This window comes from Stenella coeruleoalba (assembly GCF_951394435.1).
Source record: "Stenella coeruleoalba genome assembly, chromosome: 1".
Lineage (NCBI taxonomy): Eukaryota > Metazoa > Chordata > Mammalia > Artiodactyla > Delphinidae > Stenella > Stenella coeruleoalba.
In genome coordinates, this window is record NC_137169.1 from 24,882,526 (window position 1) to 25,025,071 (window position 142,546).

General features: G+C 50.6%; 2 protein-coding genes across 19 annotated transcripts; both read right to left on the bottom strand.

Moving 5' to 3' along the window:
* Positions 1-1,025: 1,025 nt before the first annotated feature.
* Positions 1,026-37,772, bottom strand: ADGRB2 (adhesion G protein-coupled receptor B2). Of its 12 annotated transcripts, none has more exons than XM_079922576.1 (31): positions 37,043-37,772; positions 29,414-30,218; positions 18,570-18,653; positions 18,151-18,315; positions 16,780-16,944; positions 16,011-16,175; positions 15,761-15,928; positions 15,585-15,686; positions 15,319-15,425; positions 14,338-14,532; positions 14,096-14,164; positions 13,911-14,019; positions 13,253-13,583; positions 12,780-12,885; positions 12,567-12,610; positions 12,161-12,287; positions 11,599-11,702; positions 11,381-11,483; positions 10,541-10,691; positions 10,296-10,365; positions 9,853-9,919; positions 9,637-9,722; positions 9,234-9,332; positions 6,965-7,136; positions 6,551-6,646; positions 6,168-6,207; positions 4,926-5,545; positions 2,528-2,563; positions 2,170-2,268; positions 2,014-2,070; positions 1,026-1,600 (listed from the first exon to the last, which is right to left on the bottom strand). In XM_079922576.1, the coding sequence occupies exons 2-31, from the start codon at positions 30,201-30,203 to the stop codon at positions 1,415-1,417; spliced, it is 4,713 nt and encodes a 1,570-aa protein (XP_079778702.1). In that variant the 5' UTR covers positions 30,204-30,218; positions 37,043-37,772; the 3' UTR covers positions 1,026-1,414. The 12 variants fall into 12 exon arrangements, 10 of the variants coding, with proteins under 10 accessions (XP_079778702.1, XP_079778698.1, XP_079778695.1 ...); XM_079922572.1 differs by lacking the exon at positions 37,043-37,772 and adding an exon at positions 33,923-34,994 and having other exon boundaries at positions 2,170-2,265; XM_079922569.1 differs by lacking the exon at positions 37,043-37,772 and adding an exon at positions 33,923-34,994.
* Positions 37,773-62,954: 25,182 nt separating this feature from the next.
* On the bottom strand, positions 62,955-92,417 carry SPOCD1 (SPOC domain containing 1). 7 transcript variants are annotated; one of them, XM_079900765.1, is made up of 17 exons: positions 92,321-92,417; positions 91,623-91,769; positions 90,570-90,929; positions 73,865-73,903; positions 72,690-72,866; positions 72,185-72,265; positions 71,971-72,031; positions 71,558-71,648; positions 70,655-70,814; positions 70,431-70,547; positions 68,654-68,779; positions 66,638-66,770; positions 66,258-66,408; positions 65,805-65,940; positions 65,176-65,265; positions 64,700-64,886; positions 62,955-63,785 (listed from the first exon to the last, which is right to left on the bottom strand). In XM_079900765.1, exons 2-17 carry the CDS (start codon positions 91,728-91,730, stop codon positions 63,118-63,120), a joined length of 2,685 nt encoding a protein of 894 aa, XP_079756891.1. In that variant the 5' UTR covers positions 91,731-91,769; positions 92,321-92,417; the 3' UTR covers positions 62,955-63,117. The 7 variants fall into 7 exon arrangements, with proteins under 7 accessions (XP_079756891.1, XP_079756890.1, XP_079756892.1 ...); XM_079900764.1 differs by having other exon boundaries at positions 73,865-73,906; XM_079900766.1 differs by lacking the exon at positions 73,865-73,903.
* Positions 92,418-142,546: the final 50,129 nt, after the last annotated feature.

Below are 142,546 nucleotides of genomic sequence, written 5' to 3' on the forward strand. Positions count from 1 at the left end.
AGGCTCCTATAGCACCTAACCCTCCCTCTGACACGTCCACCTCCAGAGTCAGTCAGCTCTCCAGGGGCCTGCATCTGTGTCTCAGAGTCTCTGGGGAGGGGCCCAGAGGTGCCCATGCTGCTAAATGACCAGGCCGGCAGCTGCACCTGTGGCCTCTGCTCCCGTGGCTGCCTGACCACAGAAGAGCCGTGGCAACATGTCTCCACACTGATTCTACCCTTCTTTGCCTGGATTCCTAGGAACTGAGAAGGGTTCACTCACTCAGGCTTATACAGACTACGCCCTAGAAACTGCCCTCTGGCCCCAAGCCACCCCGGTGCCTCCACCCCACACCCACCCTGAGCCCTGGAACCTGAGCTCTCCCGCTGCTCCTCTGCAGCCGTGAAGGTCAGGTCCCTGGAAGCTGAGCTCCAGCTTCCAGTCCTACCAGGACGGTACTGATAAAGGTGAAGTCCCAGCCCTGTCTCTGACTGTGGCCTTGAGCAAGTCACTTCCCATCTCGGGCCTCATTTTCTTATCCACAAAATGGGCCACCTAAAACTTTCCTGCGAGGTTGCTGTGATGGGTCCAGGCCGAGAGTGTGGAATTCCTAGCACAGAGCACAGCAGGAGACCAGGTGCCTTAGACAACAGGTAATACTAAAAGAGCTACTTCTGTGCCAGGCACTCACTCGCCGAGCTAACTTTACACATGTTAATCTGTTAATCTGTTTCATCCTCGTAACAACCCTATGAGGTAGGTACTGTCACCATCCCCATTTCACAGATGGGGAACCTGAGGTCACTAAGCTCTGCCTGGCCTCTGGGCCCCAGTGAAAGGCAGCCGTGACCAACACAGCCAATGGGGAAGTCCTGCTTCAAGGGGCTCCACCCTACATTCCCAATCTGCTTACCTCAGGCCCCAACAGGGGAAGGGTTGTGTCCAGGGTCACCCGGGGAGTCAGGGGCAAGGATGGAGTCAGAGTCTAGGCCACCCCCTCCCAGTTGGAGTCAGCCTGACCCCATCACAATTTGACAAGACCAAGTGAGGCGAACCAAAGAGATGGAGGAACAAAGTTGGGGTCCCAGGGCTGGGCCTTCCCCTGGGGAAAGCAAATAGCTCAGCAGCAAAATCCACAGAGTGAAGTTTATTCCCAAGAAAGTTCCCTCCCCCCTCCCCAGCCCGGGACAGGGACAGACAGCCTGGGGGTGAAGATGGGGCTCCAGGGGCTGAGGGGCCTCTGAGAAACAAGGAAGGGCCCTGGTCCCCCGGCCACGCCGTGTCTGGCTCCCCCAGCCCAGCTGAGTCCACTGTGCCTCCCTGCCCAGCCCTCGGGAGAGGGGAGGGGGCGCTGGCTCCTGGGTAGTTCCAAAGTGGAGTGTGAAAATAGAGAGATATATAATATTTATACGCAGTGGGCAGTCCGGAGTGGCACTCACACCTCTGTCTGGAAGTCGCCATCCGGTGGTTCTGTGGGCTCCCAGGCTGCTGCCCGGTGCAGGGCCAGCCGTTCTCGGGGCTTGGGGGGCAGCGAGCCCAGCGTCATAGACTTAAAGGTGCTCCAGCTCTGATGTCGCCGCTGTTGGGACAAGCCGGGACGCTCCCCTGGACTGGGCTTCTCCTGTGCGGGGGAGAGGGAAGGGCCCGTGGAGATGGGCCAATACCCTCACCCACTGTACAGAGAACCAACTGAGAAGGCCCGGGGAGGGCCAGTGATGCCCAAAGTTACAGAGCAATCGGGTGCCAAAGTGGGGTTCAAATCCAGACCCGCCTGGCTCCAGAGTGGGGTTCCTCATCCCTGTGCTCAGAGTGGGCCCCCTGAGACCATGTCTCCTGCTGCCCACCCTCCTCAAGATCCTGATGGAGCTCCCACCAATACCCCCCAGCTCCTAAAAACCCCAGACTGTTGCTTATGCCATGGGCAGGCCCTTGGTGAGGCAAGCTGAGGCTGCCCAGGCCGGGGAGGAGGGCAGGGAGGGAATGAGTACCTCGCGGCCCACCTCACCCCACCCCACCCCAGCCTGGGGCACTTACGCTGGACACGCTCCGTTCGGCTGCCCCACCTGAGGACACACTCCACCGCTTCTCCCTCTGCAACGGGGGCCACGGGTCAGGGTCTGACCCCAGGGGCCACTGTGCCGGGTTGGGCCCCGAGCTCCAGGCAGGGGCAGTCACAAGAGGAGGCCTCACCTTGGCCGTGGACTGGCTGCGGTAGCGGTCGAAAGTGTGGAATTTCTGGTTGAGCTCATGGTAGAGTTCCGAGTGCCGTTTCCGGGTGTGCATCACCTTCTGGGAGCCACAGGGCGTCAGGGCAGGTGCTCCCCACGGGACGCTCAGCAACCTGGGTCCCCACATCCCTGCCTGCTGCCGGCCCCTCTGGGACAAGGCCTGGCTCTTCACCCCAGAGCTACGGGCTTGGGCAGTTGAGGGACTGTCCTGGGGTCAGGCTCTGCACTGGGGCTTGGGCTAATTGTAGGAAGGGACCCTCCAGGGACAAACCGCCCCCCACAATCCCAAACCCAACACACGCATACACTGTAGCACTTACCTCAAAGTCCAGGTCTGAATACCGTAACTTCTTTCGCTGGGAAGGAGCAACAAGGAAGCAGTGAAAGAGAAAAAAACTTTTTACCCTGTGCAGGGGGTTGAGAGTGAGGAAATCTGCTGCCCCCCAGGGTCTGCCCACTGTACCTTCCCCCAGCCCAGGCTCAGGAGCTAGGAACCCTTGAAAGGACAGCCCTAGAGGTTGTGGAAATGGGCTTAGGGCCTGGGAGACGAGGCTCCAAGGCGCTACCCCACCACAGGACTGCCAGGGGCACACACAGGCTGGCACACGCGTAGACATGCACCTGCACGTGGACCAGATGTCACAGCGCAGACTTCCAACACGGCGGGACACAGATCCCCACATGGGATCACAGAGCAGACCCTCCTTCCTCTGTGTCCTGGATTCCACCCCTCTGTCCTGCCCCATCTTGCCCCATCCTCTCTGCCACCAACGGGCTCCTCTCTCCCTGGAAACCTCCACTTGTCCTGCAAATACAGGACGCAGGGTTACAGAAACCTTCCTTTCACCGCACTTTGCCCCTTTTCCTGCCAAACTTGGCCCTGCCTCCCTGGCCTCCCTCCCTCATGCCTCTCCCGGCTCTCACTTGCCCAAGACCACCTTCAAGGCCCCAGTGGCCTACGCAGCATTCGGTGCCACTCAAGAAGGAGGCCTCAGAGTCTCAGAATGTTGGCACAGGAGCGCTCACGAGGCCAAGTCCGACCTTCTCAGGTCACACTGGGGAAACTGAGGTCCAGGGTGAAGGACTTGCCCCACAGTCCTCAAGGACGCCCCTAAAACCGCCATCTAGATCTCCCCAGTCCCAGGCCTGCAGACACGCCCCCTCTCCTGGTCCTTCCACCTCCCTGCCTGCTCTTTCTTCGCCATCCACCCTGGCGTCTCCAACTCTCAGCCCCCGCACTCTGCCCTGCACTCTCCCCTGCCCTTCACCACACACACACACACACACACACACACACACACACACACACACACACACACGTGTCCTCCCCGTTCCCAGCCACACTGCACTTCCTGGAGGCAGCGGGACTCCTCTCCCTGCTCCCCGATGCCCGCGGGCAAGGCACACACGGCTGCGCCCAAGAGAATAAACTCTAAATCCCCCCGCCCCCAACACACTCCTCCGCCCCTCACAGTTGCCCACACCAGAATTCTGCACGTCATCCTTGACCCCTCAAGACTCCGCCGTGTTTTCTGCTACCTCCCACACAAGGAGCCCAGGGCCGGCCCCTCCTCAGGGGCCCAAGCACGGACAGGTGTCCCCAGAACAAAACCTGCCACCATGCTGAGCGCTCCCTTCCCCAGTTCCCGTGTCAAGTTTTCTTTGTGACGCCTTCCTGTTTCTGCCATCTGCGGCAAGCGCAGGCACCAAATGTTCAAGAAACATTTTGGGAGAAAAACTAAACTTGCAAACCTTCTAGCTGCTAACTTCGTTTTCTCGTGGGGAGGATGGGGAGCCGGTTTCTGGGGCCGAACATGAACAGCCAGTGGTGCCTGAGCCGTGATTCCTGACCCTGTCCTCATCCACACCCTCCTCATCCCTCCAACGAAAGTTCTAGAGTTTTCTACAGGGGGCCACTACCAACTGCTTGTGGCCAGTGATTCCCTGCAGGGAGCAGGCCTGAGGAGGTCAGAGAGAAGGTGGGGCAGCCACAGAAAACACACAGGCAGGGCAAGAGAGGGGCTGACATTTTCTCAGGAAGAGAGGGGCAATTACCACAGGCCTACGGGCAGTGCCTGAGGCTGACTTCAGGAATGCTTCCAGTAGCAGTCCCCAATCATCTAGCACTTTCTACCTGCTCCACACAGAGATACATGTTTTATATCAATTAGTCCTCGCAACAACTCTACCAGGAGGCTGCTCCTGTGTTATCCCCACTTTACAAATGGGGAGACTGAGGCTCAGAGAGATTAAGGCGAAGAGAGCTTACGTGAGCCTCAGGGGAAGATTATGCTTGAAATCTCACTGCTGATCAGCAGCGTCCAGATCTGAACTTGGGGACTCGGAGACCCAGGCTCTCATCCCCTATGACGTGGCTTCCCTAGCAATAGAGCACCGGGCCTGAGCCACAGGCCCCTTAAAGGAGGGCCCATCCTAACTGGTCACCCCAAAACAGGCACTAAAGCAAGTGTGAACACCTTCGAGAAGTGCACCCTCAGCGCGTGGTGTCCAAGCCCATTTGAGGAGCTCAGAGGAGCCAGGATTCCCCTGGAGCCGCCATGGGCACAAACGGAGGAGAAACGCACAGCAGATATACTCCCCGGGACTTTGTATGAGGAGGCTGCCGGCTGCCCCTTCCCGGCTGCTGCCAGACAGTCACAGGCACCCGGGCTCAGGCCTCCCACCCCCACCCGCCGCCCATGCCCAGCAGCCCCTCACCTCCAGGGAGCCCAGCTTCATGGTGGAGCCAGGCACGGTGCGGGGCATGGTCCGGCTGCGCTCCCCCGGCTCGGGCACTTGGCGGGCGCTGGGTGTCGGCGGTGGCGGTTGGAAGGTCATCCCGTAGGGGTTCTGTAGCGACCCGTAGGCAGGGCCCAGCCCCAGGCCCGAGTGGTCCACAGACAGGAAGCTGGGGTAGCCTTCGGCATGGCCCAGTGCCTTGGCAGCCCGCCGGGGGGTGCCCTCGGGCCGGGACCGCGGGGCGTCCTCGCCACCTCCGCCCCCGCCGCCGGGCTGCAAGCTCAGAGTCCTCCGGGGCAGCACCATGTAGTCCCCGTCGGAGCCCGGCTCGGCAGGCTGCAGCCACGTGAGGTCCAGCTGCCGCAGGCCACCCTCCCCACACATGTACACGGGGTTGGCCTCCTGGGGGGGCGGTGGCTCCCCCAGCCCTGGTGAGGCTGCCATGGGCACCAGGAGATTGCCAGGCAGCGGTGAGAAGCTGAGGCTGCCCTCGGGACCCACGAGGCAGGACTTGGGCTCCTCGTCCTCGTCCAGGGACAGGCGGGACAGTGTGCCCGTGATGGTGGACGGGTTACAAGTGTTGACCTCCTTGAAAAGCACTGGGGGCAGGAGTGGAGGGAGGTAAGTCCGGGGGAGGAGGAGCCCCCAGATGCCCTTGCCCACGCTGAGCTTGGACAGTGGGGGAAACTGAGTCCTGGCGTGATGGCTGGGTGGTTAACACAGGGGTTAAGAAGGTGTCTATCCCAGAGGCCCACAGCCAGGGAGGGCGAGGAACGAAGCCAAGGCCCAGCTCCCACAGTGCCCGGGTGCGGGTCCTGACCTCTGACCCGACAGCCCCAAGGCTGTCAAAAGAGACTTGCTCCTCCCCGCTCCCTGGGCAGCTCCTCCCCAGGAGACGGAACTTGAAGGAGGTTCCGGTAAGAATCATGGACATGACACTTTGTGCGGAGCACCCGGCTAGGCACTTGATGTCCCCCAGTTCACGTAAGGCTCCCAGCCACCCTAGGAGGACACATTTCTCTCCGTTGTAGGTGTGTAAGCTGTTTGCCCAGAGTCATACAATGAGTGGTGTTCACAGCCTTGAATCCAACTCAGGGTTGTCTGACTCAAAAGCTGGACCCCGCAGCCAGACACCTGTCAGGGCCTTCCTTGGTGCGGCTGGGGGCCCTCCCTTCCTGCCCCTCTCTGGGGCCATGCTCGGCTCTGCCCTGGCACACTCACCTGTCTGACAAGCCAGGTCCACATCTTTTTCAAAGTCTGACTATAGGCAGAGAGGGAGAGAGCAGACAGGCAGAGAGAGGATCCATGTATCAGGGTGGGGGGGGGAAACGCAGGCCCCTCCCTACCCGCCCAGAGGGTCTGCCTCTGCTGGGCACACTGCCCAACAGAGCAGAGGGGCCCCAGGCGTGGTCTCCTCCAGCCGCACCTGACAGCGGGAAGACTGAAGGGGGGAAGGACTTGCCCAAGGCCACCCAGCTGTCAGAGGCTGAGCCTGAATCAAACCCAGTCTCTGTTCCCTCCCTGCCATAGATGAGGCAAGTGAGGGGTCTAGGGCAGGGGGCACTGAGAACCCACCTGTGCCCTGCCCGGGCCTCCTCACTCACCAGGATCTGCAGCTGCCCGTTCTTACACGAGTCGGGGGAGTCTTCGCTCTCGTCAGCCCGGCACACGCCCATCTGGCATTTCACCACGTCCTGCACCTGGGGGCAGCAGGTGCCTACTGGACCTGAGGCTGCCACAGGGCCCCCGGTCACGGCTGGCTGTGCCTCCCACCCCAGGCACCCGGGCGGGTGTGGAAGGAAAGAAGCGCATCCAGCCTAGGGGAGGGGGAAAAGGAGCCCCAGGGGGCCGAGGCCAAGGCCAAAGCTGCCCAAGCTATCAGCGCGCACACCAAGGGCTGCCCAGCTGGGGACCTGGTCGGGCCTCAATCTTCCCCATCTGCACCCATCTGCACCGTGGGGAGAAGCGAGAGACTGGCATGGTGTGGGGAGGACAGGGGCAGGAGAGGCCCAGCCCACCTCTCGGCGCAGAAAGCAGTGCACAGCCGTGATGACAAAGCCCTGCGCGGAGTTGAAGACAGCAAAGAGGGCCTGGAAGAGGACGGAGCGGCGGTCTGTCATGGCCAGGACGGCGGACATCCAGGTGAGCGCCAGCAGGGGCAGCACCACACAGGAGCTCCAGAGCGAGGCCCTGAGGACAAGGTAGAGGGTCCGTCAGGGCGACACTCCAGGGGACAGGCTGGGCTGAGCCTGGGCCTGCACTCAGCCTGGGGCCCTTAAGCTGCCCAAGACTGGCAGGGCCCCAAATGCCAAGACCTCAGTAATGTCCCCAAGCAGGGGGGCTGAGGAGCCGGAGGCAGAGAAACAGAACGAAGACCAAGAGCAGAAAACTGGGGGACAAGGAGAGGGAGAGGGACAGACACACAGACACAATGGGACTGAGCCAGAGGCAGCATCAGCGGACAGAGACAAAGAAGGTGGAAAGAAACAGTGGGAGAGAAAAGGAGGAGGGAGACAGATACAGATGCTGTGAGTTTCAGCCACAATTTGCACAGAATCACAGGCCTGGGCCACATCCCCAGAGAGTCTGGGAGGGGAGGAGAGGAAGAGGGACAAAGAGAGACGACAGACATGGTGAGAGAGTGGATGAGACGGGCAGAGACACACAGGAAGGTTAAATCGGCAGAGAGGACAGAGGACATCACAGAGCACAAATCTTTGGGGAGAAGACGGCGGGGCGGGGGGAGGGCGGGGGGGACCAGGGCAGCAGAGGCTCCTCCCCTTCAGCTTCCCAAGGAGGAGGTGCCAGGCTCCCAGGGCCTGCTCAGAGCTGGGCAGAAAGATCATAGCTGGGGCTGGGGGTCAAAGCCAGGGTCAGGGCCAAACCCACACATCCCCGACCTCCTTGACAAGGGAGGGCAGAGAAAAAAGGCAGAGGGGCCCGGGCATCCGGGCACCAGTGCCAGCCCGCCCCCACCAGCAACAACCCACGAGCACACAGTAGGGCAGCCTTGCCCTACTGGGCCAGGTGCCGCACCCTGCCCACTCTGCCTCATGAACACCGCCAGTGGGAGAGTCAGGCAGGGGTGGGCACAGCTCTGGTCAAGGCAGAGAGATGGGCAGGTGGCCAAGACCTGCCCTAGGAAGAGCGGTCCAGGGCTGTTCAGCCCTGCAGGGGGCGGGCACAGTGGTCTCCACAGGCCCCGGGGGCAGAGCCAAGACTAAAGAGAGGACCTAATCACAGCCACGAGGGCTACCGCTGATTAACCACCAATTCTCTGGCAGGCCCTACACCAAATACTTTTCATACATTAATCACACTGTGACCAAAACAACTCCAGTAAACAGGCATGGGGATTATTATCCCAATTTACAGATGAGGAAACTGGAGTGTGCCCAGCTGGGCAGACAGAGACAGAGCCGGGATGCAAACCCCAAGGGGCACCTCCGAAGCCCAAGCTTTTAACCACTAGTTCTGAGAGCCTGGGTCAGAGAGGCAGAGGGGAGCCCGAGCGAAAGGGAGCCTTCTGCTACACAGAGGTTCCCAGAGATGGTGCCAGCCGCCTCCAGAGGCACTGAGCTCCCTGATCCCGGAGGTGTGCAAGACAGAGCTGGGCCCCCACTGCTCAGGGAGGGTCAGCTGGATTTCTGGCCCTGAGTGGGAGGTGGGGCCTGAAGCCCTGAAGTTCATTCATTCATTCTACTCTTGTGCGGCTGGGATTTTAAGTCTCAGCAGCCCGAGGACAGCTCAGTGAAATAATCCCCTCCCTCCAAGATTCTCTGTCCTCCAACTGACTGTAGGATTCAGTGCCTCTGAAATTCTAAGTCTCAGATTCTATGACAGATGATAAGACTCTATGATTCACTCATTCGAACATTCTTAGCTTCTGATTGTCTTATTCTAAGATTCTACCATTCTAATTCTAAAGTTCTATGGGCTCAAAAATTCTAAGGGTGGAGGATTCTATGAGCCTCTGTAGGTTGGGGCTATAAGGAGGAGTGTGTGTCTGTGCCTGGATAAAATGTAAGCCGGGGCTGGGTGGGGGGCAGGGGCAGGGAGCAAGGGGTGGGCACGGGAATACGGCATTTTCTGGAAAGCACAGACATTCATTCCCGTGGCCTCTTTGCCATCACAATGTCGAGCCCTTGAGAGTGCATGGCAGTTGGCGGGGCAGGGCAAGCTTTCCAGGGCACTGGGCTGATACCCCTCCTCCCCCCACCATGGGCACTGCCCCCCCTTCTTTTGCCCCCACCCACCCACCCCCTTTCCCACGGGGGCACAACTAACATGGCGTTCCTGGCCGAGGCTGAGCTGAGCAGGGGGCTGGGGACCGCTCCACACGCTGAGCAGGGGAGGAGCAGGCTGGCCCAGGGGCACCGCTCCGACCTCGGGGGCGGCACAGACATGGGAGAAGGGGGGAGACACACAGGAAGTGGGAAGAGATGGGGCAGTGTGAGCCCCGAGTGGGGTGGGAAGGGGAGGGCAGATGAGAGAGAGAGAGGTGGGTTAGGGTGGGCGAGGGGCTGCAGCTGAGCACACCGGGTGCCCACCTTGCCTGCACCCTTGATGCCCCAAGGTCAGGGAGCCCCCGGTCGCATCATCAAGCCCTGAGTCTCCAGGAGTGGCTGCGGCCCACCCTCCCTGAAGCACTTCCCACAAGGCCAAGTCCCAGCGACCCCCCTCCCCTTACCCAGCCCTCTGCTTCTTGGACTTGTCTGAGATGCCGTCCCGAGCCATGAGCTTGTTGAAGACGATGATTCCGATGAGCATGTTCACCTGGGGGCCCGGTGGAGTGGGGTAGGGGGAGACAGGATCACCAGATGCCCTCCTGGCAGGGAAATCCCCAGGTGGAGCAGGTAGACCCCCTTGGGCCATGCCCCTCCCAGGACACTGCAGGGGCACATACCAGGACAATGACGGCTGCTGGGCCCACGAAGGCATAGAGCAGACCGCCCTCCAGAGAGAGCCAGCAGCTGGGGAGGGGGGAAAGAGGGGGTATCAGACGACCAGCGGGCCCGCCCCCACGCTCAACCACCATCCCTCAGGGCTCCCTGAGCTGCCAGGTCACGTTACGCATGGGGCAGGGACCCAGACAGGGTGACAGGGAGCCACTGACTGCTGCTGAGCCCCTCTAGCAAGGGTCCTGGGGCCACCAAGGCTGATCCCTGACCTAAATGGTTCTGAGAGTATCCAATCCCCGCACAGCCTTTTATAGTCAGGGAAACAGGCTGAGACGGGAGAATCTGCCCAAAGTCCCACAGCAGGAGTGGGCCAGGATCACAGCCCGAGAAGTCTGGAGCCCTATCAGGTCCACTGACTCCCGCTTCCCACCCCGGGAGGCCCACGTACTAGCTGGATGTACCGTATCCTTTGGTGCGGGTAAAGCCGACCGACACGGCCACCACCAGGGCAGGCAGACCTGGGGGAGCAGGGGAGCCAGAGTGAGATGGCCACCCGTCCTCAGGGTCCTTCACCCTCCCAGACCCCCAGCCCAGCTGACCCGTGTGCCCAGAGAGCAGGGCCGGGGCCGGTAGCTCTCTTGCTGCCCCTGCCCCCAAGGCCCAGTGACAGGGTCCAGCACGAGCCCTGCTCACCCCAGCCCAGGCAAAGGAAGCGCTTGCGGACGAGGCGGGTGCGCATCCGTCCGATGACAGCCAGGTAGGACTGCCAGGCCTCAGTGAGCACCCAGCAAAAGGACGAGAGGAAGAAGAAGTGCAGGAAGGCGGCTGTCATGGTGCACACACCCTGCAGGGAGAAGGAGAGGGAGGGAGTGGCCCTGAGCAGCCGCCAGGGTGGGAGGCGCCGGGCTTCCCACGTCCGCTGCTGGGCGCTGCCACGGCCGCCCACCTGAGCTCCGCCTCCCACAGAACCCTGCCAGGCACCCCCGTCTTCCTGCACCCACACACAGCACGACACAGGCCCGGTGACACGCACATGGCACTCGGCATCCAGGAGGCGGGCGGGCAGGCTGCCCACGCACAGACGGGGCTGGCAGGGAGGGGGACAAACAGGAGTGCCTGCCACGTCATGGCCGGGTGGGCCCCACGTCTGGCACCAGCAGGGCTGGCGCTGTGCAGAGAGGGCCGAGGGGGCATAAGGGACAGCCAACACAGATCAGACGCGGGCACGTGGCACAGGAGGTTCCGCTGGGGCTCCCACATGCCCGCAGACACGCCCAACACACGTGCGCACAGGCACTCAGCTCACGTACACGTTCACAGATGTACACAGACATCCCTCACTGGAGTACACACACCCCCTCTCCAGCTCCCTCATGTACGCTCACACACACTATCTCCCACACACACCCTCACCCAACACCCAGCTCGAGTGTCTACACACATCCGGCACTTAGTTTCATACACGCGAGCACACGCGCCATCCCCCCTTCGCCCCACTCTCACACCCCAGCCCCCCTGTGAGCCTGCACCTGCCTTGCTCAGCACCCGCGACTGGCCCACGAGGATCAGGATGTTGGATGCCAGGATGGACAAGCAGAAATTCAGCAGGATGATGGAGCGTTCCGATTTTATAAACCTGGTGGGGCACAGTGGGCAGAGACAGGGGAGCTAGCCGCCCTGCCCAACCCCGGGTGGCCGGCCACCTCCAGCCCCGCCCCCTCGTCCCCCCAACCCCCCACCGTCCCACCTACCTCCAGAAGGCGGCATAGATGGCAAGGAGGGTGAGCAGTGCCATGCAGGACACAGCACAGCCAATCACAAGGGGGACCGAGGGGGAGCCCGCCAGCTCCAGGGTCTGGGGCAGAGGGGCAGACCGTCAGATGGGTCACTGGGAGAGGGCAGCTACAGGGGTCCCATCGCCCTCCCCACCTCCTGTCTAGGACAGACTGGCACCTGCACCTGTGTCACACCCACACACGTAAGGGGACTCACCACTGCCTCCACACACGCACAGAGCAGACCCAGTCACGTACGTGGACGTGTATTTATGCTGTCACCCGCACTCTTCCACACACAACCAGACACACGTGTGTGTGTATACACATGCAATCACCCACCGCCACACACCCCTGGGCACGTGGCATCGCTGTGAGCAGCATCCCAGGGGCACAGACTTCCACGTGCAATCCCACAAGTACACCCACGCAAACGCCACGTGGGATCACCCAGATCCCCGCCAGCACTGTCACAGACGGCCGCTGGCACCCAGGAGCCTCTCCTCCGGCCCAGCCCAGGCACTTCCCTCCCGCTCACCAGGTCCTTGGGCGGCTGGGCCAGCACAGCAAAGGTGGACAGGTGCTGGCACTGGCAGCGGGTGTGGGCTGCCTGGGTCTCCAGGGTCTGGCAGCTCTCAGTGTCCCAGTCCCCTGAGCTGGCATCTCTTGGGTGGAGGGAGAGGTGGAATGAGCCCCAGCCCAGCTCCACGGCCCCACCCCCAGTGCTGGCCACTGCCCAAGGACAGGTGAAACCCAGAGCAAGGCCACATCCAAGAGGCAGGCAGGCAGGCAGGCAGCGGGAGCCACAGGGTTTGCCCTTGATCCCTTAGGCCAAGGATGGTGCCAAGGCGCCCTCCCTCTGGCCTTCCAGGCACGACATCCCCTCCTGAGGGAGGAGTCCCAGGGCTGCAGCCCTCCCCACACAGAGCCCCTGCCCAACTCACGCTCTGGAGTAGTCCCAGCTGGCACAGTGGGGATCCGTGGTGCCCTGCGGAGCAGAAGACCTAAGTGCAGCGTGGGTGGGAAGCTGCCCACCCGTGACCACCCCCATCCTGCCATGGCAGGCCCCACACAGGGCAGACCACCTCCCCATCAGACAGGCCTTCGACTGCCCTGGCTGGGGCATACCCAGGGTCCCCGCCCAGGGCCCCACTCACGTTGATGATATAGGAGAGCTCCACGGTGATGAGGGGCTCAGCTAGCGGCTGGGTGGGGGGCCTCACAGTCACTGTCATCACCCTGGATGTGACGGCCAGCGGGGGCCTGGGGGACAGATGCTGAGGTCAGCTCCTGCCAGCAGGTGCCCACACCCAGTCAGGAACCCTGAAGGTGCTTTGGATCGAGGGCAGGAGGCTACCATGGTGCCAAGGCCAGGGGAAGGCCTAGAGGTCAGCGGGGCCCAGGACTTTGGGTGAGGCCTAGAGCTCAGTCCAGCACCCCCTGCACCCCCTGTGAAGCCTCTGGGAGCTGCACGGATGTCTTGGAGAAGCACCTGTGTCCAGAGCCAGGCGAGGGGTCCCTGAGGCTGCAAATGGATCTCTCTGTGGCCAGCATGGGCTCAGCCCTCCTTCCCTTCCCTGGGTCTCCCTGGACCCGCAGCAGTGCCATCCAACCCCTCCCAGGGACTCACCTGGGGGGCGGCAGGATGAGGCCGAGGGTGCGGTAGAGCACAGCACCAATCACAAAGTAGGAGGAAGACTCCTCAGGGTCTGCTGGGAGGAGGCGCTGGTGGGAGTGGCCCGGGCCAGGCGGCACGGTTCCTGGGCCTCTCCCCCTGCCAAGGCTGCCTGCTGTCCCGGATGCGGCCGGCTTCCCTGGGGAGGAGAGGCTGAGCACCTCCTTGGGTAGGAAGAGGCGGTCCTCTGAGTACCGCACCCAGTCCTTCATGCCCCGGCGGCCGCGCATGGGGAACGTGATGTCGCTGGACACAGCCGAGACGGGCTCTCGCTGAATGCTGATCACTGCAGAGGACAGACAGAGACAGAAACAGAGGGGAAGGTCACAGGGGAAGAGATGAATGTGGGGGAGACAGACAGCAGGAAGGCAGATGCAGACACCAAGGTTGGTACAAACAAAGAGGCAGGGGACACGTATACAGAGAAACAACAAAGAGACGGAGCATGGGAAGAAACGTGGAGACAGAGATACAAATAAGGGGTTAAATGAGGGAAAGGCAGGGCCCAGACAGAGAGAGGAAGATAGGAAAAGCCCTCAGAAACCATCCCTCCCCCAGGGCGTCCTGGGTTTGGCCACATCCAGCACCCTCTCCCCTGCCCGCCTCCTTGTACCCAGGTTATCTGTGACAATCAGAGAGCTCTGGAAGGCCTTGAGAGCATCGCCCACCAGGTGAATGAAGTCCTCCACGACCCGGAGCAGATGCACAGAGCCAGGGGCCACCTGGGGACAGACAGGGCGTGAGGGACCAAGGCAGGGGTGGGCCATGGGGCACAAGCCTGGAAGCCCAGCCCCTCACCTGCTGAGCGTCATCCCACTTGTCCTTGTTCTCTGCGTCCACCATGAAGCTCACCACCTGGAAGAAGCGCTGGGGAGAGAGCAGTGGGTGTTGGGAGGTCCCAGCCCCACGGCGAGGAGCTTCCCCGCCACAGCCACACCTGCCATGCCCCCACAGACTCTGCTATAGGGGCCCGGCCTCCCCCTTCAATCTGGGGCTTCTGAACCTTCAGCCCTCCTTCCTCTTGACAGGGTAGAGGGTACCTGCACGTCATCAGCCGAGGGCACATAGGTGGCTCGCTTGAAGGTGTCAGTGACATTCCTCAGAATGTCCACGGAGAAGAGCAGGTCCCCACTGTAGTAGGTGCGCCGGGCCAGCAGCTCCTGCAGGCTCCGCACCACTTGCGACATGCCCTCGCCCGCCAGCATGCGCTGCCCCTTGGCCAGGTGCTCCCGAAGCTGCCAGTGACAGGTAGGCTGCTGTCACCAGAGTGTCAAGAGCTGGGACCCGCCCCTGGCCCATCCCACTCCAGTCCACCCACCACTTGCAGCCAGAGGGGAAGGGTCAGATAGAGATGCTCAAAGAGATCATGGGGAGACAGAGTCTAAGAAAGAGACCCATAAAGAGAGAGAATCCCCAAAGTTACGTAAAGACTGAAATAGGAACAGCAAAAGAAAGAAGCAGCTCAGATATAAGTATAAAAGATGATAAGCGCAGTTGAGGGACAAGGCACCTCCCTAATCCAAAGAGGCCATCACACGCTGGAGTGTAATTCGCTCGCTCTCTCAAATACGAGCTCCAAGCACAAACACAACAAATACCGGTTACAGTCAGACAAGTACACACAGGCCACGCTCGCTAACAACATTCTTACCCCATGGCAGGCCCTGGGCTGGGCACTGGGGACAATAAAAATAATTTCAACTTTGTCCCTGCCTTCAAGGAGCTCCCAGTCTCACAGGACACAGACATTGTGATGAGCACTCGTAACACCTAATGACTGAGAAGCTCAGGGGGCTGTAGGAGCACAGGGGGAGGCACTGGGGATAAGGGAAGACATCTGAGAATCAGGCCTTGAGGGATGAGTAGGAGTTTGTCAGACAAGGAGAGGCACAGCCAGGCAGAAGTGGGCACATCGTATGTACGCCAAGGCACATGGGCACGAGCAAGAATCCAGCTCCCTCCACGCCCACCAGAGTCTGGGACAGATCCTGTGTCGCCCCAGCCCAGCAGGGTGCACTCACCGACAGATACAGGTAGCGGTACTCGTGGGAGATGCAGCGGGCAAAGCTGGGCAGCCCCCAGTAGGCCACGCCCTGGGCACTGAGGAGACAGCGGCGGCTGGCAGACCCTGCAGGGGGACAGGACAGAGGGTTGGGTGTGGGGGCCGAGCTCTCACCCACTTCACTCCACACCTCAGGATGGAGGCTCAAAGAGGCTGGGGGCCCAGAAGGGAGCGGCAAGAATGGCGGGTGTGGGAGGCGTGCAGGGAGAGCCACCCGCTCCTCACCTGAGGCGTTGGGGGGGCACTTGTTGTAGATGATCTCTCCAGCAGCCGCCTTCTTCCACATCATCAGCATCACGTACTCGTCCCTGCACATCTCATGGAAGGCTGTTGGTACAGCAGAGGGGCTCAGCCAGGCCCAGGCACTTGCCCGCAAAGCCCCAGGGTCCAGCGGGCAATACCTGGACACCTCTTCTCACTGCAGGGCTTCACCTCCTCTCCGGTGCCCTCGCAGGGGTATCCCTGAGAGCCTGTGGCCTGGCACATGCGGAAACGGCGCTGCCAGCCTGTGTCACATGTCTTGGAGCACAGGCTCCACGCGTTCCACGGCCCCCACTTGCCGTCTGTGGCTGCAGAGATGGGGGGCGTGAGTGGCCCCAGGCGCCCCCTGGGCCAGGGCCACCACCTGCCGCCCCTGTGCCGCGCACTCACCCGGGCACTCAAGGTTGCCGCACTCCCGGGTGTCAGTGAGGGCCCCGGTACACGTGGCCCAGGCTGGGCCCGCCACGCTGCACTTCCGGCTGCGCTGCTGGGTCCCATTGGCACAGGACATGGAGCACGGGCCCCAGGGACCCCATTCTAGCCACTGGCCTTCCACTGCATGGGGAGACACAAGCAGGGTTGGCTGTTGAGCAAGGGTGTGGGGATGCGTCAGGGCAGAGCACCACAGGGAGATGGCATTCAGATTTGAATAAGGCCAGACCCACTGGAGAGGGGTGGAGGAAGGGGGGCTGGAGGGAGCTGGTGGTGCCTGGGCCTGGGCCTGCCTGCCTGCCACCAGCTCCAGGAACACAGGACTCCTCTCCACTCAGCACTGAGGCAATAGCTCTCTTCCGGCTAGGGAAACGGGCCCCGGGCCACCTTCTGATCTTTGCCCACATGTAAGCCCAGCTTTGTGTCCCCTCACAGCCCAGCTGGCCATGAGCACCAAAGTGCTATGAACAACAAGGGTAGTCCAGGGCTCAGGGGAAGGGGCACTGGCGAGCACCCCCTTTAGATGGAATCACAGGGTGCCAACTCCAAGTAGGCTGGGCCAGGTCACCTCCCACGCTGGCAGGTAGACTTTGCCAGTCTCCCCATGCTTGGTCAAAGTTCACTGGGGTTCCCCCGGGGGCAGGGCACTGGACCTGACTTCCTCCCCTTTCCCGACCCCCACCCCGGCTGGGCAGCGCCCGCCTGAAAGCCCACGGGTGCTACTGACCCGGGCAGGCGGCCATACTGCAGAGCTTAGTCTGCAGCTCGGGACCCTCGCAGGCCTTGCCGCCGTGCTGGGGGGGCACGCAGGTCCGCATCCGGCTCCGGGACCCCCGCCCGCAGCTGCGGGAGCACAGGCTCCAGGACCCCCACTCCTCCCACACGCCGTGCACTGCAAGGAAGCACGTGGCCGGTGGCTGGGCGGCACCTTGGCCCCGCCCACTGCCCACCCGCCCACCAATCAGGAGCTCCGGCAGCTCTGCCACCGCTCCTCATTGGCTCTTCCCTGGGCCCCAGGATTCCGCCCTTTGGGGGTGGGGGGATGTGGAAGACACAGACTTCTAGTCCCAACTCACACAGGACACTGCCTGTGGACACCGGGACAGGGAGACTAGAATCAACCCAGGAGGGGAGCCAGGGGTCCTCCTCTCCTGGGGGCACAGTAAAGCCCAGGAAAGGGCTCAATATCTACCCCACCTTACCCCATCCCCATCCCTCCCCACCCCAGATCCAGAGCAAGAATCCAGCATGGCAGGCCTGGGGCAAGAGAATGCCCCTCCCCACCCCAAGCGCAGGGACACACAAATAGACACGACCCTCTACGTGGACACTGACACAAAAAGCTCACATTGGAACACGGCTTTGCCCCACCCCTTTGCAAGCTCCTGGCACACCCCCAGTTGCCAAGACCCCTTCCCAGGTAGCCCTACTTTAAGTTCCCAGCCAGGAGCTGATCTGGCCTAGGCACCACTTCGCTCCCTCAGGCGCAAGGGGCAGGACCCGCTGAAGCTGCTGAGCCCCTCCTGACCGACAGGCTGTCCCCACAGGCACATGCACATTCTCAACAACTCCATGCTGAACTGAGGAAGGCTTCAGGGTCTAGGGGAGGCTCCCTGGGGAGTGGGATAGGGAGTCAGAGGAGGGAGGGGATGGTCAGAGCTTCATTTTTTTTTTTTAAGTGGCATTTCTTTTAGATCTTGAAGGACAAGCTGAATTTTAATAGCCAAGGTAGAGGTGGAGGGGATAGGATGAGAATAGGCAAGTGCAGGGCGGTGGAAAAGTGCAAGAGATGCTGGTGTGGCCAGAGCACAGGGAACACGGAAGGCGGTGAGGGTAAAGAGACAAGCCTTGATTACCAGGACGTAGGCATCAGGGGAGTGATGTGCCCAGAACCAAGCCTGCTGGTGCGGGCCCTGGTCTGATTCATCTGTGTCCCTGATGCCCTGTGTGGGGTTGGGCACGGTGCGGGGGGTGGGGGGACAGTCAAGTTTGCTGAATGAAAGGAAGAGGCAACCAACCATCTTTGGAAGATGAACTTGCCCGAGTCCCAGGCAGGACCCGACCCTGCAGGCAGACTGGGCGGGGAGGACGGGCATACCTGGGCAGGTGGCTGAATTGTTGCAGGGCCGGGTCTCCCGCAGGGGCCCGCTGCACAGGGTCCCATAGGGGGAGGACACGCAGGAGCGGGTCCGCACCTGCAGGCCCTGCCCACACGTCAGGGAACACACGCTCCACGGGGACCACTCCTCAGCCGCTGGGTCGCCTACGAGAGAGGGACAGGGTCGGCGGCAGGGGGCATCTCCCAAGCACTCAGTCTCATAGGAATCCTCCTACCCTGACCCCAAGTGACAGGCTCTTCAGGAGGCAATCCAGCCCTGCCCACAGGCCTCGCATGGCAGAGAGACACGACTGAGCTCCACGACATAGACACAGACAGGCACACGCCAAGCACACATGCCACCAGACGCCACAGAGTCGGGCCCCCGCCACAGAGGAAGGGAGGCGGGCCCGAGTTACCTGTCTGCGCCATGTACAGCCCAGGCTCATCTGCAGACCTCGGCCACTGGGTTTTCACCTTCGGTTCCTCTTCTGGCTCCTCACCTGGAACACGGAGGTGGTGGCAGGGGCTCAGCAGAGGTCAGCTCAGTCCCACCAGGGTGGCACAGAGAGGGCAGCCTTGCTCGCCCTCAGCCAGAGGGTCTGGAACCAACTGCAGGTGACGCTGAAAGGGCATCACGTCCTGCCCCCTGCTCCACCAACACCATTTTACAGATAAGGAAACTGAGGCTCAGAAGGCCACGCAGGGCTTGCCTACAGCCTCACGACTGTCTTTTCCTCCTGCCTCAGCCAAACTGGGGGAGACTGGAGAGGAGTGGCCGCTCATATTACTGAGCTCTGGGAAGCTTCTGTGCCAAGTGCTGTCCCTACCTATCTCCTTAACCCTCCCCTGGGAAGTAGGGACCATCACCTCCGTTTAAAGATGAGAAAACTGAGGCCGAGAGAGGGGAAGTGACTTGTCCAAGATCACACAGCTTGGAAAGCCTCAAGTCCAGTCTCTTTCCCCTCACAGGGCTGTCCCTAAGGCAGACAACAGCCAAGGTGAGCAGTTGTGACCACTCCGTAAGCTTGCCTCCGGGACACGATTCATGCCAAGCCAGGGGCTGGGCCTGGGGCCCAGATTCTGCTCCCCAAGCAGCACTGGACCGTGACCTGGAGGCACAGGTCAGAACGCCGCTCCTCTGAGACCTAAGGGCCTGGGCAGGTGCCTCTGTCCAGCAGACCCTACTCCCCCCGCCCTGTGGCCAGCGAGCAGCAGGCTCTCTGGGATCTGCTGCTGCTGCCTCGGCCCCGCCTCACCCGGCTCTTGGCTGCCCGATTTCTGTGTCTGGTCTAGGCCTTGGAAGCACTGCCAGCCCTGGAGGAGAGGCTGGGAGCTCCCATTCTCCAAAGCCAGGCCCTCCTGCTCAGACGTGAGCTCATCAGGCCCTCTCCCACAGGCTGAGTAGCAGGGATGGTGGCAGACATGAGTACGGGGGAGAAAGACCCAGCTCACGTAGAGGCTGCTGGGCAGGTGGGATCGGAAGAGCATTTGGGGACAGGGCTCAGCCTACGCTGTCCCCAGACTAGAAGGTATTCCTCTCCCCTACTCCCAGGCCCTCTCCTATTTCTGAACACCAGGTCAGCACCGAACAGGCACTCTGTGTCGGAAGGAACCCAAGAAGGCTGTACTCTTCCTGCCCTCTGCCGCCCAGTCCAGGCTCTGCGTCTGAGAGAAAGCTCTTCCTCACCAGGCATGAAGAGTGGCCACTCTGAGCAAACCTGCTGTCCACAGGGCCCTGAGCTGCCACTCAGCCCAGCCTCTGGTCTCATCCACTCCCGGGCCCTTCCCTCCACTTCAGCCACCAGTCCCAGGACCTGGTCTTCATCATCCCCGAAACTGCTCCACCATCTCTGAAACCTGCATCTCCCCACCCCACAGGACACCTTCAGAGTCAGGCAACCCTGGTCCCAACTGGGGCGTGGACACTGACCAGCTGTGTGACCGTGGGCAAGTGTCTTTGCCTCTCTGACCCTGTTTTCTGACCTCTGTAGAACGACACTCAGAATACCCCCTACCCTGAGGGCTGACCTCAGGACTTCCTGACAGGAGATCACGAAGCCCTCAGCACCCTGCTTGGACACGGGGCGTGCTCAGAAGGCAGCAACCATCTGGTTTATTTTCACCATCTTCCCTTCCCTCAACACCTCCACCCCTTCAGCACCTCACGTGCCACCACCCCTCAGCCCCCTGGGCCTCCTCCCTCTGAACAGCGTCTGCCATGGCTCCTGGCCTCACTTTGGGCCCCGCCTCTATCAAGACCACAGAGAAGGTGCTGGAACCATGCCTGGCAGCTCCCGAATCCCCTCACCCAGCCTTTCCACCACACCCGCTCAGCCACTCCCCAGCCCTGGAGACTGTGACAAACCGCCTTCTCCACGCCCACCCCCAGGCTGCTAAAGAAATCTACAGCTGTGCCAACTGCCGCCACGACAGATTCAGGGATGCACGTCCGATGGCCGAGCAGGGCTCCCTGCCTTCCCCGTCCCCCGCCTCGGCGGGCTGACCTCTCTGCTCAAGCCCATCTCCGCCCACTCCCTCTCTGCAACAAGCTCCTTTACAGAGAAAGCAGAAGCTATGACACGGGAGCCCCCCCACCCCGACTTCTTGCCTCACCCCTCCAACTCCCAACTTTCCTGAAGCCCTCCTCTTCACAAAGACCAGCCCCTCATCCCTGTGCTGCCTTCTATTCCTCCCGCCTACCTTCTCCGGAGGGCTCCACCCATCATCCCCTCTCATCAGCATTTCGTCAGCATTCTCCTCGCGGCAGCCTGGGAACAGATCTAGGCCCTTTCCGTTCTCAGAGGGGCCCTCCTCTGACCCTCCTGCCTACTCTGGCTACTGCCCTCGGCTCCTCTTCACCATCAATGAGTGGTCCACAGATGGCACTCCAGTTTCTCACCTGCCACTCACGTCCTGGCTCAGATGTCACCTTGCCTGGTAAATCCACTGCAGTCTGGCTTCTGACCACATCTTCTGCTGAAACCGTTCTTGACAGAGTCATCAGTGCCCTCCTTGTTGCTAAATCCTATGGGCTTTGCAGGCCTCGTCCTGCCCCAGCCCTTGGCAGCGTTTCGCCCTGCTGACTCTCCAGCCCTGAAACACTCCCCTCCCTGACTCGCCTGGCTTCCTGCTACCTCTGCCCTGCCTCTTTGGCCGGTCTGTTTTCCTGCTGCTTCCCACGTCTGGAATCCACACTTTGTCCTGTTTTCACAGGACAACACCACCCCCTACCAGGCTTCATTAACCCCCTCTGAATGGCTGCTCCGAAGTCGTTGCACCACCCACCGAACCTGTGCTTCACTCCTGTATAGCTTCCTGCCTCCTGGACAGGTCGCCTGATGCGGGGGGAAGGCCCTCAAACTCAGCGTGTCCACAATAGGATCATCATCTCCTCTCAAACCTCTCAAACCCACTTGTTCCCCACCTTCACCTGGAAAACTCCTACTTGACCTTCAAAACCCACCTCAAATGACCTCTTATAGGCAAAGTCTTCCTTATCCCTCACTCCCCTGCAGAGTTGGCTGCCCCCTCTTCTACGTGCCCACTCATCACAGATGATTCCATCTGCTGACTGTCTGAATTACCCCCCATCCGAGAGCCCTTTGAAGAAAGGCTGTGTGAGCCATCTCCCTGACCACATGAACACCAGTACAGAATCCGGCCCAGAGAAACAGCAGTAAACACCAATGAACACGTTGCTCCTAGCTTCCCCCACCCCATGCGGGTCATGGAAATGGTCGTTTGTCATCTTGAGTACCAGCTCTGACCTGCAGCCCGCCACCCAGACCACCCCAAGCTTGACATCCATTTATTAATAAGCGCTCTGGAGATGCCATTCCAGCTCCTTTTTGGCGTCTTGGCCGTTACTGTTGTGGGTGGCAACCCCTCCCATCCCTGGCCTGGCATCCAGTAAGCCCATCAAATGCGGCCACGTGAGAGACCAGCCTGACTTGCTTGTCGTGGACTCACACTGCTTCCTCTGGTGCCCCCGTCCTCTACTGACCACTCACCACCCGCTTGCTGGCCAGCCCCGCCATATAACCAGAGTGGTGGTTTCTAGAATCCACCCCATTTGAAAATCAGAACATGTCCCAGGTCCCGCTGTTGAGCCCCTCTCCTAGCCTCCTGGGCTGGACCAGAGAGGGGAAGGGACACGCCCAAGGCCACACAGCCAGGGCCTGTACTGACTGCCCTCCCCTCCCCACCCCCACCCCACCCCCCTCTGAGGAAAGCCAGTTCTCCCTGCCGGGGAAGAAGACAGATAAGACCAGAGGTGTCAGCCACTGAAACAAACGTTTATTCAGCATACACCACGTGCAGGCCCCTGCCAGCTCCGGGCCCAGACCAGGGCAGGTGTGAGAGGAAGATGGGCCAAGAGGACAAGGAGGGGTCCAGGAAGGGGTGTGAGCACCCCCAGACCTCCTGAGCGTCCCACTCAGTGGGCGCCGTGAGCTGACTGGACCAGGGACTCTGATGCTCCCAGCCCCACCACCCATCAGCTTTCCCACCTGTCTGCTTGCTGCCTGGGACCCGCTTCCCCGCTCAACCCTGGATGAACTCTCAACTGTTCTGTTCTGTTCTGAATAACCCTGCAGGAGATAATTTACTACACACCTCCTATGTGCCAGTCACTGCATGCTCTACGTTACCTCATTTAATCCTCATTAGGGCAGGTTCTCCCATTTTACTAATGAGGCACTGATGAGGCTCTAAGGTCTCATCCTGGAGAGAGGCTGATGTGGGATTCGAACTCCAGCCTGCCTGATTGCAGAGGCCACTTTACGCTGAACTGCGCTGGCTCTGACAAAATGCAACTCAACTTGGACCTCCTCAGAGACGGCTTCCCTGATTCCCATGGGACCCCGAGTTACTCCCCCGCCTCCCCACAGCCCCCCACATACTTGCCTCTATTCTCTTGTTTTCACACCTCTTCCTAATTGTTCCTTTGAGCATCTATGCCCCGCCTCTGCCAGGCGAGACTGATTCTCCCTTGTAGGCTCCAAAGTGGTCCTCTGGAAGCCCAGCCCCACACGCTTGCCTGCTGAGAAACCTTCAGTGGCTCCCCACTGCTACCACCACAGTAAACCTCCGAGCCTGGCACGCTCTGGTCCCTGCTGACGTGTCCAGTCCTGTTTCCCCCACCACCACCAGGCAGCGAAACTGTGAGGCCCTGTGGGTCAGTGGGAAGGACGTAGATTTGGGAGCCAGACAAATGCGGGTCTGATCCCCAAGTCTGCATAGTCTTGCTGTGTGCCGTTGGACAAGTCGCCTCACCTCTCTGAGCTTAGAATTTTCCAACTGAGAATAGAGGTGACACTTCCTAATTCATCATGAGAATTAAATGATGAGAGAGATGGGTCACCTGGAGCATAATAAACTCTCAATGAAAGGAGCTGCCACTCTCTTCTTGTTATCCCTTGAACATGCAAATGCTTTCCTCCTTCCACTCATCTGTTAATGGTGTTCCCTCCTCTTGGAACGCCCTTCCTCTACCTCAATCAAATGCCACCTCCTCCAGGAAGCCTCCCTAGGATGACTACACAGAGGTCTGGGTGTGCAGGTCCCTTCTTCTGCTATAGCTGTGAGTATCCTGTGCTAATCCCTCTCCTGGCCCCTGAGGGAGGGTTTCAATCTCCCTTGACCTCTTGCACAGACGGCCCAGCTCTGAGCTGCCAGACACAAGACAGGCATTCAGCAAACACCAACTATCCCTGAGGGTTCCTCCACCCCAACCACACAGGACCACTCTGGTCTCACCCCTGACACTGGCAGGCAGGGTGGGCAAAGGCACTTTGCCATCTGAGCAGGACTGCACACACCTGCTACCCTGCCGCCCAAACTCCACATAGTCCAGCCCCCTCAGCCTCCTTTGTCATGAATGTGTTAAAAACAACCATGATAATCACCACTTCCATGGGGAGAGAGCAGTGCAATTTACAAAGCAGTCCTCCCTCCCCAGGGTCTCTGCATCCTCCCTGAGGCTGGCCCAAGAGCCCCAAGTAGGCACCAACTGATCCCCCGAAACACCGTTCTGTCATGTCCCTCCATGGCTCCCCAGCCCCAGCAGAACATCAGGACCCCAGGGGGGCCAGGGCAGAGGAAGGTGGCTCTCGTAAATTCTAGATTCTACTTGTGCAGTCCCATGCAACTGGGTACACCCAGCCAGAATGCCAGTCCCCTTCCAATGACTTCCTCCCCAGGCTGCTGGCCTATCTGCCCAGCCTCCCAACAGAGCTAGCTGGGTCTCTGCCACCTCCCCCACATAGCCAGGAGCTCCTTGAGAGCAGGGACCGCGTCCCACTCATCCTTCTTCCCCCACGCTGCCCAACTTCCTGCTGCCTTAAAGCCCTCGGCCAGCAGGGTGAGGTCCCAGTGTCTGGGTGCAGCAGTCAGAGCCTTGGCCCCATCTCCCACCACTGGGGCTACCGTCTGGTAAAGGCTGGTCTACCATAGCCCCCTGTCCCCAGCATGTTCACACGCCACGCCCTGGCACGGGCTGCTTCCTTCACCTTGAAAGCCCTTCCCCTTGCACCGGGAAATGACTTGGGGAGGCTCACAGATGCGCCATAAAGTAACACTGGGTCATGGACTGAGGAAGTGATCCCCTTTCCAGGTCTCATTTTAGTAGAGTGACTATCTGCCAATCTGCCTGGGATAGTCTGGTTTAGGCCTATCACCCTGATGGAATTAATAGTACCCCTCCCCCCATTTATAACCTCGAAAATGTGCCGGCTCAGATGATAAATTATATGGCCAGCTCACTTTTAATCCTTCCAAGTGCATGAGAAAGAAGGTCTCCGTGCAGTCCGAGACTTTAACACATCCCCAGTACGTGCTAATTTCCCTTTCTAACAGATTGAGAGGAGGGATGAGCGTCTAGCTAGAATTTGTTGTTTCTCTGGTTATCTTCTATTTCAGATAAGTGATACTCTTTTTCCATTGATGATATGAAATTTCTTTTTAATGTATGAAATTTCAAAAGCGATTCGATTTAAAGAAAAAAATTCACAGGCTAGTGAATTCCTATTCACTCCTCAAAACCCAACTCAGAATCACCTTCTTTAGACCAACTTCCCACCCCTTTGTGGTTTAATCCCTCACTCTTCCTCCTCCCTTGACATCCAGCACATACATTCATACCTATTACGCTAAGTTATGACAACACACAACTACTTAATCCTCACCATTGCTCTTTAGAATAACTCCACTATCCCCATTTTATAGGTGATGACATAGGGATGAGGAAACATGCCCGTCGTCACACAGCTAGTCAGTGGTGGGGTCAGGGGTTGAACCTGGGGCTGGGTGACCTCAGCCTGTGGCCCTGACCACCACTGTACACTAGTGGTCACTCTCCCCCACCAGAGGGCAGAAGGTGTGTCTGCTTCACCTCGGATCTCATTCACTCAGAGCCACTTGAAGGCCTGGTGTAAACTCCATTCTGATAAAGAAATGAAGACGTGTGTGATGGATGGGCTGGGACTCAGTCCCCTTTGAGATGTCTGGGGGTGGGGGGTGGGGTGGTCTGTGCCCCACTCCCCATCCCATGATGGAGCACACAGATTTCTGGCAGCAGAGATCCGGGCTGGAAGGATCCTCTAGGAATCGTACCACATGTGCTAGGTCTTCCCCCACCCCACTCTGAGAGAGGCCCTGCCTCCCCAATGTCTGCACCCCAAACAGTCAGGTAAGGTAGGGCCTCTCTTCCTGCCACCAGACCATGGTCAAGGAGAAAGCCAATCGAGGACTGGGTCAGGCAGGTGAGAGGCAGCTTCCTGGAGGAGACAGGGCTTGAGTTGTGCTTGGAAGGATGGGGCAAAGGATAACCCAGGGCAAAGGGCATTCCAGGTGAGGGAAACAGCCCAAGCAAAGGCAGGGAAGTCAGAAAGCAGGGGGTTCTGGGGCCAGTAGGAGCCCCAGTTGAAAGGGTGGGAGAGAACCAGAGGGAAAGCAGGTGGCAGCTGGGTCAGGGGCGGGACTGGAATGCCAGGCTGAGGAGTCTGGGCCACGTTGGGGAGTCCCTGGGGGCTGAATCAGGGAAGTGACACACAGACAACGGGGGGTCCTGAGGCCCCAAGGGGGTAGCGCCTTGTCCAAGTCACACAGCAGCAGTGGCAGAGGGGGGATCTGAACCCATTCTTGCCTCCCAGGCCTGACACTCAGGGGACCGCAGGGTCACCTGGTGCCCATGCCTCTGGAATGGAGCCTGGATGATGGAGATGGTGGGCTAGTAGCCACCAGCCAAGGGTGGGACAGTGCCCCTGGGGGGAGGCAGGCAGTGTGGCAGAGGAGGGAGGGGGCCGCAAGAGTGAAGGACACTTTCTCCCAGATGTCACCCCGCACAGCCACATCTCAGGATTGGAGGGTCAGCAGGCAGGAACTGCAGGTTGGCGACCGGCTCCCTGTAGCTGGGCTCTGGAGCTGGTACCAATTCTACCACCTGCCTTCCGGCCCCGGCCTCGGCCAGCCTCCGTGCCTGTCCTCCGTGGAGCTCCTTCCTGCCTTCCTTCCCTTTCTTCCTCTCCCCCCACTTAACAGATTGCGGCAGCAAGATGGCACAAATTTATGGCTCAACTCACCAAAAATAACAAGAGATTTATCAAAGGCAGTTTGCGTGAAATTAACAGGCGTCTGTACCCTCTTGTCAAACGCACTCAGCTCTGAGGCGGGCCCAGGCCCTCCGCTCCCAGCCTCATGGCTCTTCCAGTACCAACCCAGCTCCACCCCGCTTGGCCTTGCGTTGATCCTACCTGGGACGCCCCAGAGAAGCCGAGCACAGCTCCCCTACCCCAGTGCCTGGCAGAGGGGCTGGGATGAGGATCTCACCTGTTCACCACCATCCCACCAATCTTGTCCTCAAGCTGGCAGCTCCATGTGCCAGCCAGTTCTCCTGCAGCTGGTACGTGTCCAACTGGCCCAGTGGGAAGGAGGTGAAGGGAAGCATGGAGGCGAGGCCAAGGGCTTGGCCAAGGTGGTGCTGCCACCAGGCACAGAGTGCTCCAGGCCCTATGATGCCACTGGCCCTCAGATGCCCCCTGCCGCATGGAACAAACTGAGTCGTGTGCCCATCATCTCTTGCCCCAGAGAGGGTGGGCAGAAGGTAAGAGGTGGCAAAGAGGAAGAATCTCTTGCCTGCCAAGGGAGAGGAAGGGGCCGTGCCAGCCCAACTCTGGGCACCAGTGTGCCCTGTGAGCCAACGGCTGACGCCACTTCCCCACCACCCCTGCCCCCCACAACTCCCTACAAGAGCCCTCCCTGCAGGCCAACCCATGGAGCAGCCTGGCAATACGCCAAGCAGGACAAGGGGCATGAGCTGGGAGCCCAGGGCTCCCTACTCAGAGAAGATACCAGGCTTCACACCCAGGGACAACCAGGGTCTAATCTCCACCCATCCTCAGTCCCAGAGGCCTCTGCAGAGGCTCTGATGATGGTGGGAACGATGGTGCCCTTCCCATCACGAGCCCACTCTGACCCCTAAAGACACCCCGGCTACCAACCAACTCCCGCTTCCGACTTCAGCCAAGCCCAGCTGGCTGCTCCTGGCTCTGTGCTCCACCTGGCAGCCTGCCCAGATGGTGCCCACCCAGGAGGGCAGAGCCTCACTCCATCCACTGTGGACCACTGGGCTGATGGACCGCAGAGAAAACCAGACAAAAGAACCCGCCCTCTGCCGAGCACAATGGGGGAGGCCCCCACAGAGTGACAGGCAGTGGCGGCCAGGCAGGAACAGCCATAAACCTCCTGATATACGCCTGGCGCTCTCCGCCGATGTTCCACAAAGAAGCAAAATTCAATTTCTTCCTGCAGGCACTAAATCCCAGGCCAGCCTCCAGGGCCCGTAGCCTGCCCAGGGCCTGGCTGTCACTCGGATGGCTTCATCGACTGCTGTGAGAGGCCAAGCTGGCCTAGGGGAGAGGCCAGAACAAGGCCACTGGGCACTTGCCATGGATGGGTGTGATGCCAGATGTCTCATGAGGGAGGCTGAGAAGCCTCTTCCCCAAAGCCTTGGGAGAGGATACTGTCATGATAAACACCTCCCCTAATTAAACCAGGGCTAGCTCCCCGTTTTACAGACAAAACAACTGATGCCAGAAAAAAGGATCTACTCAACGTAACAAAGACAGTTCCCAACTTTCGGGTTCTGTCTCCAAAGCAGGCATGGGAACAGATCACCCCCCTCCAGTACTCCTAGCAGCCTTCACACGAGAGCCCCTGTGTTCTTTAAAAGCTCTCAGCCAGATCCAGATGCCCCTCTGACCCACCCCTGCGTGACAACCTCACAATGGTAGGCGAGCACCTGTTATCCCAAATGGGGACACTGAGGCCCAGAGGGGCGGGAACTCCCTGTTAGTACCAGAGCTGGAAACCAGATCCCAAATCTGCCTCCCTCCCAGCCCGACGTCCTGGGCCCCCTGGCCAGTCCCTGGCCCAGCCCTGTTCAGCAGACACTTAGGACCCGGCCAAGGATCTTGGGGCCTTGAAGCTGCAGGAAGGAGGGTCGGCAGAAGGTGGCCGTGGCTGAGGGAGCTGGGTGGGAGCAGAAGCAGGCAGGACTCAAGGGCTTGAAGAGCTTTTGCCCAGTCAGCAGGAAGCTCTAGCAGCTGGCGGCCTTGGTCCCATAAGACGTGGGCCCAGAGCGGGGGAGACAGGGGACGCTGGGAGCTGAGCCAGGCCAGCCCTCCAAGGCAGCCTCGAAGCTCAGGCCTCTTCACCCAGGCACATTCTTCTGTGCCTTCCTCTGCCCTGACCCTGGGGCCACAGCCAAAAACCACTGACCCGTGTGGGCAGGAAGATGTCCCTGCGCCCTGCCTACTCCAGCCTCCAGGCACACTTGTCAACTTGCAGCGCCAGCGCCTGCCGCCGTCATTCCCAGCTTTGGGCCTGTATATACGCTGCTCCCTCTGCCTGGAGTGCCCTCCACTCCTCTGGCTTGGCTTGCTTCCACTTGTCCTTCTGCTCTCTGTTCCTGTATCACTTCCTTCAGGAAGCCTTCCCTGACTGCCCAGGTAGGGGGTCCCTCCCGGGGTTTATCACACTGCATTGTCTATGGGGGTCTATGCCCCCATTCATCCACCCAGACTGCAAACTCTTCAAGAGGGAGGTCTGACCCCAATCCACTTTGGTGACCCCAACACCGGGACAAGGCTGGACCCAGTGGAGACACTGGTGAACAACCACATGAATGGCCCAGTATCCGCCAAGATGGGCACCATCAGCCCTCCAGACACACCCACCTCACCTGGGCCCTGCTCAGACTCACCATATCTCATCTCTGTGGTGAACAGGTCATTGCTGCTCCCCGAATGCAAATCGGCCTCGGCAGGTGGGGCTGGGCCCCCAGGCACCAGAGCATTGGACAGGGTGTGGGCAGCAGAAGGACCCGGAGGCGTGGTGGTAGCAGGGCTGGCCCCTGTCTCACCAGGGCAGCTGCAGCCCGGCTGGGCAAAGCCACAGGCCCTGCCAGCCGCACGGCCGCACTCCTCGCTCCAGCGACACAGGACGCCGCAGGTGAACTGGCTGGAGTTATTGTTGTTGATGAGCAAGACCTCGACGAAGCGGAAGGCCAGGGCTGCGGGCGCCAGCAGGCGCGGGGCCTCCGAGGGCTCGGCTGACAGGCAGAGCTGCACGAAGTTCTTGTCGAAGTGCAGGAAGGTGAAGGGGCCCGAACCGCCGCACAGCTCCAACCCCGCGGCCTCCTCCTCCTCCTCTGGCCGCCCCAACTCCGCCCGGGCCTCCGCCTCGTCGGGGCTGGGCCGCAGGCAGGTAAAGTTGACCAGGTAGTGGTCCAGGGGCAGCAGGCGGGGGGCAAAGTGGGCGCACACCTGCTCCTGGCGGTTGAAGCGCAGGTAGAGGGAGTACTTGGTCGGGTCCGGGTTCTCCAGGGTCCAGGAGCAGCCCGAGGCGATGGTAGGAAAGAGGTCCTGCAGTGAGAAGGCCCCGTAGAGCACGCCCGAGGCCAGGGCAGAGCAGGCGCTGGGGGCGGGGTCGAAGGCGGCGGCCAGGCGCAGGGACAGAATCACAGATAGTAAGAGGGGACAGGCTGGGGTCATCCTATGTCCCTTGCCCTGTGGAGAGAGACAGTGGTCAGTGGCCCCGGGCGCAGCCAGCATGGGCTCTGAATCTCCTGTGGCTAGCTGCAGGTCGTGGGCCTTGTGGTGAAGACTATGTTCTTTTAAGTCACCCAGGTCCACTTATGTGATCTTAGACAAGGGACTTGACCTCTCTGAGCCCCTTACTTGAGAAATGAAGGCCCTCAGGAGAGCGTCTGCAATCTCGTAAACCCTTAAGAAACATGAGTTGTGACTATTATTCCGTGGTTCCTCCATCGGTCCCATCAACCACCAGCATCTCGGCCTGACGTTCAGATCCGGCCCCGGCCCCACCACGCAACTTGTACCCTCCAGAACTGCTGCTCTCAGCCGCAATGTGTCGTGATCAGCTGTGAGGCGTGGCACACATAATCCAGAGGTAATTGTCGAAGTAGCGATGTTTGACAACGATTTGCTTTTTTATAAATCACAGCAATTCAAGGTTATTCCCAGAACAATGTCATTCTCACTCACTTGCTTTACTGAGTGGGAGAGAAAGGGGAGGAGTTACCGCTGGTGTGCTGGGGACTGAGCGCAGCCTGAGCCATGCCCATGGGAGGGCATCGCAAGTGTGAACGTCATGACTATCGCTGCTGTGGATTTCCTGCTGGAAACAGGGGGAGAGGCATCTGCAAAATGGGTGCAGTTGTTCCCCTCTAACCCCTCTTCCCCTCCCACCATGGTGTTATCCTCCAAGGCCTGGCGCAGGGCCTGCTACCCCCGGGGAGGCCACCAAGCCATTTCCCTCCTCTTAGCTCCCACAGCCCTTTCCTGAAAGTTTGCGTCACCCAATCATGACCACTAGCCCTTGCTATGTCGCCAGGGCTAGCTCACTCATCTCATGAGTCTTCAAGCTCCTAGGAGTGGAGACCAGCGTCCGTTGATTTCTAACTGCCCCCAAAGCACTAAGCTGAGCTCCCAGCAGCTGTGCATGTACTCCAGGTGTGGAAGGGCAACCAGGACCCAAGTTGACAGACACACAAAGCAGTCACGCCAGAGTGGACAAGGGATGGGGGTGGGGGGGGGCGCTGCAGGTGCCTCACACCTACCAGGCCAGGGCAGAGCCACTGCCCACAGCCTCCGCCCCAGCTGTCCAGGTAGTGGAGGGTAGTGCCCAGGCTCAGCCCCGCTTCCAGCCCTGCCCCCAGGCGGGGTCCACGCTCCCTCCCTCCTCCACGCCCAAAGCATAGCTCACAGCACTGGATGGGCCCCCAGAGCCTGGTTGTTCCGCATTAGAGGAGAAAAGATGAGGCTCTGAGAAGGGAGGCAATCTGCTCAAGATCACCTCAGAGAAGCCAGGCTGGGACTGGAGTCCAGGACCTGAGGCCCCAGCCCGGGCTCTCCCGCATCCACCCATAGCTTCCTGCTCTGTCCCCTTCTCTGCTCCTCACGCTCTGGGAACTGAATCCCAAACGTAGGATAATTCACAGGGTGTGGCTAGATAGAGCCAGGACACAGCTGCTCCCCAGGGACAGGTTTTCCCATGGCTGTTCAGGAGTCTAAAGAGTGGTCAGAGGTGGGGGGTGGGGGGGGGTGGGAAAGGAATGAGAATCCCAGAATTCCAATTCCTGTGCAGCATCCAGGGAACTCCTCGCTGGCCCAGATCCCACGTGCTGCCACTCTGAGCCAGGCCCAAGCCCCAAGCACAAACGCACATTTGCCCCTCCTGAGCCACAGGGGGGTGGGGAGGCAGGCTCTGGGCAGGCGCATTTACAAGGAAGGAGCCACACCACCCTCCTCCAAAGACCTGCCTGGAGTTTTTCAGCAGAAGCCAGTATAGGCTGTGTCTCCTCTGACCCGCACAGAGCTGGAAAAGGGACCAGACCCCTGGCCTTCCCACCCCACATCATGACGGTGCCAGACCGTTCAGCCTGCCCAGCCTGCTGCAGCACCAGCAAAGCCAGCGGCTCATGATGAGTGACATCCGATCCCCCCCGCTGCCCCCAATTATTTCTAAGCAGGCTGCAAAATTCAGGCCATGGCCGTAGCTCAGTGGAGGCGAGGTGGGGCCTCATTATAACTGGCCTTGTCTCCCCCACTTAGAGCAGGGCAGGGAATCTCCACGCACAAACACACCGACACCCCTGTGCCCTGCAGACATGCACACAAAAGCACGGATGCACAGACACATGTGTAGCCAGGCATTCTGCCTGTGGAGAGATACACATGCACACAGACATGCACAGAGATCGGAGTAAACCACAGATGAGTGAACTCAATGCACACGAGGTGCGCACACTCACATGTACAAGGCTGTCAAGAGCCAGACACTCATACACACGTGCAGAGATGCAAATATACTCTCTAGTGTGAACACACAGGTATTTGGGTGTTTGAAGCTCAGCATATGACAGCTAAGCATCAGGCAGGATCTGATCTGCTGCTCCTTCCTTGGTGCTCCTGAAACTGAGGGCTCGGGCCCCCAGCCCCATCTCCTGGGCCTCCCCTGCTCCCTAGTCCGTAGCTCCAACCCATCAAGAAGCACTAGGTGCATATCCCGCAGAGCCACAGCCTGGCTTCTCCAGAACTGAGCCACCCCCAAACCCTGCCCAAGCCCCGTCCTCCACTCAGTCTCCTTCAGACACCTCCCCTCACATCAGTTCTGGAATTACACCCTGGGTGTATGTGACTCTCACTGTTCCTGCTGTGACATAAGACCTTCTAGGGGCCCCTTTTTTATATCAGTCTCCATCCACAAGATAAGGCAAGGAGCCCAATTCCAAGCTGAGTCAGAGACCGCCTCCCCTGGGAAGGGACCTAGAAGGATCCTGGCCTCACAGGCAGCTCAGGTGGTTATGAGCCATGATTAGCCTCCCTGAGCCTGAGTTTCCCCCTCTGTGGAGTAGAGACATGATCCCTGCCCTCAGGACTGCATAAACCTTCTCATTCAGCCTCCTGGTGAGTTCCTAGCACAGAGCCTGCCCCGGGGAGAGCGCTCACACCATCCTTTCCCCTTCCCCCTCCCTCTTCTCAGAACCTCACAGACTCTCCTGTTTCCTGCTGAAGTTGAGGTCGGTACCTCTGAAGGCTCTTTGGGTTAAACCTCAGAGTAGCTTTGCCACCTGCAAGCCCAGGAAGACCACAGACCCTTCCACGCACAGAGCTAGACAGAAGGGGTATGGAGGTCACCTCCGAGCAAGAACTTCCTGGGTCAGGAGGCTGATGGAAAGGATAATCAGTAGGCCACCTCCCTCAGGACCTCTCTGGGAAGAGATGGGTGAGGAGCTCAGTCTCAGTCTCAGGATCCCCCTCCTCCAGCCACAGGCCCCCTTCACCGCATGCCCCCCTGCGCCCCTCAAACCTGAGACTCCCACCCTCTCTCCAAACACATTCATGCCCCTTTCCTCCCAGATCCCGCAGGCCTGGGCTTCCCTTCTGCACCAGTGAGGGATTCCGAGGCTTTCCAGCAGCTGGAAGGGCCAAAACAAGACTGGGGTGGGAGGAGGCATAGGACGTAGTGCGGCGGGGAGGGGCACCTCAGGGCAAGGGCTGGGTCTCCGGGATCCCTGGGATCGACCCCTAGCCTCCCGCTAGCTGAGAGCAGGGGCGCCGCGCGGCGGGAGCCGGGAGCCCCGGCCGCGGTCGGGGGAGGGGCGGTGGGTGGGGGAGGGGGCGCGTCGGTGCGCACATCCGTCGCGTTTATCCACCTGGCAGCCCCAATTCGCCTGCCCGTCACTCACCCTCCGCCTCCCGGGCGCTCGCAGCGCGGCGGAGCCCAGACCGACACGCGGGCGGGGACCCCCGGGCCTCGAGGTCCCCTGCCCTTGCATCGGCCGGGGACGGGGTCCTCAAGCACCCCTCTCCCGGAGCTCTGCCACCCAGGAAGGCACACACCCTCCATCCAGCCTTGGTAGCTGGTGGGCCGGACCGAGGGGAGGGGGCGAACCTCCCCAGTGCAGCCCCTCCCTCTCCGGCTGGCAGAGTGTCTCTCCGTCTGGCGAGGGGGGCAGGGGCCTCCGACACACCACTAGGATGCGGGCCCCCCAGCCCCCCGCGGGGAGGGGGGGCGGTGCCGTGCGCGCGGGCGGCGGGGGAGGGGTCGGTGACTCAGCCGCCCTCCGCCCGCCTCCCCGGAACTTTGCAGCAGCTGGAGCCGCCGTTGCTACAGGAACCGAAAGCTTTTGTTCCCCAATGTCAGGGCTGCCCCGGCAGGCGGGAGGCTGGGAGGCTACCACTCCCCGGTGAGACCCAGGCCCAGCCACACTGCCCAGAGGGCTTCCAGGCCAACAGAACGTCACGAATTCGAGGCTCCTCTCTCCCCCTTGCCCGCCAAAGCCAGGTTTCTTCAAACTCTTGGGGCCCTCTGGCCAGGTCGCCGCCTAACTCTGACCCGGAGCGCTAACTGCCCTGGAAAGTTCCTGCTGGCATCTCTCCTCATGGGGGTAGGTAGAGGTGCTTCTGTGCCCCATGTGCTCCTCTGTGACTGATTTCCCACGTGGGCTGCCCCCCCCCAAGAAGCAGCCTACCTTTGGGGACCTTGACTTGGTTCCTCCACTTCCCCAGCTTCTACACTTGAACCATTCCCTCAGAGGCCTTGGCCTTTCACTCATGCCCCTCTGATCCCGGAGGAATCTAGTGGGGTGTTGAAGGATGGGTGAGGGAGGGGGCAGACTAACGGTCACAGGCTCCCTGGACCCATTCTGGACCTGAAGCTATTCTCTGGCTTTATTATCTTGGAGGTTGGAGCGATGTCACTAGAACTTGTTCTGCATTTCTACTCTGGGATTAGGAGTGGAGTGGAGAGGGGCCTGACCTTGGCCTTGAAGAGAAACAGCCCAACACACCTATCATTGTTGAGCATTACTGGGTGCCAGACACTCTATACAAACAACCTAATATCATTTCTCCCAGCAACTATATGAGGCAGTTATCACTGACCCATTTTATGGAGGGCCAGTTGAGGCTCAGAAAGGTTATATAGCTCACCTAGGTCACACAGCTTTTGAACCCAGGTCATCCAACAAAAAGCTGAGTTCCTAACTGCTCAGCTCCATTACCTGGGGGTTAGGGGGGAGGGAAGAGGGCAGAGACTAGCTGGGACCTCACTCTGGGTTACAGAAATGCCTACTGCACACACCCACCCCAGGCTGGACCTCTTTCCTTCTGAAGAGTGATGGGGGAGGGAGAGAGAAAATGGGAGGAGAAGGAGAAGAGAAGGCAGAGAAGGGAAGAAGAGGGGGGAAATCTGTCAATCTTGGTCCGGAGAAGACCCTCCCTCATGCCCCCCTCCCCCACAAACCAGGGCATGCCCTGCAGAGTCCATACTGACCCTCACCCCTGTGGCAGCTCATGGGATGCTCCCCAGGTCCCTGCTCTGTCTCAGGGCCAAGTGGACTCCCCCACTTCCTAATCCATGCCCAAGCCAGACAGAGCCCACCTCTGCCCCACCACCTAGTGGGTACTGCCATGGGGTAGACAGATAGAGGCTTCGTGGGGACACCTGCCCAAGCCCAAACAAGCCCAACCAGAGCACCTCAAATCCAGGGGCCAGTCCTGCTGGTCTGTGCCCTGAATTGCTGCTGGGATAAGCCCTCCACCCCACCCCACACCTCATCCCCGGAGCATAAGGCCAGACAACCAGGGCTGTTCCGGCACGGCTAGCAAGAGAGGGCACCGGGCCTCGCCCACCCGCCTCCTCTCCCCAGGGACTTCCCAGCGCCCCGCAGCCACCACTGCTGCTCGGGCTGCGGAAATCTAGGGTTGCCCGCGGGAGGAAAAGGGGAAGGTGGGTCCAGGGCTGCGGGCAGGGGGCGCCAGAGGACGCCCAGGGGCCCGGCCGGCAGCTGGCGAGGCGGGCAGGCGGGCAGCATCTCTTGGCCCGGGAGCTCCTCCCCCCGAGGGCACCAGACCCTTCGCCAGCTCTGCACTGGCCGTGGCGCGGAGGACTTCCCTCGGACCGAGCTGACTGCGGGAGTGGCCGCCAACTTCACGGCCTACAACCCGCCCTCCCCCACCCCCGCATCATGCCAGCCCCCGGGGCTGCGGGAGGGTGCGTTTGGTGCCCAGCTCTATGCCCTGGGGGTGGGAGGAGAGGGATGGGGGATGGACAGAGATACTCCGACCAAAGATGGACAAGAGAGGCAGGGATGCGAGGCCAGTCGAGTTCCCAGGCTGGAGAGGAGGGGGCTCAGAGCAGACATGGGGAGCACGGCCCCAAGTCCAGGCTGAGGGGGAGGGGACTTGCAGCAGAGACTGACGAGGGATAGCGGGACTCCGGGTAGATATGGGGGAGGGGGCGATCAGGACAGAAATAAGAGGGGAAGCATGGTTGGGTTACTGGCGCTGGGAAAGGCAGTAACTATAGGCAGGCATGGATGGGGACAGGAAGGACTCTGTGCAGAGATAAAGTGGAGGGGAGGAGCAGGGTCCGGCTCCAGACGAGGAGGGGAATTAAGGGGGGAGACACAGGCGAGCTGCAGGTTGGAGACAGGGGCTCTAATCAAGGGTGGGGGGTGCACCCCTGGATCCAGGCTTAGATAGGGAGAGACTCGAGACAGCGATGGGGGTAGGTGTGGGTAAGGACTGGCGGCGGGGGCGAGGGGTTTTGGCAGAGATGGGTAAGGAGGAGGGGGACAGAAAAGGGACTCACCAGAGATGAAGGGGACCTCGGCCCCAGGCTTGTTAGTTCCCAGAGAGACGAGAGTGGGTAAATAGATGCTGAACGAACTCAGTTGGGGCGGGGGAGAATTCAGCAGAGGTGGGTTGGGGGAGCGCCCCCAGTCCGGGCCGGTGCGGAAATCGGGACCGCGACAGGAGGGCTCGGTGCGGGGCCGGGTCGGGGTCTGGGGCCGAGCACTCACCTGGACGCCGTCAGAAGCAGGAGCGGGGGCCGGCGCTGGCGGAGGCGGCCACGGGGCGCAAGTTTGCCATCCCTATGGCGGGGGCTTGGCGGGGCGCGGGGCAGCTCGCTGCAGCCGCGCGGAGGGCCGAGGCTCCCGCTCCGCGGAGCGGCGGGTGCAGAAAAGGCGCCGCGGAGCAGCGCGGGGCGGGCGGGCGCCGGGCCGGGCGAGGGCTCCTGCCGCCGCCTCCTCGCCACGCCGCCCCCCACCCCCCCGCTCCCCACTCCCCCGCCCAGAGCACCGCCCGCGCTGCGCGCCGCCTCCTATTCGCGGGCGGCGGCCGCAGCCCCGGGCTCTGCAAACCGGCGCCGCATCCTCCTCGGTCTCCGAGAGCCGCTGCCGCTGCCGCCGCCGAACCGGGTTCCTCCGGCCGCTCCGGCCGGTTCCCGCAGCGCGCGCGGGGCCGAGTGACGGCCGAGATGGGACGCGGCGCCTGCGCCGGCCGGGCCCGGGAGGAGGCGCGCGCCGGGCCGGGCGCGAGGAGCCGCCGGAGAAGGGGCGGGGGGGTGGGGGCGACGCGCGCCGCCTCCTGTTAAAGGGGGAACAGCTCCAGCCGAGCCAAGCGCACCCTCCCCCTCCCCGCCCTGGGCCCCAGGCGCCGGCGCGGGAGAAGCCCCGGGTAAGACCCCGCCCCGCCCTCGGCCTCCTGGACCGCAGGCTGAGGCGATCCGCGACACCCCTCCAGCGATATCCCAGGCGTAAGGCATCTCGCGCAGCCAGGGTCTCGGGGCCCTGAGGGCTGAAACATTTGCCCCCCTCCCCCATGTGCACTGCAAATTGCATATCCCTGTGCATGCAGGTGCCAGTCGTGTGAGCTGAACTTTGCATATGCTTATGCATACAGGTGCCCTAGGCGTGCACTGCAATGTTGCCTGACTGTGCATGCAACTGCCTCACACATGCACAGTCCTTTAACTTGTGTTCAGGTCCTGAATGCATGTTGCTTGTTCCTGTGGGTAGGGATGCTATATATGTGCAAGCTTACAAGTGCCACACGTGTGCTGAATGCTGTGCGTCACTTGTATGTAGGAACCACATATGTACACTGCAGTGTGGTATGTTTGGTGCATACTCTGGTGTCAGCTCGGCAATGTTGCATGTCCCTAGGCACGGGTATGCTACACGTGTGCAGCGTGTTACATGTTTTCCTGAGCGCCTGTCTATTCCCTCAAGTGCCTTTCCCTGTGCCAGGGGCGCCCCCATGTTGCATATGTTTGTGTAGAGGCAGCAGAAACCTACAGACCCGCCCCCTCCCCATCCCGGCAGTGCGCCCAGGAACAGTTGGGTGGGGCCAGAGCCCACATGGTAAAGGCGGTACTCAGGGAGATGCCCATGGCTCAGGACCCTGGTCCGGTGGTTTGTGGCCTGGGCAGGTTGCCACCGGGAAGGTGGGCAGACCAGGGACACACCACTTCCGCCAAAGACAAGTAGGTTAATCCCACGGCTCTGGTCAGAGGAGTAGCCAGCAGGGGGCAGCTTTGCAATGAGGGTGGGACGGTTTCAGGGACTCTACTTTTTGAAGGTTCTCTGGCCAGGAGGGGGCCAAACCTAGAGAGCAAGGAAGTCCCCAGTCCACCCAATCCCAACCCCACCTCTCCACTGAAGCCCCTTGAGTTGTGCCTCCCGGGAGATGGAGCAGGATAAGACCACCTCTCCCCAGGGGCAGTACCAGAGAAAAAGCCCCCATTCCCTCCCTCCGTCTCTCACCTCTCCAGCAGTCTCAGTGACATTTGTTGTGAGTGATTGTGAGAGATTACCCACTTTAATGGAAGGAGGTAATAAGGAGTGATGAAGGAGTCTCACCCATCACCTTCAGGGAATTTATGAGGCTGGATGAGGCAGGGAGGAGGGCTGGCACTTTTCCTTTCCCAGCAGGAGCCCAAGGAGGCCTGTGCCTTGGGCCGAGCACTGGCAGGCAGGGCTCCTGGGTTCTTGCTGGGCACCCTCAGGCACACCCCGGGTCTCTGGGTTCGGAGGTTCAGCTGCTGCTGGGAAAGCCAAGCCAGGCGAGCCTTGCTGTCTGCATGGTGTGTTGAGAGCCACCCCAAGGGCAGTGGGAGATCCCAGGCCTCCTTACTCGGGCGCTGGGAGGGGCAGTGGGGTTGCTGGGGTTGAGGTCCTAAGGAGGTGGGCAAAGGTGAGGAGAGTGGTCAGGACATGGGATACCCACAAGGATGTAAGGACAGGCCCTCAGAAGTCTCCAGGACCCTGTCCTTCACAGCTCCAGCCCCTTCCACTCCTACAGGGAGTCTGCCTTCCTCTGTATGAATATTCATGACATTAGCATACTAGAGACCCAGAGCCCAGAGAAACCCGGGCAGGTCTCTTGCAGATGTGATGCAGCTGGATCCCTGAGGCTTTCCCCCTCCCCTCAGGATCCAGCTGGGTTCAGGGTAATGGGAGGGCTGGCTCCGGAGAGACAGCAGGGTTTTGTCTGTTTCTCTGTGCCTTGGAAGCCCTCAGAGTTCTCGACCCCATTCTTTCAGCCACAGAAACGTATGCCCTAGGAAAGACAGGTGGTCAGACAGAGTGAGGGACTGACAGAGATGGTACCCCATACCTGGGGGCTCATCGGGGCAGGGTGGGGAGATCAGTAAGGCAGGAGGGGCTGTGGGAGCTGGCTGGAGAGAGCTGGACCTCCCAGGGGTTGTGCAGGAGCAGGCTAGATTCGGTCAAACCTCTGGAAGGCTCTCCCCCGAGGTGCCTCCCTGCACTGGGGCTTCCCCACCTCCTTTCCCATGAGCCCCTGCCCTTCTAGACTCACTCTGGTGATAATGCCGCCTGAGAGGACTTGGAGTAATTACAAATCGTTTCCATATTCAAATCCAGGTGGTTGAAGAGAAATTACTTTTCTGACAGCCCTGGCAGGGGGTGGAAAGAGCAAGTCGTAGCCCCAAGAGGGCCTCCAGGGAGCCTGGGGCAAAACCTGGGCAAGGTAAGGGGCACCGGCCAGAGCCTGAGCACAGAGAGCTTGCGCAGAGTGAAGAAACAGCTCCCAGCAGCTCCCCACCACACAGACTGGACAAGGACAATGACTCCAGCTCTTTATCCCCATTGGGGCCCCTTCTGGGACCTCTGAGGGGATGGCGGGGACCAGTCCCACAAGGGCAACTAGAAGTCAGGCTGTCCACTTGCTCTCATGCTGCCGTGCCAGGGCACCTCGAGAAAATCCCTTCAGCTTCCTGAGCCGGTTTCCGTATCTGCGAAGTGGTATAAACGATCTCACCTGCACTCCAGTAAGATAAAGATACGGATTAGCAAGAGTTATGCCCCTGAAAAGGGCCTTTTAAAAATAATTGTTTGATTACCAATTAATTTGTATTTTTGTTAACAGTAACCACCACCAGCAGCCCAGTCGGGAGGCAGCCCAGCCCTTAGTGGGGCAGCGCAGGAGAAGATGGCGGGTCGAGGAGGGGAGCAACCCCAGCCTCGCCCGCCTGGCCTCAGCTCTGCCTCTCGATGGGCCAGCCACCGCTATGCTTCATTGCCCTTTAAACAGATGAGAAAATCTTCTTCCCTTCGCAATGATTTATTTGGCCCAGAGCCTGGGCAGGTTTCCTTCCAGCCGGTGGGACCTAGGAGCATCCCTCCCTCAGCCCCTGCCCTCCATTGCCACCCAGCCAGGCACCTACAGCAACCCAAAGCTCTGGGTACCAAGGTCTCCTTCCAGACCCCCACCCCCACTGCAGACACCTATCAGGAGATCATAACATGGCCCCGAAGACACCCAAATCCATGTGACCGTCTTCTACCAGGGTCTGCCCCAGAGCTCAGTGCTCTGGCTGCCAGGGCGGGGTATACTGGAAAAGATGGACTGGTGGGCCCCCTCTGCCTGCAGGAAGTCCTGTGTGTCTAGCTTCCTGCTGCAGATGCCAAATGCGTTAGGAGCCTGGGGCAACCCAGGCTGGAGGTTTGTCATTTTCTTGGTGCTATAAATTAGGGAGAAAAGTGAGGATTAGTTGCTTCCTAGCTAAATCTTCCCAGAAGGTCAATGCCTGGTTTGTGTACAGCCCTCAGGGCAGTGCCTGCATTCTCCGGCCCCTAGCCCCTGGGGCAGAGGATAGAGAACTTTAGGGTCCTGGGTGATTTTTACGTACATGTCTTATACTGGAGGATGTGCACAAGACACCTGGAGGGTATGCACAAGAAGATGCCTGCACTCATTCATTCAACAAATATCTATTAAACGTTTACTATGTTCTAGGCACCAGGATACAGACCGTCAGCAAGTCCCATTGCTTCTACCTCCCAGAATATCCCAAATCTATTCGCTCTTCACATCCCCACTGCCAACATCAGGATCCAAGCCACCGACATCTGGTGCCCGAACTCTCCCTTATTTAGTCTCCGGGTTCCCACTTCTACTTCTCCATCCCAACCCATTCTTTGGAGCCCACTGAGCCATCTTTTTAACATGTAAATTGGAGCACCCCTTCTTAAGTCCTCCAATGGCTTCCCACTGCATTTAACACCATGACCTTCCAGGCCCTGCATGACCAGGCCCTTACCAACCTCTCCAGGGCCATTACCCCGCCCACACTATGCTCAAGTAGCACAGGTCTCCTTGCTGTTCTTGTAAAACTCCAAACCCTCCTCCTCCCGGCACTTTGCATGGCTGACTCCTTCTCAGCAGGAAGATCTCAGTTCCAATATCGTCTCCTCCTGCAGGCCTCCCTGATGACACTTCTAAAGCAGCTTCCCCCCTCCCCGCCCCGACCTGCACCGCTCCAGTCGCTCCATCCCATTGCCTTGTTGTATTTTCTTCCTAGCACACATTACTCTGAAAATATGTTGTCTATTTACACCCATGTCATCTGTTTCCCCCACTGGACCATGAGTTCTGTAAAGGCAAGGACCTTGTCCATCCATTCACCATTGGATCCCCTGGCACAAAGCACGATGCCAAGTACACGGTAGGTGCTCAGCAAATGTTGAGGGAGTGAATGGTGGAAGGACAAGCATAGACCCTGCCCTCAAAGAGCTTCCAGTCTGCAATCTTCGATCAATGTTTGTCCAATAAAATTGTGTTTTACAGTTTCCCACGTGATGAACTGGAAAGAGTTCAGGCCCTGGGATCACACAGATCTGGACTCCTGCTTCTGTTCCTCACTGGTTGTGTGACCTTGGACAAGTCACTTATGCTCTCCAAGCCTCAGTTTTCTCTTCTGTAAAATGGAAGTAATGATCCCAACCTAACAGAGCTGATGTGAGTCACATGAGACGGTAAAGATGAAGTGCTTCACGCAGTGTCAGACACAGGGAGGTGTCATCTGCGTGAATGTGGGCCCCTTTCAGACTTACTCGGGGCTGCAGGCTGTTCTCGGTTCTGGGGGTCATGGAGATGACTCAGAATGGGGCCCTGACCTTGAGGCCTTCCCAGTGCCCCCTTCCTGAGCCCCATACCAGCTGGAGTTCTCATCTGCTGAGATCATTGCAGCGAAGGAGGCAGCGGGAGCCAAGGTGTGACCAGGACAGTGTGCGCACGTGACCCCTGCAGAGAAACTGAATCCGGATCCACTTCTCTGCAGCACCTCCTCTCCTTATTTGGAAGCCCCTCTTCCTTTTCTGCCATCCTTGTCTGTGTAAACACACACAAACATACACACAGATGCATATCCACACACTTTACACAGTCGCTGTCCCACAGACATATACACTTGACTGGGGTACACAGGTATATAATTAACCAACACACCCAACCCCAGGACACGATCCCCTCCATTCTTCTGGTGCAGCGGGGACCTGTCTGGCTTACCTATCAGTCCTGTCACCTCCTGCTCTAGACTGAGGTCAGAGACAATCCCTCCCAGTTGACAGGAGGCAGCCCAAGCACTCCCCTTGTTAAATTCTCCCACACTCCCCGCTGCTGCAGGCCTGAGAGGCTAGGAGCCCTGGCAACGACTCGGGGTTGGGTGGGGGGGGTCCCTTGGGGAGGGCCTGGGACACTCGGCAGGCACGGGGCACACTGGCAGTCAGGGGGTCAATGTGTTCCCATCGTCTGAGATGCCCCAGGTTCTCTCCCTGCCCCCAGGTGGGCTCCGTGTCACCTGGATCCTGCTGAACTGGGCTTGTGTCAAGTCGGACCCCACAAGCATAGCAGGCAGGGTGGGGGTGACCTAGAGGTCTAGAGGGACCAGCTCATCCTGCAAAGCCCCTCTGTGGGCCTGACACTGTGCCGGCTGTTTTTAACTTATTGTCACAATTAGCCCCTGGAACGACCCTTTAAGTTGGTAGGGTCACTCCCATTTCACAGATGAAGAAACTGTGGCTTACAGAGAGGCAGAGGTAGAACCCATGCCTCCCCTCATTCAGTAAGGCCCTGCCTGAATCCTGCCTCATCCTTAGCCTCCTTGCTACCCCCCAGAGGACAGACCAAATGCCAACTGTGGAAAATAATTTATTTCAGGATTAGAGCTGATCTTCCAGAGAAGACCAGCTCCCTCAGGGTGAGAGATCTGAGAGGGGTCTGACTCCCAGGGCCTCTTCCCTGAAGGGAGAGGCTGAAGCAGGACACCTAGATCTGGGGGAGACAACCAGAGTTGCTGAAGGTGTTGGGAAGGACATGGCACAGGCCTGCTGACACCTACACACTTGCCTGGCAAGGAGAACCGCCATTGCCGCAGACACCACCGCATGGGGCCTCACCCCAGGAGGACATCCCTCATGCTCAAGCACACAGCACCTCGTGCTGGCAGGAGAGCAATCACTGCCAGGTGAGCAGCCGGGCCTACCTCACTGCCAACCCTGGCGACTCTGACCTCTGGGGTCCAGGCTTGGACGTGAGGCCTGTGGCTGAGGCAGGGGTTGGGGGTCAGGGGAGGAGGGGAAAGAAGGCTCCTGAGTGCTGTGGTTGGAAGGGAGAGGCCCTGGGATGCATCACTGAGCCAGCGTTCCGCATGTCAGAGTGGGAGTGAGCGGGGCTGAGCTCGGGTACACGTGTGGGTGGTTGTATGCGTCAATGCGTGGGGGGAGAGTCTCTGTGTGTATACGGTATGCCTGCCTGCAGGTTCTGTGTGTGTCTGCCTAGGCCTTGTACGTCAGAAGCCGGGGCCTGGCTCCGGGGATCTCTGCTGTGTGTGTGTGTGTGTCTTTGCGTGCAGGGTGTGTGGGGTATTTGTGCACTGATTTTTCTGTTTGGGTGTATGTGTGGTGTGGAACGCATACTTGTGTGTGACACTGGGATCTGTGCACCCCCTCAGTGTCTGGGGGAATGTGCCGGGTGTTGACAGGGCAGTGTTTGGTGGTGTTGGAGTTTGTGTGGAACCAGAGGGTGTGGTGTTTCTGTTTAGTGTGTGCTCGAGCCTGTCTGTGTGTGTGGGGGGGGGAGAAAGTGCTTTCAGGCCTGTGCATATCTGTGTGTCAGTGTTTGGTACGTGTCTGTGCCAGCCTGTGGTGTGTGTTCCTGCATGCACTTGGAGCTGTGGGCAGGCCTTCAATTTCCCAGGGGGCCTGTGTGTGTGATACTATTTGGTGTGTGTCTGTGGGCGGTTGTGGGCCTGGGTGTTTTATATATATGTATATGCCTAGATAAGGGATGTGCATTAGTGTGTTGCGTGTGTCTGCTGATCTGTACTCATGACATGGTTATTCTTGTCATTGGGGATTTTTTGAACTAATTCTTGCCAGGAAGTCCCCCGGGGACACACGGCACTCCCAGCCTGAGACCTTGGCGATGCTCCCCACTCCCAACCAACTTGGTGAGCTCTGCGCCTGCCTTTTGGAGGCGGGGCCCTCCTGAGGCTACCCAGAAACTGCCGGCCACCGGGGCAAGGTCACATAGCTGGAGGAACACGGCCTCCCCGCACCCCTCCGCTCACAAAAGGCACTCCCGCTGAGGCTGCCGCGCACCCCGTGCCCCGCCCAGGTCTCCCCTGAAATGAATTTTCATTTCCGCTTGGGGCGGGCGGCGGTAAGGCCTCCGGGGCCCTCCGTGGAGGCCGGGGTGCCGCCGGCCGCAGGGTCGCAAAGCCGAGGAAGGCAGCGCGGATTTGAATTTCAAAGGCAGCTGGGGCCCAAGTGCGTCTGCGTTGTGCGGTTGTGTGTGCGGCGCTGGTGTGTCCGCTCACGCGCCTGCGTGTGTGGCGTGTGTCTGGGTGGACGTGCTTTGTGACTGGGTCTCTGCGGGGACGGGGCGAGCCCGGCGTGGGCTGCGAGCCAGTAACTGGGAGCACGGGTGTCAGGGTCTCCATCACTGCGTGAACATCCACGGGAGCGTGTCGCGCGTCTGTGCGCGCTGTGGGCAAACGTTTGCCTCTGCGAGCCTGTGTTTCCAGCCTGTGTTTCCAGGACGAGTCCGCTCGAGCGTGTCTGTGTCTGTGTGTGTCCGTGTTCCCGGTCCTGCGTGTGTCTGCGAGTGTGCCAGTGCATCTGGGTGCTCGCTGCCTATGTCACTGAGGGTGTGTCGGTGTGTCTGCGCTCACGTATGGACGAGCGTTTGCCCCAGTGAGCCTAGGGGGCGGGTGTTTGTAGGAAGGAGTCTGAGTGTGTCTGTCCGTGTGTGTCCGCGCCCAGCCCCTGCACAAAGCTGCGATCGTGTCCCTGCATTTGTGCACTTAGGTGTCTGTATCATAGTGCCTCCGCCGGCGTTGGCGCCCACGAGTGTCGGTGTGTCTGTGCAAGGGTGCAGGAGTGGGTGTCCGTGAGCGTGCGCTGGGGGCACAGCGCTCTGGGGAGCAGGCCCGACGCTCACAGCCGCCCGTGCCCCCAGCGCTGTGTGTCCTCTACACCGCCACTGGGCCTCTCTGGGCACCCGCGGGAGGCTGAGGGAACGGCCCTCTCCTCACAGGGAGCCCGGGCCGCCAGCCCCGAGCACGCCTCGGCCCTCTCCTCCCCCCAACCCCGGCCTCCCGGCTCGCCGACCCACGCGGCGCTCAATGGGCTCTCGGAGGCAATGGCCAGGGAGGATGAGCCATTAGCCCGAAGGGCGGAGCGGCGCCCGTTTCACGCTCGCGCTCTTCTGAGGCCCTGGGGGGAGCTCATCCGTCTTGGGCAATGGGCTTGCGCGGCTCTGAGATCTTCGCCAACATGTGGCTGCACTGAGATTCAAGCTAGAGCGCAGGAAGGTCCACCAGGGTACCAAGGCGGTGCCGACTCCTAACAAGCACATGCGCACACGAGCCCTAACTCAGACGCGTCTGGGCACATCCCTAAGCACGCCTAACACAGCCAGGCGTGTGAGACAGGCCCCTGACACCGGGCTCAGAGGGCAGGTCCACGGATGCACACCCAGAGACCGGCAAGTGTGTGTGCACATTCCACTCACTCGAACAGCCTCAACTCTCCCTGGGTTTTGGACCCTGTGGGGTGAAGAGCACCGTGGCTCAGAAGTGCTAGAGAAGAGCGGCAGCCTGAATCACTCCATGTTCCCTTTACTCCGTCAGGCCCTAGTTTGGGCCCTGACAGGGAGGGTTCACTCTGCACCCTATCTCCCAGAAGCGGGGGGGAGGGGCACAAAGACCCCAAATCCAGTTATTCCTGGTCATGCCAATAATGTGTGGTCCCATAGCCAGAGGCAGACGAGAGCCAGTTGCTGCCTCCTCCTGGGGGCCCTCCAGAGGCCTTACTAGGGACAGGGAGGTGACATCAGGATGCCCAAAGGACAAGAGGAACTAGGGATGAGAAGATGATTTCAGGTCCTCCTTCCCTGACAGATGGGGAGCATTTTGAGGAGGGGAGGGGCCAACCCCTCCCAGTAAGCCTCAACAAGGGGCCTGGCGCCAAGGGGCTGCTCCAGAAACACTAGGGACAGAATGAAGAAAAGAAATAAATGAGTCAGAGAAAGCAGAGGACCACCTGAGGGCTGAGGGAGCCCTACACAAAGGCAGAAATAGCATATCCAGGCTCTGTACCTGTGTGTGTGTGTGTGTGTGTGTGTGTGTGTGTGTGTGTGTGTGTGTGCAGTTGTTTGGGGGAGGATGTGTGAAGCTGGAGATTAAGCTGGAAATATATCACTGAGGGTCTTGTAAGCTAAACTAGAGGTAGACTTTATTCTGAAAGCAAGAGATCTATGAAGAGCGTTGGACAGGGAACAATCATAGTCAAGTTTGTTTAAGGAAGGACACAGGGCAACTGGAAGGTGGATTTGAGGAGTCAGGATTGGAGAAGGCAACTGGTTAGAGGCTCATTCGATCATTCATTCATTCATTCAACAAATATTTAGTGAGAGCTTACTAAAAATGTCTGGCACTGAGCGAGTGACAAGGATACAACCTAGGATCTCAAGGAACTTCTAGAACCTGACAACCACATAACTGCTGTGGTTATGTGGAGTTTACCTTCCAGTGGGGGAGGGGAGCCAGACACAAAAGCATAAATACATGGCATGTGAGTGTTGCTAAGTACAAGGAAGGACAGTGCTGGGTAAGGAGGCAGGAGAAGTAGAGGAGAATGGGGGTGATTTGGGGTAAGGTGGTCAGGGAAGGTGTCTCTGGGAAGGTGACATCCAAGCAGAAGGAGGTGAGGGATATTTGGAGGAAGAGCTGTCCAAACAGGGGGAACTGCAAGTGCAAAGGCCCTAAGGGGGAGTGTGCTATTTACTCAGATGGGGAAGGATTTGTGGGAAGTCGATATTTTCTATTTTGGACACACTGCATTGAGGCGCCTTCAGGACATCCAGGGATGGTGACCAAGAAACAGGAGAGATTTGGGTAAAGATAGGGATTAGAGAGAATGGAACCTTGGGAGCTAATGCAGTAGGAGAGATTAAGGATACACTGCAGGGAGGAGAATGGAGAGCAACCTGAGGCGTGAGAGTCAATTTTGGAGAGACCGGCTGCTAGGGGTAGAGAGTGGGCGTGGGGACAAGGTGACTAAAATGGCATCCCCAGAATGGTCCTGGGTACTAGCTGCCCCTCCTCCCAGTCCTGCCTGGGCCCACAGCCTCTCCTCTCTTGCCAAATTACCCTGCTGCCTGGGAGAGAGCCAGGGAAACAAGCTGGGCTGTTGACAGGAGCCCCTTTCGACATGACCTCCTGTGGTCCCCTGGGCTCCGTCTGCCCCATCCTGGCCATCAGACCCAGCCTGTCCACCTTTAGTGCTTCCTTCCTCTCCCTTGAGGCTGAATCCTCAAGCAACTCTGCAGCCCTCCCAGATGGTATTGGTCCTGGGGAGTAGGGGAGCCTGGACTGAGAGTCTGGGGGGCCACAGACGAAGTCTTGGGTGGCTCCCGAGCCTCAGTTTTCCCTTGTGTTGGGATCTGTAGAGACCCTCCAGCCCTAACATGATTAGAATCTCTGACGCTCTTGCATCACATTTCAGATGGTTTCAGTGGTGTGCTGGTAACTGTTTAAGGGGCTCTGGGTAGGGAGTAGGGAGGTGTAGCCTTGATTTGTAGCATTTGTCAATTTCCATGGTGTAAAGCCTCCCGTGATGGTCAATTTCAACTACTAACATGAAGTCAACTGGTTGGCAAAAGTCCGGAACATTTACAATGGGCTCTCATAAGCTGGACGAGCTGGCTCCCGCACCTTTGCCAGACCCTTTCCAGAGCGATGGAAGAGGCAAAAAGCCTGGGGTGGGGCATGGGGGTGTGTGTGGTATCTGCCGGCAAGTGAGGAGGGAGAAAAGCTGGGCTTTCTAGCCTCCTCATCTTCCTCTCCACACCGAAGTCATTCCTCAGGGAGAGGCTCAGAGCCTCTTGTCTGCCCCCATTTCTCCTCCAACTTTAACCATTTGACATCCTTCCTAGGCTTTCTACCTACTGCATTTCCTACTCAGAAGGGGTCTGGTACCCACGACCTCTCCCACTTTCCCCTCCTCCCTCTCAAAGGGGCACCTTTACTTGGAAACAGAGGCCAGACAGCCACAGGCCATGTCATAAGGACCCGTAGTCAGGCCACAGCTGTGGTCACTGTAGACAGGTGACCCAGATATCTGGTCCAGCTCTGCCACCAGCTCCCAGGACGTTCCTCCCTCTACCTGTCCTCAGTTTCCCCATCTGAAAGATAGGTAGCAAGTGCTGGCGTCTCCAAAGGCTCTTTCAACTGTGAGATTCTGCAGTCTCTACCTTTCCTTGTCTCAGCCCTGATGGCAGCTCAGGGCCTCCTCTCTCAGACACATTTCCCCAGCCTCCTAGACCCTCCCGGCTCCAGTGGCCCCCCACTGCCTCTGGCTCCCCAGGCTCCCCGATAAGGGGCCCAACTAATTATATTAGAATTTCATGTCAATTAGCAAACAATTACACGGGAAAATTGGTGCCTAATTTGAAGCAATAACAGCAATTCCATTGGACATCTCCACTGGCCAAGGCGAGATAGCTGCAGACAAGACTGCTCAGCAGGCCTGGCCCCATCAGAGCCCCTGCAGGATGGGAGCTGGCTCTTAGCCCTGACCTGAGCCCAAGACTACAGTTCTCCTTTAAGGATCTTTCTTTGAACAACTTTGTGCTGATGACATGGTCTGCCCAGGCCTTCGCTAAGTGACGGTTATAGAGGAAAGGAGGGAAAGTGGGCAGTGGGGACAGAGGGGAGCTGAGGCAGACAGGGTCTCCTTCACTGAGGAGGTGGGGAGGGTTTGGGGAGGCAGGGAGGAGGGGAGACATGGGGCGGGGGGTGGAGGGGACACTAATTAACATGAGCGAAGGCTTGGATGCTGGAGTGGGTGATGTGAGCTCATGACTAATGGAGAAACCAGTCGGGCCAGAGCACAGTGGCTGGGAGGAGCTGAGGCCACAGAGGTAGGTAGGGTCAGACTGGGAATGCCATTCCAAGGGACTGAAACATTCTCCTGGAGGCCTAGGGAGCCACTGGGGGCTCAGGGGAGGAGGAGGAGACTGTGCTGAGACTCATCTTGGCTTCCTGACCTTGGACCACCAGCAACTACCATCTCACCCACAGCTGCTGTGGGGTCCCATCTGATCTCCCCTCTTAACATCTCTGGAACCCACTGCCTTTGTTCAGGACCACAGATATGTGACAGTAGCTATTAGTCTTGTCCCTCAGCCTCTGACAGTATTTTCCCCAAGTGAAGTGAAGAACAAATTCAACCATATTCCTCCTTTGCTTAAACCCCCACTGGCTCCCCAGCGCTCTCGGGATAAAGTTCAAACTCCTTACCTCAGCATTCACTGCCCTTTACCATCTGACCCCTGTAGACCCCCCAGCTTTCCCTTTCTTCCTGCCTCCACCCCATGTCCCAGGATCTAGACCCCATTTTCTGATCGTACCAGCCTCTCTCTCACCTCCCGGGCTCTGACCGTGCCATTCCTTCTGCCTGGACTTCTCAGTGAATCTTTCCAGGACCCTTCCTCTACCTCCCAGATTCCTCCAGAAAGCATCAGTTCTTCTCTCCTTTGGGCTCCCTTTGTAACCTCCTTCTGTGACACCGTAAACTCTGTTTCAGAGCTGTTAGCACCAGCGTCTGCTTGTCCCACTGGACTCAGAGCTGCTCACGGGCAGGGCCTGGAGCTGATTTACTCCGTGTCTCCTTCCTCAGCACCAAAAGTGAACAAATGAAGAAGACAAAGGGATGGGAGAAAAACATTTTCCCCTGAGGGTGGTAGGGAAGCTGAGGCGGGCCCCAGAGAAATAGTCATGAATCTGGTGATACTTCACTTAGAAAGGAAAGCTGGGTCGGCTTTTAGCCCTCTGTCTGCTAGAGCCAAGCCCTGCCCCCATCCCTCCATCCTTACAAAGCCTGGAGTACCTCACTTCAGTCCACTCTTACCCAGGTGTTTTCACCTCTGCTTTCAACACATGAGATAAAGACAGCCCCTACTAACCCAAGGATACCCACCCCCAAAAAAGGCAGTTCTCAGGAGGGCAATGGCACAGTAAACTGAATTGCAGCAGGAAGGACTGTGGGCAGACTCAAGGAGGAACTTCCTGACCATCAGAGCTCAACCACTAAAGTGATCCCTAAAGGAATGACAAAGGGAAAGGGGCGGGGGGCCTTGGCCCATCCAAGGGAGACCAAACAGACGCCAGGGATGGATACGCAGACCTTCCTGGAGGCAGGGGGATACCTGGCTGACTTTTCTGAGAGCTTGGTTCTCACTTTGGGGGGTTGCCACTCCATCTCAAGGCCCATCATTCACATTAATTACTGAGAAAAAGCTGATTTCTCCTCATTTCCAGACCTCAAATGACAGTATCATTAGGCTGGTAATGTTCAGAGAAATTGTGTGTGTCTGTCTTGGAACGTTTCCTGAGCCAGAATGGGTGAGGGTGCCCCCAGTGAGGGCTTGTCTCTAAGACACTCCATGTGGCAGAGGGCCGATCTCAGAAAGAGATGCTATGCCACCAGGGCAGAGGTGCTCTCCCTCTCTGGTGATGGTGATTAAACCATACCAGGCAATGGTGTGGGCAACAGCTCACAACACAGAAACCCTGCCAGATGTGAACAGAGCCAGCAATTCCCCTCTGGGACTTACACAAGGACACAAACGTCCTTGAGTCAGCTGAACTTGAACTCAGGCCTGACGGTTGCCACGAGCCTTCCCCGTCTTACCTGGACTCTGTGCTCTGAGCTCCCTGCCCACCTCTGGACCAAGAGGCATCTGGGCACCATCTTGTCTCTGGGAAGGGGGAGTTGGCCATTGCCACACATTCCTTCCTCCCTCGGCCCCGTGTACATAAACATGAGCAGACTTCAGACAATACCTCACAGCCCTTTATATGCCTCTTCACACTCTTCATCCTGTTTAACCCTCACTCAGACCCACTTATCATATGTGGAAACTGAGGCCCAGAGAGGTGAGTAATTTGCCCAAATTCAATCCTCCGAGCTAAAGCTTGACTCCAGGTCTTCCCAACATCAAAGTTCAGGCTGAAGACAGAGTCTTCAGTGAAATCCATCCAGTACACTGGGAACACCTCCTCTGTCCCTGCTCCTGATACAGAGAATTGGACCCAAACAGGCTCTGCCCTCAAGAGCTGAGGTTGGTGAGGGAGAGGCAGGATGTAAAAATATAATTATAGCTCACTGTGATCTGTGCATGACACAAAAGAGGAGATACAAAAGCTTTATCCTCACCAGTAATCAAAGACATGCAAATTAAAACAATATGATGTAGTTTTACCTATTGAAATGAATAGTTGTTTTTAAAGATAGCACCAGTGTTGATGAGAACTGAAATCTGGGGCGCTCTCAGCCTCCATTGATGGAAGGGTAAAGGCCATCGGGCTATGGTGTCAGGAGCTTTTAAAACAGACAGACCCCTTGGTGCTCTTAATCTACTTTTAGGAACTCAATCCAAGAAGTAACCAAAGATGTTGAAAAAGAACCATGCATAAGGATGCTTATTGCCATTATTTATAACCGTGAAAAGTCACAACCACCATAAATGTCTAGCAATAGAGGGTTGGTTAAATAACTTATGATATATCCATATATAAGAATATTATACAAACATTAAAAGTCATGTTCTTGAAGAATTTTTAATAACCTGGGGAAAAGCTCATTATATAATGATGAGTGAAACAAAGCAGGAAAAGAAACTGTACATATAGGATATTCTTAATTTTATAACGAAAATATTATAACGAAAATATTCAATCAATCCATTTAAAGAAAGTCTGGAAGGAAATAAACAGAGAGTTAAATCTGAAGAGAGGATTATCGGTGATTTTTTTTGTTTCAATTAATACTTTTTTGTTTCTTCTAAATCTTCTACAAAATTTTTGGGGAAAAGTCATTAGAAATATGTGCAGTGTGTGTGCAGGGGAGGAAGGGGGCAGCCCAGGATGTCATGAGAACACAGAGGCTCCTAACCCAGCCTGGGCAGTCAGGGAAGGCTTCCTGCTGGAGGTGATGCCTATGCTGAGTCTCAGAATGTGAAAGTTTATCCAAAGGAGGGAGGATTGGCTAGTATAAATGGTAAGTATAATTTTGGATATCTGGGTAATTTCTAAGAAAGGTAGGATGCTCAAACATTGGTCATGAGGTATAGTCTATATCTAGCTTTGCTTCTTTTTTTTTTTTTTTTTTTTGCGGTACGCGGGCCTCTCACTGTTGTGGCCTCTCCCATTGCGGAGCACAGGCTCCAGACGCGCAGGCTCAGCGGCCATGGCTCACGGGCCCAGCCGCTCCGCGGCATGTGGGATCTTCCCAGACCTGGGCACGAACCCCTGTCCCCTGCATCGGCAGGTGGACTCTCAACCACTGCGCCACCAGGGAAGCCCCGCTTCTTATTTTTATATGTTGTGAAGTAGTTAGTTCTTTGTGCCAGTCAAACTGCCACTTAAGAAGGTATAAAAGGGATGTGGGGGTTATCTCATGTGTTTTTATAAACTCTTTTGGTTTGTGTGAAATTGTGATTTATAATAAGAAATATATATTTTGTCTTCCTCTTGAAAAAAAAAAAAGGAGGGAGGATTGGTCCCAGGCTAGGAAACATTATGTGCAAAAGCACAGAGGAAAGAGAGATCCTTACCTCTTCTGGCAACTCTTAGTAGCTGTGTAGCTGAGTGAAGGGGCAACAGGTAAACCCAGTCAGTGAGCAGAGACCTAGACCGGGTTGAGGAGCTAGCGCTTTGCTGTGAGAATAAAGTGGATGGTCCTCTGCAGGGGCTGTAACATAACAAGATCCAAGCTGTGTTTTAGAAAGATCGTTGTTGTGGCCACAGAATGGGGCATGGGAGACAGGATGAGGCCAGGAACTGGGGAGAGCCATTCAGAGTCTGTTGCACCATCTGGGTGAGAGAGGGGGCTGGCCTGGGCTGGGCGGTGGTGACAGAGAGGAAGAGAGGAGGGGCAGGCTGGGGCAGTGATCATGAGGAGATTTGACAGGACTCGGTGATTAATTGGAGAGGGGAGGCAGGGTGGGGGAGGGGAGGCTCTGCCTCTGACCGTGACTGTAGCGCGCACACGCAGGCACTCAGATTTAGATCGCACGATTTCAGGGGGGGCTTTCTCCCCCATTCTCCCAAAGGGGCAGATTTGGGGCTTAGTCAATATTCGGCTGCAGACCCTGGAAGAAGCTGACCTTGGCCCAGTCGCCACCTGACCTCTGGCTCATGCCGGGCACCCCTGTGCCCCTGTGTGTGCCCAGCCTGCTGCGCCAGAACATGGAGGTGGGCAGGGTTAAGGGGAAGCCCGCATGGAGGGGGGCCGTGGGCAGGGGCAGGCACAGAAAGGCCAAGGCTAGGCCTTCCCTCATGACTCAGATACACACGGCCACACACATGGACCAGGATCCAGAGAGAGAGGGCACAGTCGTCCACAGGGACTCTGAGAGTCACAGACAGCACAGGCAGAGATACACAGAGGCACAGCCTGATGTAGGCTGTCAGATGCGGGTCCTGTCGCACGCACAGCCGCATATCCACAGTCAGACAGCCTCCGACACGGTCAGCCCCAGACAGGGCTCACGCTCAGGCCACTGTGCTCAGCTGGAGCCCCCAAGGGCCTCCAGGCTATTCCACCCCCAGCCCTACCACCCCACCTCCCTCCCCAGGAGGATGGGACAGAGGGGCCAGCAGAGGGGACTGGCACAGAGACCAGCAGCCAAACGGGGCAGCCGGGAGGGAGGCCTCTGAGAAGGGGTTGCCAAGGCAACAGGCTCCTGCAGAACCAACCAGGAGCTTAGATTCTTGACTCTTATTTTTAGAAGTTGGGCCTGGGCTGGTTGGACCAGCCAGCGGGCCAGGTTCCCCCAGGCAGCGCCTGATGGTATAGACACCAGCCTCAACCCTGTCTCCGGGGGTTCAGGTGGGCAGTGCTCCTGCTGAGACTTCCACATACACCCAGCCTCCTTCCCAGGGACGTGCCCTGGGCAGGATCTTCTACTTCCTTCTGTCTTCATGCAGACCCAGGCTCCTTCTACCGGCACTAGCATCTAACCTGCAGGCCCCAGGAATGGGGACAGAGCCTGCCCTCCTACCACAGCCTGTTGATGTCTCTGGCTTAATTTCTGGTGTGCTGGGGAAAGAAAGGGTGGGGAGCTTGGCCAGATTTGTGTGGTGGTGTGCGTGACACCTGTGTCTGAATAGTGCATACGTGTGTACATCTTAAGGGTGACTCTCGCACTCAACTCTGCATGCCTGTGTGTGTGTGTGTGTGTGTGTGTGTGTGTGTGTATGTGTGTGTGTGAATTCTCTCTTCTGCAGGGGCAAGACAGAGTTCTCCCTCTCTCTCAGCCCCACTCACCCCCCCCAACCTCCACCCCTGCCTGGATGTCTTAAGAGTGGGGAGAGGGCAGAGACCTCAGATGGAAAGGTCGTGGGGGGCCTGGGCCCTGGTGTCCCCTCTTGTCCAGACCCTCTCTGTGTCTGAGCAGATAGCTCCTGAGGGGGGTGAAAGAGTGGCGTCAAGGATGGGAGGGACCAGACACATCTAGGTGGACAGAGGCTGGATGAGGGGAGCTCGGGGAAGCTCCAGTGAGCTGACTTCATGGCGACTCCTCCAGCTGCTGGGGATTTCTCTGTTAATCTGGGACTGCTCCGTTTGCATCTCATTTGCCTATATTTGCATAACAAGGACCTGGCTGGCACCAGAGATTGAATTTCCTAGCCTGGGTAATTATGTGAAAAAGCCTCTGGAGACCAGCAGGAATCCTGGGGCCAGGGAAACAGAGGCAGGGAGCTGGATGTGTTGGTATTACTGGTACCCATTCAATCCCAGAAGCCTCCACTCCTTCCCTAATCCCTGCTGCAGGAGGGGTGGGGATGTCAGTGAGAATGGGATGCGAGGGGCAACAAGACTGAGAATCAAGTCATCCTTGGGAGCCCCCGACGCCCAGATGGAGCTGGGCACAGAGCATTCCCATGGCGGGGACGGCCTGAATTTGGTCAGGGCAGGGTTGGGAGTGGGGATGGAGAAGTAAAAATTTAGCAACCTCTGCCCATCCCACCAGCCCCCTGCCCCCCTCAGCCCCCATCAGTCCGTTAAGAGCTGCCTCTAACCAGAGAGCCTGGGATCGTATGCTGGGTCTGCCATTTACTAGCTCTAATATTTTCAGACCTGGGCAACCAAGGCCTTTGCCCTGGACCCCCCACTTTAGAGGACCCCACTTTGACCCTCTTCTGCATGGGGTGAAGAATTTGAAGGTCCACAGTGCCACAGGGCTGTGCCCACCTGGAGCCCCAGCCCCCTTCTAAACTATACTCTGACCCAGGATCCTGGAATTCCCTCCCCAAACAGCCCTAAACTGGCCGCCAGGGCCTGGTGGCCTCTTCCCACGTCCTTTCTCCTCAAGCTTGAAGGGTGGCAGAAGGGCGGCTCTTTGCCAGGAGTGTGGCAAGCAGGGTCTCGAGTGTCGGGGCATCAACAGGCATGCACACAAGGCCCCTCATGCAGCCACAGGGAGCCCAGGGATGGGAGAGAAGGGAACCGGGTAGAGGGCTAGAGGCCTCCTTTTGTACTCTGCCCTAGGCTCTTCAAACAGTTGGGGTGGCTCTGACAAGCTGTTTGACCTTGGGCAAGTTACTTAACCTCCCTGTGCCCCTAAGTGGGGTTAATAATAGTAGCTGCTTCATAGAGTTGTTATGAGGATGAACTGAGTTAATTCATGTAAAGCACTTAGAACGGTGCCTGGCACAGAGTAAGAGCCTGTAAGTGTTAGCCATTATTATCTATTATCCTGGGACTTGGCTTTTTTTCCTTCCAGCTGCAGAAGAAACACCTTTTTTTTCACTTTTAGAGACTGAAGAAGAAGTAGGGGATGGGGGATACCCTTTCCACTCTTTCCCCTTCTCCCTCAGAGCCCAGACCCACCTTTTCTCCCTTCCCAGCAATTGCATCCCCAGGCCAGGAGGCCAGGAGGCCAGGAGGCCAGCCAGGTTATTAGCCTGAAAGTAATGATTTGTTTAACGTCCTTATTGGTTGAATGAGTGAGTGAACAAATGAACAAGTGAAAAACAAAGACTGAATGAATAAAAGTCAAACAGAAGGCTCGACTGACTGACAAAAGGAGAGACTGACAGGCAGATGTTTTGGCTTTGGGGGCCCTCAGATCTGTTTCCTGTCTGCTTTCATTATATGGTGGGAGGCCGAGGGGGAGTGAGGGGCCTCGCCAGGCGATCTGCAAGGTCAGCCCTGGCTTTGGCGAGTGGCTCATGCCTTGGGAGGGGGTGCCACTGACGGGCTGCTAAAGGGGGAGCGCCAGACACTGCGTGTGTCTGGGTCCTTTTGTGTCCTGTGGAGGTCTGCATCTGTGTGGGTGGCTGTGTAAATCCCTGTAAATGTCTCTGCTCAGAAGCTCCTCCCTGCCCAACAGTGAGAGGTCCTGGGGCAGGCCGCATCTGGGTCTCGGGCGGGGGATGGGGGATGTTGGTGAGCCTCATTACCCCCTTATTTACACCATGACCCCTCTGGCAGAGCCAGGCCTCAATGTGCCCGCCTGTCAGCCGGGCGGGTTAGCAGTGAGGGAGAATTCTCCTGGGGCCTGGAGGCCTCCGCCGTCTGGCCAGACTAGTGTTGGGGCAAGTGGGGGGACCTGTCTCAGGACGACCCTCTGGGCCCTCGGGCTTGGCACTAGGCTCATCTCAGAGAGGGATGGGAGTGTGGGCACGTGGGAGTGCAGGTGTGTGTGGGCATCGCTGTGTGGGAGCCCGTGTGTGTGATTTTGTGTGTGAGGTGAGACTGTGCGTGGGCAGATAGGTCTGGGTGTGACTGTGAGTAGAATTTTATGTATTTGTATTCATGACTGTCTCTGTTTGTGTGTCTGCATGACTGTATCCTTGTGGTCTGGGGTTTCTGTGTATGATGGCGTATGTCCCAGGCTGGGAGCTAAGTGCATGAGTCTTGGGTCTGGGGGTTTTCCATGGGAAGCTCCAAGGTGGAGGCTGGAGTGAGAAGGGCCCGGTGGGGACTGGAGCTGTGGCTTTGAGAGGACGGTGAGCATTCTCAGTGAACTCCTGACTTGGCTTCCAACCAGGAAAAATTAACCTCCAAGTCCATTCCTTTAGAAACTGTTCTCATTTCTCTCCTCCTACCTGGGTGAGGCCCAATGGTGCTGAGTCCCACTAGAGGGGCTGGAAGTCCCTGTGAGGAAAACCAAGGAGGCCTAGAGGATGTTTGACAGTCTCTGAGCCTCGATCCCTGGAGGTAGACCCTGGGGTCAGCAGAAGTCGCAGGTTCCCCGGGGAAGCATCCCATAGAGAATTCCCTCATCTGCCCCAGCACAGAGACAGGACACACATAAAGCCACTTTGAGGTACCGTCACACAGTTACCCAGACCTGGGCACTGACATAGCATCACACATGAACTGGAAACCCACGTGTGTAGTCACAGATACGCTGCACACAAGCACATGTGCCCGTTCCCATGCACGCAGACACTCATACACGCAGACACTCATACAGGCACTCAGATGTATAGACACATGCGTGCTTACACACAGGAACATGCCCAGACATCGGTAAAACACACTCTTGCCAGGACATACATGCTTAGACTTACATGCACACAGACATGCTTGCGTACATGTTCACAAATATTCTGTCCCTTCCTACCCGCACTCCAGTACTCTCAAACCGATGCCCAGCTGCAGCTCTCACCCACTATGCACGACCCTTTGCAAGGTGGGCATCAAAGGAGGACAGATGCCACATGCATCTGGGACCCTGGGAGTATGGAGCTGTGTGTCTATATATCCAAATCATATATGTGAGTGTCACTGTGTGTCTGGTTGTCTGTGTGGCTCTGTCTAAAACAGGGAAGTGTCTGTTTATGACACTGTGGCTATTTTCCTGTGTATGTCGGTGTGTATTTCCGAATGACCAATGTGTAGCTCTGTGTTGTGTGAATGTGAGTGTGGGTGACAGTACAGGATGTGTGTATCTGTGTGACTGCACTTTGTGGACTATCTCTGTGAGCATGTCTGTCTATGTATGTCTACATTTGTGTATATGCACATTTCCCATGTATATATGACTCTGTGGTCCTGAATCCACAGGCTGGCTGGCCTGACTCCCTCCCTGCAGAGGCTGCAGCCTGGGGCGGGGCCAGGAGAGACCGCACTGAATCCGTCAGCCATTGACAGTCGTATTTACAGAGCCCCGAGTAGGATGTAATTGCTTCTATTAATCTTTCTCCGGTTGTTAATTGCTCACTTATCGGGTTGTGTATTATGCCGACTGTTGCTCTTAATTCGCCTCCATAGCTGCAGGTGTTTGCTGCCTTATTAACTGTTAATCGGCGCGGCTAGAGATGGAGACTTAATTGGCCCCCAGAGCGGGACACAAGCAGGCCAACTGGGCACTGCCAGGCTCTCAGCCTGTCCCTAGAATCCTTACCTGTGGAGCACAGGTGGCTACGAGGGAAGGAAGTGGCTCACTGCCATCCTCCGGCAGACAGTAGTCCTGCATAGTGTCAGAGTGACAACGGCAGGGTATGGCCCCCAGGTAATTCTACCTCCTCCAGGAAGCCAACCAACCAATCGGAATCCAGCTTCTATACTCCCTCTTCATCACCAATAACCTTCCTCTACCCAGGATAGGAGCCAATCTCATTTATTTTAATTATCTGAACCTAACTGAGAACTAAGAGACCAACACAGAGTGGAACTGATTCTCCTCCTTTAACACCTGCTCTGCCTCCCCTCTGACCCTAGCAGTCAAGGCTGTTAAGGTTACAGAGACACCAGCAAAAATGAGGGAGAGAAGGAGCTTCTGCCAGAGCAGGAAGGTAAAGTTAGACCCAGGCAGGACTTCCCAGCTTTTGAAGAGGCTATCTGGAACAATTAGAGTCCAAGTAAGAACAAGAACTTCCAGGATGTCTACTGCTCCATCCCAGCCACGCTCAAGGGGTAGGGTACGTCGCAGCCTCTGCCCCAACAGAAAACTCACTTCCTCCATGGCACTGCTACAGAGCTGCAGCAGTGAGAGGGTTCTCCATACTGAGCCCTCCACCCCAAATCACAGCAGAGGAGTCCCAGTTGTCCACAATGGGGACCCTGAGGACCAGAAAGGGCAAAGGAGTGGCCCCAGGGTCCCCCAGTCCTCTCTGGTAAAGGCTCAGATATATGGCTCTTCAAGCAAAGTTTCTGACCTTAGCCTCCTGCTGGACCCTGCTCCATCCCAGACATCTCAGTCCTGGAGAGTACTTTCTCGATCACCTTAGCTCTGGTTCTTAAGTCTCTCAACCTCCCTGCTGCCGTTTTGAGACAGAAATGCAAGGTTTCTGGAAACAGTTGGCCGCTGAGACAAGGGTGTAAAGGTGTGTGTGGTAGTGGTGGTGATGGTGGGGTGGTGTCCGTGTTTCTCACCAACCTGGCCTCCAGCATCCAAGAAAGACAAACAGGCAAACTAATAGTCCTCATCCTGTGCCTCGAACCCAGTCTGCCCTGACATCTGGAAGCTCTTCCGGGTGTTTAGTTGTCATGACATGAGCTGCAAAGAAGTCAGTTTGCTTTGGCTGGGGCCTGAGAGGAGCTGGGCTCCATGGAGGGAGGCAGAGAGCTACCACTAAGTGGATACTGTATGCCAAGAGCAGCAAGAAATGCATATAAAAGTGGCATCCCATTGAACCCTCTCATAACTTGATGAGTTAGGGATTAGTATCCCTATCCACAGAGAAGGAAACTGAGCCGTAGAGAGGACAACTAAACTTGCCCAAGGCCACACAGACAAGAAAGGGCATACCTGGGATTCCAACCAGGCCTGGCATTGCCCGGTGGGACTGGGTCTTTGGTCAAGGGTACGTGGATTCATCCAAACAGCTCTATGAGGTGACTGCGGGGCCTGGGAACCGGTGGTCACTATTACAGTTCACCCCCCCACCCCAAATCTGGGAACATTAATAAGCAAAACACTCACGCATGCGCGGCCCACGTGCCCATCAGGCGGGATGAGAGAGAAGCAAACGGAACTGTCCAGGGATAGTTGCCCAAACAAGTTCCGGCTCCGCCTCTATGTTAATGACATGCAGATATATGTAAATTTACACACGCAACCGCTCAAACCTTTGGGAGCAATGGGGTGACACTGGAGCGGTTGCTATGGAAACCCAAAAGCGACCCTCCCTCCCCCTACCGCACTAGCAAACGCGTAGACACGTGCACAAAGACCCAGGGTTCCTCGCTCCAGAGCCCAGAGGATAACGGAGTCTCGGAGGGTATGACCGGAAGGACCCTCCGAGACGGCGTCCTGCCCAGGGGAAGGTGAAGCCCGCAGAAAGTCGCGGGGAGACCAGCGTCGACGGCCGCCTTCCATTAAAACCTAGGGAAGCTTAGCTGGCTCTTCGGGTCCCCTGATACGCCTACTCCGGCCCAGCAACGTGAGCCCCGCCCAGCGTTGCTTAGCAACCCGAGCCCAGCAACCTCCGGTCACGCCCCCTAGCAACAGCTCGCCTAATCCGCGCTCCTGGCCTCCTCTGCCAAAAGAAAGGCAAGAGGCTTGCGGACTAGCGCCAAAAGGTGGGTGGAGATCATGCTGTCCAGCCCCCATCCTCGAAGCAGGCTGAGGATTTCGGGGTTCACCTATAGCCTTCTCTGCGGGGCGAGGTGCCAGAGGGCCGCACGATCACTCCCATCTACAGAGGGGAAAACTGACGCTCCGAAAGGAAGTCCCAGCCCAGAGTACGGAGCTTTTTTTCCCCTGAGTGCTCGGGAACGGACCAAACGGTCTCCCGTCTCCCTGGGAGGAAGCCCTGGGCTTGGAGGGAGAGGGCGCACAGCCGTCCCCCAACTGCCCTGTGTTAAGAAAATGACCCAAGTTGCTGCCGACTTGAGTCAAGCCGCAGGTTGCAGGGTAATTTGGGTAATTTGCATATAGCACTGAGGCCCTCACAAGGCCCTCGGAGCTTCCCCCCCACCCGCGGTTCACCTGCCCAGTCCCCCCTCCTTGTCCCACCCCCGGCACCCCACCCCACACACACACACGCGCCCAATCCCTACGGCTAAATTCCCACACTTCGCCCCGCCTCCAGCTTGGCCTCCAGTCCTGCCAGCCCCGACCTCCATCCCAAGGCCTAGGGCCCCCTCTGCTGTCGGCCGCGGGTAGGGCAGCAGCACAGCTCATGGGGCAGAGAAGTGGGACTCCCCCAACTATTGCCCCATCTTTCCCAGCCCAGGGCGAGGCTGGTACATGGGTAGACTTCAGAGAAGGGGTGGGAAGAGATACACCCCTTCAGGCCGGGGCAGGGGTGAACGGTGGGGTCCTGCCACAAGTTCTGTCCTCCAAGCCAGGCCCTGCTTCTGGACCCTGGATTAGGTAGTGAGGAGACAGTTAAGTTCCCATGGCAATGCCTAGACTCAGCTCTCCGGAGGTACACACACACGGAGATGCCTTCCAATTGTAGCTGCTGTTAAGAGCTCACTCCAGGCCCCAGGCAAAGCAGCACCATCCTGCCCTGTAACACCAGCCTCCAACCCCATCCTCAATGTCCACCCCCATCCACCAGGCCAAGGCCCTTGGCTTTCTCCAGTATCAGTCCCCAGGAGCTGGCAAGAGGAACAGAGAGGAGACATCCTATTTGGACCTCCCAACTTCCTCAACAGAGACCCACACAGACATATGGTCACAGGCATGCGCACACACAGCGACCCTCAGATACACACAGAGACGCGTAGGGATTACGGCGGTAACCCCCAACTCTCCAAAGGAAAAAGTCTTGGTAACTGAAAATTTTTAAATCCATTGCAACTTGCTCTCCTTTTCCTCTCTAACAATCTCTAAGTGTCTATGCCCCTTCAAAAGCCTCGTTTTTCTCTCTCCCCCCAACCTAGTGCTGCCTTCTCTCCCATCACTTCTTCCACCCAGTTCAAAATACTTGCAAAATGCTTCCAGAGTCCACCATGGCAACAGCTGAACCCTGGCGCACAGTGATGGTTAAGGACCTCAGACAAGCAGCAGACAAAGCTACCCCCTCCATCCCTAACACTTTAGCTCTGCTATATCTGTGCACAGAAACTCCCAGACACACCCACGTCAACCCACACGTGGCCAGGCCCAGGGTCCCTCCTGTCCAGCCAGCAGATGCAGTCTCAACTTTGCCAAATTCTTTATTAAACCAAAAACTAACACCAAGCAAACTGCAGAACAGGAAATTCAAACAGCTAACCATCCCCTTCCTCTGCCCCTGTTGCTCCTTCCGGAGCACCTCAGGGTTCAGCACTGGTTAGGGAATTAAAGCCCCTCTTTTGGTGGGTAATGAGGGTCAGGTCTCTTCAGGAAGGGGACACTCAGAGCCGACTCCATCTGTAGACCCCAAAGAGGAGTCAAGGGATGGACCAGGGGGCTCTGGAGCTGCAGGGGACTGGCAGAGGAGGCCAAGAATCCCAGCGGCTGCAGGAGGCTGGGCAGGAGGTCGGGGAAGTTGCTCCTGGCCTAGGGACCTCAGTGAGGCTTGGAACTGCTGGCTCATGGCCACCAGGGATTTGAGATGCTGAAGCAGGGCTTGGCGGGGACAGGAAGCCCTGTGGAGGTGCTGGTCATGGCCGGCTGGTGAAGCTGAATAGGGATGCCAGGACTGGTGCCAGCCTGGGTTTGGATGCCGTTGCCCTCGCCCAGGACCCTGCCAGGTCTCAGGCTCTCCCCACAGTCTCCCCCTGCCTCTGGCAGGCCTCTGCCAAGCACAGATTCCCCTTGGAGCCAGGCTGCCTTTGCCCTGGCCCTGCTGCAGGGCACCCACCAGGGGAGGGGATCCCTTCAGGGCCACGTCTGGCCCTGTGGCCTCTGGCTGGTGGCATCTCATCTCTGCTTTTCTGTTGAAGGAGAGCATTTTGCGAACCTTCCCCCACAAGGGGCTGAACTCTGCTGTGGCCAGAAGCCCTGCCTTGGGGAGCAGCACAGCCAGCAACAGGCTTGCGTGAGTGGCTTCCAGGCCTGGAGAAAGAGGAGGAAAGAGACCAAAGGCTTGGACGGAGAGAACTCACAGCCCCCAGAAGCTGCATTCTGGCTGTGGCAAGAGGTCTGGAGGTTAGACCCCAAGAAGAGCTTTCCAGTAGTGAGATGGGGCCCATGAGATGCTAGGAAAGTTAAGTAGGAGGGCGTAAGATTTGCTCTCACAGTGTGTGAAAGGGTTCACCTGGCTGAGACTGGGGCATGGATGGTTTAATCTCAAGGCTGTATGATTCATTCTACCACACTGTCCCCAGGACAGGCAGCCCAGAAAGATCAAACACTACTCAGCAACAGGTACAGTCTTCCCCTTGATACCCCCTCCAGCCCCCTCCCATGCTTTCCTGGATCCACACCCTGGAGGCTATCCAGGCACAAAAGCCAAGCTTGGCCCAGGATAGCTGTGGTGAAAACATCTCTCCTTCCTCTTTTATGTAGGTCCTAATTTCAGCCAGTTGGTGGTTCCTGCCTCTTCTGCTATGCTGGGGTCAAATGTGACTGGTGAGTTTCTCATCAAGGTGCCTGATTGGAGAGACTGTATGTGTGGTGGTTAGCAGGCCAGTTTCTGCTACTGACTGGCTGTGACTCTGGACACTTGCTTTCTCCCTACCTCAGTTTCCTCATCTATGAAGTGAAAAAATTAACAGCACCATCCTGAAGGGGTTATTTTGAGGACTAACTGAATTAATATAAGTGAAGCTTTCAGAATGGTGTCTGGCACATAGTAAACAATATACAAGTCTGAGCTCTTCTTGTTTTTGTTCTCACGTTTGCCCATCTCAGAAGTTCCCTTCTGAGATGTGTCTGCCTCCATGGAGACAGGGGTGACTGTGTCTACAACGTCTGTCTGGTCACCAAGTGAGGGGAGACAGGGCCTGGGATGGGCATTGGGCACTCACCTGGGCCTCCAAGAGGGCGCAGCCTGGAGGGCAGGGGCTGGAAGGCAGGCAGGGGCAGCAGGACCACCCCCACCTGTTCCACAGCTGCCAGGCCGTGGCACTGCTTGTTGTTGAGGTAGGAATAAAGCAGGTGGCAATTTTGGGTGTCCCGAGAGCCCTGTGGGCACAGTCTGACCACGCAGATGTCCTGAGGTTGCAGGAAGAAGAGCAGGTTTAGGAACAGTCATTCTCTGCTCCTGTGAACACCCCTGGTCTCATCTGAACCTCTGAGAACCCTGTGAGGAAGGGTGGCCCCATTTTCCAGAGGTGGAAACAGAGGGACTTGCCCAGGTTCACACAGTGAGTCTGCAGTCACAGTGGGAACTGGACCCGGATATCTTAAACCAGGCCTCTGCTCCAGAGCTGGAGTGAAAGAGAGCTCAGGGCTGGGGATATGGTGCTAGGAGGAGAGGTGGTGCCCAAGGGTGGGTGGTTACCTTGGCCTCGGCTGGGCAGATGCTGGCCAGAAAGTCCCAGACAGCACTGGGGGGGATGCAGCCTGCAGAGCGGATCACCTGGGGCAGGGCCTGGGGACAGGTACGAGGCCAGTCAGCCTCCCAGCTTCCCGCCCACTTTAGGCAGACTCAATACTGGCTACCCGGAAGCCACAGCCTGTGGCCAAGAGGATTGACAGGCAGTGTATCAGGAGCCCCAGTGGCTGCTGGAAAGCCCTAACTACCCCTGGAGGCCTACAGCCTGTCCTGGCCAATCTCCTCCACTTCTCAGGAGCCCCTCACGCCCTCCTCTAACCCCCTACCCTCATCCAACACTTGGCTGATCGTTCACTCACTCAACAATAACTCCTAAAACCCTACTCTGGGCCAGGATGCACCAGACCCTTTTCCTGGGTCCTTCCTGCTTTATGCCTTGGGTTATAGGGAGTCCTTTGCCCATGTGTCTCTGCACGAGTGGGGCTGCATTTAGCCTAGCACAGGGCCAAGCACAGAGAGGGAGCCAAAGACTTGTTTCAGAAGGAGTGAGTGGGTGAATGAATGAACGGGGGTGTGTGTAGCTGACTGGGCTGGTCAGTGTGCAAGGGAGTCTTCGGCGAGCTGGGCAGGAGTACCCGGATGAGACAAAAGCTGTGCCCCGAGACCAGCTGGGCCTTGACCCGGAACTGCTTAATGGAGAACATGTCCAGAGACCCCTCCCAGGGCGGCTGGCTGGGCAGGGCTTTTGTGGACCCAGCAGGCATCTGGAGCCTAGAGGGAGGGACAGAGAGAACAGGGCCAGATGAACAGGTCACCAGGGCTTCCCCAGCAGCTCCTTAGTTTTCAGAGAAGGTCCTGTGTCTCCACTGTGGGTGCTGGAACACTGGTCCAAACATGGCCTTATGTGGTAGAGACCAGTAGGCAGGGATGATTAGTTCCATTGCACAGATGGGGAAACCGAGGCCCACACAAGAGGCAGGATTTGCCTAAGGCCATATGGAAAAACCCAGCCTGTGTCTGCTGCCCTAGCAGGTGGCCTCCCCCACCCACCCTGCCAGTTGCCCACCTCCTTGCCCACTGCCCCATACCTGTCCTTGGGCTCCGTGGGAGGCTTCTCCTTGGTTTGGGGCATCTCTGGAGAGGACATAGGGACCAGGCTTGGGGCTCTCTGGAAAGCATCATCCCCCATCCTCCTGGTGGCTATGAAGGAGGCTGGCCGCTCATACAAGGGCTTCCAGTCTGCAAAGAGCAGAGGCAGGAGCTGAAAAGGGGGCCGGCAGCTAGGCTGAAGCCAGCCCAGGGCACTAGAAACGGAGTTTGAACCAGGTCCTTTTTGAGGTGACCTGGAACACAGGTACCCCCACCCCACCACCTTCTCCCCAAGCCATGAATCCCTGTTGCCGCTGAACCCCACACTCAGCCCCAGCCTACCCACCACCCCTGTGCCCCTCCTGTGTCTCCCTCCCACCCATGCAGATGCGGCAGCTGGGGTCTAGGAAGTGGTGCTTGTGCTGCTCTGTGGTGTCCTCGTGCTGCTCCGTGGTGCCCCTCGACGTGGCAGGCAGGGCCAGTGGGCCGCAGTCTATGGACACCATGGGTTCCTGGGAGGCAAAGGAGGAGAGAGGGGTGGGCCGGGAAGGCGGCTGGGGAGGTCAGCAGCCCTCCATGAGTAGGGGGCCCTCAGGGCTGTGGTTTTATTTTTCTAAATAATATATTCTTTAATTACAAAGGTATCGTGAACTTGTTACAGAAAATTTAGAAAATATAGAAAATTTGAAAATTAAAAAAAAAAATCCCCCCTTGTCCCACCACTTAGAAACAACCGTTGATACTCCAGGTGTTCCTTTATAATAGTTTATCTATACACAGAGTTTCGGGGGTCCTTTTGTGGTTCATGTGTCCATGAAGCACAGCAAAGGTATCTGCCGTGTTATACCGTCCCTGTAGACATTGCACTGATGGGGTGGGCTGGAGTGTACGCATCACCTCTGCTGCTAGACAATCAGGTCGTTCGAGGCTTTCACTGTAACAAATAACACTGAGGACATCCTTATGCTGAAAGTATTTTCCTAGACTTTCAATTATCTCCTTAGGACGAGTTCTCAGAAGCAGACGACAGAACTGGGGAGAATGAACGTTTTTAAGAACCTTGAAGCCCAATCCAAATCACCCTTTCTTCCTCATAATAGAAACAGCTTTAAACACACAACAAACATTGATTGCTTCAGGAAGATTTGAAAAGATCTTGAAACTCTCACTCTTGCCTTAAAACCACCTCCAGAGCAGTGACAAGGCACAGGCTTTGGAGTCAGAGAGCCTGGGTTCCAGTCTCCCCCACTGCCAACTAAGTGACCTTGGGCAAACGGTTTCAGGTGCCTCACCCAGGAAACAGGCATCACCCATCTCGTAGGTTATATCGTGAGGTTTGAATGAGGCGTTGTTTGTAAAAGTGGCACATAGTAGGTGTTCAGTCGGAGGAAATGTTGCTATTCTGTGTTATCTTCCCCTCCCCTACCCTGCCGCCCGCTCTCTCTTCCCTCTCTCTCTGGCTCCTCCCCCTATATTTACATTCAATTTACTCAGGGAATACAGGTTGGTTTGGGTTGGGGAGCAGCCACGCCCTCTTAGGGCTCCTCTCCGCACAGCCAGGAGGTCTGCTTGTTGGCCTGGATACTGGTGAGGGACAGCAGGGATTTTTGTCGGTCAAGGTCACTGCCATTTCCCCAGCGAACGAACGTGGCTCAAGGGACCCTGCGCTTCCCCATCCCGGACACACAGCTGATTAGACCGGGGTGAACATCTGACCCACGGGACGCCCAACCAAAGCCGGAGCAGCCTTCTCCTGAGAGCGACTGAAGTGAGCCAAAGGGGCGCTCTGATTGGCTGCAGGAGGCTGAGGGGATGGGTTCACTGATTCGAGGGCTGCTGAGCCATCCTGTTGAGCCATGTGCAAGGAGGAGGGGCCAAGGGGGAGGAAGAAGCAGGATGGACAGGAGGATGGGGCAGGTCCCCCACAAAGAAAAGGACACTCCGCACAGGCTGCTCTGGACTCCAGGTGGTGCCCTGCCGGCGCATCCCTAAGTCCTTCTGCTGAATAGAGCAAGGCTCTGCTCCTTGCATCCGAAAAGTCGCTGCCTCAAACAGCGTGTCCCTCCTGCTTCCCAACCTGGGATCTGGTCGGAATGCCTGAGGTTGGGGGGAACTGCGGAGACAGGACTCACTACTACTCACACGAGGTGCCTTGGGGTTAGGCCAAAAGGAGGGGCAGCAGCGCTGCGAAGGTGCGGACAGGCCCGGTGCCGGCGTTTGTCTCACCCCGTGCTCACCCAGACCCTGTGCGGCCACCGTCATTCCCCTATCTACGATGAAGACCGTGGGCCTCAGCGTAGTCAGATGACTTGCCCAAGGCCACACAGCTGGTGAGGTGAGGGGTGGGATCCGAGGGCACAAGCCCTGCCTGGCACCACGTCAGGCTCCCACTTACCACCAGATCCTCCAGGGTCAGCGTCTGGTCCATGTCCCGCAGGATCTCGACTTCCCCCTTGTGGGTCAGTTTGGAGGCCGGGAGGCTGCACGGCTCCTTCTGCAGCTGCGCAATGATCTCCAGGCTCTGAGGGGCGGAGCAGCCCCAGCTCAGCCAGGGTTGGAGGACTTTGGCCACCAAGAGCCCAAGTGCTCCCTTGAAGCCCCTCCGCTGTGGCCCCTTCCATGCCAGCCCTTTCCCTTCCTCCACGTCTCTGCTTCTGCCAGTCCCTCACCTGGAGACCCCCCACCATCCGCCTTACTTCTCCATTTTCCACTCATTCACCCTCCAACTCAAACCCGGCCTCCCCCAGGAAGCCTTCTTGAACTTCGCCTTCTCGCACGAGTCAAATCTGCCCGACTGTATCCCACCCACCCTCTGCCCTGGGAAGAGTGTGGGGTAGTCGAAAGAGCACAGGCGCTAGAGCACCAGCTGTCATTAATAAAGGCCCACAAGATGGTGTGGCCCTGGGCAAGCCCTTCATTGCTCTAAGCCTTAGTTGATCTGTTCTCTAGAAATGAAATTAAGAGCATCATATTAAACAGCTTATGTTGAGTGTTTAGCCTGGAGCCTGGCTCACAGTAAACGCTACTTGTGATTCTTATTGCTGATCAGTGTCATCCTACCTGAAACGATTCCTGAAAGCCTGTCTCTTTCTTTCTAACAACCCCGGGAGGACAGAAGCCCTGTCCTCCCAGCAGGGTTGGCTTTGCGGGCATGGGCTCCATGCAGTAGCCCAGGGCCCTGTGCCTAGAAGGGCCCCATGCTAAATACTGCCATCATCTTGAAATTTTTTTTTTTTTTTTTCTTGGCCGCGCTGCCCGCATGAGAGATTTTAGTTCCCCGACCAGGAATCGAACAAGTGCCCCCTGCAGTGGAAGCACAGAGTCTTAACCACTGGGAAGTCCCTGAAATTCTTAATCGTTGAACAAAGCACCCGCATTTTCATTCTGCACTGGCTCCACAATTTACATAGCTGGTCCTGGTCGCCCACAGTGCCCGGACAGAAGCTCAGAGTGGACAGATGCTCCTAACGGATTCCAGTTATTAATTCTAACCAGCCCAGTGTCTGTCAGAATAAGGGCCTTATTGCCCTAGCCCATACCACAGGCCCTGCTCCCTCGGTCAGTCCCCTTCTCACTGGGGCACCAACAAACATTATGCAAGCGGCTCCTGAAGCTGGCTCAGTGCCCACACCTCCCCTGCCCCTGTGCAGTTCCCCCTGGGTGTATGGGGGTGTATCTGTGAACTGCTGGAGGCTGTGGGGTTCCTCGCTCAGCCTGGGGCACTAGGAAGACTTCCAGCCTTTTCTGGAACTTCTGGGGCTGGACTGGAGCAGGGTCATCACACTGGGTCTGTGCCCCATGGATGGTGGATGACAATCCTGGATTCCAGACTCTGCGCCAACATCCCCAGTCCCCCCACTCCCCCCAGCCCAGCTCCATAGAAAAGCAAGTGGAAGACAACACCCCCGTTGGTGTCACCTCTCTACTGAGCTCTCCATCTCCAACCCCCTTCATTTCTGCCTCTTTTCCCTTCTTTTTTGGTGGGGAGAGTCTCTCTGACTCTCTCCCTGTCTGCCCGATCTTTCTGTTCCCTCGTTTCTGTTTCTGTCTGTCCTGTGCTCCCCTGTCTCATCACCTTCCTCCTCACTCTTTGTCTGTCTCTCCCGCTCCATCCTCGGGCCTCCCCCTCCCCAAACCCCTTCTCCATGTCCTGACTTGACCCAACAGCTCACCCTCTTTTCCTCCTGGTCCCGCCAGCGGGCCAGCTCTTGGGGGGCCAGCTGGACCGAGCTCATCCGCACCAGGCCGTGGGGGCTGACGTCTCCGTGAACCACTTTGAGAAACAGGTCCTGCAGGGGCAGGGGCTGCACCACACCGCTTGGAGAGCCCCACCCAACATCCTGCCAGGGCTTCCCACCTCTGAGGGGGACCCAGCCTAGCCCAGAGCCCCACTCACCGGGTTCCTGGGGTCCCGCAGGTTGAACAGCAGGCTGCGGTACTTGTTCTTGTAGCGGCCGTCGGTGGCTTGTGTCAGGTCGAAGAGGGCTGCCTCGATGCCGGCAGCGATGCCCTCCACGGCCTCCTCACTCAGCGCCAGGTCTGGGCACCCCTGAAGGCTGTGGGGCACAAGGGCAGGGCCAGGGCACCGAGCCCGCGAGGGAGACATGGGTGGAGAGCAGGGTCTGGGCCAACTCTGGTTTCTATTCTGAACATTTTCCTACATGAACCCATTTATTCTCCCCCCAACTCCGTGAAGAAGAGGTATCATCATTCTCCATCTACAGATGGGGTGACTGAGGCTCACAGAGGATAAGGGGCTTGCCTGAGGCCACACGATGAGTAGAAAAGCAAGATCGGATTGCTCAGCCCCTGCTCTGTCCCTGGCCAGTAAACCGGGGTATGGAGGGAGGGGAGGAAGCCTGGTGGGGGGAGGGCAAGGCATGGGTCAGGGGAGGGGATGGAGCCCTGGCCCTGGATGTAACCCTGAATCGGCTACTGACTTGCTGTGTGACCTTTGCAAAACCCTGTCCTCTCTGGGCCTTGGCCTCACCATTAGTAAAGTGACAGTTCTGTGCTCAGATCTCTGAGAGTCTCACTGTGTCTGAAAGCATTTGTTGTGGGCGACATCCACGAGGACCTGAGCAGACACTGAGAGCTGCAGCGGCTTAATGAGAAAGCACAGCCCTGAAGCCAGAGAGACCCAGGTTCAAACGTGTGGGCAAATGACCTCACAGGATAAAATGGGGTTAGTCGTACACACAGAAGCCCTTAGAACACGGCACGGCTCTGGGAGGTGGTGTGTGTGAAGGCAGCCCTTCAGGACGTCCTGGATGTCAGGGAACGCGGAGCAAGGCCTTACCGACTCCACAGCGCCTCCCGCATGGCACGGACCACAGTGCCCCGTACCCCAATATCCAGGGGTAGCTTCTCCTGTTGGGGCTGAAGCTGAGCTGTGGGGAAACAGAGTCTCTGGCGCCCAGTGGATGCTCAGGGGCAAGGGGAGGGGGTGACTCAATGCTGAGGGGCTTAGGCAGGCAAGGCAAGGGTCCCACCCTCAGAGACCCAGGGCGTCTAGGATGTCTGTCTGGGAGCCGAGTCCAGGCAGCCAGCGGTCCCCACCCCATTGGGGAAGGACTACAGGCTGATTGCGGGTGGGAGAGGAGAGGAGTCTTGGCAGGGGCTGGGGCCCGGAGCTGGGTGGGAGCCCCCTGCGTGCTCAGCAGTCCCTAGAAGACAGACGGCTGCTGAGGGGAACCCCCCACGGCCCCTCACCTGAGTCCTCTCCCCGCGCCCGCTCCCCAGGCTCCTCCTCTTCAGCCTCCACTGGGCCACACTGTAGGGGAGGGTGAGGACCCGAGGCCTTGTCCCCGGCTGCAGCCTCCCAGCCCCAGGGGGACCCTGCCTCCCCAGTCACCTCCCCAGTCCCACATTCCCCCTACCCGTGCTCCAGGGAGGGATGCCGCGTGGCCAGGGCAGAAGCACTCACCCCCGGACACTCTGCACCAGCCTCCTGAACGGGAACCCCCTCCTGCAACAGAATGAGCATGTGCAGAAGAAGGTGGAGCCCCTGGGCAGAAAGGAATGACTCCTCGGATGGTGGAAGGGGTCAGAGAGGCCACCAGAGCCCCATGCTGTCCCCCCTGAGGGAGGTGGCTAGAGGATCTTGGGATGGCAGGACATGAGGGGTGGCCAGGAACAAAGGCCAACAACTGCTCTCTCCCCAAATGCATGGAGGCCCAGCCCCTCCCTTCCTCCTCTGCTCCGGTCAAGCTCCTGAACTCTGCAGTGCAGGAGAAGGAATGCACAGACCACCACCCGGGGGCGGCCAGCCAGCAGAGGTCTAACTCTGCCTCTGGCTTTTACGTTCTGTGTGACCATGTGCAAGTCACGGCGTCTCTCTGGGCTGCAGCACCATCTCTGCGAATCAGGTGTGCATGTGCCTCTCCCAACAGGATGAAGAGACCTGCCAGTGTAAAGAACATCTTCTGTACCTGGCACCCCGTGGGGCCCCGGGCCATGGGCCTTTCCTTCAATCTGGGCCTCTGGACAGGTGAGGCTGAGTTGACCTCCATCATGTCCTCCAGAACCTCCAGCTTCGGAGGCAGGAGCCCCCCTGCCTGGCCGTAGCCGATGGCCCCCAGGAGGTGGATCACTGCCCCAGAACCAACCTGCCAGGGAAGAAGAGCCCTTCAGAGCACTAACCTCACCTGCAATTGTTTACTGTCCTCGCTCTTCCCTGATGAACTGTAAGCTCCATGAGGACAGGGAGCATGTACGTCTTAGCCCCCATTGTATTCCTAATGCCCAGAAAAGGCTGGCACAGAGGAGGGCTCTATAAATGTTTGCTGACTGCCTGGCCTCCATCCCAGGAGAGAAGCCTGTCTTCATTCCCATCCTCTCGGCTTCCCCTCTCACTCCCAGCCACGTTCAGAGTTACCTGGACCCTGTACTGAGACCCTTCTCACCCTTCTGACCAGAGATACATCTTACCAGGGAGCCATATCCTGTTCTGAACCCACCTTCTCTTCCTCAAAGCTTTGTCATGCCCCTTTTCCAGGGTCACTGACTTGCCTTTTGCCCTGAAACAGCCACGTGGCGAACACGTCCAACACCCCTTCTGAAAGCCTGCTGATCACCCCTCTATTGCCCCTGAGAGGAAGCCCTTCATGACCATTTCAAGATGCAGAGTGGTTCTGGGTCTTCTAATGAGCTATAGAATCTCTCCTGCTCCCCTTTTTGCATTGGCTGCCAGGAAGCTTAGTATTAACTTTAAGCCTAGACGTTGTACCTTTCCAGGATTGGGGGGTGGGGTGTTGTAACAAGATTTCCCCTTCTCCTCCCCCTTTTCTTGCTTTCTTTAGACTTTAACCCATTTGAGTGTGTTTTGATTCTTTTAATTTATTACAAACCACAGGGAATTGTTTTGAAAGTAGATGGGTCTAAAAAGTAATCCTTGAATGAATGATCATGAATGGTCAGGTTCCAAGGTTTGGGGGAAAACAGAGGTCTGAGATTCACGTCATAGGAAGTGGGGAGTACTAGGAAGCTCCGGAGGAGGGCAGGCTGGGGCAGGGGGCTGGGATCGTCTCTGGGGAGGACCCCTCCCACCCCACCACACCTCAGGAGAGAGAGAAAAAACAGCAGTAATAAAAAGGAAAAAACCTACGTAATACACATGCTTCACCCCATGGGCCATTTTCATTGCCTCCTCGGAGAGAAAGAAGAAACAGACATTAGAATTCAGAGGACCCAGTGACCCCACTGCAGGGAATTCACAAGAAAATACACACAAAGGTGAAAGATGTACATTCAGTGTTCACTGGGTTGGCATTTATAACAACAACAAAAAAATTGGGTACAATCCAGTGTCCATCAAAAGGGTAATGGTTAATAAATAGTTACATATCATACTACGGATTCTAAGTGGCCATTAAAAAGAGTGAGTAGTAATAAAAAACTACCATTCATCAAGGGCTTATAAAGCAGCTGACCCTGGAAGAAGCATGTCATACATGATCTTATTAAGGTCTCAGAACAACACTATGAACTATGTACTATTTCCATCCCCATTTTACAGATGAGGAAACTGAGGCTCAGAGAGGCTCTGAAAAGTCCCATAGCTACTAAGTAACTAGAACCTAGTTCTGTCTGACTCCGAAGCCCAGGCATTTAACTGCTGGGCTATGTGGAGAGCACTGAGAGATATGGTAAGATTCATGGAAAGATGTCAAGCTGTATTGTTTGGAGAAAAAGAAAGAAATAGGTTACGGAGCAGTATGTGTTGCATAAACCCATTTATGTAAATATATATTTATAGATGCATAATAGAAGTTATCTCTGGGGAATGAAATTCCAGGGGGATTTTCACTTTCTACTTGTAGACACTTGGGTATTTATGTTACTCAGAATGAGCATGTGTCTCTTTTATAAGCACAAACATACTTTTTAAATTAAAAGACAAGTTCAGAACAATGTGTGTAGTGTGCTACCATTTGCTTTAAAAAGAGAAAGATTTTTTCATTGTATTTGCTTGAATCTGCATGAAATATCTCTGGAAGTATCCACAAGAACTGGATATCAGAGGCTTCCAATAGGAAAGGGACTGGGAGTTGGGAGGGAGACTTTTCACTTTTTTTTTTTTTTTTTTAACCATGGGAATGAATCAGCCTTTCAAAAAAGTAAATTGAGATGGGGGAGGGGGTGGCAGAGAAAAAACAAGGGACATCTGGGAGGGAAGACAGGAAAGAGATTAAGAATAGTCCTTCACAGTTTCAAACCTTTTGACTGGCCCCTGTTCTCAGGGGTCCACATACCAGTGTTATGAGGTTCCCAAACAACAGGCAGCAGAATCAGACCAGCAAAGGCTTCAGATACTGGACTTATCAGACAAGAATACAACATATTTATGTATGATATATTTAAAGAAATAAAAGGCAATGTTGAACATATGAGTGAAGGGCAAAAATATGTATTAAAAATATTATATATATATATATATATATATATATATATATATATATATATATATATATACTCTGAAGGGCAGATTTGGTTGGGCACAAAACACGACTTCTGGAAATAAAAATATGATAATAATAACTATTAAAATTTAAAAGTCAATATATAGGTTTAATAGCATATTAGACACAGCTGAAATAAGCTAGTGAACTAGAAAATAGACTTAAAGAAATTATACAAAATATTTACAACACAGAGACCGTGAAACACAATCAAAGAGACACAAAGGCTAGAGCGAAAGGACTAATATCACTCTGGAACTAAAGTTCCAGAAAGAGAGAGGAGAGAATTGAGCAGAGGGAGTATTTGAAGATAGACAGCTAAGAATTTTCTAGACTTGATACAGGACGACAATTTACAGATTCAAAAAGCTCAGTGAATTTCAAAAAGTTTAAATGAAAGTAAATCCACACCTAGACACATCATAGTGAAACTGCTCCACACCAATGATAAGGAGATCCTGGGCTTCCCTGGTGGAGCAGTGGTTAAGAATCCGCCTGCCAATGCAGGGGATACTGGTTCGAGCCCTGGTCCGGGAAGATCCCACATGCCGCGGAGCAACTAAGCCCGTGTCCACAACTACTGAGCCTGCCCTCTACAGCCCGCGAGCCACAACTACTGAAGCCCACGAGCCACAACTACTGAAGCCCGCACACCTAGAGCCCATGCTCCACAACAAGAGAAGCCACTGCAATGAGAAGCCCGCGCACTGCAACGAAGAGTAGCCCCTGCTCACCGCAACTAGAGAAAGCCCGCGTGCAGCAACGAAGACCCAACACAGCCAAAAATAATAAATAAAATAAATTTATTTTTTAAAAAAAGGAGATCCTAAAAGCATTGAGAGGGGGAAAAAAATCTAACACTTTAATAGCACTGAAAATGTGCTACCACTGTTCTGAATGCTTTCCTTGTTAGTTCACTTAATCCTCATCACAACCCTGCGAGTTAGGTACTGGTACCATTATTGCCCCCATTTTACAGAAGAGGAAATTGAGGCACAGAGAGGTTAATCAGCTTGCCCAGTGTCATACAGCTAGTAAACCAAAGATCTAAGATTTAAATCCTGGCAGTCTGATTCCAGAGGCCACACCTTTAACCGCTAACGCTATAATGCCTGCCTCTCACAAAAAGACATTCTACCTACAAAGGAATGGTAGTTAGACTAACAGCTAACTTGTCAATAGTAATATGGAAGCAAAACACAGTAGAATAATATTTTCAATATGCTTAAGGAAAATATCAATTGTGCACCCACACAAAATATTTTTTGAGAATGAAGATAAAATAAAGATATTATAACTTATTTACAAAACAGAAATAGACTCACAGACATAGAAAATAAAGTTATGGTTACCAAAGGGGATAGCGGGGGTGGGGAAGGATAAATTAGGAGTTGGGGATTTACATATACCCACTACTACATATAAAATAGATAAACAATAAGGACCTACTGGGTAACTCAGGGAACTATATTCAGTATCTTGTAATAACCTATAATGGAAAAGAAACTGAAAAAGAACAGATTCAGTGAACTGAGTCACTTTGCTGTACACCTGAAATATTGTAAATTATACTTCAATTTTAAAAATGGTTTAAAATAAAAAATAAAGATATCATAGAGAAAACCAAGAGAGTTATTGTTTTTCTTGATAATTTTATTTTTCTCAATAAACAAAATGTTAAAGGATGAACTTGAGGCAGAAGGAAGGAAAAATGATCCCAGATATAAAAGCTGAGATGTAGAGAGGAATTCTGAGCAAAGAAAATGATAACTATGTTGTTAAATCTAAACGAACACTGATTATATGAAACTATAATATTTGTGTAATTTGTGGGATTAAAAAAATAACTTAGGACCAACTTACTAGATAACAACAGCACATAAATTGGGAAGGTGCATGCTTGGAACTAAAGCATTCCCAGATCATCGTATTACTTCAGAGGAAGATAAAAACAGTAACTTCCTTTATACTTTGATAGGTCAGGTATTTGTGTTAACATTTCTACAACAGCCACCAAAAGAATACAAACAGGGCATAGAGGGATAAAAAGGAATAAGAAAAAGTAATCAATCTAAAAGGAGGTAATAAAAGGGAGAAAGTGTATAAGAAAATGCAGGATATATGCAAAGCAGAAAATAAGACAGTAGGAATAGAGTCAAATAAATCATAACTACAACAAATGTAAATGGATTAATATTTCAGATTAATGCAAAAATTATCAGAACTTTAAAGAAAGGAAATCCAATTATAAGACACTTATAAAACCTATTTATGAAACACAACAATGCAAAAAGGTTAAGAGAAAAAAATGGAGTAATATGTGAGTGGGCAAATACTAACCAAAATAAAGTTTTGTAGCTACACTAGTCTCAGACAAAACGAACTTTAAGGCAAAAAATAATTAGAGGCAAAGACCTCATTACATAAAGATTAGCAATTTCACCAGAAAGCTATAACAACTCTAAATGTATAAGCGTCTAATAACATAATCTCAAAAAACATAAAGTAAAAATTGACAAAGCTATGAGGAAAAAGACAAAACCACCACTATAGCATGAAATTTTAATGTATTTCTCTAACTATTGCTAAATCTAGCTGACAAAATAATCAGTAAGGATAAAAAAGATTGAATGAAAACAATGAAGAAGCTTAATCTGTGTACATATATAGAACACTGTTCTTAATATACACATTCTTTTCAAGTATACATGTAACATACATGAAAATTAAGCACAACCTGAGCCATAAAGCAAATAGCAACAAATTTCAAAAGACTAGTATTTTTTAGACCAACACTGCCCAATTAATTACAAATGTGAGCCATAGGTGTATTTTTAAGTTTTCTAGCCACATTAAAAAAAGGTAAAAAGAAACAAGTGAAATTCATTTTATATTTTACTTAACTCAAAACATCCAAAATATTATCATTTTAACTTGTAATCAATAAAAAACATTATTAATGAAACTTTAATTTCTTTTTTTCAGTGACTAAGTCACTGAAATCCTGTATGTATTTTACACTTACAGTACATCTCAATTTGGACTGGCCAGCTTTCTTTTTTTTTTGCCGCGCCACGCAGCATGTGGGATCTTAGTTCCCAGGGATTGAACCCACGCCCCCTGCATTGGAAGCACGGCATCTTAACCACTGGACCACCAGGGAAGTCCCCTGGCCAACTTTCAAGTACTCAGTAGACACAAGTGTATAGTGGCTACCACATCAGATGACTCAGATAAAGATCACTTTCTCAGACCATAATATGATTAAGTTAAAAAGCAATAACAAAAAGAAAAACATAGAGAAAGAAAGTAAAGAAAGAAACTCATATGAATGGCAATTAAGAAATACACTTCTAAATAACACATAGGCCAGGGACTTCCCTGGTGATCCAGTGGTAAAGAATCCACCTTCCAATGCAGGGAACGTGGGTTTGATCCTTGGTTGGGGAACTAAGATCCCACAGCCGAGGGGCAACTAAGCCCATGTGCCACAACTACTGAGCTTGCGCACCTCAACTAGGGAGAAGCCCATGTGCCACAAGGAAAGATCCCGCATGCCTCAATGGAGATCCCGTGTGCCAAAACTAAGACCTGATGCAGCCAAAAAATAAATAAAATAAATAAACATAAAATAAATAAATAACACATAGGCCAAAGGAAAAATTGTAATAAAAGTTATGAAATACTGAGAATTGAATGATAATAAGAAAGACATATATTAGAGTGTGTGGATGGAACTAACATCATCATTAGAGGTTCCTTTAGAACTTTAAATGACTATTAGAAAGGAAAAAGATAGAAAATTAATGAACTAAGCATCATTCTTAAAATATTATAAAAATAAGAGAATAAATGGAAAGAAAGATGATACTGAAAACAAACATATAATGGAGAGGATCCACAAAACCAAAAATCAGGTCTTTGAAAAGACTAAGAAAAAAAACAATTCTCTGCCTAAGGAAAAGAGGGAAAGGACAATGAGACAATATTTAGAATGAGTAATCATAAGTGCACAGATATTAAAAAGATAAGAGGCTATTGTGAAATACTTTATGCCAATATGCAAGTAGATCTGAAAACTCAGATTAAATGGATACAATTCTAGAAAAATGTAACTTACCAAAATTGACTCAAGGAAAAAATTTTTTAAACTGAATAAACCTATAAGCATAGAATTAATTGAATCAGTAGGGAAGGAATCATCTTCCTTAAAGAAAACACCAGTTGAGACTTCTTTTTTTTAACCAGTGATGCTACCGAAATGTTCAAAGAACAAATAATTCCAACTTTATACAAATTACTGCAGCAAATGGAAAAAGGGAAAACGCTCTACAATTCATTCTATGAGGCTGCAAAACTGAATACCAAAACCTCACAAGGACACTGTAAGAATAAATCATTTCAGGCCAGTTAACTCATCAACAGAAATACAAAATTTCCAAACCAAATATTATCAACATGAATTCAGAAAACATAAAAAAGATATAACATGATCAATTTGGGGTTTATTCCAGAAATGCAAGATTGACTTAATATTTTAAAAACCCAACTCATTAAATTAACATTAGTAAGAGAATAAAAATCATATTATATCAAAAAATGCAGAAAATATACTTCTTAAAATGTACTGTCCATTCAGAATAACAAGCAAATCAGGAATAGAAGGGAGCTTCCTTAACTTGATAAAGTATCTATATAAAAACACAGCAAACATCACACTCATGGTGAAATGATGACCACATTCCCTTTGAAATCCAGAACAAGACAAAGTTCCCTGTTACCCTATTACTACTTCTATTCAATATTATACTAAAGGTCTTAGCTAGCACAGTAAGGAAAGGGGGTGGGGGAGATGTAAGAATTGGAAAGGAAATAACAAAACTCTCATTATTTGCAGGTTATATGACTACCTACATAGAAAGCAAAAAAAAATCCTAATAGGTAAATTATATAAATTAATAAAAGATTTCTGCAAAATCAATTGCATGTTATATACCATCAATAGTTAGAAACAGCAATTTTTAAAAGTTACCATTTTATAATACGTAAACACATAAAGAAATAAAATCAGACAGTATGTGCTTTCTGATGGAAAGACCACACCACTACCTAAAAAGTAGTTGGCCCCAAAACTTTGAATCCAAATCTAATCAAAGCTCCAGGTTTAACCACCAGTTCACAGAAAATACAGAAGACAGAGGAACAGGCTGCACTATAACCACAGCGATGCAATAAGCTACAGGAAAAACAACCTAGTTTCTTCAAAAATGACTGCAAGAAAAACAAGATTGGAAACAGACCTATACGTTAAAAGAGGCTTACAAGGCATATCAACCAACTGCAATGTGTAGATTTTACTTAGATCCCGACTTTAAAAAGACAAAGTATAAAAATAAATTATCATCTTTATGAAACTATTGGAAATTTGGATATTAAACAAATATTTGATATTAAGGAATTATGGTCAACCTTTAGAGAAAATAATGCGTGGTTGCTAGAGTTGGGTGATGAGTACAAGAGATTTCATTCCAGGCGCCGGTAATTTTTTTCTGTGAAGAGCCAGAGAGAAAATATTTTAGGCTTGCTGGCTATACAGTCTCCATTGCAATCACTCAACTCTGCCACTGAGGTAGGAAATCAGCCATGGACAATTTGTTAACAAATAGTTGTGCCTGTGCTCTGATAAAACTTTATTTACTAAACCAGCTGAGGTGACCAAAGCGTGGGTGATAACTTGCCAACTCCTGCTTAAAATTCAATCTACTTTTACATATATTTGAAATTTTCCATAACAAAATATTATATATAGATACCGTATTTAGGAATAAATCTGAAAAAGATATGCAAGACTTTTATATGCAAGAACGTATAAAACTTTATTGAAAAACAATAAAGATGATCAAAATAAATGGAGGAATATACTATGTTCATGGATTGGAAGACTCAATATTGTAAAAATGTTAGTTCTGCTTAAAATGATTTACAGGTACAGTATATTTCCCATTAAGATCTCAACAGGTTTTTTCAAGTGTGGAAATTGACAAGCTGATTGTAATATTTATGTGAAGGAGGAAAAAAAGTAAGAGTAAAGATGCTCCTGAAAATAACAAAATTGGGAGACTTTTCTTGCTAGATATCAAGAAGTATTAATAATTATTATAATTAATTACAATTAATATAAAATATATGCATAAGGAAAGAAATTTTAAACAAGATGAGCATAGGGAGAACAAAACCAATCCCACATATATGGAGACTTGATTTATGACAGGGCTGGCATTGCATATAACTGGAGAAGGACAGAATTTTCAGTAAATGGTGTTGAAACAATTGGGTATCCATATAAAAAAGTGATATACCCCATATCACTCACAAAATCAATTCCAGGCAAATTATAGACCTACGTGTGAAAGGAAACACAACACTACATAGAAGAACATCTTCATGGCCTTGAGATAGGAAAGAGATTCCTTAAAAAGATTATACCTATTAGGATACATATAAATTAGGATACATTAAACTTAAGAATTTCTCCAGCAATTCTACCTCTTTTTAATTCCAATTCAATTCAACTTCCACTTCTGGGTATAGACACAAAAGAACTGAAAGCAGGGACTTGGATATTTGTATACCAATGTTCACAGCAGCATTATTTACAATGGCTAAAAGGTTGGAAATAACCTAAATGTCCATTAACAGATGAATGGATAAACAATATGTGGTAAAGGCATACAATGGAATATTATTCAGCCTTAGAAAGGAATGAAATTCTGACGCATGCTACAACATGAACCTTGGAGACATTATGCTAATAAGTCAGTCACAAAAGGACAAATATTGTACAATTTCAATTATATGAGGTACCAAGAATAGTCAAATTCATAGAAACAGAAAGTAGAATAGTGGTTATCAAAGGCTGGGGGAAGGGGAGAATGGGGAGTTATTGCTTAATGGGTACAGAATTTCAATTTGGGAAGATGAAAAAGTTCTGGAGACGGATGGTGGTGATGACTGCACAACAACGTGAATGTACTTAATGTCACTGAACTGTACACTTAAACATGGTTTAAAAGGTATATTTTATGTGATGTATATTTTACCGCAATAAAACAATTTTTAATAATTAAGAATTTCTACCCATCAACAGACACCATAAGGAAAGCAAAATATGAACCACACTTTGGGAGAATATATTTGCAAAACATATAGCTGACAACGGAAGAGTATCTAGAATACATAACGAACTCCTACAGATCAGTAAGGAAAAGTTAAAACCAAAATTTTTTTTTGGCAAGACTTAACCAGAAATGACCAGAATGCATGCAAAGATTCTTCTTAGTAATAGGGAAATGAAAATTAAAACAACATTGAGACACCATAGCGTATCCCTATTTTGGCAAAAATTGAAGTCTGATAATATCAAGTGTTTGTAAAGATGTGGAGCTACTGGAATTTTGCACTGCTGGCGGGAGTACGAACTATTTTCAGCCATTTTAGAAAACATCTGGCACTGTTTAAGTTGAATATGTGTATACCCTATAACCCAGCAATTCCACTCCCAGGAATATTCCATGGAGCCACTCTTGCCCATATGTACCAAGAAACATACAAAACTGTTCATCATAGCAGCACCATATGTAATAGCAAAAAACTGCAAACAACCCAAATGTCCACGTGGAGTCAAGGAATAAATAAATTGTGGTATATTCGTGCAATAGAATCCTTACTGCCAATACTTAGGATATGTGTGAACTTGGGAAAGTTACTTAACCTCTCTGTGCCTCAGTTTTCTCATCAGTAAAATGGGGATAATACAAGTATCAACCTCATAGTGTTAATGCAAGGATTATTATCATTATTCAAGGCTCTTAGAACAGCGCCTGGGACTCAGCAAGCTCTCTCTATAAACTCTGATGTTGTTAAGTTTCCTTGGCTCCTGCCCCTGAGAGAGTCCCTCCCGGTAACTGACCAGACTTCAGTCTCTCCATTTCCCTTTAAGCAATGTTGTCCTCGATGATCTTTCCCACCTTCCTTCTCCCCTCTTGACCCCACCCCACCTACTGCTCTGCTCCTGCAATGCTCCAAGCTGCTCCCTGTCTCTGTACTTTTGCATGTGCTCTGCGCTCTTCCTAGTATGCCCTTCCTACCTTCTCTGCCTGCTGCACACCCACTTCCTTTGCCCAGATCCAGCTCCCACAGCCCCCTCCTGTGCCCTACCCTACCTCCAAGCCCTCCCACACACCCCTCCCTAGGGAAGACTCAATTGCTCTCTGGGTATCCAGAATCTGCTAGGTGTCAATCTGAATCTCAACTCTGGTTACTTGTTTGTCTCCCCACACTGGACTTTGAGATCCTGGAGGAGCACTCCCTGTTTGCTGAACAAATAAAGCCCCATAAAAATCTAAATCCCTTAGCCAGGCCTTTAGCATCCTGGCTCAGTGCACAGAGTGGAACTGAACAGGCCTGGATTCAAATCCTGACTCCACTGCTTACTTACTGCACGACCTTGAGTGAGTCACTTAGCTTCTCGGAATCCCAGTTTTCTTAATCAGCAAAACAAGGGTATTAACACTGACTTTTCATGCTATTGTGAGGATTAAACATGAGATGATGACCTATGTGAAGCTCCTGGTATACAGTAAGCACTTAAAGAGCTATTCTTAGGCTGTCCATCTGCTGGAGACATGCTCCTCCCTCTCACAACTCCTGATGCTTCGTAGCTGCAGACGGGGTACCTGACTGTGGGAGCCGAGGTGGGGCCGGAGGAGCTGTGTGCCTCCCGAGCTGTGACAGGCAGAACAGGGGACACTGCCAGAGCTGCCCTCCCCACGTCCCTGCTATCCCATCCGCTGAGTGGCTCCAGACCTAACTGACCCCCGTGGGGATCAAATAGAGAAGAAAATGGCGCTTCAACCAACTTCCCCACCCCCCCTCTAAGAGTCTCTATCTCACACCAAAAGAATACAACACAGCCAGCCTCTCATACCAGATTCCCAGCAGTTCTGGGGCCCAGCTGATTCCCACATTTCATAGAGGAGGCAACAAGATTCAGAGAAGAGACATCTCTCGTCTAAAGTCACTCCGTTGTAAGAAGCAAAGCCTGACCCTGAACCTGTCTATCTGCCCCTGACATGAGCCAAGCTGCCTCCAGGAGAAGGTGCCAGGGCCCTCAAAGGGGATGCAGATCAGCTGGGCACTATGCCCATGCTTGCCCACGCCCCACTCAGCCCTGTCCTCAACCACCTGCCCGTCCCTGTCACAGCCCAGCCTCAATTCTTCTCCTTCAGCTGGCACCAGTTGCCGTGCTAACAGGTTGTTTGGGAAGCTGTGGAATGATGGGGCTGTGCCGCAGAGTCAACGATGGGGCCTGGAGGAGAGAGCAGCTGTGGGCTGCTTCCAGTCAAGGTGGGCAGGAACCTGGCTCCGCCACCAAGCTCAAATACCCCCTCAAAACACTGCAGACCCAGGAATTCCAATCCCGGGCATCTGGCCCAAATAAATAATCTGAAATGGGGAGAAGCCAGATGCACAGGAGTGTTCACCCCGGCAGTCCTTAAAGCAGGACAAAATTGTATACATCAATAACAGGTAACATTTTTTAGTTTCTTCTTGTACCAGGCACTGTGCTAAATACTGAACACACACATGTGTCATCTCGTTTGCTCCTCACACCGCCCTATGAGGTAAGTACTTCTAATACCCCCATTTTGCAGATGAGGAAATTATACTCAGAAAGGTGAGGCCGCTTGCCTAGGTCACATTCAGAGAGTGGCAAAGCCAGGACTGAATGCCTGTCTGTCAGCCTCTGAGCTTTGTGCTCTTAACTTACATGACAGCGGTCGGAAATGAGAAGAGGAAGACCCAGCCCATCCTCTGGTCCTGGCAGTGCCTGTAGACCGCTATGATGCAGGGTTCAGGGAAAGCACAGATTTGCAAAATTGTATGTACCAACTGGGAAACACCTTCGAATACTAAAGCACTTGAAAATTAAAGTGTAAGTCCCAGAACAATGAGGCATGGCGTGAACCTACTTATATATAAAAAGGTGCCTTCAATATACAGATGTTCATATATGTATAGAAGTTATAAAAAGGAGACTGGAAGGATGCTAACCATTAACAGCAGACAAAGGGCAATTGGGCCGGGAGGTATTAAACAGGATTTCCTCACTCTGTGTTAACAAATTCATTGTAAAACAATTTTTTTAATACCTAAAAAATCAAGTTATAAATTGTGACATGGGGCTTCCCTGGTGGCACAGTAGTTAAGAATCTGCCTGCCAATGCAAGGGACATGGCTTCAAGCCCTGGCCCGAGAAGATCCCACATGCTGTGGAGCAACTAAGCCTGTGCACCACAACTACTGATCCCACGTGCCACAACTACTGAAGCCCGCACATATAGAGCCCGTGCTCCGCAACAAGAGAAGCCACGAAAATGAGAAGCCTGTGCACCACAATGAAGAGTAGCCTCTGCTCACCACAACTAGAGAAAACCCACGCACAGCAACGAAGACCCAACACAGCCAAAAATAAAAACAAATAAATTAATTAATTTAAAAAAATAAATCGTGACATGCATGATCCCCTTTCTAGGCAAAGAAAAGACTTATATGCATAGGAAAAAAATGGAAGAAAGGACATATATCAAAATGTCAACAGGATGGAACAGGATAGAAAGCCCAGAGATAAACCCACACACATATGGTCACCTTATTTTTTTTTTTTAATATTTATTTATTTATCTGGCTGTGCTGGGTCTTAGTTGCAGCACTCGGAATCTTTGTTTCTGTGTGTAAGATCTTTGTTGCGGCACGTGGGATTTTTAGTTGTGGCATGCAAACTCTCAGTTGCAGCACGTGGGACCTAGTTCCCTGACCAGGGATCGAACCCGGGCCCCCGGCATTGTGAGCACAGAGGCTTAGCCACTGGACCACCAGGGAAGTCCCAGGTCACCTTATTTTTGATAAAGGAGTCAAGAATATACAATGGAGAAAAGACAGCCTCTTCAATAAGTGGTGCTGGGAAAACTGGACAGCTACATGTAAAAGAATGAAATTAGAACACTCCCTAACACCATACACAAAAATAAACTCAAAATGGATTAAAGACCTCAATGTAAGGCCAGACACTACAAAACTCTTAGAGGAAAACACAGGCAGAACACTCTATGACATAAATCACAGCAAGAGCCTTTTTGACCCAACTCCTAGAGAAATAGAGATAAAAACAAAAATAAACAAATGGGACCTAATGAAACTTAAAAGCTTCTGCACAGCAAAGGAAAACATAAACAAGACGAAAAGACAACCCTCAGAATGGGAGAAAATATTTGCAAATGAAGCAACTGACAAAGGATTAATCTCAAAATTTACAAGCAGCTCATGCAGCTCAATATCAAAAAAGCAAACAGCCCAGTCCAAAAATGGGCAGAAGACCTAAATAGACATTTCTCCAAAGAAGAAATAAAGATTGCCAATAAACACATGAAAAGATGCTCAACATCATTAATCATTAGAGAAATGCAAATCAAAACTACAATGAGATATATCATCTCACACCAGTCAGAATGGCCATCATCAAAAAATCTACAAACAGTAAATGCTGGGGAGGGTGTGGAGAAAAGGGAACCCTCTTGCACTGTTGGTGGGAATGTAAATTGATACAGCCACTATGGAAAACAGTATGGAGGTTCCTTAAAAAACTAAAAATAGAACTACCATACGACCCAGCAATCCCACTACTGGGCATATACCCTGAGAAAACCATAATTCAAAAAGAGTCATGTACCACAATGTTCACTGCAGCTCTATTTACAATAGCCACGACATTGAAGCAACCTAAGTGTCCATTAACAGATGAATGGATAAAGAAGATGTGACACATATATACAGTGGAATATTACGCAGCCATAAAAAGAAACGAGGGCTTCCCTGGTGGCGCAGTGGTTGAGAGTCCGCCTGCCGATGCAGGGGATACAGGTTTGTGCCCTGGTCCGGGAGGATCCCGCATGCTGCGGGGCGGCTGGGCCCGTGGGCCGTGGCCGCTGAGCCTGCGCGTCCGGAGCCTGTGTTCCATGGCGGGAGAGGCCACAATGGTGAGAGGCCCGCGTACCGCAAAAAAAAAAAAAAAAAAAAAAAAGAAACGAAATTGAGTTATTTTTAGTGAGGTGGATGGACCTCGAGGCTGTCATACAGCATGAAGTAAGTCAGAAAGAGAAAAACAAATACCATATGCTAACATATATATGGAATCTAAAAAAAACGTTCTGAAGAACCTAGGGGCAGGACAGGAATAAAGACACAGACATAGAGAATGGACTTGAGAACACAGGGAGGGGGAAGGATAAGTTGGGACAAAGTGAGAGAGTGGCATGGACATATATACACTACCAAGCGTAAAATAGATAGCTAGTGGGAAGCAGCCGCATAGCACAGGGAGATCAGCTCGGTGCTTTGTGACCACCTAGAGGGGTGGGATAGGGAAGGTGGGAGGGAGACGCAAGAGGGAGGGGATATGGGGATGTATGTATATGTATAGCTGATTCACTTTCTTATAAAGCAGAAACTAACACACCACTGTAAAGCAATTATACTCCAATAAAGATGTTAAAAAAAAAGAATATTAACTGTATCTTATAACTTAACATAGACTAGGTTCTAATAGAATTTTGACATTATTAATAAAACGTGTTGCAATTACAAAAAAAATGTTAACAGGAGATAGCTGTGAATGTTGGCATTATGGGGATTTTTATTTCTTCCTTATATTCTACAATAAACACATATTAGTTTTTTTTATTAAAAATTAATGTTTTTGAGTGATGTTTGCAAAGACAATGTAATAGCACTTCTAATGTAATTATAGTACCAAATAGTGGTAAATCACACAGGCAGCTCATTGGTTCCTATCCCAGTTCTACTAATTTGTTGTTTGGTCTTGACATAGTCACTTTACCTGTCTGAGCCTCAGTGCCCACAACATTAAAACGGGTATACAACATTAGCATCTACCTCGTATGGTTGTTAGGAAGATGGAAGATAAAGAGCTCGGGAATATACCCAGCTCGTGGTAGGCAGGCCAGCTGCTATTACTGCTGTGATGCTAGCGGGGAATGTGCACAAGCAAGCAGCCCAGCAAGCTCTCCAGACAGACTGCCTGGGTCTGCATCCTGGCTCTGTCATTTACCAGCTGTGGGACCTTGGGCCTATAACCTTACCTCTCTGGGCTTCAGGTGAAGACTAAACCAAAAGCACTTAGCACAGAATACATATTCAATCAATGTGATAAAAATTTAACTATGTGACTACTATATATAAAATAGATAACCAACAAGGACCTACTGTATAGCACAGGGAACTAACTATACTCAATATTTTGTAGTAACCTATAAGGGGAAAGAATCTGAAAAACAATATACATACATATATATGTGTATATATATATGTGTGTATATATATATATATATATATATCACTGAATTGCTATGCTGTACACTTGAAACTAACATGATATTGTAAATCAAATACTTAAATAAAAATTCAACTATGTGAGAAATATACATCAAACACAGGTAATGCCATCTTCTGCCTTTGGTGTACAAACATGTTAGCGATGATTATTTATAAAATGACCAATATTACTATCAGTAAAAGAACAAAGGAAAGGGAAGCAGTGAATACAGGGAACACAGCCAGGCACTGCCTCCCTTGCTGTGTGAGCTTAGAGAAGTTTGATAACTTCTCTGAGCCTCAGTTTCCCCATCTGGAAATACAGGGCTAATGCCTGTCTCATAAGGCTATTATAACACTCAAGGAAAAGCAAATTTGACATAAATGGATTTACCTTGTGCCTTATGCTAGGCACGTTAGTTTACACCATCATCTCATTTAACCCTCAAAACCAGGGGTCCTCATCCCCCGGCCACAGACAGGTATTGGTCTGTGGCCTGTTAGGAACCAGGCTGAACAGCAGAAGGTGAACTGCGGCTGAGTGAGCGAAGCTTCATCTGTATTTACAGCCGCTCCCCATTGCTCGCATTACCACCTGAGCTCCGCCTTCTGTCAGATCAGCGGTGGCATTAGATTCTCATAGGAGCATGAGCCCTACTGTGAACTGCGCATGCGAGGGATCTAGGCTGCGCACTCCTTATGAGAATCTAATGCCTGATTATCTGAGGTGGAGCTGAGGCGGTGATGCTAGCACTGAGGAGCGGCTACAAACACAGATTATCATTAGCAGAGAGGTTTGACTGCACAGAGACCATAACAAATCAATTTCTTGCAGACTCATATCAAAACCCTATCAGTTGGTGGGAAGTGAAAATAAGCTAAGGGCTCCCACTGATTCTGCATTATGGTGAGTTGTATAATTATTTCATTATATATTACAATGTAATAATAATAGAAATGAAGTGCACAATAAATGTAATGCACTTGAATTATCCCGAAAACATCCCCTGACCCCGGTCCGTGGAAAAATTGTCTTCCACGTAACTGGTCCCTGGTGCCAGAAAGGTTAGGGACTGCTGCTCAGAACAACCCCATTGGGGCTTCCCTGGTGGCACAGTGGTTAAGAATCCGCCTGCCAATGCAGGGGACATGGGTTCCAGCCCTAGTCTGGGAAGATCCCACATGCCACGGAGCAACTAAGCCCGTGCGCCACAACTGCTGAGCCTGCGCTCTAGAGCCCGTGAGCCACAGCTACTGAGCCCCCGTGCTGCAACTAATGAAGCCCACGCGTCTAGAGCCTGTGCTCTGCAACAAGAGAAGCCACCGCAATGAGAAGCTCGCTCACCTCAATGAAGAGTAGCCCCCACACCACAGGTAGAGAAAGCCCGCGCAGAGCAACAAAGACCCAATACAGCCAAAAAATAATAATAATAAAACAAATTTAGGGCTTCCCTAGTGGCGCAGTGGTTGAGAGTCCACCTGCCGATGCAGGGGACACGGGTTCATGCCCCGGTCCGGGAAGATTCCACATGCTGCGGAGAGGCTGGGCCCGTGAGCCATGGCCGCTGAGCCTGCGCGTCCGGAGCATGTGCTCCACAATGGGAGAGGCCACAACAGTGAGAGGCCCATGTACAGCAAAAGAAAAATAATAATATAAATAAATTTTAAAAAATAAAATAAAGTATAGGATGTGGATGTGTGTAGGTTATATGCAAATACTATGAAAAAAAAACCCATTAAATTGGAATTAGTATTCCCTTTCTACAGATGAGGAAACAGGTTAAAAACTATTCCAGGGTCACTCAACAAGGAAGTGGGCAGAGATAAGGTTTCAATCCAGGACTCACTGACTCCAAAAGATAATGATGCCCTTCCTATCTCAACCTTTCAGACTCAACCTACCAGTTTGGGGCAGTCTCCTGGGCTGGATTCCTCTGCCTGGTCCTGGCTGGAGTCGTCTGGGCATCTGTCAGTGCCCTGGTCCTGGGCATGGGGCACCGGGCTCCTTCTCAACTGTTTAGCACACTTGGATCTTCTCTGCCCCATGCATGGGCCTGAGCTAGCCTTGCTGGCTACAGGCTGCAGGGCAGCAGCGAGTCCCTGTCCTGGCATCCCCCCAGACACTGGCTGAGCCTTGACCTCCAACTCCTCCTGGTTGTGTGAGGTGGCAGGACCATCACCACCGCCAGGCCCCGCGATGTGTCTGGCTTCTTGCTGCTCTGTGGAAGCCTTTCCGGACACTCCCAGGCACAGTACAGGGCTCTGTGGAGGATCCCGGGCAGCTGGATGAAGGGACTCGCCTCCACTGGGCAGTGGGGACCTGACAGGGTCACAGGGGCTGCCTGGCTGGGTCCCGCCCTCTGCAGTGGGCAAATATTCAAACTTCTCAATCCCTGAGGCACAGCTCATCCAACTTCCACCTGAATCTCCAGGCCCACACCCAGTGTCCTTGCAAGAGAGAGGACTGCAAGGGCCTCCCAAGGACTCCACGTCAGCACCTTGGGGGGAGTCTCCCACAGACTGGGGCTTGTCCCCACCAGGGCTCTGACCAAGCCACAAGAAGTCATCAGCTCCCTCATCCTCTGAGGGGGCCTCAGACCTCCTGCTTTTCTGTCTTGTTCCCACGGACACACTACAAAGATTCCTGGGCCAGCTTCCAGCTAAGATGTTGTGCATTGTAACCTGGAGCCTCTTGGAGGCCTGAGCCCTCCTGTGGGCAGGCACTGTGGGCAGTTGGATGTGGAGCCTGGGGCCGGGCACCGAATCCTGGCTCTCTCCCATAGCTTGCAGCCCCAGGACCACCAGGTGGCCCTTGGCCTCCAGGCTAGTCCCAGGAGCACCCACTACCTGGGAGCTGGCACCTTGCTGAGCCTCTTCCCTGAGGACCCTCTTCCTGCTGCCCACCCAAACTGGGGCCCCAGAGCTCCCTCCTGGCAGGTCTGGTGCCAGGCCTACCATGGAGCTGGTTTCTTCCATATCCTCCTGGAAAAGCCCACAGCTGTTGTGGAGACTGAGAACGGGGTCCTCTGTGCTGGAACCCTCTGCAGCTGCCTCCTGAGACATGTCTGCCCACCGACAGGGGCCCAAAGAAGAAGGCAGGCCCTGTGAGGAGACAGAAAGGGACTTCATCTCGGAGGGTCTGACCCGCCAGCCCACTCAGGACACCAGGCCAGTGGGAACCTGGGAGGCTGCCTCCCTTACAGGTGGCACCTCCAGGTACCACTGATGTAAGCACCCCAGGTGAGGGAGGGGAGGCCTGTCTCCAAGCAGGGTTGAGCTACGGCCACCTTTAAGGTCTTCCCCTCTCTGGGAGTTCACACTTTTGCTTAAATGGGCCATAATAACAGCAGTTATCATTTACTAATTAGTTACTTCTGTGCATTATTTCATTTCATGCTGGCAGCCACAGGTGAGGAAAGTGAAATTCAGTGACTCGCCCAAGGACACGCGCAGATAAGAAGTGGAAGAGCCGGGATTCTCTCCCCAACAGAAAGCCCAGCCCTTAAACCACTCTGAACCAAGCAGACACGTAATGACGTTAATTCCCATAATTCCTGACCGACCCCGCCTCACATCGGGCCGGGTCTGACAGACACTCCAGTCAGGTTCCCAGGCCTGACCCGGCAGTCCCCCACCGGCCTACACGCTCTCACCTGGGGTCTCTGGGTTCCACCTCTCGGGGTTCCACCCTCAACTGTAAAGGGCCTGAGAACACGTGAGGCGGGCAGCCCTGAGGGAGGGATAGGGGCGGAGTCTGTTGGTACGCAAAGGGCGGTACCCCAGGCGTGCTGGCGTCCGTATCCTGCAGAGGACGCTCTCCCCCACCGAGGGCTTCCCGGAGGAGGTGCCTGGTGACAAAGGACCTTGAATGCCTACCTGCCTGCTTGCCTGCCTGCCTGAGAGTTTAAACTTGTTCATAAGGCGATGGGGAGTTACTGAAACCTGAACCTGAACCTCTAGAGGAGTGTCTGAATCAGATCTAGTGCCTGAACCTCTAGAGGAGTGTCAGAATCAGATCTAGATTTTTGCTCAATTATTTATTTTTAATTATTGTTATCTCAAATATAATTCATATAGATGAGAATGCACACCCGATGCAATGCCCAACAGAGAGATTAGAAATAAAAAGCTAAAAATGTCGTCTCACTCCCCAACTCTTGGGAGCAACCTTCCTTCCTTCCTTCCTTTCTTTCTTTCTCTTTCTTTCTCTCTCTTTTTAAAAAATTCATATAACTATGAATAATATACTCATGCCTCTATTACTTGGTTTATTAATGTTAACAGTATCTATTGACTAACCTGCTGTGTGATTTCATTAATCAACCTTTCCCCCTTTCTCCTCCCAGTTTTTGTTTTTATATTCATCTTTTTTTTTTATTCCATTGGTTGCTGTTACAGTCTTCTCTCTGTATGGGGGATTCGGTTCCCCAGCCCCCAGGCGCACCAAAATTCCCGAATGCTCAAGTCACTTATATCAAATGGCACAGCATTTGTATATAACGCATGTGCCTCTTCCCAAATACTTTGTCATCTCTAGATTATTTATAATACCTCATGTAAATGCTGTGTAAATATTTTGCATGTGCCCAGCAAATTCAAGTTTTGCTTTTGGGGACTTTCTTGAAAATTTTTAAAAAATATTTTCCATCTGAGGTTGGTTGAATCCAGATCTGGAACCAGAACATATGGAGGGTCAACTGTATCCGTTTAAATAATAGTCTTAAATGTCTGTTTCTTCTTTAGATTGTACCTCTTGACTCTCCCGTGTGAAATGAATAATTTCCCTTGATTTCCCCTCCCCACTTCTGCCTTCCTCCATCAACTCAACCTTAACTTTTGCTTTAAGGTTGTTAGCATGTACATTCTCTCTTGTAAACATAATTCAGTTTGCCATACTTTGCCTGTATGTATTTCTTAACATTGAAAACCAAATGACATTTATAACATTATGACTATGTAAATACTTTCATTTCAGAACCAGGGATTTGATAGACCTCACTGAGAGGGAGATGGAATTCCCCAGCACTGAACCTGTGACATGTGAGGCTGAGAAGCTTCCAGGTCAATGAATTACTACACCCAGTTAGAATGAATACATTTAGGTATATGTAGATTAACATGGATGTATCTCAAAGACATAATGTTGAATTAAAAAAGCAAATGTTAGTGAGGGAAACTGAGTGCTGGGTATATGGAAACTCTCTATACTAATCTTCAATATTTTTCTTTAAATCTAAAACTCTTCTAGAAAATAAATTTTAATTAAAAAAAAAAAGGAAGTTGTAGCGTGATCCATATTGAAAACTCTCACAATATGGCTGCCAGGGTCACAAATGAGGTAAGAGTTGAGATTGATGTCACCAATGACCACAATTACTGCTCTAAAGAAAAAAATTTGGGGAGTGAGATGACCTCCCACTATGGAATGTCCTGGCCATGATAGCAGAGATGTGGACCAGGACCCCTAAGACCAAGTGGACTGTTATTCTGGTCCATTCAGATAATGGATGTCTCCCACCACTGGGCAAAGAAAGGGGGAATGAAGGTACCACGTGGCATAGAGGATAAAAGGACAATGATGGCTAATACAAATAGTGCTACTTCAAGCCAGGGACTGGTCTAAATCCTTAACCTATATTAATCCTATGTTTATCTCTTTTAATTTACCTATGTTAATTCTTACACCAAGTCTAAGAGGTAAATACTGTTATTATCCCTATTTCATTTTTTAAAATGTATTTATTTTATTTTTGTCTGCGTTGGGTCTTTGTTGCTGCGCACGGGCTTTCTCTAGTTGCAGCAAGCGGTGGCTACTCTTCGTTGCGGTGCGGGGGTTTCTCATTGCAGTGGCTTCTCTTGTTGCGGAGCACGGGCTCTAGGCGCGCGGGCTTCAGTAGTTGTGGTTCGCGGGTTCTAGAGCGCAGGCTCAGTAGTGGCACATGGGCTTAGTTGCTCCGCAGCATGTGGGATCTTCCCGGACCAGGGCTCGAACCCGTGTCCCCTGCATTGGCAGGTGGATTCGTAACCACTGCGCCACCAGGTAAGTCCCTAGGTTTTCTACTCCTTATAACATTTGGTGAAATTCATTGGAAAATTATATGGTGCCATTTGGTGAATGAGACATTTTACTACTACGTTGATTTATTAAATGACTATTGGTTTGTTCAGTTCTATTTGTTTTTGAAACAATTTTAGCAATTTATATTTTCCTAAAATTTGTCCATTTTTTCAAGGTTTTCAAATGTAATGGCACAAAGTTGTCCATAGTATTCCATGATTCAAAAGATCTCTGTTGTATCAGAGTTATATTCCCCTTTTCATTCCTAATAATGTTTATTTGGGCTTGTTCTCTTTCTCTCTCTCCTGATCAGTCTTTCTAGGGTGTTTTTCAAAGAATTAGACTTTTGTTTTGTTTGTTATCTGTTTTTTTTGTTGTTGTTGTCATTATATATATACATATGTATATGTATGTGTGTGTATGTGTATATATATATATATATATATATATATGCCGCACCACACAGCTTGTGGGATCTTAGTTCCCCAACCAGGGATTGAACCTGGGCCCCAGCAGTGAAAGTGCCGAGTCCTAACCACTGGACCGCCAGGGAATTTCCATTGTCATTATATTTTCTACTTCCTTATCTTCTGCTCTTTTTTTCATTACTCGATTTCTTCAACTTCCTTTGGTTTACTATTGTTCTTTTAATTCCTTCTTAACCTGAACCTTCAGCTCATTTTAAAACTATTTTTATTCATAATTAATTCATTTAATGCTATACATTCTTCTCTAAGTACTTCTTTAGCTGCACCCTACAAGCCCTCATAGGTAATGGTGATGCTTTTATCATCATTCAGCTATAAGTATTTTATAATTTGTTATAATTTACTCTCTTATTCATGGATAATTTAGAAGTTTATGTGTGCATTTAGGGTTCAAATAAATGAAAAAATTAAAGCTACCTGTTATTATTGAAAATAAATGTAATTTTACTGCATTGTGATGTGATAAAACGGTATATAATGTTGACTTTGAGAAATGTTTAAGATTTCCTTTGTGAGCCGTTAATATTTGTTGTGTGCTTCAACTACTGAGCCCGAGTGCCACAACTACTGAAGCCCACACGCCTAGAGCCTGTGCTCCGAAGCAAGAGAAGCCACCGCAATGAGAAGCCTGCACACCTAAACAAAGGCCCAACGCAACCAAAAATAAACAAATAAATAAAAATAAAATAAAATAAAATTTTAAAATATTTGTGTGCTTGAAATAATGTAAATTCTCAGTTTAATGGTGTAAGCTTTTCTTGCCTCTTTATATATTAAAGGTTTACAACCACATTTTCAAATCCATAGTAATCTATAGTAATCTGAATCTGTAGAAATCAGCATTCAGTGCACAAAACAGAAACCACTCCAGGTATTTTAAGCAAAATGAGCATTAAGTTTTTACAGAGTCATTGGAAGGGCTGTAGGAGTGCACATGAGGTTGGGTCTCTGCGATGCTATCTATTGCTAGAACCACGTTTATGGTACACGGTTGTAACAAGCCAAAGAGTGGGACACCAGCACTGCCAACACAGACACTGCTTCCTAACATTCACAAAACCAGAGGCCAGTCATTGACACAGAAAAACTCGATGGCTGTAGGATTGTGCTTGTAAGCGATAACAGCCTCTCATCCACCTTCTAGATCTTGCACCGTGGCACCAAGTGGTGGAAACTAATCCACATCTGGAACACTAGCTGTAAGAGACTCTGGGAAACAGTTTTTAGCTTTCCATCCTCTGCACACTAGGGTGTGGGAATAGATGCCGAGTGGGTCCTTCCACATTTTCCTCTATAATATATTAATTTTTCATCTACTTGATCTATCAATTTCTGAGAGGTGTGTTTTTAAATCTCACACCATTATTGTGGACTTGTCAAGTTCTCCCTTTACTTCAGTACGTTCCTGCTGTATATACCTCAAAACACTTTTTAAAGTGCATACAAATTCATAAATAATTTTAAATCTTTTTAGTACATTATAACTTTCATCAGTGCCAAATGTTCTTTCTTCTTATTAATGTTATTTTGCTTTAATTCAGTTTTTCTGATATTAATATGAATACATTTCTGCCTTTCAGTCAGTATTTACCTGGTGTAATTTTTCTATTATTTTCAACCTTTACGTGTAGTTTTGCTTTTCACTATTCGTCTTGTAAACGGCATATAGTTAGGCTTTAGAAATCCAATCAGAGCCTCTTGTCTCCCATTAGTGTGTTTTACCTATTCATATGATTGGGACGACTGACATACTTGGTCTTATTTCTACCATTGCTCTTTATGCTTTCTTATCACGAATTCTCTGCTTTCTTTTTATTCCTTTTGCCTTCTTTAGGACTTGTCAAATTATACTTACCCCCTTTATTTTCCTCCACCAGATTGGAAATTATATTTTCCTATTTCTACTCTTTAACAGTTACCCTTAAATTTATAACATATGAACTTCCATTTATATTTATCCAAGAAAGTCTACATTGACATTTTTGTTCTTCTCCCGAGTAAGACAATTTCCTTTAACATGATTTCACCCCTCCTAAAAATCTCCATTTCTTTGCTATTTTAATTTCACCCTTTTTTCCCTTTCTTTTAAGACATATAAAATTATTCTTTAACTTTTTTACAGTCAATACTTACTTCAATTTATCACCAGGATTTACTTTTTTTTTTTTTCCCCTCTCAGATGCTTCTTGCATTGAACCCATAGAAGTGAAACTAGAGATGGAGTAACCACATGGGAGGATGCAGACAGGATGCAGGCGTCAGATGGTTTCTTTAGAAAATATCTATTGAACATTTGCTATGGGTCAGGACTTTCTGTATATTATCTCATTTAATATTCTCATCAGCACTATAAGGCATCATTATTCACTTTTTACAGAAGAGGAAAGCTGAGGTTCAAGTAGGTGAAGTAACTTCCCTAGGATCATGCACGATCTGAAGAGAAGTAGAGCTGGTAGTTCAACCTCAAGTCCAACACCAAGGAAAGAGCATTTTGGTTTCCGTGAGGTTTTTTTTCCCCCTGCTAATAAGTCATTTCTCTTGGAATAATTTTAGGCTCCCAGAAAAGTTACAAACATAATATAATACATAATTAGTTTCATCATAGTCATTGGGTATATAGTACAGATTCTCATCACTGGTCCATACAAGGCCTCCCTTAAATTGCTTATGAATTTATGTATTTATTTTAATAATATAAAACAATCCATGGAGCCACTGCCCAATATGAAAAATAAAACACTGATAAGAACTTGCATCTACAATCTGGTCCTCCACACTTCAATCCACCCAAAGTGAATTTGAATCCTGTGTTCAGTGTTCTCTTGATTTATTTTTTATGTAGTTTTATCAAATCTATATCTATTTCCCAAAAGTATATTTTTTTCTAGTATTCAATTTTTATAAAAAGGGTACCAGTTGAGTGTGATATTTGGCGATATACTTTTATTTTAATTAACTAATTAACTTATTTATTTATTTTTGGCTGGGTTGGGTCTTCGTTGCCATGCGCGGGCTTTCTCTAGTTGCGGTGAGCGGGGGCTGTTCTTCGTTGTGGTGCTCGGGCTTCTCAATGTGGTGGCTTCTCTTTGTTGTGGAGCATGGGCTCTAGGCGCATGGGCTTCAGTAGTTGTGGCATGCAGGCTCAGTAGTTGTGGCTCTTGGGCTCTAGAGCTCAGGCTCAGTAGTTGTGGCACACGGGCTTAGTTGCTCCGTGGCATGTGGGATCTTCCCTGACCAGGGTCCTGCATTCGCAGGCAGATTCTTAACCACTGTGTCACCAAGGAAGCCCTAGTGATATACTTTTATCATTCAAAATTATGTTGCTAAATTCCATGCAGACTGTTGCACTTAACCTTACTGCATTCATTTTGACTGCTGTATAATACTCCATTGTATGTTATTCGAGAATTTCTGTGTCTGTTCTCCTGCCAGTGCTTTTGTGCCAACAGAAACATTCTTGTATCTCCTGACGTACCTGGTAAGATTATCTCTTGAATATGGAGCTGGGAGTGGAATTGCTGGGTCACAGTTGTCTTAGTTTGGGTCCCCTAAAGCAGAGCCTGAGACAAAAGGGATGCTGATAATTTATTTGAGGAGTCATGCCAGGAAGCAGGAAAGAGTGAGACAGGGAAGGAGGAAAATACAACATAAGGGAGAAATATTGAGGTGACTGCCGGGGGCTGGTTCCCAGAATTGTGGGCCTGAAGGATGGACAGCAGGGGCATTTATCTGCAGGCTCCTGAGCCCCATTGATCAAGGGATGCCCCCGGGATGCTAACTTCCCTACGTTTCTAGGCTGTGCTTGTGCATGGGCTGAGTGCTGCCACCCCCAGCCACCCAGTGGAGAAAACCCTGGGCAGAAAACAGAAAAATGTGTACCTATGCTGTGTGGGGAGCTGTCAGCACACGTGAGTCCTGAGCTGGGCGGAGGGGGTTTACAGCTGTGGCTTAAAGGTGAACTAAGGGGATGTGACACTGGCACCAGCGGCGACTACTGGATAGGATGGGTGAATGTTGGAGTTTACACCCTAATGCCCGACTGTGTTCCTAAGTAGTTGTGCCAACTTACACTCCCACCACCAACGTGGGAGAAACCCAATGACTCTGCATCCTAACAGTGCCGTTTTCTCGCTTCTTAATGACCACTTTCTTTTTCTTTTTTTTTTCTTTTCTTTTATTTTATTGAAGTATAGTTGATTTGCAATGTTGTGTTTATTTCTGCTGTAGAGCAAAGTGACTCAGTTATACATATATATACATTCTTTTTCATATTCTTTTCCATTATATTTTATCACGGGATATTGGATATAGTTCCCTGTGCTATACAGTAGAACCTGTTGTTTATCCATTCTATATATAATAGTTTGCATCTGCTAGTCCCAAACTCCCAATCCATCCCTCCCCCAACCCCCTCCCCCTTGGCAACTACAAGTCTGTTCTCTATGTCTGTGAGTCTGTTTCTGTTTCATAGAAAAGTTCATTTGGGTTAATGACCACTTTCTAATTCTTAGTAGCCTGCCTCTCTCTTTCTCTTTCTCTCTCTCTCTCTCTCTCTCTTTCTTCTTTCTATTTTTTGGGGGGTCATATATTTCCTTTACATTTTTAAGGAAAAACAAATCTTTTATTTTTTCAAGGAGTAGTTTATCTGTTGAGAGTGTCAATTGCCTGGGACGTCGCTGGTGGTCCAGTGGGTAAGACTCTGTGCTCCCAAAGCAAGGGGCCCAGGTTCGATCCCTGGTCGGGGAACTAGATCCCTCATGCACGCTGCAACTAAGAGTCTGTATGCCGCAACTAAGACCCGGCGCAGCCCAAAATAAATAATAATTTTTAAAAAAGAGAGTGTCAATTGCTACAGAAGAACCTGGAAATATAAAGACTAAGAAAAGGCCCAGCGTATCACTTGTATGTGGAATTGAAAGTATGACACAAATGAACTTATTTATGAAACAGAAACAGACTCCCACACACATAGAAAACAAACTTATGGTTACCAAAGGGGAAAGGGGGTGGGGGAGGGATAAATTAGGAGTTTGGGATTAGCAGATATAAACTACTATATATAAAATAAACAACAGGGCCCTACTGTATAGCACAGGGAACTATATTCAATATCCTGTAATAAACCATAATAGGGAAAAGAAAAAAAAGAAAGAAAGGGCCCATCGTGAAGCCTGGTGGGTATTGGTGACTCCAGCAGGAGTGGCTGTGCTGGGTGTGTGGGGAAGGGGTGAGGGTTGAGTTGATCAAAACTCAGAGGGGTAAGGGGTGGAGTGACAGAGGAAACCAAGCAGGCACTTTGATAGCAAAAGGAAGGAGAGGATTGCAAGGTCAAGGGGAGAGGATTTCCAGAAAAGGGAGCATTGAGTTTACGGCCAAGTGAGAAGGAAGCAGGGAAGAGGAGATGATGGAGATGAAGGAGCAAGGGGCTGCCTCAGTGTTTAGAGCATGTGGGCAGTACAGCTCTCTCCTCTTGCACAAAGAGCACTGACTTTGGAGTCAGCCAGACGTAGGTTCAAATCCCAGGGCTGCCATCAGTGAGAGGGCGGCAATGCACCTGGCAGAGTGACGTGAGGAGCACCTAGACCAGTAGCTACTCAACACTTGGTGGTTCTTTCCCTCCCTCCCCCTCGCAAAGTGTCTGAGGCCCAGTCTAGATTGGCAGGCTGGGAGGTGACACTTGGCTGCCGGGCCGGAAATTCCATGCGTCGGAGGAAGGGAAGGGGATGGGGAGAGCTGAGGCCTGGAGCCCAGATGGGAAGAAACAAAGGGGTTCCTGAGAATCAGGGAGAGACAGGGTGCTGATGGAGGAGGCCGAGGTGTTGCTCGTATGGCAGAGAAGTTGCCACTGATTGAGGGCTCCGGGGCTGGGCCTTCCTGGCTGGGCACCAGCCGAGTGAGTAGATGTGGAGTCCTGACACAAAGGGCCTTGTCCTCCCTGTCCAAGAGGCGCCATCTCCGCTCCCAGCCTCTAGCCAGGGACGCTGGGTTCCTGCCCCACCTGGTCCTCCTCCTACATCCCCCTCCCAGTGTCCTGGGGCCCATCCACTGAGTCCTCCCAGCCAGAAACCTGGAAGCCAGACTCACCTGTCATCAGCCGTGAGGTCTATCAATTGCACCTCTCCCTCTGCTTTTCCCAGCAGTTCCCAGGGTTGGGGGCCTTCCTGGGGCACCAGGCAGCTCTCATCTGGCAGGATTCCCTCCAGTCAATTACTCAATTGGCTGGGCCTTGGCTCTGCTCTTTCCCTCTGGCTACCACACTGGATTCCACTATGGATTCATCTAGGAGGAAGCTCAGTCTTCACTCCCTGAGATGAGCTGATTTTTGTAAATTGGCTTCTCCAGCCGCTGGGGAGGGCCAGAGAGGACAAAGTTCATTTTCCATGGATGCCTTTGTGCACTTTCTTCCACCTGGCTTCACAAGCTGTGGAACCCAGGGAATGAAGGGACTGATCTGGACCACACTAAGCAGCCAGGAGGCGAGCCCCTGGAGGGAGAACAGAAGTCACTGGGAGCTAAGCTTCCCCGGAGGCACCCCCTGCACGGCCAGCTCCGGGCCAGCTCCTGCCAGCCAGCAACAGCACTACTGCTATGCACTGCACGCCCCAGCCCCAGAGATCTTCAGCGGAAGGCAGTGGGGCTGCTCGCTCATAGGTCACAGCGCTGTCCCCTCCACCGAGACCAGCCTGGACGGGCCTCTGGCTCAACATCGCTCCGCCTCCCAGGTTCTCTGATTTGCTGAAGGACATGTTCTATGTGGTTGACTCATGAACTGGAAAACCAGAAGCAGACCCTCTGGGCCCCAGGCAAGAGGTTCCGGAACACAAGGATGCAGCCCCTCCTCCTGAGGCTTGGTCTCGTCTGAAGGTGGAGATGCACCACTGTATCTCAGGACTCTGCTGAGGCTGCCAGCTGCCTGGACCCCAGCCCCAGGGACTCCTCTAGGCACTTTTGCTCCTCTGACTCAAGGTCATGCCCCTGGACACCGTGAACTCTGTAGCCAGGGATCCCAGTCAAGGTTGCTGGGCACTGCTGGGCCTCTGACAGAGCCCTCCCAAGATGCTGCTTGAGCCCGGCTCCCCCTCTAAGACCCGGGCCATGGTTGAAGGGACTGGATTTCCTGTGCCTCTGAGCTCCTAGCAGCTGAGGCGATCAATGGCCAGATGCTCCAGGGTTCCTGATCCCCATCCCACAGGGTCGTGGACAGACGCAGTCAGCAGTAACCCCGGGCTGTGGCCACTGCAGGTGGGCATGCCTGTTTTGTTTTTTTTTTTTGCGGTACGCGGGCCTCTCACTGGTGTGGCCTCTCCCGTTGCGGAGCACAGGCTCCGGACGCGCAGGCTCAGTGGCCATGGCTCACGGGCCCAGCCGCTCCGCGGCATGTGGGATCCTCCCGGACCGGGACACGAACCCGCGTTCCCCTGCACCGGCAGGCGGACTCTCAACCACTGCGCCACCAGGGAAGCCCTCATGCCTGTTTTTATGCAAAGCTGCTGGCACCCTGCCCAAGATTGCTGATGAACACTCGTCGTATCAACATGACTGCTTAGCACTGTCGACCTTGATCACCTGGCTGAGGTTGCGTTTGCCAGGTTTCTCCACTGAAAAAGTTATTCTGTGTCCCCCTCCCCCCCACCATTGTACATAGGAAGGCGGTCACTGTGTGTAGCACACACTTAAGCAGTGGGGCGTTATTCTCCACCTCCCTGAGGGCGGAACGTCTACATAAATTATTTGGAAATCCACATGGGGCATTTGTCTCTTCTTAATACATTTATTTACATCATTTGTTCAATCATTTATTTGTATCAGTAAGGACTCATGGATATTTATTGTACACTTTGGGTTGTAATCCAATGCTACTTTCTTTCTTTTGTCAGTCAAACTGGTCCAGCTTTGGTCACCGGGAGCTCTTTCAATTGGCTCCTATGTCCCTTTGACATTTGATGTACCCCATTATTGTATGTGTGTCAGGGGACGGGTATATTTCCTATCTCCTTGGAGACTTTTGATGTCAGATAGCAGATGAAGCTGAGACTCAGACTGACCCATCCCCCTTCACTCACCCCTGCCCCTTGCTGCTGGGGCATCCCCAGCCCTGGCTGCACCTCTGACCATGGGGGACCTCGAAGCTGCTGGACACACCTGAACTTTGGACCCTGCCCTTTCCTCCCTCCCCAGCCACTGCCCTGCAGAAACAATGCCCTTTCCCCTGGTTGAGTCTGTCTGCCAGTTCCGGCCCCAGAAAACTTTGTAACCGTAGTGACGTAACTGCTGTCCTCAGTATGTGTGAATAAACTTATTTAAAGAACAAAACAAAATAAAAATTCTGCCTCTATGATCTTTGCAACCTACCTTATCTTCTTCATTCCTGGACTTTAGATAAATGTCCTTTTGCCTAAAACTGTTTTTATTACTCGCCCTCCCATCTGGTCAGGGTAGCATCAAGGTCTCTGCAATCAACCAGACTCGGATTCCAATCCTAGTGGCCCCAGGCAGTTACTTGACCTCTCAATAGCTCAGTTTTCTCATCTGTAAAAGAGAAATAATAATAGCCTCCAAACAGCTACCATTGAATGAGCCCCCCAAAGTCTATTAGGTGATAACTTATGAGATGCACCTAATACTCCTAACATACACAGTAGGTGCTCAATAAATGCAAGCTATTACCGCTATTAGTAGTGGGAGTAGTCCCAGTCTCTCCCTCAAATCCATCCTCTACTTCTAAAGCTCATACATGACAATATCATTTTCCCACTCACAATCTTTCCAGAATCCAGAATCCAGAATCCAGAACCCCCTGGGATTCAAGATCTTACAGAATCTTGCCCTGCTCTAGGCCTTGGCCTCATCTTCCTTCTCAACCCAAATCTCACTGGACTATTCACTGTTCCCCAAAGAGGCCTTGCACGTCACACTTCCCTGCCTTTGCCTGTGCTGTTCCCTCTGCCAGGCTTTCTTATCTGGAGACTCCCAGGTTGGAAAGAGCATGGACTTCGAGTCCCACAAACCTGGGTGTAATCTGCATTTGGACACTGACTCTGCAGCTTATCAGCCATGTGACCTCAAGCGAATTCTCCAACCTCTTCAAGCCTCATTTTCGTTACTCATAAAATGATGATGATAATAGTAGTCATTTCATAGGAATGTTGTGAAGATTTCAGTAGATAATCCATGTGGAGCATGTCGCATAATGCCCAGCACACAGAAAATACTTAATAAACAGTCCTTGTCTTTCTTCTTACTAATATCAGGCAGCCAGAAGTTGCCTGCTTTGCCGGGCTCTGTTTATTGATGGATTCAAGGCTAAAAATAGAACTGCAGCCTTGGGGAGTAGGTCCTTCTGGAGCCAGGAATTGATGCCCTTGGTATGGTGGAGGGGGAAGGAGCCAGCTTCTCCCTCTGGGGGCTGCTCAGAGAAACACAAATCTTAGTGCCTCTGGCCTTTCTCCGTTATTCCCAGGGCAGGCATGTGGAGGCTGGACCAGCCCAGGCTGACGAGCTCTCCTAGCAGAGCGCTCTGCAATCCCACGAGCTGGCTTCTAACTCCAGAGCTGACATTCACTGGCTCTGTGACCTTGGAGTGGCAACTTTCCCTGTCTGAGGATCATTATTACTCCTAGCCCGGGCAACTGACAATGGTAATAACAAACAGATTACATGCACAGGGGCATTGAAGCCAAGGACCAGCTCTAGGACTTTGGGTAATGACTCCCCTCTCTGAGCTTCGGTTTCCGTATCTCTGAAATACTCACAGTAGTTCAGACCCTACAAGGCTGTCATGAGGGTCTAGAGAGGCCATGGCCAGCCGTCGCTGACAGCAGTGGAACCTGATGGGAACCTGACTTATCTAATGGCGCATCTTCCCACCTGAGGGTGTAAGGAGCTGAGACAGAAATTCTGTAGCTATTGATCGACCAGCTTTGGAAAATGCAAAGAAATGCATTCAGCAGAAAAACACCTCATGTCTTTTGCTGCTAACAGGCAGGCCCTGCCAGTGGATAGACCACTTGTGTGCAATCGACTTCCCTTGCTGTCAGTTCAGTGCTCTGGGCGAGTTGTCTTGTCTCCCAGAACAAGATGCTGAGTTAGCTGAGTTAACTAAAGCAGACCCTGAATTGCGGGCAGGAGTCCCCATTTTCCCTTCTGCAGTAGTAGTCTTAATAGTGAGGTCAAGGGCAAACAGCTGGCTTCCAGGGGCACTGAGCCCTCCTTCCCCACAAAGACACAGACGTGGGGGGCTCAGATGGCCCACAACCTCCAGGCCACACAACCTGGGTTGCTTCTCCCCTTCTTCCCTTCCTGCGACAGGCCCTGTCAGGCTGTAGCCCTCCCTTATTTCTGACCATGAGATGGATACAGAATTGCGTGACAGTAACATTAACAAAAATACACAATCCCATCGCCTTGCAGTCCTCAGGGCAGGAAGATAGTACAGCAGTCGCTGCAAGAGATCAAGAGCCTGGGACCCGGGCGCCACATGCAAAGGCTTCCTTCCCAGCCACCTGCAAATGGTGCACCTGACAAGGGGAGAGGAAATCGTGTTCTTCTACCTGAAAGATGGAAGACTGGATGGTCACCTGAGGCCAGCAAGCCCTGTAGGACTGAACCCACTAGGCAGGGGGCGCTGATCCAGTGGCATCTAGGAGGAGATGCTGGCTCTGGATTCTCACTCTCCTGGGTTCGGATCTCGACTCCACCACTGGGGAACCCTGGGAAAACCCCCTGGTTTCCCTGGTGTGCATATTTATTTGTTTGTCGACATATTCACAGTATTCTTGCTTGCAGACAGTGGAGTCCACTCTGGCCAATTTAAGTAGAAAGAGAATTTACTTAGGGATGTTAGGCTCATTGGATGATGGAGAACTGAGCTCTAGATGCAGCTCGGGAGCATCTCCAAGAAGCACATTGCAGAACTTGGACTGATGGGGGAGCTGCTGCTGTCACAGACCCCGGAACCAGTACTGCCTTGGCCACCACCCAGGCCAGCAAAAGGTGTGCCCCACGTGTAGCTGTTCCCACACATAGCCATCTCCTGGTTGGTGGTCTCAGGGGGTGAGTGTGATTGGAGGAAAGTAGGTCACACATCTGCACGCTTCAAGGAGGGTTGACTTCTGCTTCGGGAAGGAGAAACTCAAGATATAAGGGCTCATCAACAGATAGAAAGGAATTTTTTAAACTGTTAAGCAGTGATGAATGACAAATGTTCAGTACATCTTTCTTGTCTGTTTCCCCCACCTTGAGCGAAAGCTCCATGGGGCAGGTATCTTGAATGTCCTGTTCACCTCTGGATCCCTAGCACCTAACATGGAGCCTGTGATGAATACACAGATAAATAAAATGTGGATAATGAAAGAACCACCTGTACTTTGAGGCTACTGGCCAAATCACAGTCTCTCAGGGGGGTCACAGCTTCATGCCTTTGGAAAAGCTGCTCCTTCTTTATGGCATGCCCGTTCCTCCACAGCCCCTTGCCTGAGGGTGAAGTTGTCTTCATCTTTCATTTCTCAGTTTCGACACCTCCTCCTGGAGGCCTTCCTTGATGTACAGCTCCATCCCTACCACTGCTGTCCTCACCACCATCACCACTCTGGGGATGCCCTGGAGAGCTGGCTTAGTCTGGTGGTTAGGAAGGCAAGCTCTACAGCCTGACTGGCTGATTTCAAATACTGGCTTCAGCTCTTACTAGCTGTTGGAGCTTGGATAAGTCTTATAATCATTCTGAGGGTCATTCTCCTCATCTATCAAATGGGGATAATAACAGTATTTAAGTCACAGAGTTGTTGTGCGGCTTAAATGAGAGAGTGTATGCAAATTCTTAGAAGGGGGCCTGGCGCAGAGAGAGAGCTCAGTCCACTGCTGGTGCTGGTGCAACCCTTACTGTTCTGGCACTTACTGGGGCAACATCGTGACTGTGTTCACGTCTGTATCCCCAACTTGAGACCTTCTGGAAATCAGGAGATGGGGTGTCCTTTACTCCCTCCCCCCACCTCTCCATGTGCCTCTTTTACTCATGGTGTTTGTTGGTTAAACAATGAACTCAACCAAGGAAATCACAAACACAAAGACTGATAGATGAAACACTTAGTTTGTCTATTAAGAAAACAACTAAAATTAAACTGTCCCCAGGGAGTGGGGAAAATGACAAATGGTTAATGTCTATATTATGTAAAGATTTCATACACAGCAATAAAAAATATCTGAGTTGCTAAGAGAAGTCCAGACAAAGGTCATGAGCAGGCAAGTCAGGTGAGGAAATAGCAGGAGTAAGTAAACGTGGAAGAATATTCAACCTTTAGTAGGAGAAACACAAATGAGATACCAATGAAAGCAACAATAATATAGACTACAGAATTCGATACGGAATTACTTACAACACTGAAAAATGTCCAATAGCAGAAGAATGGCGACATAAATGATGACACATTGGTTCAGTGGCTCGTCCACTATGAAATAATCATGAAAATGTTGAAACAAGTGCTTAGGATACAGTAAGTGTACAAGCAGACTGCAAAATTAAATTTAAAGCATGATCACAAGTGCAAAATGTTCATCTGGACTTGATGAAGGCTTGGCAGAAGCTTTCTGAAAATTTCAAGAAAATGAAAACAGTTGCCTTGATTTAAAAAAAAAAGAAGCTTTGCTAAGTATCCACCATACACCAGACACTATGCCAAACGGCTTCCACATATGTGATCTCACTTACTTCCACAACTGTCCCCAAATCCCCATGAGGTAGAAACTGTTCCCCTTTACAGGTTAGGCAACTAAGGCAGAGAGAGGGGGGTAACAGGCTGCCCGAGGTGGTATAGCCAGGAATCGGCAAAGAGGGCTGCCAAGCCTGGTGTGCTGGACTCCAAGCCCAGGCCTCTTTCCAGCACATCAGATGTGTAAGATGGATGCGGTCCAGTGGCTTTTCTTTCTTTTTAAACATTGCCTTTAGTGCTGTTTAAAGGTCCTTTGTGCAATCAAAACACAATTAAAAGAACAACCGAAGCTGTCTCAGGAAGGCAGCTTAGCCCTGTTCCCTCCGGAGAGTTCTGTGGACCAGTGCCCCACCCCGCCACTGGCCGACGCCCTAACAATACCAGGAAACAACCCTGCTGAATCTTCTGTCCCTCTTCGTTGGATTAAACACTCCTGGGGAGGCGCCTGGCCTTTCTTCACAAAGACCCTCCTTCCATCCCTGGGAGTCCCAGGAACTCTGGCTACCCCTGCAATGAGGATCCCAGTACTATTGTCAGGATTTCAAAAGGCCAAATGGCAATTGTGCTTTCACCCTGAACAAAGCCTCGTGGGCTACTGAAGTGCCCGGTTTCACTGCTTGGATGGAATTAGAGCAGCATGGGGGGAAAGATCACGATGTGTCCTGACTGTGCACCAGGAGGAAAGGTGATGAGCACTGGAGCATTTGACAGGGTTGTGGAACCCCAGCTGGGAAGTCAGGGAGAGCTCCTTGGGGAGGTGACTCTCTCAGCTGAGATCCGGAGGATGTGTAGGAGTCAGCCAGGTAAAGAGCAGAAGGAAGGGGGAGAAGGATGAGTAAAAGCCCTGAGGCAGGAAAGATCTTGGGCTTCCAAGGAAATGATAGAGTGCACTGTGGACAGAGTGGAGGGCAATGAAAACGAGACCAGAGAGGTCAACAGAGGCTGATCCCGCAGCGCTCATAGACTCGACGGGCAGCCACCGTAGAGGAGAGAAGTGGAAGTATTCATGATGCAGTTGGAACGTCTTATTTGAAAATGATCAAGTTGGTCCTTCCCCACTTCTCTTCCCAGAAAGCAACACAAAGGGGGGAAAAGATGCAAAGGCCATCTTTGAGGAAACCAGGAGAGATCTGAATCTGGAATCACAATTCGGTGGAAAAGCAGGTAACAGCAGGGCAGGTCGGAAAGGGGCTCAGGAGGAAGCAGAGAATTCATCTTTCAGAGTGAGATGGTGAAGGGCACGCCACCAGGGAAATGGAATGGATGGGGTGGGTAGAGGCCCGTGCCAGGAGCTTCCCTGGACCTGCTTGGGTTTCGTGAAACAGAGGAGTTGAGGCTGAATTAAGAATCACACAGACAAATGAGGTTTGGGGGAGGGGAGGGACTCTAAACGGCGAAACGCCCTACCATGATCAGCAACCAGGTAAAGGCTCAAAGAACTCATACACACTCCTGAGTCATAAGAATAACTCCTGCTATCCTGAAACAGCTCTGGCCCCTCCCCAGCATAAACCTCTTGCAAACAGCTGGTCCAGGGAAAACTTGCACCACTCAAATATTAGTAATCAACAATGAACCATCTCAAGTGGGGTACACAGATACAAGAAACAAAACAAGAGGACAAGAGCAAGCAAAGGCATCAAATGAAGAACCAAATAAACAAAAACCAAAGAACGTTCAGCAGAATAAAACCAAACCAAAACAAAAATCCTCTATGAAGCATTTATTTCTACAAAACAAGAGTACAGAGAAGAAATCTAAGAGCCCGTGGAAATAACAGCAAGATGACAAAAGGAAATAAAACAAGCTGTCAGGGTTCAGGGAAATTACAATGTCACAGAAATGAAAGCCAAGGTGAGAGTAGCACGAAAGAAACAGACTCTGCTGAAACACAATAAGGGACAGAGGGGAGAGAAATAAGGAGAGTGAGAAAAATGAACTGAAAAGTTTTTTTTCTTTTTAATTTAACTGATGAAAGAAAATGACAAAGAGAAACCGTATGTACCTAACAGAAGAAGTAAACCAAAATAATGGCATCAAACAATGATTACAAGATATAATTCAAGAAAATATTTTAGGAAAAAAAAAAAAAGAGACATTAAAAAGTAAATGAGACCCAGAGAAACAGACTTGAAATGATCCATACCAAATATATTCTAATAAAGTGATGAGATTTCAAAGTTCAGAAAGAATCTTTTGGGCAACTCCATGAAAGGGGACAAGTCACTTACAAGGCAGGGACACCAGGCTGGCCTCTGACTTCTTCGTGACAGCATCCAGCATTAGAATTCAATAGAGCACCACCTACAATGTCAGCCAAGGAGAGAAAGTGTGACTCAAGAATTTTATTTTCAGCCAATCTGTTGATCCACTATAAAGGCAGAAGACAACATTTTTGAACACATGTGGGAGTTTAGAGGCTGAGGCCTAGATTTGTTGGAAGAATGGGACTTTTTTTTCCTTTTGGTGACCTGGAGTCTTAGGGTTCATTTATGTGCTTGTTCAACAGACACTTACAGACCCTTGTATGTGTTGGGGCCTGTGCCCCAGACTGTAAAAGGGTCTTATACCAAATGCTAGAGAGGATAGGAGGAAAGCATCCTTGGAGAGGTGAGCTGGCCTTTGAAAGATGAGTGGGAGTACATGAAAGGAAGGGTATCCCAGGCAAAAGGAAGAGCATTATGCAAAGGCAGGCAGGCATAAAGGCACAGGACAAATATTATAATTCAAGATACCATCAAGGGTGTGTTCTATAATGTACAGACATTTGGAATGAGAAGAGTGGGTGAACCCTGAAGACATAGGATTGGGAAAGGGTAAGAGGCCTTGAATGCTGGGTTTTTGTTTTTGTTTTTTAATGCTTAAACTTTACCCCATAGGCAATGTGGAGTCCTGGAATGGTTGAAGCATGAAAACCATTGTTTAGTTGCAAGAAGAAAAGGATCAGAGGTTCTGTGAGGACTCAGATTTTACCATTCCCACATTTTCTTAAGCTAGCATTCATCTCGGATGGCGCACATTCTAACCATTCTTTTTTTTTTTTTTTTTTTTGCGGTACACGGGCCTCTCATCGTTGTGGCCTCTCCCGTCGCGGAGCACAGGCTCCGGACGCACAGGCTCAGCGGTCATGGCTCACGGGCCCAGCCTCTCCGCGGCATGTGGGATCTTCCCGGACCTGGGCACAAACCCGTGTCCCCTGCATCGGCAGGCGGACTCTCAACCACTGCGCCACCAGGGAAGCCCCTAACCATTCTTTTGAAAGTCAGGAACAAGGCAACGTTGCCCACTATTACTGTTTTTGTTCTATGTTGTATTGAAAGTTCCAGCCAGCACAGAAAGAAGAAAAAAAAAGTAAAAACGTAAGGATTACTGTGAACATCTAAATATTGTTCATTGCTGAGTCAAGGAGTGAACTTGTATATTTCCTTACTTCTGCATCTTTATGTTTTTCCTGGCATTTTAAATTATCTTTCCTTTGTTCTTGCCTTTATTATTGAGAATTTTCCCAACAACTCAGTCAGGTCAGTAATCTTATCCGCATTTTACAGAGGGTGAAGGAGGGGGTCGACAAAGTCCACAGCCGATACACGGTGGAGCTGAGGTCTTACCTATCTTGATGGGATGACTCTCAACTCCTAGGCTGGCTGTACTCAGGGAAGGAATACATACTGGGGAGACGGTGGTGTAGTGAGGGTGTGACTCAGTCATTTGATCTTCACCAAGTTCACGAAGAGGAGGATGGTTGCAGGAAATCCCAAAGGGCACCTAATCAGTGAAGATTCTGTAAAAAGATGGATGGAAGGCCAGCTACTCTGGCCAATATTCAACTCCCCAAAGGAGACAAGCAACCTCTCTCCAGCCTCAGGACTTTTGCACATGTTGTCCTCTTGCCTAGAATGCTCTTCTCTGCTCTTCATGCACCTGGCACCTCCTCATGCTTCAGGGCACCACTTCATTCCCCTCCTCAGAGAGCTTCCCCAGTTACTCTTCATCTTTACTTCCCTGGATTGCTCAAGGCTTTGTTACCAAGTGAGGCTCCCTCCTCCCTGAGGGAGGCTGTTTCTTGGAGGCTTCCTAGGCCTCATGCAAAAATGCCCTGGGCTGTCCACCTCACCAGGTCATCAGATTGGTCCATTCCTGTAGGGGTCCCAGTCTGGGTGCCGGGAGACGCCATCCCAAGCCCCTGCAGAAATACAGGAAGTAAAGCACTTGGACAATTCCACGTTATTTGGCGCCTGAAAGTAGAGAGCTTTTTTTTTTTTTTTGGCTGCGCTGCACAGCTTGTGGGATCTCAGTTTCCTGACCAGGGATTGAACCCGGGCCATGGCAGTGAAAGCGCTGAATCCTGACCACTAGACCACCAGAGAACTCCTGTAGAGAACTTCTTTTTGAGCACAAATGAGAACCCCTCAGGGACTTCCTCATCTCCTTCTCGCTAAACCCCACATCGAATCATCAACTTATTCAATAAATTTCTTCAGTGCCTCCCATGTGCCAGGCCCAGGCTAAGCACTGACTCTACACACAGGGCAGGTCACTCACTGCACAAGGGCACCCAGTATGGGACAAGTGGGGGCTGAGTTGCAGCGCATGAACCAGTCACCAAGTTGGGGGCTCACAGAGCTGTGTCTGTTCAGAAGGATGCCTTGTTTGAACTCCCTGGAAAGCACCGTATGGGCAAGCAGCAGCCCTGCACATTGATGAATTAAACCCATATGGACCCTGCCCGTGTGGAGTTACAGTCCGGTGGGAGACAGACAATTAATTAAACAACTAAATATATAATTAGAATTCACCCTTATTTTGCTCGTGAGGACACTGAGCTTCTGAGAAGCTAAACAACTGGCCCAAGGCCACACAGCTAGTGAGTGACAGAGTCAGGGTTCAAACTCAGGTCTCCTGGCTCCAAAGCCACAATTTGCTCTGCAGAGTGAAAGAGGCTTTTTAACTACATCAGCATTAATGTTGAGCTTCGGTCCCGACCTCCAGCACCTCCGTTTCTCCCTCTGACCCCTTTGATGACAAACTCAGGTTTCTCTGCTGCCTATTGCAGAGGCTTTTGGTGAAATGACTCATGCAATTCTTCCTGTCTCATGTGTCTTTTGGACGCTGTCATTCATCTCAGGGGCTGGGCTGGGGACAGACCTGAGTGACAGCCCTGTGCTACACTCATGATTCCAGTCACAGTGGCAACTAAAGCCACTATATATCTAGGAATAAGCTGATGTGAGTAAAATTATAAAACTTTACTGAAGGACATAAAAGGAGATCTGAATAAATGGAGAGACACACCACGTTCCTGGATGGAAAGACTCGGTATTATAAAGATGTCACTTCTCCCCTAAGTAACCTATAAATTTCATGTGATTTCAATCAAAATATCGAAGGTATTTTTAAAATAAATTTATTTATTTATTTTTGGCTGCATTGGGTCTTCTTAGCTGCATGTGGGCTTTCTCTAGTTGCAGCGAGCAGGGGCTACTCTTCGTTGCGGTGGCTTCTCTCGTTGCGGAGCACGGGCTCTAGGCACGCGGGCTACGGTAGTTGTGGCTTGCAGGCTCTAGAGCGCAGGCTCAGTAGTTGTGGCGCACGGGCTTAGTTGCTCCGCGGCACGTGGGATCTTCCCGGTCCAGGACTCGAACCCGTGCCCCCTGCATTGGCAGGTGGATTCTTAACCACTGCACCACCAGGGAAGCCCTGGAAGGTATTTTTTTTTATGGAATTTGACAAGCTGATTCTCAAGTTATACTAGAAGAAAAGATACGTAGAAAACACACCAAGTAGAAATCAATTTTAGAATTTTTTATTGTAGTAAAATACACATAACATAAAATTTACCATTTTAACCATTTTAAAGTATATAGTTCAGTGGCGTTAAGTACAGTCACATTGTTATGCGACCATCATCCCCATCCATCTCCAGACCTATTTTATCACCCCAAACTGAAACTCTGTACCTATTAAACAGTAACTCACCATCTCTCCCTTTCCCCACATGAAAAAAAATTTAATGAGTAAAATTAAGGGACAACTGCCAATCCAGAAATAAAAATACTTATAAAACAAGAGAAATTATATTATCTATCTATCATAAGTCTAGCATTTCAAATCCACAAGGGAAATACAGACTGTTTAATCAATGGCATGAGGACAAATGACTGTCCAATTTGAAAAATATAAAATTTGAACTCTACCTCACACCAGACACACATACAAAGTACCTTTGATTTAAAGAACCAAATGCTAAAAACCTCATAAACCATTAGAAGAAAAGCAGGACAGGTGAATAGATTTGACTACATAGAAACATTTCACTTCTGAATGACAGGAGACTATAGGAGCAAAGTTAAAAGACATGTAACAGACTGGGAAACAAACCTGCCATAGACATGGAGGAAGGCAACACAAGCACAGCTCAAAGCAACTATTTCGCTTTTATTTTCCCCACTTCCTCAGCCAATCAGAGGTTCCACTTTACCTCCAGGAGAATTAGTGCTTTTATAGCTGGAATGTAAAAAGAGGGAAACAGCCAACGTTCAGATGTCATTGTTTTTTTAACTTCCCAGATAGTCTGCTGAAGCTCACATCAGAAACCACACTTTTGAAAGGCAGAGCCTTTGATTTTCAAGAGGCTGCTTTTGCCGAGAGAAGAAAATGCTATTGAGAATCGAAAGGGAAGGTCCTGAAGGAAGCAGGAGAAAGAGTTTATGCCTTAACTACAGATTGAAAAGAGAACAGAGAAGACCCACACCATGTGCCACCTGGGAAGTAAATGGGGTCACCGGGCGGGGAGAGGGAAAAGGATCAGGATGAGGCATGACCTTGGAAGAGGTCAGGGGGGCTTGGGATGAGGGAACCGGACCTGTGGGACCACAAGGAAGGGAAGGGAGTCAGTGCCCAGAGACTTCTGAGCCCTCTCCATCAATCACCGCTACCAGGAGGCTTTATGGGCACTGGACCGTCACCAGTAGAGGCTCTGGGGCCACTTAAGTAGGCACCAGGGGCCACCTTGGCTGAAGAGCCACATTAGCCATTGGCTCTTCGTTTTTGAGCCCGCGTGAGAATCTGCCAAGACGCTTACAGACCACGGTGGTGCCCCTCCCCACATCCCACTGGCCCAGTGACTCCTGGCAGCTAGGGGGCTGGTTCTGTGCACCTTGCCCGCACCCTGACCCCCACTTCAAATGCGTCTTGTGGTTTCCCTGGGCTTTTCTGCCTCAGCCTTCTCTTTAGCTGGGGAAGGCCTCTCAGCCTTCCAACAGGCATAGTTTGGAAATGTAGGAGGCTGACGTCCCTGGAGCTACCTTCCACCGTGGGGGACGGGAGTCCTGGATAAACGCCTCAGCTTCTGGCCTTAAGAGGCACAACTCCAAGGCCTCCTCCTCGCTGGTCCTCAGAGGGGCTCCAGTGGGATTCGGCCCATTGCCCCCAGTGGTAACCAGCTCAGAGAACAGCATGTTGAAGAAATCATTTGTCCTGTAGGATGTCCCCCATTCTGGGTTTGTCCACCTGCTTCTGTGTGTATCATTCACCTCGTCCCTCCATCCCCAGGATTTCCTGTCACTAGAAGTCAACTCTTCCGGCAAGGCACCAGAGCAGCTGGCATTTGTGCCTGGCCAGCTCCTCTTGGCCAATCCTGGAGGCCACTTGCAGACGGGCTGTACCAAAGCCCTTCATTTTTTTTTCTTTTTCTTTTCTTTTCTTTTCTTTTTTTTTTTTTTTTGGCCGCACCACGCTGCCTGCAGGATCTTAGTTCCCCAACAAGGGATCGAACCAGTGCCCCCTGCAGTGGAAGCCCAGAGTCCCCCCAGTGCCCTTCTGAGTCTTGCATCCTGAGGGCATTCTCTGGTCCTGAGAGGAGCCGGGGTATTAATACCCCAGGAGCGATCTTTGACCAGAGCAGGGTGGGGGCGGGTAGCTCAACACTTCCAGCTTCCTTGCCTCTCAGAGGAGGTTTCTAACATATGTCCTGCACAGCATTTCAGAGGGTGCCCAGAAGAACTGGGTCCCAGCTGTCTGAGTGGTATCCCACTCATTAATTCATTTTTATTGGGTTTCTACCTTCCCTGCCTCACCTCCCCACTCCCTTAAAGGTACTTCCTCTGATCATCTCCCAAATAAACTATCTGAACCCAAATCCTCTTCCTAGGGTCTGCTTTTCTGAGGGAATCCAAGCACAGGCAGACACTTGATAGGCGGGGCTGTCGCATGACACCACATCAGGAGACACACATAGCGGTGCTAAGATTAACCAGTGAGCTCAGGCGGTGACAGCCTGACCCTTCCATGATAAAACTCCCCAACAACTTTTCATATAATAATTTCATCCGTTGGTGATTATTGCCTGAACCCATTATTTTATTAGGGGCTGTAAAAAAGATGATTTTCTAATCCTATCAATCCTTCCACATTTATTAGCTGGAATTTTTTATAAGGAACTTTCTCTCATAAACTCGGGCTTTTTGGTTGAGATGAAATAGTAGAAGAATGACAGGATAAAGTCTTAATTCTTTCCTTTTCATTGCTAATCCTCAGGATGAGGAATTATGCCCTGGTTACCTTCAATGGTATTTAATGATATTTGGTTGATTTGCGGCTTTCTCTCTCTGAGCATCAATATGGACAAATGAGTGCTTGTATATTCAGTGTGTTTCAAGCATTATCAGTCACTGTTCTTTCTGCTATTCAAATTCTCCCATCTTTAACCAGTGGGTGTCTCTTCTTTTTGGCTTCTATATTTCCTTTGGACGTGATCCCATTACTCTTTGACAATGTCCTTGCTTTCTGACCCAACAAGATGTCCCAGGCTCACGTTGTCTATTTCCTGCCCCAGACCTGGAATTAGCCAATCCTCCAAGGAGCCGTGGTTCATGGTAGCTGGAAAAGACATCTGGGCACTAGGTATGCTCATTGATGGTGGGCTATCACTGCGTCCAAATTTTTCAGTGAACAGAACTGGGAAGTACATACTTTTGAACAGAAAAATAAAAGGATTATGAGTTTCTGCTAATATTTCCAATTCACATGTAACATTCAAGGCTTTTACTTAACTTCTTTGGTCTTATCCTCATATCTCTTTTCTCAGACACTGAAGATCTTGGATTCCAATATTAACATCATTACTGATTTGCATTATCATGTGATCTATATAAAATAGTTTCAAAAATAATGCCAATATTTTTACTAACAATACGACTTCCAAATGAAGTGTTAAGATTTCTTTGCGGTTCTTTTGTCCCTGAAAAATGTTTCTTTAAAGATGTCCAGCTAGGGCTTCCCTGGTAGCGCAGTTGTTAAGAATCTGCCTGCCGGGCTTCTCTGGTGGCGCAGTGGTTGAGAGTCCGCCTGCCGATGCAGGAGACACGGGTTCGTGCCCAGATCCAGGAAGATCCCACATGCCACGGAGCAGCTGGGCCCGTGAGCCATGGCCGCTGAGCTTGCGCGTCCAGAGCCTGTGCTCCGCAACGAGAGAGGCCACAACAGTGAGAGGCCCACGTAACGCAAAAAAAAAAAAAAAAAAAAAAAGAATCCGCCTGCCAGTGCAGGGGACATGGGTTCGACCCCTGGTCCAGGAAGATCTCACATGCCGCGGAGCAGCTAAGCCTGCGTGCCGCACAACTACGGAAGCCTGCACGCCTAGAGACCATGCTCCACAACAAGGGAAGCCACCACAACGAAAAGCCCATGCACCGCAACGAAAAGCAGCCCCCGCTCGCTGCAATCAGAGAAGAGCCTGCGCGCAGCAACGAAGACCCAATTCAGCCAAAAACAAATAAATAAATGAATAAAATAAATTTATTTTTTAAAAAATTTAAAAAAAAAACAAAAGATGTCCAGCTTTACAACAAATGCTAAAGAAACTTCTCTAGGTGGGAAACACAAGGGAAGAAAAAGACCCACAAAAACAAACCCAAAACAATTAAGAAAATGGTAATAGGAACATACATATTAATAATAACCTTGAATGTAAATGGATTAAATGCCCCAAGCGAAAGACAAAGACGGGTTAATGGATACAAAAACAAGACCCATACATATGCTGTCTACTAGAGACCGATTTCAGACCTAGGGGCACATACAGACTGAAAGTGAAGGGATGGAAAAAGATATTCCATGCAAATGGAAATCAAAAGAAAGCTGGAATAGCAATATTCGTATCAGATAAAATATACTCTAAAATAAAGACTGTTACAAGAGATAAGGAAGGACACTACATAATGATCAAGGGATCAATCAAAGAAGAAGATATAACAATTATAAATATTTATGCACCCCACACAGGAGCACCTCAATACATAAGGCAAATGCTAACAACCATGAAAGGGGAAATCGACAGTAATACAATAATAGTGGGGGACTTTAACACCCCCCTTACACCAATGGACAAATCATCCAAACAGAAAATAAATAAGGAAACACAAGCTTTAAATGACACAATAGACCAGATAGATTTAATTGATATTTATAACATTCCACCCGAAAGTGGCATAATACAAATTCTTCTCAAGTGCACACGGAATATTCTCCAGGATAGATAACATCTTGGGTCATACATCAAGCCTCAGTAAATTTAAGAAAATTGAAATTGTATCAAGCATCTTTTCTGACCACAACACTATGAGACTGGAAATCAATCACAGGGGAAAAAAACCTGTAAAAATCACAAATACATGGAGGCTAAATAGTGTGCTACTAAATAACCAAGAGATCACTGAAGAAATCAAAGAAGAAATAAAAAAATACATAGAAACAAATGACAATGAAAACACAACAACCCAAAACCTATGGGACACAGCAAAAGCAGTTCTAAGAGGGAAGTTTATAGCAATTCAATCTCACCTAAAGAAACAAGAAAAATCTCAAATAAACAATCTAACCCTACACTTAAAGCAACTAGAGAAAGAAAATCCAAAGTCAGTAGAAGGAAAGAAACCATAAAGATTGGAGCAGAAATAAATGAAATAGAAACAAAGAAAACAAGAGCAAAGATCAATAAAACTAAAAGCTTATTCTTTGAGAAGATAAACAAAATTGATAAACCCTTAGCCTGACTCATCAAGAAAAAAGGGAGAGAACACAAATCAATAAAATTAGAAATGAAAAAGGAGAAATCACAACTGACCCTGCAGAAATACAAATGATTATAAAAGACTACTACAAACAACTATATGCCAATAAAATGGACAAGCACGAAGAAATGGACAAATTCTTGGAAAGGTACAATTTTCCAAGACTGAACCAGGAAGAATTAGAATATACAAACAGACCTACCAAAAGTAATGAAGTTGAAACTGTAATTAAAAATCTTCCAACAAACAAAAGTCCAGGACCAGATGGCTTCACAGGCAAATTCTATCAAACATTTAGAGAAGAGATAACACGATCCTTCTCAAACTCTTCCAAAAATTTGCAGATGGAGGAACACTCCCAAATTCATTCTACAAAGCTACCACCACCCTGATACCAAAACCAGACAAAGATATCACAAAAAAAGAAAATTATAGACCAATATCACTGATGAACATAGATGTAAAAGTCCTGAACAAAATACTACCAAACAGAATCCAACAACATATTAAAAGGATCATACACCATGATCAAGTGGGATTTATCCCAGGGATGCAAGGATTCTTCAATATACACAAATCAATCAATGTGATACACCATATTAACAAATTAAGGAATAAAAACCATATGATCATCTCAGTAGATGCAGAAAAAGCTTTTGCCAAAATTCAACACCCATTTATGATAAAAACTCTCCAGAAAATGGGCATAGAGCGAACCTACCTCAACATAATAAAGGCCATAAATGACAAACCCACAGCAAGCATCAAGGTGAAAAACTGAAAGCATTTCCACTAAGATCAGGAACAAGACAAGGATGTTCACTCTAGCCACTCTTATTCAACATAGTTTTGGAAGTCCTAGCCATGGAAATCAAAGAAGAAAAAGAAATAAAAGGAATACAAATTGGAAAAGAAGAAGTAAAACTGTCATTGTTTGCCAATGACATGATACTATACATAGAAAATCCTAAAGATGCCACCAGAAAACTACTAGAACTAATTAATGAGTTTGGTAAGGTTGCAGGATACAAAATTAATGCACAGAAATCCCTGGCATTCCTATACACTAAAAATGAAAAATCACAAAGAGAAATTAAAGAAACAATCTCATTTACCATCACAACAAAAAGAATAAAATACCTAGGAATAAACCTACTTAAGGAGGCGAAAGACTTGTACTCAGAAAACCATAAAACACTGGTGAAAGAAATCAAAGATGATATAAAATAGATGGAGAAATATACCATGTTCTTGAATTGGACGAATCAATGTTGTGAAAATGACTACACTACCCAAAGCAATTACAAATTCAATGGAATCCCTATCAAACTACCAATGGCATTCTTCACAGAATTAAAACAAAAAATTTTACAATTCGTATGGAAACACAAAAGACCCCGAATAACCAAAGCAATCTTGAGAAAGAAAAATGGAGCTGGAGGAATGAGGCTCCCCAACTTCAAAGTATACTACAAAGCTACAGTAATCAAGACAGTATGGTACTGGCACAAAAACAGAAATATAGATCAATGGTACAGGATAGAAAGCCCAGAGATAAACCCACGCACATACGGTCACATAATTTACAACAAAGGAGGCAAGAACATACAATGGAGAAAAGAAGGCCTCTTCAATAAATGGGCACCACTACATGTAACTGGACAGCTACATGTAAAAGAATGAAATTAGAACACTACATAATGCCATACACAAAAATAAACTCCAAATGGATTAAAGACCTAAATGTAAGATCAGACACTATAAAAACTCTTAGAGGAAAGCATAGGAAAAACACTCTTTGACATAAACCACAGCAAGATTTTTTTGACCCACCTCCTAGAGTAATGGAAATAAAAACAAAAATAAACAAATGGGACCTAATTAAACTTCAAAGCTTTGCACAGCAAAGAAAACCATAAACAAGATGAAAAGACAACCCTCAGAATGGGAGAAAATATTTGCAAATGAAACAACAGACAAAGGATTAACTCCAAAATATATAAACAGCTCATGGAGCTCAATATCAAAAAAACAAACAATTCAGTTAAAAAATGGGTGGAAGACCTAAATAGACATTTCACCAAAGAAGACATACAGATGGCCAAGAGGCACATGAGAAGATGCTCAACATCACTAATTATTAGAGAAATGCAAATTAAAGCTACAATGAGAGGCTTCCCTAGTGGCACAGTGGTTAAGAATCCACCTGCCAATGCAGGGGACACAGGTTCGAGCCCTGGTCCGGGAAGATCCCACATGCTGTGGAGCAACTAAGCCAGTGCGCCACAACTTCTGAGCCTGCGCTCTAGAGCCCATGAGCCACAACTACTGAGCCCATGTGCCACAACTACTGAAGCCCGCACGCCTAGAGCCTGTGCTCCACAATAAGAGAAGCCACCACAATGAGAAGCCCATGCACCGCAACAAAGAGTACCCCCGCTCGCCACAACTAGAGAAAGCCCACGTGCAGCAACGAAGACCCAACACAGCCAAAATTAAATAAACAAATTTATAAAACAAACAAACAAAAAACTACAATGAGGTATCACCACCTCACACCAGTCAGAAAGGCCATTATCAAAAAATCTAGAAACAGTAACTGCTGGAAAGGATGTGGTGAAAAAGGAACCCTCCTGCACTGTTGGTGGGAATGTAAATTGATACAACCACTATGAAGAACAGTATGGAGGTTCCTTAAAAAACTAAAAATAGAACTACCATATGACCCAGCAATCCCACTATTGAGCATATACCCTGAGAAAACCATAATTCAAAAACAGACATGTACCACAATGTTCACTGCAGCACTATTTACAATAGCCAGGACATGGAACCAACCTAAATGTCCATCAACAGATGAATAGATAAAGAAGATGTGGTACATATATACAATGGAATATTAGCCATAAAAAGAAACTAAATTGAGTTATTTGTAGTGAGGTAGATGGACCTAGAGTCTGTCATACAGAGTGAAGTAAGTCAGAAAGAGAAAAACAAATACCGTATACTAACACATATATATGGAATCTGAAAAAAAGAAAAGGTACTGATGAACTTAGTGGCAGGGCAGGAATAAAGACGTAGACATCGAGAATGGACTTGAGCACACGGTCGGGGAGGGGGAAGCTGGGGCGAAGTGAGAGTAGCCTCGACATATATATACTACCGAATGTAAAATAGTTAGTGGGAAGCAGCAGCAAAGCACAGGGAGATCAGCTAGGTGATTTGCGGTGACTTAGAGACGTGGGATAGGGAAGGTGGAGGGAGGTTCAAGAGGGAGGAGATATGGGGATATATGTATGCATATGGCTGATTCACTTTGTTGTACAACAGAAACTAACACAGTATTGTGAAGCAATTATACTCCAATAAAGATCTATTAAAAAAAAAAGATGTAGTGGATATGCTGTGCTGTAAAGCCACTTGAAACAATCATTTTTACTGACTGGTTATATCACTAACTTGATACACATTCAAGGTTCTTCATTTCAGATTGTTTTCAAATTCTAGAGATTGCTTTTTACTCCTCTCTTTCTGATTTAACGTTATTTTTGAATGTGTAAAATATTTATCTGATTCCAAAGTCAAAACCACATAACAGTCTATGGGTGGAAATTTTCCTTTCTATTGCTGTCCCTCTACCCTGTCCTTTCCCACATAAGGTATCCTTTTCATTTTTATTATTTTGGTTTATTCTTCTGTTTCTTTTTGCAAATATAAACAATTTGTATACATATTTATATCCCTTTCTTCCCCACTGTTACACAGAAGATAGAATCCTAGATATTCCGTTCTACACCTTGTGTTTTTTGCTTAACAATATATCTGGAGATCACTCCATTGCAGTGACCTTCCACGTTTCTTTTTACAGCTGGAGAGTATTCCACTGTGTGAATGGACCACAGCTGATTCAGCCAGTTTTAGTGATGGGCATTTGGATTGGTTCCAACCTTTTGTTATCTCAGATAATGCCACAATGAATAAACTTGCGCGTAAATCATTGCAGCATTTTTTTTCCCAGCATATTTTTAGGTCAGAATACTGGAAGTGGGATTTCTGGGACAAAGGGTAATTGTATAAGCAATCGTGTATTTTTAAAAAGTATTTTCAAGTTCCCCACCCAAAGAGTTGTACTGTTTCACATTCTCCCTAATAACCATTTTTCGGTCATTCATTCAATAAATACATATTGAAACACAGAACAAGATAAACTGGTCCTTGCACCCAGGAGCTTTCAGCCTAGTAGGTAAGAGAGAGTAAACAGATGATCGCACCAATAATCATTCCTGATGTGTATTAAGAAGTATAAATTCTGTAAGAGTTTATAACAAGATGCTCTAACCTGATTTGCAGGGTCAGGAAGACTTCCCTGGGGAATAACGTCTAAGCTGAAATCTGATGAACAAGTAAGAATTAGCCAGGAAAAGTGGATGGAAGAGAATACCTGAGTAAAGAGGAAATAAAAACAGAAATTATAATAATAAAATTAAGGAAAAGAGAAAACTTTATAGCAAAACATATGGGGTATAATTGATCTTTATTCAGAAGAGAATTTATAACTTCAAATTATTTTACTGTTAAAAAAATGCTGAAAGCAAATGAACTGAATACGCAACCTAAGACCTAGAGAAATAACAAAATGAAGAAAGGTAGAAGAAGATTAATAAAAATAAAATAAGAAATTAAGGAAGTAGAAAAGAAAGAAATAAAAAGTGGTTAAGGGACTTCCCTGGTGGCTCAGTGGGTAAGAATCCACCTGCCAATGCAGGGGACACGGGTTCGAGCCCTGGCCTGGGGAGATCCCACATGCCACGAAGCAACTAAGCCAGTGGACCACAACTACTGAGCCCACGTGCCATAACTACTGAGCCCGCATGCCTAGAGCCCGTGCTCTGCAACAAGAGAAGCCCCCACAATGAGAAGCCCACACACCACAACGAAGAGTGGCCCCCACTTGCCGAAACTAGAGAAAGCCTGCATGCAGCAATGAAGACCCAATGCGGCCAAAAATTTTAAAAATAAATAAATAAATGTATATATTTTTTAAAAAGCAGTTAAAAGGATAAATTAAAGTTGGTTCTTTGAAAACATTTTTTTAAAGTACAAAACCACTAGCAAGCCTAATTAAGTATAAAAACATATATATATATATAGATAGATAGATAGATAGATACAGAAGTAGCTAAAGGAATTAAAAGATAACACCATGGCAACAAATGTGTAAACCCACAAGAAGATGATAATCTATCAAAACAAATTACCAAAATTGTCTCAAGTAGAAGTAGAAAAGCTGAACAGACCAATAATCAAAGAAAAGATTTTAAAGACTATTGAAGAACTACCATTAAAACATGGCATAGGGGACTTCCCTGGTGTTCCAGTGGGTAAGACTCCGTGCTCCCAATGCAGGGGGCCCGGGATCGATCCCTGGTTGGGGAATTAGATCCCACATGGATGCCGCAACTAAGAAGCCCACACGCATGCTGTCACTAAAGATCTCGTGTGCCGCAACTAAGACCCTGCACAGCCTAAATAAATAAATAAATATTAAAAACCAAAAAGCATGGCATAGGTCTCTCTGTCTCCCTCCCTCCCTCACTTTCTCTTTCTCTCTCCGTCTCTCTATGTTTATTTGTATGTTGGCTCCATGCCCTCATGCCACACAGTCTCTATGTGAGCAGAAAGAGATCCACCGGCATCCTCAGGGGCAACCTCACTGACAGCCTACACCTCATTCCCTTGTGAAACATAAGAAAGAGTAACTTGGGCTTCCCTCGTGGCCCAGTGGTTAAGAACCCGCCTGCCAATGCAGGGGACACGGGTTCGAGCCTTGGTCTGGGAAGATCCCACATGCCACAGAGCAACTACGCCTGTGCGACACAACTACTGAGCCTGCACTCTACAGCCTACGTGCCACAACTACTGAGCCCGCGAGACACAACTACTAAAGCCCGCGTGCCTAGAGCCCATGCTCCGCAACAAGAGAAGCCACCGCAACGAGAAGCCTGCGCAACGAAGAGTAGCCCCTGCTCACCGCAACTAGAGAAAGCCTGCACACAGCAACGAAGACCCAACGCAGCCAAAAATAAATAAATAATTTTTTTTTAAAAAAAGAAAGAGTACCTTAACGTCTTGTTAATTATAATAGTAATAATAATAACAACAATAATAAAAACTCCCAGCTGATTGCTTCAGTAACAGGGTCAATCAATCATAGGATTGGGCTGGGCTGGGCCATGCTTCACCCCTCCATGGCTTAATGGTTTGGGCACCATGACTGATAACTCCACCCAGATCACATGGAGTTGGGAGGAGTTACCCAGGGAAGTAAAACCAGTGGAGGATCACAGTCCACAGTAGGCACTCTAGCACTTTCAGACAATGAAAAGCGGAAGGAACAAGTAGTGCGTGCAATAAATTGGAGTATGGCATGATGAATGGTGACTGTGAGTCAGACAAAGCCATATAATATAGCTAAAATTTAACTGGCTATCATCTCAAATATCATCCATTCGACATTTGACAAACAATTATGGAGTGCCTACCTTGCTCCAGGCACTGTTTTAGGTACTGGAGAATCAGTAAGGAACAGAAGATACAGAGTATCCAAGAATATCTGCCCTCATGGAGCTTATGTTCGGTGCCTAGAGTTATGTGACCATGAGAACATGACAGAATGAGCGATCTCATCAAGTTCAAAGGTCTTTACTGTAAAACAGAAAATCATGTTTACACATCTTAAGAGAAAAAAAAGCAAAATTCAGTCCCAACCTGAGTGGGAGTGCACTTTTTTTGGGGGGGTTGGGGGGCACACCAGTGAAAGCATGGAGTCCTAACCACTGGACCACCGGGGAATTCCCAGGAGTGCACTCTTCTTTGAGTAAAAAGAATTAGATAATATAAGTAACTTGAATCCAGGGAGTAGCCTACATGGAATTTCCCATTTCTTAAGTTTCAAAGAGGTGGTTTAGGGTAGTTTTTAGGCACGTGGATTTGTCCATTCAAGTCCTACTCCACCACTCATTGGCTGGGTGACCTGGGACAAATTCCTTATATTCTCTGTGCCTCAGCTTCCTCATCTATAAAATGCAAATTAAAATTTTACTTCTCTAATGGAATTGTTCATATAAAACTATTTACTGAGGAGTGCCTACCAAATGTCAGGCATCATTCTGGGCATTTAGTAGACATTGGGGAACAAAACAAAGATCTTGGCCTCTAGCAGGGCAAACAGTGAGCACAATCAGTAAGTATGTCTTTTTGGAGATGACAAATGCTGTGGGAACAAAAGCAGAGCAGGGTAAGAGGCAGCAAGGGCTGGGCGGGCAGGTTGCTGTATTAATAAGGTGCTTGGAGTTGGCCTCGTGGAAATGGTGAGATTTGAGTGAGGACCTGAAGGAGATGAAGGAATGAGTGGAAGCAGGTGTTGGGGGAAAGCGCTTTCCAGGCCCAGGAAACAGCTGGTGTGAAGCCCATATGGTGGTGGCATGAGCGTGCTTGGGATGCAGGAGAAACAACCAGAGGCCAGTGTGGCTGGAGCTGAGTAGGCGAAAAGGAGCAGGACAAGGAACCGGACCACGGAGGGCCCTAGAGGCCATTGCAAGTACTTTGCCTTTTACTCTGAAGGACATGGGGAGCCACTGGAGGTTTTGAGCAGAGGACTGACATTATCCAATTCACATTTTAAAGGATCCCTCTAGTACTATGTGGAGAACAGAATGTGAGTGGACAAGGTAGCAGCAGGGAGACCAACTAGGAAGCTATTGCAGCAATCCAAGCGAAAGACCATGGTTCAGACAAGGGTGATGGCAGTGGAGGTGGTAAGCAATGGCCAAATTCTGGGTATATTTTGAAGGCAGAACCAACGCATTTCCCGTTTGGAATATGGGATGTGAGAGACAGAGAGGAATCCATGGTTTTTGATCTGAGCAACTGGAAGGAGCCTCATCAACTGAGGTGGGGGGAACTTTGGGTGGAACAGGCTTTGGGAATGGGAGGAAGATCAGGAATTCAGTTTTGAACATGTTCAGTTTGAGATGTCTCTTAGACATCCAAGTACAGATGTTGAGTAAGCAAGTGGTTGGATACGTGAGCATGGAGTTGAAAAGAGCTCTGGGTGGACAATATAATTTGGGAAACATAGGCATGTAAATAAATATACTGAGGACCATGGACCTGGATAGGCACACCAAGGGAATGAAAGTACACAGGAAAGAGTGGAGCAGCAAAGCCCAAGACTGGGGCGTCCAACGAGAGAGAAGAGAAAAGAGGAAGAATCACAAAGGAGACAGAGAGCAGTGAGGAAGGAGGAAAACCCAGAGGGAGGGAGGTCCTGGAAGTGGTGTCTCCAGGAAGAGAGGGTGATCAGCTGTGTCAGTTGCTGCTGATGGGTCAGGCAAGGTGAACAAAGGCAGTTTTGGTGAAGCGCTGGGAGAGGAGGACTCATTGGAGCAGGTTTAGAGGAGACGAGGGGAGAGGAACGGAAAGCAAGGACAAGAACGCTTTCGAGGATTTTGGCCGCAAAAGTGAGTTTTTTTTAAATGGCTTGATAGCTGGCAGGGAAAATATGGTTAAAAAAAAAAAACAAGGTTTATTTCATCTTACTTTATAAGGTGGGAGAAATCACAGTATGTTGCTGATGGGAATAATCCAGCGAATCATTGTGAGACAGGTCACTGGCTGAGACTGCGATGGGGAGGAGGTGTTGGGAGGTTGGAAAGAATGTATGAAATTGTCACTTGAAAGCATGTGAGAGTGAAGGATTCATTGCCATATAGTGTGACTGCCAGGCAGCCTTCAGGGCCCACTTGAAGTTTGTGGTCAAGAATTGTGAGAATTAAACGAGCTAATACATAATATATGAAAAGCACTTAGAACAGAATCTGGCACACAGAAAATGCTATGTAAGTGTTAGCTATTATTATTTAAAATTAAGTGTAGAAAGGTCTAAGAGAACTAAAACCATAGCATTAATAATGCTGTGATAAGAAGAAATCTATTCATATTTGGTATTTTACGTATTTGTAATGTTTAAGAGTATCTGGTCTATTAGAATGACAATTAACTGTGTAACTCTAACATAAATGTGTAATGGAGTAATTGATTAAGACGTATGGTTGTCAGTAGAAATCTTACTAATGTAATGCATGACATTGGAATACCTAAGTGAGTTTTAGGCTCACCATATTTATTAGTTTAGTTTGCTAGATTGATAAGAATTATTTTGCACTTAGGAAGGTTTTGTTTGTTAAGTGAGAAAATTTAAATACTTAAAAAAAAGTCAAATCTATTTAAATTTATCAGTGCAGTTTTACAGTGGTGAAGGTGTTCAATTAACTGAGCTTGTAAATGGGACCAAACATCATTCAGTCTCCTTAAAACTTATTCTTAAAATGTATTAGGCTTATAAATAGAATCATAAGATTTATAAGCCTAAGAACCAAAGTTTGTGAATTTGTAACTTTAATAAACTGACTCCATTTTTTTTTTTTTTTTTTTTTTTTTTTTGCGGTACGCGGGCCTCTCACTGTTGTGGCCTCTCCCGTTGCGGAGCACAGGATCCGGACGCGCAGGCCCAGCGGCCGTGGCTCACGGACCCAGCCGCTCCGCGGTATGTGGGATCTTCCCAGACCGGGGCACGAACCTGCGTCCCCTGCATCGGCAGGCGGACTCTCAACCATTGCGCCACCAGGGAAGCCCAACTGACTCCATTTTTAAAACCAAAAATAAACCTTCTTAATAGTCTTCTCTGCAGACAAAAATCATCCTCAAGGGCACCAAAGAATAGCATCAACAAATTCCAGGGACAGCTGCTTCTTGTGGGAGGAGCGATCAGAGCCCAAGACAAAATACCTTGCTGGCGAAGGTCCTGTAGGGGGCTGGGCGCCATGAGTGGGCACAGGGTGGAGAAGGAAGGGAATGGGGGTGGGAGGACTGGAAGGAGAAAGAAGATGCTCACCCAGCTAGGGTGGGAGTTGAGAGTGAAGGGCTGAATCTTCAAGGCAACTGGGAGGTGTGAGCGAGAGAAGGCCACTTCAGGTATGAGATTTCTTCATCGAACCCCTTTTACATTATTCAGGACACATCAGTAAAAATGGCAATTGACTCAACAGTCTTCGTTTGAATGCAATCCCGGGCGATGATGGACCTACACGTAGGGCCCTGGTTTTGGAGAATCTGGGGTCTCCAGGCTGACTGTTGCAATGGTCCCTGCAGCTCCTTGCTGGCAAGGGGTGCTGAATTTGGAAGGCATGTGGGATGTGCGTACCAGAGAGGGGGTGCTGCTATGAGCAGAGATAGTTTCTGAGGGTTTTCCTCAGCTCGGCAGGAGTCATCCTTGGGACAGTTCTTCTCCCTTGAACCAGGGCCTGATTCCTGGTTCATCAAATAGCCTTCTGGGTTTTGTTTTGTTCCATTCTGTTTTCCAACTCTTGTCTGTTTAGTATTTACCATGTACCAGGCATTGTCCTCAGTTCTATACGCAATCATCTTGTTAAATTCTCTTAAGAACTCAGGGGTGGGGAGTTGGGGGAAGGATGCCCAAGGTCACCTGACTAGTTAGCCTAGCCCTCCAGCCCAAACTCTTATCCACCATGCTACATTGTCTTTCATTGATATGGTTTGCCTCTCAGAGACCTTGACACCAGGCTTAATGATGGCAAGTCTGAACCTCAGTCTCCTCAGGTATCACATGGGAATAATACAGCCTACAAATCAGGCAGTTTTGTCAATTAATAGGGACAACTGTACCAGGCCAGAGAGAAAGAAGGAAATATTCCTGATTTTCTTTACAAAAACCCTGTGCTCTAAACTTAAGGACAGTGCAGAAAAGGAGCAGAATAGACCAACTTCACTTACACATATTGATGCAACACTTCTGAATAAAATTGTGGCAGAATGAGAAATGTGATGTTTCTTGTGTAACTGAGTTTATAGATTGAGTTTATACTCTTTTAAAAATATTAGCAAAGAGGACCTAATAGTATATTAGGATAGAAATATGCCATGATCAAGAGGTATTTACTATAGGAATGTTAAGATAGTTCAATATTAATAAGTCTATTAATATAATTTATTCTAGAAAATAGACTAAAATATTGGTTTAAAAGAAAAATATATCATGACTTCTTTTGGATATCCTTTTTTTTTTTTTTTTTTTTTTTGCTGTACACGGGCCTCTCACTGTTGTGGCCTCTCCCGTTGTGGAGCACAGGCTCTGGACGCGCAGGCTCAGCGGCCATGGCTCACGGGCCCAGCCGCTCTGCGGCATGTGGGATCCTCCCGCACCGGGGCACGAACCCGTGTTCCCTGCATCGGCAGGTGGACTCTCAACCACTGCGCCACCAGGGAAGCCCTCCAGCTATTCTTTACAAAAATAAAAAGATCAATATTAGAAAATCTATTAATATAATTTAGCTTATTAATAAGTAGAAAAAGAAAATGATATATTATTAAAAGATAATGAAAATGCATTTGATAAATTTTGTATCCATAACTATTTCAAGTCTTAGTAAAATGGAAATGATACCTTGAAATGATTATTTTTTTAAATGTCTCAAACCAACTTTAAGCATCGTGCTTCACAATGAAACTCTAGAAATAATTCGATTAGGTAAAGAAAAATCAAAGATCCCTACCACAACTCTTAATTAACAGAGTTCTGAAAGTCCTAGTCAATTTGATTAGGGAAACACATGAAAAGAGGTATAAATATTAAAAAGGAGGAGGAAAAATAATCATTATTTAAAGTTAATATGATTATATATCTGGAATTCCGGCCAAAATCCATTAAAAATATTGAGTCCAGCCTAGAGAGCCACAACTACTGAGCCCGCGTGATTAGAGCCCGTGCTCCGCACAAGAGAAGCCACCGCAATGAGAAGCCCGTGCACCGCAATGAAGAGTAGCCCCCGCTCGCCACAACTAGAGAAAGCCCACACGAAGCAATGAAGACCCAATGTAGCCAAAAATAAATAAATTTATAAAAATTGAGTCCAGCCTAGAGAGTATCATACTTAGAGAAGTCAGAAAGAGAAAGACAAATGCCATATGATATCGCTTACATGTGGAATCTAAAATACGATTCAAATGAACATATCTACGAAACAAAAGCAGACTCACAGATATAGAGAACAGACTTGTGGTTGCCAAGGTAGAAGGGGGTTAGGATTGGGAGTTTGGGATTAGCAGATGCAAACTATTATATATAGGATGGATAAGCAACGAGGTCCTACTGTATAGCGAGGGGAACAATATTCAATATCCTGTGATAAACCATAATGGGAAAGAATATGAATAAGAATATACATATGTATAACTGAAACACTTCGCTATACAGCAGAAATTAACACAAAACAACATAGTAAATCAACTATACGTCAATAAAATTTTTAAAAAACTACACTTCAATAAAATAAATTTTAAAAAACTATTGAGTCCAGCAACATGGCCAATTACAAAACAAATATACAAGAATCAACAGCATTCCCATCAAACAATAAAAAGCAGTTAGAAATTATAATAGGGAAGAGTTCCATTCATAATATCAGTAAAGACAGAAAATAACTAGAAATAAACCTTCAGAAAACAACTAGAAATAAATTTTACCGGGGAAAAAGTCTATTGAGGGGCATGGAAGAGAACGTGGAAACCTCTACCTTGTCTTTTTTTTTTTTTTTTTTTTTTTTAGCTGCATTGGGTCTCTGTTGTTGCGTGCAGGCTTTCTCTAGTTGTGGCGAGCAGGGGCTACTCTTCGTTGCAGTGCGCGGGCTTCTCATTGCGGTGGCTTCTCTTGTTGCAGAGCACGGGCTCTAGGCGCACAGGCTTCAGTAGTTGTGGCACACGTCTACCTTGTCTTAAATAGAAACACAAGGTTTAAAATCCACCTATTTTTCTCAAATTAATGTAAAAATTCACACATTCCAACTCAAAATCCCCAAATGCCTTATCTTAGAATTTAACAGAACAGTTCTAAAGGTAATTTGAAGAATAAAGCTATAATAATATTCAGGGGTTTCCCTGGTGGCGCATTGGTTAAGAATCCACCCGCCAATGCAGGGGACACAGGTTTGAGCCCTGGTCCGGGAAGATCCCACATGCTGCGGAGCAACTAAGCCCGTGAGCCACAACTACTGAGCCTGCGCTCTAGAGCCCACAAGCCACAACTACTGAGCCCGCGCGCCACAACTACTGAAGCCCGCGCGCCTGGAGCCCGTGCTCCGCAACAAGAGAAGCCACCGCAATGAGAAGCCCATGCACCGCAATGAAGAGTAGTCCCCGCTTACCGCAACTAAAGAAAGCCCGTGCGCAGCAATGAAGACCCAACGCAGCCAAAAATAAATAAATAAATTTTAAATAATAATAATATTCAGGAAAAGTCTGAAAAATAAGAGACACTTTTGCCCATCCATTAAAATATTACAACGTTTTAGAAATTAAAAAAAATATGGCACTGGCACAGAGGTTTTAAAACGTGCCTGGGATTTTGTATTAATTGGGTATGGTAAGGTGACAGACGCAAACACAGCTGCCTTTGAAAGAAGAGTTTGCTATTTACAGTTCCCAAGAGGAACGGGCATGCCCTGCCATGCTGGGCCAGGTAAGGAAACAATCAGTGTAGGTCAGGAGGAAGGAGTAAGCGGAAACCACCAGCCAGAGGTTTACTGCGATTTTCACAGGAAGAAATGGGTGAGGCAGGGTAAACCGCTAAACAGGTTTAGGATTGAATAGTTTGAGTAATTTCAGCAGCTCTGAGAGTGGTCCCTAGTTGTGTGTTGCCCTGGGGTGATTTAGGGCAGGGGAATGTTGGCCTGGTGTTTGAGAGGGAGATAGAGAAGGTGGTTGGATCAATAGCTATGGGTTTGGGATGGGCTGCCTTGTATATGCATACTTGGAGACAACTTGTTTACCATCTCTAGGAATTAGCTAGCCCTGGGAGGGGCAGTTTCTTCAGGATTAGTAAGACCCCAGGATGTCAAAGCATCCTGAAATACAGAAGAAAAGTTTTTTAAATGATTAGTACAACACAGCGGACAAATGACAATGAAACAGAATAGAAAGATGAGACCAAAGTGCGTAAAAGAATTTGATATGAGGGACTTCCCTGGTGGTCCAGTGGTTAGGACTCTGCGCTTCCACTGCAGGGGGCATGGGTTTGATCCCTGGTCGGGGAGCTAAGATCCTGCGTGCCTCGCAGGCAAAAAAAAAAAAAAAAAAAAGGAAAGAAAAAATTGATATGACAAAGATGGTTTTCTAAATCAATGAGAGTTTGTTCAATAAGTAGTGCTGGAACAATTTCCTAACCACTTGAGGAAAAGTTGTTAGAATACTATCTCATAAAATAAACGTGAGATGGCTTAAAAAATCTAAATGAAATGATAATGTGCTAGCAACATGGGCAGGTGATTATTTTTTATAACCTTGGGGTGGGGGGAACTTTGCCAGTCAAAATTACAGGGTAAGTATGCCCCCACACAGTCTTTGGGACATACTTAAAAAGTATTTCTTGTTTATCTGGAATTCATGTTTAACGGGGCATCCCGTATTTTTATTTGTTGAGTCTAGCAACCTGGGGAGAGGAGACTTTTCTCAGGAAAACAACCAATCAACTGCACTGACAATCAAATAAATGAAAATAAAAATAATGAGAAGGAAGTTTTACCTTATCAGGTAAGTGAAGAGTAGAAAATGGTCAAATCCAGTATTGGTGAAGGTGCGGGGAAATAGGCAGGGCCACTCTAGCCAGCACTTTTACTCTTGCTTCCTTAGTGGTTCCAAACCCACAGACACTTGGCACTCGGCATCTGCTTCCTCACCCTCCATCCCTCAACCCACTGTAGCCCAACTTCTGCCACTGTCACGCCATTAAACTGCTCTTGCTCGTCTGGAAAGCTGAACAGGCATGTCTCAGTTTGTCTTATTCAACTCCTTTGACACTGTTCACCACCTTCTCCTTCTTGAAGCATCCTCTTCCCTTGGCTTCCATGGCCCCTCATACCCCTGGCTTTCCACTTATTTTCCCATCCCTCCTTCCCAGTCATCTTTCTCTGTCCATCTCTTCAGTGTTGGCACGTCTCCTGTTTCTCTAGCAGGTCCTCTTGCCTCACGGTCTCCAGGAGCAGAGCAAGGACTCTCCCACTCACATCTGTCTTCAGAGCTCCAGACCTACAAATCCAACTGTTTCCTAGCCTTTGATGTTCCACAGGGCACCTCAAACTCAAATGACCAAAAGGAAAAACATCATCTTCACCCCCAATCTTCCCCATCGCAGAAAAAGCCACCACCACCTAACCAATAGTTGAAACCAGAAACCTGGATGTCATTGTTAACTGCCTTCTCTCCTCTCCTGCTCTACCCACATCCAGACCATCACCAAAACCGCCATGTAAACTCAAACCACTTAAACTTCTCTCATGTCCATCTACTAATTGTAATTTCCTCTGCCACCGCATCACCCAAACCAACTTCAGCTCCTCCCTCCATCTCCCTCACCTCCTATGACCCAACAGAAAAGCAGGCAAAGTGTGAGAACCGGACATTTGCAAAAGAAATTCAAATGACCAACAAACATGAGAAAGTGATCAACATTGTGAGCCATTAAAAATACATCCAGGGCTTCCCTGGTGGCGCAGTGGTTGAGAGTCCACCTGCCGATGCCGGGGACACGGGTTCGTGCCCCGGTCCGGGAAGATCCCACATGCCACGGAGTGGCTGGGCCCGTGAGCCATTGCCGCTGAGCCTGCCCGTCTGGAGCCTGTGCTCCACAATGGCAGAGGCCACAACGGTGAGAGGCCCGCGTACTGCAAAAAAAAAAAAAAAAAATACATCCAGGGCTTCCCTGGTGGCGCAGTGGTTGAGAGTCCACCTGCCGATGCAGGGGACACGGGTTCGTGCCCCAGTCCGGGAAGATCCCACATGCCGCGGAGCGGCTGGGCCCGTGAGCCATGGCCGCTGAGCCTGCGCGTCCGGAGCCTGTGCTCCGCAATGGGAGAGGCCACAACAGTGAGAGGCCCGTGTACCACAAAAAAAAAATACATCCAACTTAAAAATTAATAAGAAAAAAGTGAGACGCTCTTTTTGCCTTACAAAATCAGCAAAGGTAAGGAAAATGATAATACATTGTACTAATGAAGATCTGGAGAAATGGGAGATTCTCAGATTGGTATAAACCCTTTTGGAGAACAATTTTCAGTATGGTCAAAATCCAAAATGAGCAGAAACCGTAACCCAGAAATTCCTCTTCTAGGAATTTATCCTAAGGAAATTATTAGGTGTGATATGTGTGGACCATAAAGTTCATTACAGCCCTGTCTGTAAGAGCTAATACCCACTGAGCACTTACTCTGGGCATTTTCTCATTTAATCCTTACAGCAATCAACCCTAGGAGGCTGGGAGTATTGACCTCCTTACACAGATGAGAAAACTGAGAATAAAATGAATAACTTTCCTCAGGACAGTTGTAAGTATCAGGGCTCAAACACAAGCCTAAAAGCCCACACTCTGCTATTTCCTCAACGTGAAGGCCTTGACCTATGGAGGGAGCAGGTTCAGGAGAAATATCTTCTGCGTACCTCCTGCTTGGGTGGGTCAGCGGGGAGGGGTAGTGCAGCACGTGGCAGAAGGGACATATATGGAACCACGAGGGCAGGTCCAGAGTCTACATAGAGGCCTGGAGGCAGTCATCAAGTTGTGGGGAGGATGCCTAGGGCTCTTGTACTTGCATGGAAAATATGTTTTTACTTAGCTGGCTTGGGGAAGGTGATGGATATTATAGAGAAGTGTTTCAGTTAGGAATTGGTCAGGTAGTAGGTAAGCCAGCTAACAGTGGCTTAAGCGAGTCAAGGGATTTTATTTTGTTTCCAGTGACCTTATGGTGGCTTCTTCTGTCTCCTGCTCTGTCATTCTGCTGCTCTGTCATCACAGCTACAGTAAGGAAGAATGAGGAATGGGTTTGGAAAACACAACTAGCAGAGTCTTCCAAGGGGGCAGGGGGTGGGTGCGTGGGGGGTGGAGATAAAGTCATCAAGCCATGCCTTGTCACCACCACTATGGAGCTTTGATTAAAAGAAAACACAAAGTCTAAGAGCTTTCAAAGTCAGCTGGTGAGAGGAGACACTGAGGGAGGCTTTGGAGAAACCCTGTATCTTCAAAGCTCCCCTCCATTTCTGTATCTACTGGATAAGCAGTCCTAAATTTGACTCTTGGCTCCCTGAGAGTATATGATATAGCCTTAGCAGGTGCGTTGGCCTTGTCTGGATGGGCCGAGGCACTAGGCAGGGTTCTCCAAGAGCCTTCCATGGGGGCGGGTGGGGGGAGGGCCTCAGCTGGAGGACAGCTGATACCACTTGGAGACAATAGTTTACTAATTAGTTTGTAGAACCTCGTACTGGTAAACTGGCTCTACAATTTTTTTTTTATTTAAAACACCACCATGATTTATAGCATTCTCTGATTGCCAGTGTGTAAGTACTTCCACTCTGACCAATTTCAAGCTACCATGGTATGACAATCAACTTACAGAATTCCTGAATATTTAACAATCAACTCTTGGGAGGCTATACATGCCAACTCTAGTACATCACTCCTGTGAGCCCTTCTGCGGGGACCCCCAGAAATAACTGCGGGGACCTTTGAGGAAAGACTGAGGATTTGCCATCCCATGAACGGGACTGAAGTCATTACAGGTTGAATATGAAAAGGCAATCAGGCAATTAAACCCAACTTTGTAGTAACAAGCTGATGAGGTTAGATACTTGGGCTATATTTGCATTAAAATATTTTAATATGCATTCTCATTATAACATAGACAACTGTGCAGATCCATTTATTCAGCAGATATTTATTGAAAACCTCCTCCCTGCCAGGGACTATTTGAGACACGAGGGACGAATACAATGAATAAAATAAAGTTATTGTCCTCCTTGAGTTTATACTCTAGTGCATATGACATAAGGTCAGGAAGTTATCATTGTTAGGAAGAAAATTAAAGCAGAGTAGAGGATAGAGAATGCGAGAATTTTATTTTAGGGAGTTCAGGGAAACCCTCGCTGATGAGTTAACATTTGAGCAGAGGTGGGAATGAAGTGAGGGAGGGAGGCGGGCTCCCTCTGGGGGGAACACTCCAGGCAGAAGCAGGAGCACCTGGGAGGATCCTGAGATAGAAGCAAACTGGGCATGAGTGAGGAACAGCAGGAGTCCAGTGTGGCTGGAGCTCAGTGAACAAGGAGGAGTGTGGTAGGAAATGAAGTGAGAGAGGTAGGGAGAAGCTACATCATGGACACTATGCACCGAGTTTGCATTTGATGCTAAATGTGATGGGAAGACATCGGAGGGTTCTGAGCAGAAAATAACAATATCTCCTTTGCATTATAAAAGGATGTTGTGTCAACATCATGTGGGTGGTAAGAGAGGAAGCAGAGAGACCAATTAGGAAGCTATTGCTACAGTTTGGGTGAGAGATGACAGTAGTTTAAGCTAAGGAAGTAGAAGTGGAGGAAGTAAGAAGTGGTTAGATTGTAATACAGTTTACAGGACTTAACGGGAAATCAAGATATGAGATGAAGTAAAAAGAAGATGAGTCTTAGAGAAGCTCAATATCTTTGTGGTCTCTGCCCAAATTCTTGGGATTGGTAGGGAAGAGCAGGTGGAAAGAACTAAGAGTTCAGTGGAATGATGATATGTCTTTATTTTGTCTTCATTCCTGAAGGATATTTTTGCTGGGTGTAGAATTCTGAATTGACATTTGTTTTCTTCCAACATGTTAGGCATTGAGGAGAAAACCAACCATAAAGGTGACATTTTCAGACAAACAAAACTGAAACAGTTTGCCACTAGAAGATCAAATACGCTAAAGACATTCTAAATGTTTTGTTACAGGCAGACAAAAAATGATCCCAAGTAAAACGTCTAAATGAATATTGACTGTAAATAATGGTAAGATTATCTTGAGGTTTAAAAAATAAATATTTCATTTGAAAGGCAAAGACTGCCAGAGTAGATAATAAAAATCCAACTATATATTGTCTATAAGAAATATACCTAAAGAATAAATATACAAAAAAGGTTGACAGTGGAAAGGTAGAAAAAGCATGTTATACAAATACTAAACAAAAGAAAGCTGACATGGCTAGATTCGTTACAGAATAAAATAGACTTTAAAGCCCAAAACATCTCATAATGGAGAGGGGTAGTCATTTCATAATGATAAAAATCCAATTTACCAGGAAGGTATAACAATTCTAAATTTGTATGAACCTAACAACATGCTTTTTAAAAGGTATAAGCAGGGCGAAGCAAGTTCTGTACTGAGACGAGCAGTTCCCCAACTGTGTAATGGACGAAGAATCACCTCTTAGTGGCTGCTGCTCCCAGGGATGTGTACTCAACGAAGCCATGGGCCTGGACCCACGGAGCACCTGCGTTGTTTGGCAAAGAAGCACAAGACTCCAGGTTGGATTGGCAACCTCTAAGCCTCAGCTGGAAAGAAAGCTTTGTGGGCCCAGTGTGCTTCTCTTGGAGCTGAGCCGACAACAGGCAAACCTGCAGGTCGAGAGCACGTGACATCAGATAGTGCTGGGCCTACTCCCTTACAGAGATGACCCAGATCTCAGACCTCCTGGACATTCCCCAGGGAAGACTTGGTATTTAGGTTTCAAAAGGGTTATATGAGGGACCTTCCAGGCCCCTTGCCCACAAATCCCTCCCACTCTGTGGCTGCAGGAAAGGGAATTTAAGGAGCCCTATTTCAGGAGTTGGGACACAGCGCAATTTAAAGGAAAGAGGATGGGCTGTAGTACCAGGCAGAGCTCCATTCAAATCCCAGTGTTGTCAGTCACTTGCTGGATGATGTTGACAAATAACCTTTGTGAATTGCAGTTTCCTCACCTATAAAACAGAGATTATAACTGTATTACTTTATAGCATTCTTGTGAGGATTAAATTAAATAATGCTTGTGAAGAGTTTAGCATAGAACCTGGTACATAGGAAAAAAGTTGTACCATTATTATTATATTTGCCACAAGTTTGCTTATAATAACAACAACAACAACAAAATGGAAACAACCTAAATGTCGATCAATGGGGAGTTGGTTACATAAAGATGTTACTTCCATATATACAGGTGGTGTCTGTGAAGCCCTTTAAAATTACAATGCAGATCTATACTTGTTAATGTGGAAAACTGTTCATGTTATTTATTATTTTGTAGGGAAAAAAACAGGATTTTATATCAGTATATATAATATGACCTGATTTTATGTTTAAATGAAGTTTGTATAAAGGTATATAGATGTATGTATAATTATATGTATAAGTGCTTAGAAAAATGTTTGGAATGAGATATACCAAACCATAAACAGTGGTTATTACTGCAGGGTGAGTACACGGGTACATTTCTTTTCTTTCTGCTTATCTGCATTTTAATTTTTTTAATAATGACCATGTGTGATGTGTGTAATAAAAAGAATAATAAAGGAAAAGATAAAAATGTGTGGTCCAGAACAAGAAAGGACTCCAAATGAGGTCGGCCCAACATAAAGCAGAGTAAAAAAAGGAATGAAGGGGTTTTTTTGTTTGTTTATTTTTTGCAGTACGCGGGCCTCTCACTGTTGTGTCCTCTCCCGTTGCGGAGCACAGGCTCCGGATGCGCAGGCTCAGCGGCCATGGCTCACGGGCCCAGCCGCTCCGCGGCATGTGGAATCTTCCCATACCAGGGCACGAACCCGTGTCCCCTGCATCGGCAGGTGGACTCTCAACCACTGCGCCACCAGGGACGCCTGAAGGGGGGTTTATTTTAAAGGAAAAGGAAGCTTCATCCAGCTTTTAAAAATTGTGGTAAAATACTTATATGTGGAATCTAAAATATGAAACAGAATCAGAGATATAGAGAACAGACTGGTGGTTGCCAAGGGGGAGGGGTGTGGGGGAGGGATGGAGTGGGAAGTTGGGGTTAGCAGATGTAAGCTTTCATTTATAGAATGAATAAACAACAAGGTCCTACTGTATAGCACAGGGAACTATATTCAATATCCTGTGATAAACCACAATGGAAAAGAATATTTTAAAAAGAATGTATATATATGTATAACTGAACCACTCTGCTATACAGCAGAAATTAACGCAACATTGTAAATCAACTATACTTCAATTAAAAAAATATTGACTGAAAAAAAGAGTTCAGGTAGAAAAGATAGTACACAGAATGGGAGAAGGTATTTGCAAATCATATATCTGATAAGGGACTTGTAGTAGAATATATAAGGAACTCTACAACTCAATAATAAAAAGACAAATGATCCAATTTTTAAAAATAAATAAAATTGTGATAAAATATACACAACATAGAGTTTACCGTTTTAACCATTTTTAAGCGTACAGGTAAGTGGCATTAAGTACATTCACACTGTGTGCAGCGATCGCCACCACCTTCCATCTCCAGAACTTTCATCTTCCCAAACTCAAACTCTATACCCATTAAATCTGCCCATCCCCACTCCAACCAACCCTTGGCAACCTCCACTTTACTTTCCGTCTCTATGAATTTGACTACTCAAGGCACCACATATAAGGAGAATCCTATATTTTTGTCCTTTTGTGTCTGGCTTATTTCACTTAGAATAATGTCTTCAAGGTTCATCCATGTTGCGGCATGTGTCAGAATGTCCTTCTTTTTTTTTCAGGCCAAATAATATTCCATTGTATGTCTACACCACATTTTGTTCATCCATTCATGCACTGATGGACATTTGGCTTGTTTTCACCTTTTGGAGATTGTGAATAGTGCTACTGTGGACATCGGTGTTTATCTGGCTTTTTAATGGAAGGCCTCCCTTCGTCAGTCGTCTGTGTCTGGCCTCTCTCCAACTGCCAATCAGGTTGAGATTCACCTAGCATTTCACAGGCAGCTACTGAGATCCAGGAACTAGGCTAAGCGCTTTTAATCCATTGTTTATGAAAATCCCCCCAAAAAAACCCTGTAAGTGAAGTAAGCACAATTATCCCAATTTTACAGATGAGGCTACTCAAGCTCTAAGAAGTCAAGTAACATGCCCAAGGCCACTGTAACAGAGATGCAGGATGGGCTAGATTATGCTATAGTAACAAATGATCTCAAGATCTCAGAGACAGGTGGTTTTTTCTCTGACAAATAATTATTTCTCACTCATGTTACATGTCATCATAGGTCAGCTTGTCCCTACTCTGTATTATTGTCACTCCAGGCTGAAGGAACAGCCCCTCTCAGGGACATTGCTGGATTCATGGTAGAGAGAAAAGAAAAAGATGGCAGACCACAAGCTAGCTGAAAACATCTGCTTAGAAGTGACACGGCCATTGACACCCACGTTTTATTGACCAAATCAAATCTTATGGCCACTCCTGAATTCAATAGGGCAGAGATGTAGTATAACCCTCCCCCAGGATGGACAGTGAATGGTTTAAACAGAAATGTAATCTACTGCAGCTCCACAGCTGGGGATGCTCCTGGAGCTGAGAGAAATGACAGTAAATCCGCACCCCAGAAGTGTTCTATCTCCAGAGGACTGACCCACATCAACCAAACGCAAGGGAGACTATAGACAAACAGGAGGTCAAGACGTTTGTCTACAGTGAGAATTGCAAAGGCCACAGGGATCGGACACGTGGGTCCCTTGGAAACAGTGTCTTTCCCGGAGTGAGGGCTCCTGAGGATCCTGCTGTAACCAGGAGGCTGTTGGTGACCCTGCAGTCAGCACTGCAGAGTAACAGGTAGGGCTGGAGGCTCCTGTGGTAAAACACAAGACAGGTCCAGCCCCCCTAATTCCCTGAAATACTGCCATCTTTTTACTTTCATGTAGAAAAAGTCAGTCAGTGTGTGCCTGGCACTGTGCTAGCAAAAATTCCCCAAGGACCTCCTTGGAGCCCTGTAAGTGGAGATTATTCAGCCTGTTTAACAGGGGGAAATGGGAGCGAGATGGACAGGGATATATATACATCAATACACACATTTTATATGGGTACATTATATCATATATTATATGTAATGATCTTGCCTGCCTACATTTTATATATATACATAATATATATATGTTATACATAATATATTATATATGTGTGTGTGTGTGTGTGTATAGTAGGCAGACAAGATGAGAGAAAGGTCAAAAATGGGCAGAAAAAAATCCAAAAATGGGCAGAAGATCTAAGTAGACATTTCTCCAAAGAAGACATACAGATGGTCAAGAAGCACATGAAAAGCTGGTCAACATCACTAATTATTAGAGAAATGCAAATCAAAACTACAATGAGGTATCACCTCACACCAGTTACAATGGGCATCATCAGAAAATCTACAAACAACAAATGCTGGAGAGGGTGTGGAGAAAAGGGAACCCTCTTGCACTGTTGGTGGGAATGTAAATGATACAGCCACTATGGAGAACAGCACAGAGATTCCTTAAAAAACTAGAAATAGAATTACCATATGATCCAGCAATCCCACTACTGGGCATATACCCAGAGAAAACCATAATTCAAAAAGACACATGCACCCCAATATTCATTACAGCACTATTTACAATAGCCAGGTC

Excerpts from the sequence above, each read along its gene's own strand:
- SPOCD1 (XM_079900760.1), bottom strand. The coding sequence starts at position 91,730 with ATGTCTCAGGAGGCAGCTGCAGAGGGTTCCAGCACAGAGGACCCCGTT. Across the intron at positions 66,409-66,637 it reads CAGCTGCCGCATCTGCATGG|ACTGGAAGCCCTTGTATGAG; the intron begins GTGGGAGGGAGA and ends TGCTCTTTGCAG. Across the intron at positions 63,786-64,699 it reads GCGCCCTCTTGGAGGCCCAG|GCCTGGAAGCCACTCACGCA; the intron begins GTGAGTGCCCAA and ends CTCTTTCTCCAG.
- ADGRB2 (XM_079922569.1), bottom strand. The coding sequence starts at position 34,012 with ATGCAAGGGCAGGGGACCTCGAGGCCCGGGGGTCCCCGCCCGCGTGTC. Across the intron at positions 9,920-10,295 it reads GGATACGGTACATCCAGCTA|CTGCTGGCTCTCTCTGGAGG; the intron begins GTACGTGGGCCT and ends CCCCCTCCCCAG. Across the intron at positions 2,564-4,925 it reads TGAAGCTGGGCTCCCTGGAG|CGAAAGAAGTTACGGTATTC; the intron begins GTGAGGGGCTGC and ends GCTCCTTCCCAG.